The sequence below is a fragment of the Bufo bufo genome, chromosome 5, assembly GCF_905171765.1.
Source record: "Bufo bufo chromosome 5, aBufBuf1.1, whole genome shotgun sequence".
NCBI classification, from domain to species: Eukaryota; Metazoa; Chordata; class Amphibia; order Anura; family Bufonidae; genus Bufo; species Bufo bufo.
Genome location: NC_053393.1, coordinates 67,131,980 through 67,276,158, shown reverse-complemented (window position 1 = coordinate 67,276,158; position 144,179 = coordinate 67,131,980). Strand labels below are relative to the sequence as shown.

General features: G+C 46.1%; 1 protein-coding gene across 1 annotated transcript; it reads right to left on the bottom strand.

The window, feature by feature from the left end:
* Positions 1-75,473: 75,473 nt before the first annotated feature.
* Positions 75,474-143,328, bottom strand: MAL2 (mal, T cell differentiation protein 2). The gene is made up of 4 exons (XM_040433056.1): positions 143,050-143,328; positions 111,241-111,411; positions 93,010-93,159; positions 75,474-75,866 (listed from the first exon to the last, which is right to left on the bottom strand). The coding sequence occupies exons 1-4, from the start codon at positions 143,176-143,178 to the stop codon at positions 75,795-75,797; spliced, it is 522 nt and encodes a 173-aa protein (XP_040288990.1). The 5' UTR covers positions 143,179-143,328; the 3' UTR covers positions 75,474-75,794.
* Positions 143,329-144,179: the final 851 nt, after the last annotated feature.

Here is a 144,179-nt window from a genome sequence, read left to right as displayed (position 1 = left end):
TAGATGTTTGTTGGTCTTTTCTTATTGCAGCATATGGTTTCCTGGTTTCCTGTGATGTGTGTGGTGTGCTCTGTCTTTGGTGTTTGTGGACAGCAGCACTTGGGTTCCAGGTTGTGTGTCTGTGGCAGGTAAGTGTGGTACTAGGCTCACTTACCTGTCACTGCCATGTGTCTGTTTATGTTCCCCCTGTCTGTGTTGCTTGGCCACTTTAGACTCCTGTTCCTCCGTGTCCAGGAGTAACGGGCTGTCTACCCAGCTCCTAGTTTAGGGCCATCTTGAGGGCTAGCAGGGACTTCAAGGTTCCGGAGCATGAGCCCTCCTACCATCAAGGTCGGCTCATGTAGCTAGGAGTCAGGGTCAGGTTAGGGATGCGATTAGGAGGTCACCTGCTCCCTAATCCTGTTGTCCTGGTCGAGCAGCGACCACTACATCTGCTGATACCGCACGGCTGAGGGTTTTCCCCATCCTCAGCCGTGACAGATCCATACTGGATCTGCAAAAACTGATCCGTTACAATAATACAACCACATGCATCCGTCATGAACTAATCCGTTTGTATTATCTGTAACATAGCCAAGACGAATCCGTAATGAACTCCATTGAAAGTCAATAGGAGACGGATCCGTTTTCTATTGTGCCAGATTGTGTCAGAGAAAATGGATCCGTTCCCATTGACTTACATTGTGTGCCAGGATGGATCCGTTTGGCTCAGTTTTGTCAAGCAGACAGCAAAACTCTGTAGGCAGCGTTTTGGTGTCCGCCTCCAGAGCGGAATGGAGAAAGAACGGAGGCAAACTGATGCATTCTGAGCAGATCCTTTTCTATTCAGAATGCATTAGGGCAAAACTGATCCGCTTGTGAGAGCCCATGACGGATCTCACAAACTGAAAGCCAAAACGCGAGTGTGAAAGTAGCCTAAAGTGGTCATTGATCAGTTACATCTGAAGAAGGCACCAGGTCCCGATGGTATAACAGCAGAATTTTATAAGAAGTTCAGAGACCACTTAGCTCCAATCGTCGTGGATGTGTACAAAAATTGTTTAGAAAATACTTCCATCCATGAGGGTGTCCTTGTTAATTCTGCTGTCTAAAGGTAAGGTGCCTAGTGACATCAAGAACTGGAGGACAATTGCCCTCTTGAATGTCGACAGGAAGATTCTGGCAAAAATCCTTTTCTCTAGATTAGTCTGTTTGTCCCGGGCACTGTTGGCAGGCTGTCAGTTCGGCACAGTAAAAGGGCGGAACATCTCTGGAGCAGTCATCTTGATAAGGGAGATGTTTGAGAGATGTAAAGCTCTTCGGTGTGGGAGATATGTTGTTGGTCTTGACCAGGCTAAAGCCTTTGACAGAGTAGGTCATGAGTATCTATGGGCCACTTTGTCAAAGTACGGTATTCCGGGACAATTTGTTGATTGGCTAAAAAGCTTGTATAGAGAGGCAGAGAGCTTTCCTCTGGTTAATGATTGGCAGGGTGACACGTTCAGAGTTGAGGCGGGGGTGAGACAGGGTTGCCCGTTGAGTCCACTGCTGTATGTGTTTGCCTTAGACCCGTTCCTGAGGTCACTGCAGGAGTGTGATTTTCAGGGGGTGCCGTTCCCCCACTGCTTGCCTCTGAGTGTTGTTGCCTACGCGGATGATGTGACGGTGGTGATATCTGAGCCTCGTGAGGTGCAGATGTTGTCTGTAGCCATCAGAAGCTACTCGGAGGCCTTAGGGTCTCTGGTCAACCTTGAGAAGAGTCAAGCTTTCTGGACACTGAATTCTGATCCAGACTTTGATCTGCCACAATTTGCAAAAGCCTCCACCCATATTGAAATCCTTTGGGTAAATTCGGGAGGGAAGATAATGCCAGGCTAAATTGGGGAGAAAGATTGGAAGCTGGGAATGCAAAGGTTCAGCGATGGAAGAACTGGAGGCTGACCTATAGAGAAAGGGTTAAAATGTTGAAGACTTACCTGGTCCCTGTCTTGCTGTACGTATCTGTCATTTTTCCTTTGCCAGAATCTTTCTCGGCTAGGCTCTTTAGCCTGTTTTTCCAGCTTCTTTGGGGGAACAGGTTGAACCCAGTAAAAAGAGGAATCGCTTACCTACAGAGGAGAGAGGGTGGGCTGGATATGATAAATCCAAGGGTGTTCTTTGACTCCTTGTTCCTTAAAGTTAATTTTGGCTGCCTGGACTCAGAGAACAGCTCCCTGTGGGTGGATAGTATCAGGGACTGGATGTTGCCTTTTACAGAATCTTGGGTACAAGGCGGCAGTCCCAAGAGGGGACGATTGACTCATGACTACCTCCCCCAGTACCTGGACTATGGTCTCAGATGCCTGAAGAAGTGGGGTATAAAGAAGTCTTACATTCAGACGAAGACCAGGAAAGAGCTGTACTCCAGGGTATGTAAGATCTTTTTCTGTTTACAGCCCACACTGACAGACTGTACGACCATCATCTTACAGAACATTCTGAGGTTCCTCAATACAGTAAGGCTCCCTCCTAAATGTTTTTATATTGCTTGGCTGTCTTTGCAAGAGAAGCTTTTTGTTAAAGAAAATTAAAAATTTTTGAGCTTGTCTGACCGTAAGTGTCCCTTGGGTTGTCAGCAGGAAGAGACTGTGGCACATTTTATATCAGAGTGCTGGGAGGGAGAAAAATATGGCAGGAAATATCCCATAAACTAAAAATCCCTCGGCAGTCTCTCAGATACCCAGATTTCATCTATAGGGTACCATCTAATGTAGGTGACATTTACTGGGGGACCATGTATCTCATCATTACCATAATCAAGTTCTATCACTGGAATACCAGAACTAGAGTGTCCATCGGTAACAAACCATTCCAGCACACAAAAGCAATGGACCTCATTATGTCAGAGCTGAGGTAGATCAAATCCCTGGAAATTAGGAAAAATAGAAACAACGTGACATTATGGAAGAATGTACAGTTGTGTTCAAAATTATTCAACCCCCACTGAAATTGAGTGTTTTGGCCAGTTTGACATTGATTTTGATCATTTCAGTCATCTTGTTTACAATTAAATCAAAGAGGCACTTGTAAGTCAGACAAATATAACATAACATTTATAATGAAATAACCACAAATGTATTTTCTGTGCTCACATCATTATCAGTTTTATTCAACCCCCAAGTGACATTCAATCTTAGTACTTAGTACAACATCCTTTTCCAGTTATAACAGCTTTTAAACGTGAAGCATAGCTTGACACAAGTGTCTTGCAGCGATCTACGGGTATCTTCGCCCATTCTTCATGGGCAAAAGCCTCCAGTTCAGTCACATTCTTAGGCTTGCGCGCTGCAACTGCTTTCTTTAAGTCCCACCAGAGGTTCTCAATCGTATTTAAGTCTGGTGACTGCGATGGCCACTTCAAAATGTTCCAGCCTTTAATCTGCAACCATGCTCTAGTGGACTTGGAGGTATGCTTGGGATCATTGTCCTGTTGAAAGGTCCTACGTTTCCCAAGCCTCAGGTTTGTGACGGACTGCATCACATTTTCATCCAATATCTCCTGGTACTGAAGAGAATTCATGGTACCTTGCACACGCTGAAGCTTCCCTGTACCAGTAGAAGCAAAACAGCCCCAAAGCATGATTGACCCCCCCCCCCCCCGCCATGCTTCACAGTAGGCAAGGTGTTCTTTTCTTCATAGGCCTTGTTCTTCCTCCTCCAAACATAGCGTTGATCCATGGGCCCAAACAGTTCTAATTTTTTGGCATACTGCAGTCGACTCTTCTTATTCTTTGGAGACAGCAAGGGGGTGCGCCTGGGAGTTCTGGCATGGAGGCCTTCATTACGCAGTGTGCGCCTTATTGTCTGAGCTGAAACTTCAGTACCCACATCTGACAAATCTTTTTTCAGTTCCTCAGCAGTCACACGGGGACTTTTCTCCACTTTGCGCTTCAGGTAGCGCACAGCAGTCGAAGTCAGCATCTTCTTTCTGCCACGACCAGGTAGCGTTTCAACAGTGCCCTTTGCCTTGAATTTGCGAATGATGCTTCCTATGGTGTCTCTTGGTATGTTTAACATCTTTGCAATCTTCTTATAGCCATTGCCCTTCCTGTGAAGAGAAATCACCTCTTCTCTTGTCTTCCTGGACCATTCTCTTGACTTCACCATGTTTGTAAACACACCAGTAAATGTCTAGAAGGAGCTGAGTATCACAGTCCTTTTAAATCTGCCTAATTGGTGCTTATTATGCTTGATTGCTGCTCCTTGACATCCACAGTTGTTTTCAATACCTGATCGAAAACACTTGAATGAACCTCTGTTCTTAAGAGTGGTAGTCTTTAAGGGGTTGAATAATTGTGTCAATGAAGAAATCATAAAAAAACACATTTAATACTGTATTACAAAAACAATTGATGTCATTTTAGTTGCATTTGGTTCTTTAAAAAGTCCTTGTAAGATTTCATTCTGAACACAATTACAAATGTACACTAAATTCCCTAAAACCCTTTACAGCATTGGGGGTTGAATAATTTTGAACACAACTGTATGTATGGATTAACGTTAGTTTTAATGTGTTGGCAATATGCTTGATTGATGTTTTTTTTTTTTTCTCTCCTTCTTTTAACAGAAATGGACCCATGTTAAGTTGAAATTACAAGTTTACTCTGTATTAGAGGTGTATGATTTCTGTTAAATGACCATTGTTTTTGAAAATTTTGTTGGAAATGTATATTTCATATTTGTTTGTTTTTACTACTAAAAATTGCCTCCTATGTACCAGAATATAACTGTTATAACAATACTATACTGTACAACAATATAACTACATAACTGCTATAATACTGCTTCCTATGTACAAGAATATAACTACTATAATACTGCTCCTATGTACAAGAATACAGTGGGATGCGAAAGTTTGGGCAACCTTGTTATTCATCATGATTTTCCTGTATAAATCGTTGGTTGTTACGATAAAAAATGTCAGTTAAATATATCATATAGGAGACACACACAGTGATATTTGAGAAGTGAAATGAAGTTTATTGGATTTACAGAAAGTGTGCTATAATTGTTTAAACAAAATTAGGCAGGTGCATAAATTTGGGCACCACAAAAAAGAGATGAAATCAATATTTAGTAGATCCTCCTTTTGCAGAAATTACAGCCTCTAAACGCTTCCTGTAGGTTCCAATGAGAGTCTGGATTCTGGTTGAAGGTATTTTGGACCATTCCTCTTTACAAAACATCTTTAGTTCATTCAGGTTTGATGGCTTCCGAGCATGGACAGCTCTCTTTAAGTCACACCACAGATTTTCAATTATATTCAGGTCTGGGGACTGAGATGGCCATTCCAGAACGTTGTACTTGTTCCTCTGCATAAATGCCTTAGTGGATTTTGAGCAATGTTTAGGGTCGTTGTCTTGTTGAAAGATCCAGCCCCGGCGCAGCTTCAGCTTTGTCTCTGATTCCTGGACATTGGTCTCCAGAATCTGCTGATACTGAGTGGAATCCATGCGTCCCTCAACTTTGACAAGATTCCCAGTCCCTGCACTGGCCACACAGCCCCACAACATGATGGAACCACCACCATATTTTACTGTAGGTAGCAGGTGTTTTTCTTGGAATGCTGTGTTCTTTTTCCTCCATGCATAACGCCCCTTGTTATGACCAAATAACTCAATTTTAGTTTCATCAGTCCACAGCACCTTATTCCACAATGAAGCTGGCTTGTCCAAATGTGCTTTAGCCCACCTCAAGCGGCACTTTTTGTGCTGTGGGTGGAGAAAAGGCTTCCTCTGCATCACTCTCGCATACAGCATCTCCTTGTGTAAAGTGCGCCGAATGGTTGAACGATGCACAGTGACTCCATCTGCAGCAAGATGATGTTGTAGGTCTTTGGTGCTGGTCTGTGGGTTGACTCTGACTGTTCTCACCATTCGTCGCTTCTGTTTATCCGAGATGTTTCTTGGTCTGCCACTTCGAGCCTTAACTTGAACTGAGCCTGTGGTCTTCCATTTCCTCAATATGTTCCTAAGTGTGGAAACAGACAGCGGAAATCTCTGAGACAGCTTTCTGTATCCTTCCCCTAAACCATGATGGTGAACAATCTTTGTCTTCAGGTCATTTGAGAGTTGTTTTGAGACCCTGCCTAATTTTGTTTAAACAATTATAGCACACTTTCTGTAAATCCAATAAACTTCATTTCACTTCTCAAATACCACTGTGTGTGTCTCCTATATGATATATTTAACTGACATTTTTTATCGTAACAACCAATGATTTATACAGGAAAATCATGACGAATAACAAGGTTGCCCAAACTTTCGCATCCCACTGTATAACTACTATAATACTGCTTCCTATGTACAAGAATATAACTACTATAATACTGCCTCCTATGTACAAGAATATAACTACTATAATACTGCTCCTATGTACATGAATATAACTACTATAATACTGCTCCTATGTACAAGAATATAACTACTATAATACTGCTTCCTATGTACAAGAATATAACTACTATAATACTGCTTCCTATGTACAAGAATATAACTACTATAATACTGCTTCCTATGTACATGAATATAAATACTATAATACTGCTCCTATGTACATGAATATAACTACTATAATACTGCTCCTATGTACAAGAATATAACTACTATAATACTGCTTCCTATGTACATGAATATAACTACTATAATACTGCTCCTATGTTCATGAATATAACTACCATAATACTGCTCCTATGTACATGAATATAACTAGTATAATACTGCCTCCTATGTACATGAATATAACTACTTTAGTACTGCTTCTATGTACATGTATATAAAGACTATAATACTGCTCCTATGTACATGAATATAACTACTATAATACTGCTAAGTACAAGAATATAACTATTATAATACTGCTCCCTATATACCAGAATACAACTGCTATATCAGTGGCTTATATTGAGAAGAATAGAGTCACTAGTATTCGTTCTTACTGCTCTGTTGCATTTACATTGACACAGATATTCCATATATCCGTGTTGTTCTGTGACATAAGTCAGAACACGGAGAGTCATAAAATATAATACATAAAAGAGACGGAGTGCTTCCCAGCTCCAGACGTCTTCAAATACCTCTCCTCCTTCACTCTAGTGCGAGTCCATTTTCATACCTTTTTTGACCTAAGTGTCATCTGTCTATAGACTGTTGAATGTAATTAAGCTCATGAGAATAGAGCAGTGTAGAGTTTTGTGTTTGCAGAGAGGGGATCGGGCTGATGGCGGCCTGCTCCTGCTGGAACGGCGGACATTGCCCGCTTCCCTTTCTCACTGTTTGTTGACAGTCCAGGTGCAAGCAGAAAGGTCAAGTCTTACTCTGGGAAATGTAGACATAGAACATGATCTACGCAGACTGAGGTACATGCTTAGTGTAATATATCTCACGTATGGTGATGTGCAAAAATATTCAGCCCCCACCTTCCAGATCCCTTTTTATTGCAGACTTGTCACACTGAGAGGTTTCTCGTCTGTAGACTAATTGCACCATCTTAAATTACTACTACATTTATCTAAATGGGGTTTCTCGAACCTCAGATAGACAGGTGGTGATTGTTCTCTTCCAATCTCTAGCATGGAGCAGAGGTTGGTATTACCTTATATCCTATAGCAGCATTGTATATGTCACCCTTAACACAGAAGTTAAAGGGGCTTTCTGAGATTTTTATACTGATGACCCATCCAGAAGATCAGTATCTGATCGGTCGGGGTCCGGGACCTCTTCTGCTCAGCTATTGTCACGCTCTTGTGTCGGAGGAAAACACTACACCAAGCATGGGAGGGAAAGGAAAGAAAGATGGACAGCATCTAGAGTAAACCCTATCTCCAGTCCTGACAGACTACCAGTATGAACAGGCCCCAAAATGTAGGCAAGTTCATACACTGGATACCTAAAATCCTATCTCACCCTATAGGACCCTGAAACTAATGTCAGGACTGAGTCTACCTGTTCCTTCAAAGGGAAGGACGAACAGGAGTCTCCCTCAGGCCTAATGACAAACCGGGAAAGGCAACACACACATATATATAAACAAAATACTAAAGGGAAAGGAAATACTTATCTTCAATGAAGCTTTGGTTGCACCAGGAACTCAGCCGAGAACCAAACACAAGCAAGCTAGTCCAACAGAAGCTATAAACCGCACAGCATAGTGGGAGAAACAACAATAAATAGAGAATGTAAAATTACCCTAATAGCCACACCTGGAGAAAGAAGGTATGGCAAGCACCAGAAACAACACAGACGTCATTTGATCCAAAAGGAAAACATGTCAGATCAAACCACGTGTTGCCAGTCTCACAGATCTCCTGCCACCTGTCGCGGGAACGTCCGTATGTCTCGGTACATCCGTGACAGCTATTCACAGTAGTGCTGGGGCCTTCTCTCCGCTAACCAAGCACAGCGCTGTCCAATGTATAGCGGCTGTAATTGGCATTGCAGCTCAGACACATTCAGTTGAATGAGACAGAGCTGCGCCTAGCCATGTGACCGATGAACGTGACGTAAGATGGCCTTGGGAAAGCTGGAAAAGGCCGCAGATGATGCCTTCTCAAACAGCTGATTGGGAGGGGCCCTGCTAATCTGATATTGATGACCTATTCTAATGATAGGTCATCATTAAAAAATACTCTAGGAAAACCCCTTTAATGGTACGAATGGTAGCCACAGATTCCCCAGACCACCGATTGGAGGGGCCCAGCAATGGAAGATCAATGATATAACATTTATCACCTACTGTATCTTTGAATTTATGGACCAAGCGTTTTTTTTTCCTTTTTTCATCGTTGCGTTCCAAGAGCTATAACTTTTTTATTTTTCCGTCTATATAGCTTTATGAGGGCTTGTTTTTTGCTGGACAAGTTGTAGTTTTTAATGGAGCCATTTTGGGGTACACATAACTTTCTGATTAACTTTTATTAACTCTTTCTGAGAGGGAGATGGGAAAAACAGCAATACTGCCACTGCGTTTTTACGTTATTAATTTTACGGCGTTCATTTTTCGGTATAAATAACATAATATCTTTATTTCTGTGTCAGTACGATAACAGTTATACCAAATACATATAGTTTTTTTTTACGTTTTACTACTTTATTGCAATAAAACCTCTTTTTTTTTTTTTAAAGAAAAAAAGTTTTTTGCATTGCCACTTCCAAAGACCCATAACTTTTATATTTTTCTTTATATGGAGCTGTGTGAGGGCTTGATTTTTGGGGGATGACTTGTATTTTTTATTGGTATCATTTTGGAATAAATGGCGCTTTTTCATTGCTTGTTATTAACTTTTTTCGGTTGCAACTAAGAATAAATTAGCAATTCTTTATTTTTTTTTTTTATGGCGTTCATCGTAGGGGATAATTTACGTGATATTTATGTAGTCCGGGTCGTTACAGACGCGGCAATACCAAACATATGGGGAAGATTTTTTTTGCAATTTTTTCATTGAAAAGTGTATTTTCAATGGAAAAAAAGCGTAATTTTTTAATGGGATTTTTTTATTGAATAAATTATTTAATTCTATTTTATTACTCAAGGCTGGTCTGGGGCCTACATCAGACCCCAGGCAGCCTTCACACACATTGGCACCCCACGATCGCATTTGCAGGGTGCCGATGGGAGACAGAGGGAGTCCGCTCCCTCTGTCAGCACTTTACATGCCAGTCCAAGCTGTTAGAGCAGGGCTGCGGCTCTCATGTGAGAGCTGAGTCCCCTCTCCCCGCTGCACGGGGGACCAGTGCAGCGCTTAGACTGGGCCACCTTAAAAAAGCGGCAGCCCAGCCTAAAGTCCCTTAGTGACCGCCGTAAAAAGGGGTATGGGTGGTCACTAAGGGGTTTAAGGGGTTGTCCCATGGAAAATATTCTACATTTTTCAAACCAGCACCTGGATCTGAATACTTTTGTAATTGCATGTAATTAAAAATTGAATATAGCCAGTGAGTTATTCAATAAAATCTATCTGTATAGCGCCACCTGCTGTTTTATCCTTTTTCTAATTTCTCTGTCCTGTTCACTGAGACGGAAGCACATGCTCAGTTCCATCTTTCAACTGCCACTATCTGCAGTAGAAAGGACACACCCTCTAAGCTGCCAGTTTGAAATAAATCTAGCAGAACAATTGGAGCAGTGAATGGTGAGATCTCACAGTCTATAACATTGTTACAAATAAATTGTCATGTACTATATAGTATCAGGTTTTTATTTTCTACATTAATCATGGGACAACCCCTTTAATACTCAGGCGACCTCTAGTGGTGGCTGCAAGCGAACAGACTTTTCCAGACATGGCTGCTTACTTACAGAAATAGCAATACACCTGGATGAGGATCCACAGGTTATAGTAAATGAGATTGATCTGCAATACCACCCACAACCAGTGGGCAATTGTGGCGCTATTTATGGAAAAAGAAAACAGGTTTTTCGGCCAACACCCCGCCGATCATCTGGTTGAAGCGAAAGCCACGCTCCGTGTGAGTGCTGCCTTCCCCTCATTGCTTACCTGCTCGCCGTCGGCATCGCAGTGGTGAGCAGTGTCATTACAAGAAGCCGTCCCATTCACTTCTATGAGACAGCTCTATAGTATTCAAGTGTATAGGAATGAGCTGTCTCATTGAAATGATAGGGACGGCTTCTTATGATTACACGCGGTGAGGGAAAGACGCTCTCAGGCTGCCAGCTTCATCACTGCGCCTGCGCCGAATACTGAACGGCATGAGATTTCACCGGCACACAGGGCTGGCAGACAGATGCGAGCGCTGCCTGACCCTGTCAATCAGGACTTGGAGGGGGGCGACAAAGGTGGGAGAACGGAGCCTCTAGGAGCAGGAACAACGCCCCCCTGCTCCTGGAGGCTAATTAGCATATTATAAACATTATATTTCTGGCGTAACGGGGGCATAGATAAAAGTAGGAATAGGCTAGTTAGGTTTAGCTGACATTAGCACATCGCTAATGTCAGCTAGTTTAATAGGGTTTAATCTGGTGACAGAAACCCTTTAAGAAAAGCTAAGGCAAAATGGCTGCCCCGATAATCATGTTCAGGAAATAGAATTAAAATCTGTAATCAGGAAATTAAAATAGATTAGAAAAAAATGGTACACTGCTCAAAAAAAATAAAGGGAACACAAAAATAACACATCCTAGATCTGAGTTAATTAAATATTCTTCTGAAATACTTTGTTCTTTACATAGTTGAATGTGCTGACAACAAAATCACACAAAAATTTAAAAATGGAAATCAAATTTTTCAACCCATGGAGGTCTGGATTTGGAGTCACACTTAAAATTAAAGTGGAAAAAACACACTACAGGCTGATCCAACTTTGATGTAATGTCCTTAAAACAAGTCAAAATGAGGCTCAGTAGTGTGTGTGGCCTCCACGTGCCTGTATGACCTCCCTACAATGCCTGTGCATGCTCCTGATGAGGTGGCGGACGGTCTCCTGAGGGATCTCCTCCCAGACCTGGACTAAAGCATCTGCCAACTCCTGGACAGTCTGTGGTACAACGTGACGTTGGTGGATAGAGCGAGACATGATGTCCCAGATGTGCTCAATTGGATTCAGGTCTGGGGAACGGGCGGGCCAGTCCATAGCATCAATGCCTTCGTCTTGCAGGAACTGCTGACACACTCCAGCCACATGAGGTCTAGCATTGTCTTGCATTAGGAGGAACCCAGGGCCAACCACACCAGCATATGGTCTCACAAGGGGTCTGAGGATCTCATCTCTGTACCTAATGGCAGTCAGGCTACCTCTGGCGAGCACATGGAGGGCTGTGCGGCCCTCCAAAGAAATGCCGCCCCACACCATTACTGACCCAATGCCAAACCGGTCATGCTGGAGGATGTTGCAGGCAGCAGAACGTTCTCCACGACGTCTCAAGACTCTGTCACGTCTGTCACATGTGCTCAGTGTGAACCTGCTTTCATCTGTGAAGAGCACAGGGCGCCAGTGGCGAATTTGCCAATCTTGGTGTTCTCTAGCAAATGCCAAACGTCCTGCACGGTGTTGGGCTGTAAGCACAACCCCCACCTGTGGACGTCGGGCCCTCATATCACCCTCATGGAGTCTGTTTCTGACCGTTTGAGCAGACACATGCACATTTCTGGCCTGCTGGAGGTCATTTTGCAGGGCTCTGGCAGTGCTCCTCCTGTTCCTCCTTGCACAAAGGCGGAGGTAGCGGTCCTGCTGCTGGGTTGTTGCCCTCCTACGGCCTCCTCCACGTCTCCTGATGTACTGGCCTGTCTCCTGGTAGCGCCTCCATGCTCTGGACACTACGCTGACAGACACAGCAAACCTTCTTGCCACAGCTCGCATTGATGTGCCATCCTGGATAAGCTGCACTACCTGAGCCACTTGTGTGGGTTGTAGACTCCGTCTCATGCTACCACTAGAGTGAAAGCACCGCCAGCATTCAAAAGTGACCAAAACATCAGCCAGGAAGCATAGGAACTGAGAAGTGGTCTGTGGTCACCACCTGCAGAACCACTCCTTTATTGGGGGTGTCTTGCTAATTGCCTATAATTTCCACCTGTTGTCTATCCCATTTGCACAACAGCATGTGAAATTGATTGTCACTCAGTGTTGCTTCCTAAGTGGACAGTTTGATTTCACAGAAGTGTGATTGACTTGGAGTTACATTGTGTTGTTTAAGTGTTCCCTTTATTTTTTTGAGCAGTGTATATGCTGCTATCTGGTTTTAACTGGCAGAAAAAATTGGCAGTGACACAAGATGGCTGACTATCGGATAATACCTTATTTTCCTACAAGTATTTGGTCAGTATTTTTCCTCAGCATTTGTAAGGCAAAACCAGGAGTGGATCTAAAACACAGAAGATGTACAAATCTGTCCATTCTAGTTATTCTCTGTAGGTTTCGCCCCTGGCTTTGACGTACTGACTACATGAATGTCGCCTTATTGGTATTTTACACTATTGGTACTTGCAGTGACTTCTACTATATCTTTCTGTTTAGCTTCGTTGCCATCTAGTGGTCACCTTTTAACTTCATGGTATAATACCTAAACTTACTTATCTTTAAGGGGCGGATGTATGATATACTTCTATATACCAATTATAGGATATTTTCTGCAACATTTTGATCGGAGAAGTGCAGGGTGAGAGTTAACTCCCCCTAGTGGTGACTGCATGCATTCAGAATTTAATAAGTTATTAAGTTGGTACAACAGAGCTCCTCCATAGATCCCCTATATTTGTAATACATTTGGTGGAGTTTTCAGTGGAAGGTTTTCTTTGGAAAAAAGCATACCAATATGTATACCTTCCCATGTAGGTTCATGGAAACATTCAGCATATGCAAATGATGCAAAGGCTTAAGGGACGCTTAATGCCCCTTTACATGGGCCAACTCTGCAGACAAGTATCGGGAATGAAGTGTCAGTTCCTGATAATTGCCAGCTCATCAGAGGAGGTGAGAGCTGCATTTACATGAAGCAATCTTCTCTGCTGTATTTGGAAGTGTGATCACTACTTCAATCACTTGTTCCTATAGAGAATATTTGCTTATGTTTGAGATGTTGCTGTTTCTTTACGTAAGAGAAAGATACTAGTGATGAATGTCCGCACTGTGTTTTTCCCCCATTAAGTCTGTGTTCACTGTATTATATTGAAATATGCTGTGTCCTACCTTCTGTTCATGTATTTAATGGGTATTGTAGTGTTTATTCATGACACTAGGTGTCACTGTTGCATACTATACATAGGGTCTCTGCAGCATGGAACAGGCAGTAGTGTGTAGCTGAAGCCACATGGTGGAGCAAGCCCCAGACAGGGGGAGAGGTTTGGGCCAGAAGTAGTAGCAATAATGGAGGTGTTAGTTACTCACTCTGACACTCCCCTGGGCCATGTAATGATGGGAAAGGGCAGACCTTTCTTCCCTTTGGGGCACTTCATGTCTTTGGAAATCCTCCAGCCTGGTGTAGATTCGGGGATGCCCTTGATGGTGTTAAGTTTTGAAGTGCACGGCAGGGTTCCCTGAAGGGTGCGGCAATGATGAGGCTGAACTCTTCAGTATGGCCTAAAGAGTACTTTCTCTATATAGCAGTATTTCTGTTAAGGTACTTTCACACTAGCGTTTTTCTTTTCCAGTATTGAGTTCTGTCCTAGGGGCTCAATACTGGAAAAAAACTGATCAGTTTTATCCTAATGCATTCTGAATGGAGAGCGGATGCGGATTGTTCAGGATGCATCAGGATGTCTTCAGTTCAGTCCCTCTTACGGTACTTGGCCGGAGAGTTTGAAAAAGCTGACGGCGAAACGCGCGTCGGGGCACAGTCTGACGGTGCTGTGGCAGATACTTGGGTCAGTATGCTTGATTTTCTGCCGATTGTATGATAACTTAGTAAGGCAGTGTGTTTGATAATGTCCGTAGGATCCAGGGTCGGTAGTCTGACTCTGTGACCGTACATTGTGGACAGGATAACACCTTTTATATGCACTGATTGTACTTTCCCATATTTACTGTTGCACTTGCACTTTATTTGTATGAATTGTAATTGCCATACACCCGAAGTCTGACTAATATTTTTTAATGTTCTTAAAGGGCTTCTGTCACCCCACAAAAATCTTTTTTTTTTTTTTTGGATAGTTACATTCCTTATAGCGCGATATAGGAGAATATAATCTTGTCACTTACTTTCATGCGGCCGTTTCTTTAGAAAACGAAGTTTTATAATATGTAAATCAGGGTTCTACCAGCAAGTAGGGCGTCTACTTGCTGGTAGCCGCAGCAGAAAACCGCCCCCTCGCCGTGTTGATTGACAGGGCCAGCCGTGATCTCCTCCTCCGGCCGGCCCTGTCAGTATTTCAAAAAGTTTTATAATATGTAAATCCGGTCTCCACCAGCAAGTAGGGCGTCTACTTGCTGGTAGCCGCAGCAGAAAACCGCCCCCTCGCCGTGTTGATTGACAGGGCCAGCCGTGATCTCCTCCTCCGGCCGGCCCTGTCAGTATTTCAAAAATCGTTCATTCGGCGCAGGCGCTCTGAGATGAGGAGGCTCGTCTCCTCAGAACTCCCTCAGTGCGCCTGCGCTGATGACATCACCGAAAGAGAAGACGTCATCGGCGCAGGCGCACTGAGGGAGTGCTGAGGAGACCGGATTTACATATTATAAAACTTCGTTTTCTAAAGAAACGGCCGCATGAAAGTAAGTAATACCATTATATTCTCCTATATCGCGCTATAAGGAATGTAACTATCCAAAAAAAAAAATAATGATTTTTGTAGGGTGACAGAAACCCTTTAATGTCTGTAAGGCCAGAAATGGTTGCGCTAATGGTGATACTGGATCGCTGATATAGCAAGCTAAAGGGAAACAAGTGTTGGTTGTTGATGTCTATAATGGTTCTCCCGTCCGCTGCTGCCAGCAACAGCATCCAACTGCTGAGGGAACCAGGAATTCAGGGCGGCCCTCACTGACGTTCGAAACACAGGCCAATGGGGAGGTACGCCTGGTCTCCGGAACGTCAGGACGCACGAGCTGCAGCTCCAACCGGTGAGCAGGTACACCTGCGTGAGCTGCGTCTTCTCCAGCATAAAAGACTAGTACCGACACTGTACAGGTGTCGGTACATTTTCTTGTCCTCTGGCTTCCCCTACTTATTCCTTGTGTTACTGAAGACTCCCCTGGGTTTGGATTTCTGGATTTGATATTGTGACTATGGTTTAGTGGCTTCTGGTGTTTTGGTATCGTATTGATCTCCTGGTTCTGACTCTTTGGCGTGTTTTTGTTTTTCTCATTTGCCTCTGGAGTACTTGTACTGTGTTGAACAACTGGCTTTTGACCCTTTTTCCATACAACTTCTTTCTCAGTGTTGGTTTGTTTGTTTGTCCCTGTTTGTGCGTTTCCCTTTACATATTGCAGTAAAGGGACTGTCGCCCAGTTGTGGGTCACCGCCTAGAGTGATCATGGAAGTAGGTAGGGATAGTGGGTCCGGGCACTTTAGGGCTGCACTGTCTCCCTATCTGTTGCTGCACTCTCTCACACGGCTAAATCACTGACAGCAGCCTCCTAGCCAAAGTGGTGAAACCAGTCACACCCAGTTACTGTAGCTAATGGGCTGGCTGATTAACTCCCTAGTCTCCACAAACAATTTGGGATACACAGAGCCCAAAGTACAGCATGCGACAACTTTAGAGTGCTCAAATACAGTGACACGATTTAACCCCTTAAGCAGTGGAGCACTGCAATGGCATGAAACGAGACTGCAGTAGCAAGCTGTTGGTCAGCATAGTGAGTCAGTTTATCGGGCAGGCCACAAACTGCTAAAGAGAGCCCAGAAAATATTGTTTTGTGATCCAAGGGGATTGCAAGGAGGTGCCACACTGGTCAGGAAGGATTCTGGGCCGGCCTGGTTGAAGTAAGAGTAAGGCCTAGTTCACACGAACGGTTTTGTTGCGGGCCGTTTTTTTGTGTTCCGTATACGGAACCATTCATCTCAATGGTTCCGCAAAAAAAACGGAACACATGCGGAAATGCATCCGTATGTTTTCCGTATCCGTTCCGTTTTTGCGGAACCATCTATTGAAAATGTTATGCCCAGCCCAATTTTTTCTATGTAATTACTGTACACTGTATATGCCGAACGGAAAAACGGAAAGAAAACGGAAACAACGGAACTCAAAAATGAAACAACGGATCCGTGAAAAACGGACCGCAAAAAACTATAAAAGCCATACGTTCGTGTGAACTAGGCCTAAGTATCACTCAGGTTTATTCAGCCAAGTCATGATCAATAAATCTGACTATGATGTGAACGAATATCCCTGAATGCCAGTCCTTTGCCCAGCCTGAGCCATCATCATCAAAGTGTACCCGATGTTTCATACTTCCTCCACACGGGGGCAGCACATGCGCACATTATGACTGAGCTATGTGGTTTCCTAATGAGGATGTATTATTATTACCAGTCACTTGTAACAATGTATCTTAATACAAGCTTATAATTACCACAGTCACTTGTAATAATATATTATAATGCAAGGTTGTGATGAATTATTGATCCCCAGGAGGCGGCTCTCATACTGTTAATTATATATTTTATCATAAAGGCATATAATTAGATGACCAATGAATCTAGTTTCATTTATTATCTACGTATAACTATTGATATAATACAATATGGAGAATGAAGAAAAAATGAAGTGTACCTTTAAGACAATCCATTATAATTTACAGAGTTGACCCCCAGGTGAAGATTTTATCCTCAAATGTATATCTGTGTATACATAGAGAGGTAACTTAAAGGGGTATTCCTGTATCCTGTAATCTGAAGTTATCTCCAATCCACTGGATAGTAACTATTAGATTGGTAGGGGTCCCACCACTGGGAACCCCACCGAACACAAAAATAGGGACCCCATAGCGCTACAGAGTAGGCACCCGTGGATGGGGTATAACGTAAAATTACCAGAATGTCCTTTGAAGCTCCTATATTCAGTATCTGTAACAAGCCCCCGTATACCATGTGTTCAGTGTTGGACTGGAGTGCCTAGGGCTTACCAGTAAAACTGATTTGGGGGCTCACTTCCAGCTCACAGGTACAGAAAGGCTGGGTCCTGATGCTGCAAGCACCTACAGATGGATATTTGGCTTGGAAATATTCCCTTATCATATCCCAAGGCTTTGTTAAAAAGTGGGAGCCAGTGCCACGGGGGACGTGGCTAGCCATGAGCGAGTGATGACGCACTCAGTAAGAGTTCCTCTGCATCCCTGGCGAACTTATCCTCATTTGAGCCATTTCTGATGGGCAAGACTCTAAAAAAGGGTAGAGCTCATCCATCAGCTCCCCTGGCATCATCGCAAGGCGATCTTCCTCACCTCTTTGCCCGGCATTATACATCCCCGGGCCCCACTCTGCAAGACCACTCCATGTGCCTCCAAGATGGCGCCGGCGCGCAGATCACGCGGCCCACAGAAGCACATCCCCACATACCTGGGAGCCCTGCCGCACAGCTTCACCAGCGCCGCACTGCATCCGTAACTCCTATACCAGCCTCGGCTCCATGCACTGAACGGCACAACAGCTGGGACCGGGCCTCCCCGGATCCACCGGAGCTGCTCTCTCCACGCTCGCCCTCCAACCTGTCTTCTGCAAGCGCACTGGATCCTCCGCTGCTCTCTACATCCTCAGCTCTGCAGGCCGCACAACAGGTCAGTAACAGTGGCTCTCTGCCAGGCTGCAGCCCCGGAGGTCAAAAGCCCTGCCACTCCACGGAACTCCACTCTGGGGCCCTTAGCCCACTCCTTCTGGCCCAGCAAGCACATGTCTGGAGCTCTGAGTGCCCCAACTCATCATGAGTGGCACACAGGCGATCAGCTCCTGACCCATCCCGGTCTCCCTTCTCAGGGACAGTGCCAGGACCATCAGCAACAGTCCCCCAACAGGAATGCTCCCCAAGCTCGTCCCCCTCCTGCTCCAAGGGACCCCTTTCCCCCTCCTTCCCACTCGCCTGAACCTTCTTTAGCCGCCTCACCACATTGGTCCACCGGATTTTCTTGGGATTATTCCCATCAACAGTTATCTGGAGCAGTCTCCTCTGGTCCTGAGGTTATGACCGGTTTAATACCCTCACCGGCTTCAAAACACACCTCATCCCACTCTGGGGGACTCTCAGCCTCCACAGATCTATTCAAAGAGGACGCCAGACCACCAACAATGGCGGACTTGCGCACCCTAATCTGCTCACTGCCCTCTAAGGCAGACCTATCTAATTTTGCCACCAACATATTGCAAGAATGCAAGTGGGAATTCTCACTGTCGTCCAAGACCAAACATCTGTCTGCTACTGTTACGGCCCTTCAAGATAAGGTCCAGTCTCATGATGTTCAATTATGTTCAATTATCACACCAGGTGATGGTAGTGAAAACCGCAGCCGCCATAACAACATACAGATTAGGGGCCTCCCGGAATCAATTACAACACCTGATCTACTGTACACAATTGTGGGAATACTCAATAAAATCCTGGGCCGCCTGCCCATATAGAAATTGACAGAGCTCAAAGAGCCCTACGGCCCCCTAACCCAGATGGATCCTGCAGAATCCACTTTTAGGTCATCAAATCCTGAACCAAGCTCGGCAGTCTTCTCTCCTGTCTCATGAAGGGTCTCCAATCACGTTGTTGCAGGAACTTTGACGCCACACTTTGTCACAGCGAGCTGCCTTGCGTCCTCTACTGGACCTCCTCAGGGACCAGGGAATTCCCTATCGGTGAGGCAATCCATTTGCCCTTTTTGCAGGCCCCAAGGGACATGTTGCTGTTCTTCGTAACCCTGTGGATCTACCACATTTTCTCCAACAACTGGATCTGCAGTCGACCTTGGTCCCTGGCCGTCTATCCTCACACCTACTCTGACTCAACCTGGTCGTCCTCGTCCTCGATCCTCCCAGACCGCCAGCTCCGGGGCTCCTGGAATAACCGTCTCACCTCCTGGTGGAAGAAGACAGCGACGATCTGCCGGCCAGTGACATGGATTCCCATCCAATTCCGTCACCTGAAGAGTGGCCTGCGGTTTCTGTTTGGGACTACTAACCTATAGCCTTAAGGGCAACATGTTTCGCTGCCTCTCTTTCCTGCCCTCAGCAGTTGGCAATCATACTAATGCCATTTTCTTTAACAGGGAATGTAGTTGCCTTGCTTTCTCCTGGTTATTACTTCCCCCCAATAGTTTAAGGCATTCCCTTGGGACCGGTTAGTCCCTAGTGACTACTTCATCAGACCTTTTTGGTCTCGCTAGATAGTTACCCCTTTTTCTTTTCTTACCCCTTTTTTTTTCTGTTTGTTCTGTCTGTCTTCTCCCCCCTTGCTCCTTGTGTTCTTTCCTCTGTCGCAGGTATGACATCACTCAAGATATCATCTTTCAATGCAAAAGGCCTCAACACTCCTGAAAAACGATCCCAGGTACTCTACCATTTCCACAGCCAAAAGGTACAGATTGTCCGTTTCCAAGAAACACACTTTAAAGAAGGTCCGACATCGGCACTATACCACCTGGCACTTTGCAAACAACCCGGTGAATAAAGCAATAGCCATAGTGATTCATAAATCTTTTCCTCATCAGGTGCTAGGCTGTATTGCTGATCCTGGGGCTAGATACTTGACACTCTCGCTACTGATTGGCAAACAAGAATTCACACTTCTCAACGCCTACGCTCCTAACCAAAATCAGGTTTCATTTATCTTAGAACTAGTTGACAAGGCCCTACCCCTAATCCGCGAAATGGTCATACTCTGTGGTGACCTTAACCTCACCCTCGACCCTACACCTGATAACTCCACTGGACGTGCTTCCCTTTCCTATTCGGCCATTAAAAAAGTTAAAAAAGCATTGCTTCAACTACAATATGACCCATGGCGTTTGCAGCATCCGGACAAAGACTATACTTTTTACTCAACCCCACATTCCTCATATAGTTGAATTGATTATATTCTTCTCCAACAACCTGCTCTCTCATGGCTCAAATAGGCAACATCTTGTGGTCAGACCATGCCCCGGTATTTTGCTCCTTAAAGGGATTCTGTTACCTAGATTTTGCCTATAGAGTTGCGGACATGTATTAAGCAAATATATTGCTGCATTTGTGGGAGGGGAGGCTGATTACAAGGCTAATTACACGCACCTGTGGCCCAGGCTGGCTGATTACTAGGCTATTTATAGGCTCCTGTGGGCCCAGGCTGATGATGATTCAGCTGATTTCACTACCTCTGAGTCAGCTCTAGGATACAGCAGCATGGTGTGGAGGCTCCTTACGGCTCGGCGACGGCAGAATGTCTCAGGAGGGCGCTGGTATTCATGGTAGGATCGGAGTTGTTTGTACGGGACCCACGCTGCGGTCCGTGACATGTAGCCCTCTGGGATGAAGCAGAGTTTGGGCGCTAATGGTCGAACCATGGTTGTTTGTATTGTTTGTCTGGCTATTCAGAGGCCTGGTGGGGCCATTGAATACAGTTATTGGGGTAGCATGTGCTTAGAGTGGGCATGGTTGTATGTTTTCCGATACCTGCGTTACATGTGGGGCGCGTGTTTGCAGTTGGCTCAAGCTACGCGTGCTGGGTTTAAGTGATGGTAAATGTGGTTCAATGGTCGATGATTTAAAAAAGGAGGGGAAAAAAACCTCCTGCAGCATCATGTGGAGGTTCGGTTGTGCCTGGGCAATGGCAGAAGGTGCCAGGCGAGTGCTGGCATTCACGGTAGGATTGGACTTGGTTACACGGTCCGTGACTTGTAGCGCTCTGGGGCGAAGGGGGTTGGGCTTCAATGGTCAAATGATCGTGGTTAGGATTGTTACCTTCAAAGCTACGTCCGTGTGTCTGCATTTACATTTTGTCCTATACGCCATTCACTACTAGAGCAGCGTTCGCTGTTGCATTACATTAATACTCTGCTCACTTTCAGATTACATTCATACGGCTGCTTTATACCATGCTCCTCATACTCATACACAGAGCTGTGCCCATACCATGTTTTTAGGCACCACTCACATCCAGAGCTGCATTCACCCACTTGTTCTTACATCATGTGTTATACTCTGCTTCCACTTAAAGCTGCATTTCTTTTCATTGCTACATAATGGTTACTCAGTATTCTTACTAGGGCTATCAGCACACCGCTCTGATACTGCTCTTCCGATAAAGATAGCCGCTTTCTTTTCAGGCTTGCGTTTCTTTCCTCGGTGGTTTGTTACATTCCTTAGGCCTACCTTTTTCTGTTTACTTGGGGGGAAGAGAGGAGAAAAGGAAAAAAAATAAATGGGTGGTGTTCTTTAATCCTGGTTTGCATTCACTTAGACTGGTCTCCTTTACTTCTGGTTCGCATTGACTCAGATTGATCTCCCGCTCCAGTTAACCAAATAGCTCCCTAGCAGACAGTGGGCCAATAGGAGTAAGTTCCTACTATGTTGTTCATTCCTTTGTCACAAAGAGGGTCTTTTCTTAGCGAACTGCAATGCCCCTGACTCTTGTTTTTCTCCCATCTGTTTCAATTTCGCAGTTGGGTAATGTTTCATTCATGCAAGTGGTTCGGATCACTAATGTCTATGCATTTTCCATTAAGTCTGGCTCACGTTTTAATTACTTATCGTCACTGTAAGGTCATCCAGGTCAATCTCTTGGCTTCAGGGGGCCTCATGGCTTTGGGGGCCCAATGACCGTTCTTCATGTTGTTCGTTAGGGGTACAATATGGTTGTAGGCTGGTTAGCGTCCTAGGTTTATTTTCAGAGAGGGTCATGGTCATGCGAGTCCCCAAGTCATACTGGTGCTGCATAAGTGGTATAAAAAAATAAAAAAATAAATAAATAAATCCGCCATTAGTCTCTCACGCATGGCTTCTCCGTTTTAGTTTTACACATATGGCTCTGCCATTAGAGCCTCTCACTCATGGCTTCTCCGTTTTTAGGTTTACACATATGACTCCGCCATTAGTCTCTCACGCATGGCTTCTCCGTTTTAGTGTCACACATATGGCTCTGCCATTAGAGCCTCTCACGCATGGCTTCTCCGTTTTAGTTTTACACACATGACTCCGCCATAAGAGCCTCTCACGCATGGCTTCGCCATTAGAGTCTCTCACGCATGGCTTCGCCATTAGAGTCTCTCACGCATGGCTTCGCCATTAGAGTCTCTCACGCATGGCTTCTCTGTTTTAGTTTTACACACATGACTCCGCCATTAGAGCCTCTCACACATGGCTTCTCCGTTTTTAGGTTTACACATATGACTCCGCCATTAGTCTCTCACGCATGGCTTCTCCATTTTAGTGTTACACATATGACTCTGCCATTAGAGTCTCTCACGCATGGCTCCGCCATTAGAGTCTCTCACGCATGGCTTCTCCCCTTTTAGTGTTACATATGACTCCGCCATTAGAGTCTCTCACGCATGGCTCTGCCATTAGAGTCTCTCACGCATGGCTCTGCCATTAGAGTCTCTCACGCATGGCTTCTCCGTTTTAGTTGTACACATATGACTCCACCATTAGTCTCTCACGCATGGCTCTGCCATTAGAGTCTCTCAGGCACGACTTCTCACTTTTAGTGTTACATATGACTCCGCCATTAGTCTCTCACGCACGGCTTCTCCGTTTACATTTTACACACATAACTCCGCCATTCGAGGCCGGCTGCGTGGTCCCACAACAAGTAAGTTCCATGTCTTTTTCTGTCCTCAGACCCGCTCGCATGGCTCGGTCATCTGTGGCTCGCAATACAATTTTCTTGTGGTGGCTCGCACGTGTGGCTTGTGCCATTAGAGTCTCACTCACGTTATTGTTTTCTCTGACTCTTTTATTTTCTAGGTTGTTGGGTTTTCATTGTTTTCTTTATAAGCAGTCATCCCAAGCCTGCCTTTGCGGACATCATCTTCTCCCAGGCATGCTTACTTCATCTACAAACTCGGGCTGAGGGTGTTGGTGTCCGGCCTAAGTCCTGGGTATCGGTCCATCTTCCAGTAGGAGGTACAGTATAAGGCGCAGTTTACGAAGTCTGTCATGTCTTCTGACACAACAAGTCCTATCACAACTACAGGCGCAGCATATATAGTTATCACGACCTTAAGCTTATTTTCTGTCACAACTGCAGGTATTATGTGTACGTTCTGTCTTTATTACAGGCAACATAAGCTCGTTAATCAAAATAGCCATGTATTCCTGTTGATGGTTCCCCAGGCCTGGTGGGTTTACACTTCACTTAATTTACTACTACAGTAAGACGGCAGACGCCATGTTCTAACTTTTGGGCCCTTAATAGAAAGTGTGGCCTGGGGAATAAGTAGAGGTAAAGTATTTTGCCACCAGGAACAGTCGGTGCCTGATCAGGGCCCTTGGCGGATGGTTGGAGTTCATCTAGGCCCTTCCAACAGATTCACCATTGTTTGTTTCAGTCTGCAGCTCTCAGGATTCAGACCTTCTCGTAATATGGTCATATGTTAGTCAACATAGGAGTAAATCGTTCCTGGTTACCAGCCACTCTTTCAATTGCATCAGCATTAACCATCTCCAAGAACGATGTGGCGGTGCACATGACAAAGAGGTAAGGTAGATGGAAGTCACTGTGATATATACGGTATATTCCGCACCTTCATCGTGAAAGGTCTTTCCGTTCAAAATCGGGTGTCGTAACGGTATGTATATATTTACTCTAAACAAGGTCTGCTCTTTTTGGCCCCTTTAGGCTGCCCTACCACAGCAGTTATGGCATAATTCTACTGCTTGTTGTAGATAGGGGTTAGATAGGTTAGGTTCACCTTTCTGATAGCCTTTCCGACCACAAGTATTAAGCAAATATATTGCTGCATTTGTGGGAGGGGAGGCTGATTACAAGGCTAATTACACGCACCTGTGGCCCAGGCTGCCTGATTACTAGGTTATTTATAGGCACCTGTGGGCCCAGGCTGATGATGATTCAGCTGATTTCACCCACCCATCCACACCTTCTTACAGTCACTTCACATTAGGGTGGCCCCCTTTAGGCTGCCCTACCACAGCAGTTATGGCATAATTCTACTGCTTGTTGTAGATAGGGGTTAGATAGGTTAGGTTCACCTTTCTGATAGCCTTTCCGACCACTAGATCGCTGCTAACACATCCGCAATATACATTCCCCATAGCTCTGAGTGCTTTTATTTAGGCAAAAAAACTATTTTATATATATGTAAATGGGGAGCCCAAGGGGCTATTACTAACGTTTCTGGAGCCCAGCCACGCCCACTGTGAAGGAGCCCAGCACTGCCCCGCATCGTCCGAATCTCCTCCTTGCTCCCTGAGGTCACCAAGTTTGAGCACCGTAATCTCGCGCATGCACGAGTACGCGGCATGTCAGTGTCGGCATAGTGTTCCTTCCCTGTGCTGGCATCAGCCTCAGGGAACGAACTGTGCATGCGCTAGCTGCGAGATTACGGCGCTCTAACTTTGTGACGTCCGGGAGCAAGGAGGAGATTCGGAGGATGCGGACGGTGCTTGGCTCCTTCACAGTGGGCGTGGCTGGGCTCCAGAAACGTTAGTAACAGCCCCATGGGCTCCTTACTTGCATCACTTACATATATATTAAAAAAAATTGCCTAAATAAAAGCACTCACAGCTATGGGGAATATATATTACGGACGTGCTAGCGGCGATCTAGCAGCGCATGACCGCAGCTCTATAGGCAAAATCCAGGTGACAGAATCCTATTAAACCTCCCTTTCCTGTCCAAGCGGGAGTGGACTTGGTATTTAAATGAATCTCTCCTCCTAGACACAGTGTGCGCCGCGAACCTCAATAACACGGTGTCGGTAACCAATTTCCTCTCTGATCATATTGCAGACCCCAGCTCTCTCCCAACACAATGGGAGGCCCTGAAATGCGTCCTGTGCGGGGTCCTCATTAAACATGGCTCCCGTCTCAAGAAGGAGAAAGCAAATACCCTTAAAATTGCATTACAAAATGTTGCCTCCTTTGATTTTGCCTACAAGCGAGCACTTTCTCTATCGACCCTCCGTGATCTCCAGAATGCGCGTCTGGATGCTCGACGCCTCTTAGAGATGTCTTATTAGCGAATTATTCAAACCTGCCGTAGAAATTTCTACAAATACGGCAACAAGAGTGGTTGCTTGTTGGTGAGGGCTCTCAGGGGGAAAATAGCCGCCTCAAACAGTCCTGCGGTAAAAAAAAACTGCAGATCGTATGGTGCACATCACAGGGGATATTGCCTCATCCTTCCAATCCTTTTATTCGGAACTATATAACCTTTCCTGTTCCTCTCGAATGCATGGGGACCAGGTCCCTGAGCCCGTCCCTCACACGCCTAGCTATCTGAAGTACAGTCTGCTAGCTTAGAAACTCCATTTGCCGAAGTGGAATTGCAAGCAGTTCTCAAATCCTTACAGGGGGGTAAGAGCCCCGGCCCTGATGGATTCACAACCAGGTTTTATAAATCCTTCTCGGCTTCCCTCACCCCCTTCCTGCTTTGAGTCTTTAATGCGGTGTCCTCTGAGCTTCCCTTCTCGGTACAATCCACCGAGGCCCATATTGCAGTCATCCCTAAGCCTGGTAAGGACCCGCACCTGTGGCCAGTTATTGTCCTATTTCCCTCCTAAATGTGGATCTCAAAATATTTGCCAAATTACTGGCTAACAGACTCAATGCTTTTCTACCCTCAATCATCCATCCTGACCAGGTGGGGTTTGTACCGGGACGAGAGACTCACGACATAACTCTAAAAACATTAGATATCAATTATTATGCAAAAACAAACAACATCCCCCTCATGATTATGTCTTTAGATGCTTAGAAAGCCTTTGATCGCATCTCATGGCATCCTATTCGTACTGTCCTTTCGCGTTTGGGAATAGGCCCGGGATTCATGGGAAAAGTCTTTAGCTTATACCAACAACCCTCAGCACGTGTCAAGATCAATGGCACCCTCTCTTCCCCCTTCTCCATCCACAACGGCACGCGACAGGGATGTCCACTGTCTCCCTTACTCTATGTTTTGGTTATGGAGCACCTTATGTCTTTCATACGCACCAACCCGGACAAATCTGGGATCAGGATTGGAGACTGTGAGCACAAATGTGCGGCCTTCGCAGATGATCTCCTGCTCTAACTAACTAACCCCCACATTTCCTTACTGTCTTTGCTCTGTGAGAGAGCCAGTTTTGGTGAGTGGACCAATTTTAAAATCAACATGTCTAAGTCTGAGGCCCTAAATATCTCCCTGCCCTGTGCCTTGGTCTCTTCTCTCAAAACGTATTTTCCATTTGCCTGGCCATCCACTGGGATAACATACTTAGAAATAAAGTTCTCTGCCGACTTGTCACATCTCTTTAGAATGAACTTTACCCCTCTCCTTCAAAAATTCCAGAAGGACCTAGAGTCCTGGAGTCGACGGGACTTCTCTTGGTTTGGCAGAATCAGTATATTAAAAATGAACTTATTGCCAAAGCTGCTCTATCTCCTGCAGACCATCCCCACACCGTCAGAATTCTGGTCGCGAATTTGTCGTTGCTTTACACATTTTGTCTGGTCACTTGGTAAACCACGGATCAGGTGGGAAATAATGACTCGCTCTAAGGAGTTGGGTAGGGTTGGTCTGCAGGACTGCAGACTGTACTATCACTCCACTGCATATGCTAGGCTTCTGGATATGCTGCGAGTTGATTCTTCCAAATTCTGGGTTCATATAACGTGAGACTCTTCCACCTGCTCGTTGTCGGTACTCCCCTGGTTAACAGGCACACCACGCTCTACTTCTCCTAAGTTATCCTTTATGGCTCATCACACACTTGCAGTGTCCATAAGCCATCACACTTAACCCTTTTCTTAAGGGCACAAAAGCCCGCCCTCTTAGATTCTTTTCATGTCCTCTCGAGGCCTTCCCTGAAACCTCTAGCCCAACTGTTAGAATCCACGCACCCTCAACCCAGACATTCTTTTGAATGCTTACAACTCCAACAGTTCTACTCATCAACATGCAAGACTCATACACTAAGTAGACGACTCTCAACATTTAAACAAATGTGCACAGCCCCGTCAGCGATATTCAGGGATATCTCAACCATTTATAAATTACTTACCCTCAAACGCTCCTCACACCCACCTCCTTTTTGCCAAGCTTGGGAACAAGACCTGGGCATACAGCTCACTACCTCTCAATGGAACAGAAGTTTCCTTCTCTCCCGCAAAGCGCAGATTTCCACTAAGGCACAGGAAACAAGTTATAAAATCCCCTCCAGATGGTACAGGGTGCCCGTGCTTCTTCACAAATGGTTCCCAACAGTGTCAGATTGCTGCTGGAGGAGGGTATAATGATCCACATTTGGTGGCATTGTGCTGTCTTGCGCCCATTTTGGAACTTTGTGCATAAGACTATACTGGAGGTAACGGGCATTCCTGTACCAAATGCACCTGAACCCCTCCTACTATTTGTACTTGACTTGAATATCCCAGCTTATAAAAACTCACTTCTAAAATACATGGTTCAGGCGGCAAAAACAGTTATCCCGAGACACTGGAAATCCCCCTCTCCCCCTACACTGGAGGAATGGTTTGAAGAGATCGCTCTCCACCAGAGAATGGAGGATCTCATTAGCGTGACACCCTCAGACTCCACACGATTTGTAAAAACCTGGGGTCCATGGGAAACATTTCGTGCCTCAGAGGCGTTCCAAAATGCTCAATTGTGATTTAATATACCTGACAACCAGCCTCCTCCTCACCCCCCTTCCCTTTTTACTTCATTCTTTCTCATTTTTCTTCCATTACTTTGTTTTTTCTTCTTTTTTACTTGAGTGCTATAGCTAACCGACATGTTTCATGTTTATTATGTGGACACATCCACGTTGTTATGTATTCTATCGTGCTCCTGTGTACAAGATGTCAGATGCACTCCCTCACTGTATGTTACTTTGAACATCAACATATGTCATTGTAAAGAAAATATTTTCTTAAAAATCTCAATAAAAAGTTGAATGAGAAAAAAAAAAGTGGGAGCTACTTCTACAAGGTGGAGTTAGCGAGATGGCTCACTTTGCTTGGGAGATACCTCTTTGCATGTTCTTTTCCCATAGAGCACTGCCAGTGAGTGTCCCTACAGGACTGGACTTTTTAAGGAGATCCAGCACCCAGGCTCAGACTGACCCACAGGGATACAAGGGAATCCCCCGGTGGGCCCCTGGTCTCCCACACTCTGCAATAGTGGCACATAACACAGTAGACTTCATGCACTACAAACATATATTCAATGTACAGCACCTCCACCAGCCTATGTGCTACGTCCGTGCCCTAACGGTGTTATGTAAGTGTAACGGTAGTGATGTGCCAAGTGGTAGTAGTACTCACAGGTCATTGAAAGCAAGATCAAAAAGATGCATCGCACTCACCATCCATGTTCATGTTCACGCTTCTTTATTAGTGATTGCAGAGTTACATGCAGGGGCAGACTCACATGGAGTATAAGTTAACAGTGACAGCCGTTTCGCGGTGTGACCGCTTCCTCCGGCTGTTTGATTCACTCTGTGGATCGTGTGTGCGCTGGCCTATAACCTCATAAGGGGGAGGGTTCAATCGACCCATCACTCAGAAACCCCTGACGTCACACCAGCAGCGCACACCTGAAACACAGGTGCATCAATCCATTAGTGCAATTTTAAAAACAAAAGTAACAAAGGTGAAATACAAGTTACAACAATTGCAGAGTATTTCAAAAGGTGACACAAAGTTAATATGAATAGCAGAAATGACATTTAGCGCTCTGGGATGAAGCAGAGTTTGGGCGCTAATGGTCGAACTATGGTTGTTTGTCTGGCCGTTCAGAGGCCTGGTGGGGCCATTGCATACAGTTATTGGGGTAGCATGTGCTTAGAGTGGGCATGGTTGTATGTTTTCTGATACCTGGTTTACATGCGGGACGCGTGTCTGCAGTTGGCTCAAGCTATGCATGCTGTGTTTAAGTGATGGTAAGTGAGGAGTCCGGTGTACCTGGAGATCCTGGGGTCGGCAAGGGTAAGAAGCTGCTTCTCCGCAGCATGCAGTATTAGAGTCCGGCCGGCGGGGGAGCGGCCCCCTAGGTGAGGGGGGGCACCGGAGCACAATGCCAGGGAGCTGTGCGGCTCCCCACGTGGTATGGGTGCCCAGCCGGCGGGGGGTCGGCCCCCTAGGTGAGGGGGGGCACCCCCGCACTGGTGCACTCTGCCAGGGAGCTGTGCGGCTCCCCACGCGGCACACGATTCAAACTGGCGGGGGGCGGGGCCCTTGGCAAAGGAAGGGCTCCCCCTGCCCGGGTACACATTGCCAGGGAGCTGCGCTGCTCCCCACGCGGTACGAGTGTCCAGCCGGCGGTGGGTCGGCCCCTGGCTGAAGGGGGGCTCCCTTGCACTGGTGCACTCTGCCAGGGAGCTGTGCGGCTCCCCACGCCGCACACGATTCAAAGCGGCGGGGGGTGGGGCCCATGGTGATGGAAGGGCTCCCCCTGCCCCGGTGCACATTGCCAGGGAGCTGCGCTGCTCCCCACGCGGTACGGGTGTCCAGCCGGCGGTGGGTCGGCCCCTGGCTGAGGGGGGGGCTCCCCCGCACTGGTGCGCTCTGCCAGGGAGCAGCGCGAGCTCCCCACGCGGCTATGTGTAAAGGTACAGGGGACACCGTGTCCCCACTCCTCATCTTCATTAAAGTCTGGCACGGGCCGCCGTGCCGTTAGTTAGGCAGGGATCAGGGGTGGGAGTACTAGGCTCGGTCAGGAGGAGCAGATCATAGGCGGTGGCTTCCTTCTGCCAGCTGTACATAAGGTTTCCAAGGGGGTTATTTAGGCACAGGGTGTTAGTTAGTCCATGCAGGTGATCTGCTTTATTCCATGCTCATACTCAGAGCTGTGCCCATACCATGTTTTTAGGCACCACTCGCATCCAGAGCTGCATTCACCCACTTGTTCTTACTCTTATACTGTGCTTCCACTTAAAGCTGCATTTCTTTTCATTGCTACATTATGGTTACTCAGTATTCTTACCAGGGCAACCAGCACACCGCTCTGATACTGCTCTTCCTATAAACATAGCTGCTTTCTTTTCAGGCTTACGTTTCTTTCCTCAGTGGTTTGTTACATTTCATAGGTCTACCTTTTCTGTTCACTTCGAAATTAAAAACAAATAAAAAATAATAATAATAATTTTGTGGTGTTCTTTAGTCCTGCTATGCATTCACTTAGACTGGTCTCCTTTACTTCTGGTTCGCATTCACTCAGATTGGTCCCCTGCCCCAGTTAACCAAATAGCTCCCTAGCGGTCAGTGGGCCAATAGGAGTAAGTTCCTGCTATGTTTTCAGTTGTTTATTCGTTTGTCATGACAAGGGTCTTGTCTTAGCGAACTGCAAAGCCTCTGGCTCTTGTTTTTCTCCCATCTGTTTGAATTTCGCGGTTGGTTTAAGGTTTCGTTTATGCACGTGGTTCAGATCACTAATGTCTATGCATTTTCCTTTAGGTCTGGCTCACGTTGTAATTACTTATCGTCACTGTAAGGTCATCCAGTTCAGTCTCTTGGCTTCGGGGGGCCTCATGGCTTCGGGGGCCCGATGACCATTCTTCATGTTCGTTAGGAGTACAATATGGTTGTAGGCTGGTTAGCGTCCTAGGTTATTGTCAGAGAGGGTCATGGTTATGTGAGTCCACAAGTCATACTGGTGCTGTATAAGTGGTTTATATTTAAAAAAATAATAATAATAATCCGCCATTAGAGTAATAAAAAAAAAAGAAAAAGTCTCTCACGTAGGACTCCGCCATTAGTCTCTCACGTAGGACTCCGCCATTAGTCTCTCACGTAGGACTCCGCCATTAGGGTCCCTCACGTAGGACTCCGCCATTAGGGTCCTTCACGCATGGTTCCATGTCTTTTTCTGCCTTCAGACCCGCTCGCATGGCTCTGTCATCTGTGGCTTGCAATACAATTTTCTTGTGGTGGCTCGTGCCATTAGAGCCTCACTCACATTATTGTTTTCTCTAACTTTTAATTTTCTAGGTTGTTGGGTCTAAAAGGAAAATCTTTGTTTTCTTTATAAGCCGTCATCCCGAGCCTGTCTTTGCGGACATCACCTTCTCCCAGGCATGCTTCATCTACAAACTCGGGTTGAGGGTGTTGGTGTCCGGCCTAAGTCCTGGGTATCGGTCTGTCTTCCAGTAGGAGGTATGGTGTGTACGTTCGGTCCTTATTACAGGCAACATTAGCTCGTTAATCGAAATAAGCATGTATTCCTGTTTATGGTTCCCCAGGCCTGGTGAGTTTACATATTTTACTTAATCTACTACTAGAGTAAGACGGCATACGCCATGTTCTAACTTTTGGGTCCTTTATAAAAAATAAAATAAAAAGTGTGGCCTGGGGAATAAGTAGAGGTGAAGTATTTTGCCACCAGGAACAGGTGGTGTCCTATCAGGGCCCTTGGCGAATGGTTAGAGTTCATTTAGGCCCTTCCAACAGATTCACCATTGTTTGTTTGTCTGCAGCTCTCAGGATTGAGACCTTCTCGTTTTATGGTCATATGTTAGTCAACATAGGAGTAAATCGTTTCTGGTTACCGGCCACTCTTTCAATCGCATCAGCATTAACCATCTCCAAGAACGATGTGGCGGTGCACAAGACAAAGAGATAAGGTAGATGGAAGTCACTGTGTTATATATGGTATATTCCGCACCTTCATCGTGAAAGGTCTTTTCGTTCAAAAGTCGTAACGGTATGTATATATTTACTCTAAACTAAGGTCTGCTCTTTTTGGCCACTTTAGGCTGCCCTACCACGGCAGTCATGGCATAACTCTACTGCTTGTTGTAGATAGGGTTAGATAGGTTAGGTTCACCTTTCTGATAGCCAATCCGACCACAATTCTTTTTATACAATTAGCCATGGAACTATGCTTAAATACAAACACAAACCTGTCCTTTTTCTCTGCATCATTTTTTACCCCATTTTTTCTGCGTTTCATCAATGATCGCTGCGTTTGGGCACTTGCCCTTCCCAAAGCTATATCCAATTGCTCTGGCGGATATCCGCGTTGAACCAATCTATCCCTCAGTTCATTCGCCTGTCTATACGAGAACACCGTAACTCAATAAAGACAGGCAAGGGATGTACTCGCCTTATTGAGCATATACGATGCCAACATGGAGGAAATGCAAGTGCCCTGCGATTTGCGGGTTTGGAGCATGTTCCCCCATTGCCTCAGGGAGGCGACAGACACCGTATTCTGCTCCAGAAGGAAGCCCGGTTTATTATAAAAACGGATGCGACTGGGTGTTTGGGGCTTAATGAACGCAATGATTTGTCAGTGTTCATTGAATAGGATGCGTTATACATGCGTCTTTGTTCATTTGTATCACTGACTATAGGGTTATAGCAACCATGTACACTGCTCAAAAAAAATAAAGGGAACACAAAAATAACACATCCTAGATCTGAGTTAATTAAACATTCTCCTGAAATACTTTGTTCTTTACATAGTTGAATGTGCTGACAACAAAATCACACAAAAATAAAAAAAATGGAAATCAAATTTTTCAACCCATGGAGGTCTGGATTTGGAGTCACACTCTAAATTAAAGTGGAAAAACACACTACAGGCTGATCCAACTTTGATGTAATGTCCTTAAAACAAGTCAAAATGAGGCTCAGTAGTGTGTGTGGCCTCCACGTGCCTGTATGACCTCCCTACAACGCCTGTGCATGCTCCTGATGAGGTGGCGGACGGTCTCCTGAGGGATCTCCTCCCAGACCTGGACTAAAGCATCTGCCAACTCCTGGACAGTCTGTGGTGCAACGTGACGTTGGTGGATAGAGCGAGACATGATGTCCCAGATGTGCTCAATTGGATTCAGGTCTGGGGAACAGGCGGACCAGTCCATAGCATCAATGCCTTCATCTTGCAGGAACTGCTAACACACTCCAGCCACATGAGGTCTAGCATTGTCTTGCATTAGGAGGAACCCAGGGCCAACCGCACCAGCATATGGTCTCACAAGGGGTCTGAGGATCTCATCTCGGTACCTAATGGCAGTCAGGCTACCTCTGGCGAGCACATGGAGGGCTGTGCGGCCCTCCAAAGAAATGCCACCCCACACCATTACTGACCCAATGCTAAACCGGTCATGCTGGTGGATGTTGCAGGCAGCAGAACGTTCTCCACGGCGTCTCCAGACTCTGTCACGTCTGTCACATGTGCTCAGTGTGAACCTGCTTTCATCTGTGAAGAGCACAGGGCGCCAGTGGCGAATTTGCCAATCTTGGTGTTCTCTGGCAAATGCCAAACGTCCTGCACGGTGTTGGGCTGTAAGCACAACCCCACCTGTGGACGTCTGGCCCTCATATCACCCTCATGGAGTCTGTTTCTGACCGTTTGAGCAGACACATGCACATTTCTGGCCTGCTGGAGGTCATTTTGCAGGGCTCTGGCAGTGCTCTTCCTGTTCCTCCTTGCACAAAGGCGGAGGTAGCGGTCCTGCTGCTGGGTTGTTGCCCTCCTACGGCCTCCTCCACATCTCCTGATGTACTGGCCTGTCTCCTGGTAGCGCCTCCATGCTCTGGACACTACGCTGACAGACACAGCAAACCTTCTTGCCACAGCTCGCATTGATGTGCCATCCTGGATAAGCTGCACTACCTGAGCCACTTGTGTGGGTTGTAGACTCCGTCTCATGCTACCACTAGAGTGAAAGCACGGCCAGCATTCAAAAGTGACCAAAACATCAGCCAGGAAGCATAGGAACTTAGAAGTGGTCTGTGGTCACCACCTGCAGAACCACTCCTTTATTGGGGGTGTCTTGCTAATTGCCTATAATTTCCACCTGTTTTCTATCCCATTTGCACAACAGCATGTGAAATTGATTGTCACTCAGTGTTGCTTCCTAAGTGGACAGTTTGATTTCACAGAAGTGTGATTGACTTGGAGTTACATTGTGTTGTTTAAGTGTTCCCTTTATTTTTTTGAGCAGTGTACATATGTATATATGTGTGTGTATGTATGTATGTGTATGTGTATATACAGTGGGATGCGAAAGTTTGGGCAACCTTGTTAATCGTCATGATTTTCCTGTATAAATCGTTGGTTGTTACGATAAAAAATGTCAGTTAAATATATCACATAGGAGACACACACAGTGGTATTTGAGAAGTGAAATGAAGTTTATTGGATTTACAGAAAGTGTGCTATAATTGTTTAAAAAAAATTAGGCAGGTGCATAAATTTGGGCACCACAAAAAAGAGATGAAATCAATATTTAGTAGATCCTCCTTTTGCAGTAATTACAGCCTCTAAACGCTTCCTGTAGGTTCCAATGAGAGTCTGGATTCTGGTTGAAGGTATTTTGGACCATTCCTCTTTACAAAACATCTTTAGTTCGTTCAGGTTTGATGGCTTCCGAGCATAGACAGCTCTCTTTAAGTCACACCACAGATTTTCAATTATATTCAGGTCTGGGGACTGAGATGGCCATTCCAGAACGTTGTACTTGTTCCTCTGCATAAATGCCTTAGTGGATTTTGAGCAGTGTTTAGGGTCGTTGTCTTGTTGAAAGATCCAGCCCCTGCGCAGCTTCAGCTTTGTCACTGATTCCTGGACATTGGTCTCCAGAATCTGCTGATACTGAGTGGAATCCATGCGTCCCTCAACTTTGACAAGATTGCCAGTCCCTGCACTGGCCACACAGCCCCACAGCATGATGGAACCACCACCATATTTTACTGTAGGTAGCAGGTGTTTTTCTTGGAATGCTGTGTTCTTTTTTCTCCATGCATAACGCCCCTTGTTATGGCCAAATAACTCAATTTTAGTTTCATCAGTCCACAGCACCTTATTCCAAAATGAAGCTGGCTTGTCCAAATGTGCTTTAGCCCACCTCAAGCGGCACTTTTTGTGCTGTGGGCGGAGAAAAGGCTTCCTCTGCATCACTCTCGCATACAGCATCTCCTTGTGTAAAGTGCGCCGAATGGTTGAACGATGCACAGTGACTCCATCTGCAGCAAGATGATGTTGTAGGTCTTTGGTGCTGGTCTGTGGGTTGACTCTGACTGTTCTCACCATTCGTCGCTTCTGTCTATCCGAGATTTTTCTTGGTCTGCCACTTCGAGCCTTAACTTGAACTGAGCCTGTGGTCTTCCATTTCCTCAACATGTTCCTAACTGTGGAAACAGACAGCGGAAATCTCTGAGACAGCTTTCTGTATCCTTCCCCTAAACCATGATGGTGAACAATCTTTGTCTTCAGCTCATTTGAGAGTTGTTTTGAGACCCCCATGTTGCTACTCTTCAGAGAAAATTAAAAGAGGAGGGAAACTTACAATTGACCCCCTTAAATACTCTTTCTCATAATTGGATTCACCTGTGTATGTAGGTCAGGGGTCACTGAGCTTACCAAGCCAATTTGAGTTCCAATAATTAGTTCTAAAGGTTTTGGAATCAATAAAATGACAACAGTGCCCAAATTTATGCACCTGCCTAAATTTTGTTTAAACAATTATAGCACACTTTCTGTAAATCCAATAAACTTCATTTCACTTCTCAAATATCACTGTGTGTGTCTCCTATATGATATATTTAACTGACATTTTTTATCGTAACAACCAACGATTTATACAGGAAAATCATGACGATTAACAAGGTTGCCCAAACTTTCGCATCCCACTGTATATACACTTTTTGTATCCTTTTATATTTGTATTTTTCTATTTAGCTCATCTTCAGAGGATTTAAATGTCATTTCTGCTATTCATATTAACTTTGTCACCTTTTGAAATACTCTGCAATTGTTGTAACTTGTATTTCACCTAGCGCACACACGATCCACAGAGTGAATCAAACAGCCGGAGGAAGCGGTCACACCGCGAAACGGCCGTCACTGTTAACTTATACTCCATGTGAGTCTGCCCCTGCATGTAACTCTGCAATCACTAATAAAGAAGCGTGAACATGAACATGGATGGTGAGTGCGATGCATCTTTTTGATCTTGCTTTCAATTATATTCTGCTTAATCTTCGCACCCCGTTTTCCTGGATGGTCGGAGGAGGCCAGGGCTGTGTTCCCTGATATCTCAGGGGCAGGACGGTGCCCTCAATACCTCTCGTTATATGTACTCACAGGTCAGTTGTCCCCTGGGCCAGCCTGCAGTGGAGAGCAAGACAGCACTAAATCCTCCGGAGCACTCTCTATTGCAGGGAACACCAGCCAGATGGTGGTTGAGGTGCCCTTGATGGTAATGGGTATTGAAGGTGCTTTGGTGGCTGGGCCTCTGTGTTGTGTTCGTGATGCCAGCACCGTTAGGTGCAATGAGGAGACGGAGGGGAATGATGAGAGAGGCAATGGTTGAACCAAACAGGAACTTTACTTGTAAATTGTAGTCTTGCAATAAATATCATCCAGTAGCAGCACTTTGTCATAAATACAGATGATAAAGCTGTAAATTCCCATGCCAGGCTCAGTGAGGTGGTGTCTATAGGTTCCAGCTCCACTGTGTAGAAGTGATGAAAAAGGAATAATGGGCGTTGTACTCTCTTCTTTGCTTGACGGTGACAAAATGGGCGATGCTCTGGGAATAAATAATATACGTAGTCCATAGCAAAGTCCACTGGGGCAAAGTCCAAAGTGGGTTAAGTCCAACTCAATATTGAGGTATAAAACATTTGTAATCCAATAAAGTGCAAAACGTTCTTGTATTGTTTACATGAGCATTGCATAAAACAGGCACAGAAGAAAGTCTTTCTGGGTACATTGTTTAAAACGTTGCATAAAACCTTTTTTACTTAGAGTCCCAGATAACATGAGAAGGGGGGAAAAAGGGAATAAAAAAAACACAAAAACAAGGTGCAACTTGGATATTTTGCAGAATTCACTGGAGTCCATGGTAGAGTCCTATTTTTAACAAGGAGAGGGGCTCAAAAACAAAAAGAGAAAACCTCTCTCAACTGTGGCTCCTGCTCCATTTTTCAGTATTGTGTTGGCCAACACAATATTTAGTTATATGGATCCTCAATTACGGTAGGATTTATTTTTCCTGAGGGTCCCATACCTCTGATACTGCTGCAGTTGGGTCCGGACAATGTCAGGGTCTGGACTCCTGGGAAGTATACCTCGGCCCAGGTGGGATCTGGCCAATGAAGCAGTGGACGAAGGGGCCTCTGGGCAGGCCTATGGACCAGCGGCCTTGGTGAGTTCCGCGAGGACGTCCAAGGGAACACTAGGTGGGATCGGTGTCCATAGATAAATATCTTGGCAAAAGACAACTTTTCCCATTTTTTTATACAAAGTTGGCATTTGACCAAGATATTTATCTCACCCAGCATGGGTATATCTAAAATGACACCCCAAAACACATTCCCCAACTTCTCCTGAGTACGGCGATACCAGATGTGTGACACTTTTTTGCAGCCTAGATGCGCAAAGCGGCCCAAATTCCTTTTAGGAGGGCATTTTTAGACATTTGGATCCCAGACTTCTTCTCACGCTTTCGGGCCCCTAAAATGCCAGGGCAGTATAAATACCCCACATGTGACCCCATTTTGGAAAGAAGACACCCCAAGGTATTCAATGAGGGGCATGGCGAGTTCATAGAAATTTATTTTTTTGGGCACAAGTTAGCGGAAATAGTTTTTTTTTTTTGTATTTTCTCACAAAGTCTCCCTTTCCGCTAACTTGGGACAAAAATTTCAATCTTTCATGGACTCAATATGCCCCTCACGGAATACCTTGGGGTGTCTTCTTTCCGAAATGGGGTCACATGTGGGTATTTATACTGCCCTGGCATTTTAGGGGCCCTAAAGCGTGAGAAGAAGTCTGGAATATAAATGTCTAAAAAGCAAAAGGGACCACCAGAGGACCAGGTAGCAGGTATATTAGACGCTGTTATCAAAACAGCGTCTAATATACCTGTTAGGGGTTAAAAAAATCGCATCTCCAGCCTGCCAGCGAACGATCGCTGCTGGCAGGCTGGAGATCCACTCTCTTACCTTCCGATCCTGTGAACGCGCGCCTGTGTGCGCGCGTTCACAGGAAATCTCGGCTCACGCGAGATGACGCGTATATGCGTCACTGAGCGCAGGGCTGCCGCCTCCGGACCGCAATCCTGCGTTAGGCGGTCCGGAGGCAGTTAAAGGCACAGAGTCGTTTTATAATACTGTTCTAAAGCACACAGTTTTATACAGTTCAGAATCCTGTTCGTGACCGCCAATATTATGCAGCGGAACAGACCGCAGGGGCAGTATGTGAGTGCACGGTGGGCTAATGGGGGTAGTAGTCATACTCACGGTTTTGTAGCTCCCTGGGATGGCGTGCAGTGAGGAGGAAGACAGCACTAAATCCTCCGGGGCACTCTCTATTGCAGGGAACACCAGCCAGATGGAAGCTGAGGTGCCCTTGATGATAATGGGTACCCTTCTGGTGCTTTGGGGAACAGAAAAAACAATGCGCTTACTAATGGGGTCTGACATATAGTAATGCACATACAAACACAGATACATATCTAAACCAGAGCATGTTACCTATCTGCATAACAAGCATGGTCCCTAGCTGCTAACTATAAGCTGCTAAAAAGGAAAGGAAAAAGATATGCAAAATACATAAGAAAACAGATGCGAACAGGCTGTAATGTGGCTATGTGACATACCAGCGATGCTACTGTGAGCTTAGGGTGCTTTCACACTTGCGGCAGAGAGATCCGGCAAGCAGTTCCGTCGCCGGAACTGCCTGCCGGATCAGGCAAAACGTATGCCAACTGATGGCATTAGTAAGACTGATCAGGATCCTTATCAGTCTTAAAAATGCCTGATCAGTCGAAAAAATGCATTGAAATGCCGGATCCGCCTTTCCTAGGGTGGCCAGACATCCGGTTTTAGGCCGGACAGTCCGGTTTTCAGGCTCCCTGTCCTCCGTCCGGCGCAGTGCCTGGACTGACACAGGAATGTCCTCCTTTTCAGTAGCTCACGTCTCAGACAGCAGCATTGTGTTGTCTGAGCGTGAGCTGCAGCAACTGACCGAGGCTTCTCTCACCCCCAGTCAGTCACTAGAGCCGCAGATATGGCTCCCTGTGCATAACTGAGGGGAAGAGAAGCACCCCGGCTGCCCCCGCTCACCTTCCATTCACAAAGTTCTTCCCTCCCCCCCCCCCCGTGTTTTTCCAGCCGATGGTGGAGGCGGGGCTTCACTGGCATGGGGGCATGGCTTTATGAGGTTTGGAGGTGTCGTTTGGGTCATTGTGGGAGTGGTTTGGGTCATTGTGGGTGTGGTTTGGGGCGTTGTGGGTGTGGTTTGGGCCAGTCCGGCTTTCTAGTGTGAAGCCAGTGGCCACCCTAGTCTTTCCGGTGTCATCCGGCAAAACCGATCCGGCATTAATTTTTTCACCTTTTTTTCAGTCTGCGCATGCGCAGACCGGAAGGTTGGATCTGGCATTCCGTATTCTGAATGCTGGATCCGGCACTAATACATTCCTATGAGAAAAAATGCTGGATCCGTCATTCAGGCAAGTCTTTTTTCGCCGGAGATAAAACCGTAGCATGCTACGGTTTTCTCTTTTGCCTGATCAGTCAAAATGACTGAACTAAGGACATCCTGATGCATCCTGAACGGATTACTCTCCATTCAGAATGCATGGGGATAAAACTGATCAGTTCTTTTCCGGTATAGAGCCCCTGTGACGGAACTCTAAACCGGAAAAGAAAAACGCTAGTGTGAAAGTACCCTTAGATGTGGAGGATGTCTCAGAGGCTTCGAAGCCATGTGCTATCCTCAGGCAGTGATGACTGTGAATGAAGAAAATGGCTGCTATGTGGAGGGATGATGATGTCACTAAGATAAGGAAGCTGAAGTAGACCAAACTTGTAGTATGAATAGCTGCAATTGTATGTAAAACAGCCACTAGATGGTGCTGTTACACAATCAACAGAAAATTATACAGAAAACATATTAACTATGTATGAAAGTTATGTATAAATTAACAATAAACTTGCTGAAGGCATGATAGTCCCTATGTTTGTGACGCCAGCACCGTGAGGTGCAATTAGGAGATGAAGTGGTATAAGGAGGCCAAGTCTCTTAACAAACTCCCAGTACTTTACTGAAGCTGATCCAAAGGTCATCAATGTATGCAAAAGTCATTTACAGCAAGGCAGCTTCTACAGTGATTCAGATTAGTTCCCAGAAGATGCACAAGTGGCAGTTTTCTATGACAATCAATCTTTCTCCCTTGTTTCTCCAGGCTGGAGGGATGGACTATCTCTGTTGTACTGTATAGTCATATACTTCTGTATCCTCTCTAGGAATACAATATTTTGACAGATGGCCTTTCTGTCCTTGGTTATGGTGGGCAGCTTGTATCCTAGAATCTCTCCACCTAATGCAAAGGAGACTAGAGACTGATAAACGACAGTTACCTTCCTTTGCCAATATTCTCACTCCCTCTCTGAGTTGCCTGGTTCTTCTGTAATCTATGTGCTGGTACATGGAAGTAACTCTGGAGTTTAGATAACTCTCCAAGATGGCTGCTGAGGTGCAGCTTTTCCTCAGACATCACACACACACACTGACCTTCTCCTTCTCCTCTGTACTGTTTGCAGGGCGGAGTCAGCCCTAGGAGGCTTGTTATACCTCCCCCCCATGCAACTTTATTGGAACTCCCATACAAGCACAATTTACATGAAACACAATTACAGTATTAGGCTACTTTCACACTTGCGTTTGGGGTTCCGCTTGTGAGATCCATTTGAGATCCGTTCAGAATGCATCAGTTTGGCTCCATTCCGCCTCCATTCCGCTCTGGAGGCGGACACCAAAACGCAGCTTGCAGCGTTTTGGTGTCCGCCTGGCCGTGCAGAGCCAAACGGATTCGTCCAGACTTACAATGCAAGTCAATGGGGACGGATCCGTTTGACGTTGACACAATATGGTGCAATTGCAAACGGATCCGTCCCCCATTGACTTTCAATGTAAAGTCAGGAGTCCCTATTAATATACCATCGGATCAGAGTTTTCTCCAATCCGATGGTATATTTTAACTTGAAGCGTCCCCATCACCATGGGAACGCCTCTATGTTAGAATATACCATCGGATTTGAGTTAGATCGTGAAAACTCAGATCCGACAGTATATTCTAACACAGAGGCATACCCATAGTGATGGGGACGCTTCAAGTTAGAATATACTAAGAACTGTGTACATAACTGCCCCCTGCTGCCTGGCAGCACCTGATCTCTTACAGGGGGCTGTGATCCGCACAATTGACCCCTCAGGTGCCGCACCTAAGGGGTTAATTGTGCGTATTATAGCCCCCTGTAAGAGATCAGGTGCTGCCAGGCAGCAGGGGCCAGACCCCCCTCCCTCCCCAGTTTTAAATTCATTGGTGGCCAGTGCGGCCCCCCCCTCCCTCCCCAGTATTAAATTCATTGGTGGCCAGTGTGGCCCCCTCCCTCCCCAGTAATAAATTCATTGGTAGCCAGTGCGGCCCCCCTCCCTCCCTCCCCAGTATTAAATTCATTGGTGGCCAGTGCGGCCTCCCCTCTCCCCCCCCCCATCATTGGTGGCAGCGGAGAGTTCCGATCGGAGTCCCAGTTTAATCGCTGGGGCTCCGATCGGTTACCATGGCAGCCAGGATGCTACTGCAGTCCTGGCTGCCATGGTTACTTAGCAATTTTAGAAGCATTATACTTACCTGCGCTGTCTGTGGCCGGCCGGTCGCTCCTCCTACTGGTAAGTGACAGGTCTGTGCTATAAGCAATGCGCCGCACAGACCTTTCACTTACCAGTACGAGGAGCAATCGGACGGTCACAGACAGCGCAGGTAAGTATAATGCTTCTAAAATTGCTAAGTAACCATGGCAGCCAGGACTGCAGTAGCGTCCTGGCTGCCATGGTAACCGATCGTAGACCCAGCGATTAAACTGGGACTCCGATCTGAACTCTCAGCTGCCACCAATGATGGGGGGACGGGGAGGCCGCACTGGCCACCAATGAATTTAATACTGGGGAGGGAGGGAGGGGGGCCGCACTGGCCACCAATGAATTTAATACTGGGGAGGGAGGGGGGCCGCACTGGGCACCAATGAATTTAATACTGGGGAGGGAGGGGGGCCGCAATGGCCACCAATGAATTTAATACTGGGGAGGGAGGGGGGGCTGCACTGGCCACCAATGAATTTAATACTGGGGAGGGAGGGGGGCCGCACTGGCCACGAATGAATTTAATACTGGGGAGGGAGGGGGGCCGCACTGTCTACCAATGAATTTAATACTGGGGAGGGAGGGAGGGGGGGCCGCACTGGCCACCAAAGCTTTAATACTGGGGAGGGAGGGGGATCTGGCCCCTACTGCCTGGCAGCACCCGATCAGGGGGCTGAGATCCGCACAATTAACCCCTCAGGTGCGGCACCTGAGGGGTTAATTGTGCGGATCACAGCCCCCTGTAAGAGATCAGGTACTGCCAGGCAGCAGGGGGCATTTATGTACACAGTTCTTAGTATATTCTAACTTGAAGCTTCCCCATCACCATGGTAACGCCTCTGTGTTAGAATATACTGTCGGATCTGAGTTTTCACAATTGCGAAAACACAGATCTGAAAAATCTGTTATGCAGACGGATCCGTTCTGAATGGATGCAAGCGTTTGCATTATAGGTGCGGATCTGTCTGTGCAGATACCAGACGGATTTGCACCTAACGCAAGTGTGAAAGTAGCCTTAAGCAGTGTGTTTTAGGACACTGCATATGTTCATATAAAAAAACTTGATAGATTATTAAAGAAACTCCCCAGTGTATTATTATAGACACGATCAGAGCTGAGATGACTTCTCGGTATAGAGGAAAGCTACCAGTGTCCTCTTCTCCCCAGGACCTACCTTCTCAAAGTTGATGCAGGAACCCCCATATTAAATCATCTGGTAACACCTTGCTGCTGTGTGAACAGGTAATTTTTTAATGTATCTATACGGTGGGCCCCCAAAATAAATTTTACTGGTGGGCATTAAGCACCCCAGTCCGACACTGCCAGCACCACTCCTAAACCCAAAGAATGAGCATGCTAAAAATTTGAAAACCCACAGCAAGCACGGATTTTCATGCAGAAATGTTATATTTATTTAAAAAAACTCCATCCGCTTGTAGTGTACTGTCAATTGTAGATGCTACACTGTAAATCTGCAGCATGTCCCAGCTTGGACCCAGACTTAGTCCTCATGCACACGACCATATTTTGGATCAACGCCGACTCTGCATTTTTTGTTGATCACACATGGACCCATTAGCTTCTACGGGTCCACAAAGAAAAAAAACAGACAGCACACGGATACCATCCATGTGCAGTCCTCATCTGTATGTCCATCCCTCAAATTATAGAAAATGTCCTATTCTTGTCCATTTTGCAGAGGAGAATAGTCATTTCTTGTGATGGGAATGACAAAAATTGTGGAAGGTATCCGTAATTTGCAGATCGGTGGTGTGCAGGCTGCAAAACGGATAGGGTCGTCTGCATGCAGCCGCAGTGGGGCCTGAAGATTGGCAGAGAGCAACAGTCAACAAGCCCCCACCCCCTAATAACTGGGGTCCGCCAGCTTTCCGTCAGAGAGGTCTGTCTTCAAAGCTTGCTGCTCTGTTTGGTCAGTGAACCGCCAATGCAAATGTGAACGGTAAATAGTTCTATAAAGGAGCATGAAGGGGGCCAATTAGGATTGGCGCTGGTGTGAACCGAGAACAAGGCAGGTGATTTGACTCCGCCACCAGAAAAGAGTGCGTACGCAGAAGTCAAGATTAAGAAAAATGCATTTACTATAAATTAATAAAAGCAGGTTAACAGTGAAGTTACAGAGGTAAAGACAAGCAAAATCTTCAAAACAGTATAAACAATACAAGTTAAACACTGCAACAATTTTCACCTTTGCTGTGTCCGTATTTGCAGTGCGGACACTAAGAAATAATAGTCACAGAAACTATTCCTAACTGACCCTAATTTTCAAGCGGGTGAGCACCCCCCTTATCTTAGTTGTCCAAGTGGACCGCTTACAGTTTGTGGAAGTGCACGGTGGGGCCCGATGTCGTCCTTTTCCTTTAACCAGCGCAGGATCCGCAACAAAGAAGTCCTCCTCAGCAGGCCGGAAAACCAGTTGAATATAATCCAGGATTATTACAGTTACTGTCCGGTACCTCGACAGCACTGTGAGTCTCTTTACTGTTTGGGGCAATCCACACAGCCCAATGTCGGCTCCACAGGTGAGTTGCTGCACACAGTCCTTTTTAACTTGGCTTCACTAAATGCACTGTTTCTTTGTACTCCATCCGTCTCTAGACCGAAGTTCACACAGCTTGGCCACACAGGGAAGTCCTTTAGTATCTCCACACACGTCTTACACAACACAGAACTTGTTTTCTATCTTGCCAATATGGCGGCAGGGTAGATGCTAGAGTGGAGTTGTTAGAACGAGGTCTGTGACGTCACTGGTCACATGCTCCTTCATGGTCACATGGTCAAGTGTGGGAAGTGCTTATAAACCCAGACTGCAGGAGCTTGTGAAGGAGGAGGAGCTGTGTGTGCCTGGATGTGCTGCAGAGCTAGAGTCCATAGGAGCGCATACATGAGGAGGCAGGTTACAGATCTGTGAAGGGAGGGGGCATGTGGTGTATTCTGGGGACATGGGGGGGGTTAATCTGTGAGGGGGCATGTGGTGTATTCTGGGGACATGGGGGGGGTTAATCTGTGAGGGGGGCATGTGGTATATTCTGGGGACATGGGGGGGGTTAATCTGTGAGGGGGGCATGTGGTATATTCTGGGGACATGGGGGGGGTTAATCTGTGAGGGGGGCATGTGGTATATTCTGGGGACATGGGGGGGGTTAATCTGTGAGGGGGGCATGTGGTATATTCCGGGGACATGGGGGGGGGTTAATCTGTGAGGGGGGCATGTGGTATATTCTGGGGACATGGGGGGGTTAATCTGTGAGTGGGGCATGTGGTGTATTCTAGGGACATGGGGGGGGGTTAATCTGTGAGGGGGGCATGTGGTGTATTCTGGGGCCATGAGGGTGCAGATCTATGGGGGGGGGGATGTGGTGTATTCTGGGGACGTGAGGGGGGCATGTGGTGTATTCTGGGGCCATGAGGGTGCATATCTGTGTGGGGGGGTCGTCATGCAGTGTATTCTGGTACCATGAGGGTGCAGATCTATGGGGGGGGGGGGGCATGTGGTGTATTCTGGGGCCATGAGGGTGTAGGTCTGTGAGGGAGTTATGGGGTGGGTCATTCTGGTAGGGGGGCATGTGGTGTAGTCTGTTACCATGAGGGTGCATATCTCTGTGGGGGGGGGGGGTGTCAATCTCAAAGGGGGGGGGTCGTCATGTAGTGTATTCTGGTACCATGAGGGTGCAGATCTGTGGGGGGGGGGGGGGGGTCAATCTGTGAGGGGGGCATGTGGTGTATTCTGGGGACATGAGGGTGCAGATCTATGGGGGGGGGCATGTGGGTGTATTCTGGGGGCATAAGGGTGCAGATCTATGGGGGGGGGCATGTGGTGTATTCTGGGGCCATGAGGGTGCATATCTGTGTGGGGGGGTCAATCTCCAAGGGGGGGGGGTCATGTAGTGTATTCTGGTACCATGAGGGTGCAGATCTGTGGGGGGGGGGCATGTGGTGTATTCTGGGGTCATTAGGGTGAAGATTTATGGGGGGGGGGGGCATGTGGTGTATTCTGGCGCCATGAGGGTGCAGATCTATGGGGGGGCATGTGGGTGTATTCTGGTGCCATGAGGGTGCAGATCTATGGGGGGGGGGGCATGTGGGTGTATTCTGGGGGCATAAGGGTGCAGATCTATGGGGGGGGGCATGTGGGTGTATTCTGGAGCCATGAGGGTGCATATCTGTGTGGGGGGGTCAATCTCCAAGGGGGGGGTCATGCAGTGTATTCTGGTACCATGAGGGTGCAGATCTGTGGGGGGGGGAGGGGGTCAATCTGTGAGGGGGGGGGCATGTGGTGTATTCTGGGGACATGAGGGTGCAGATCTATGGGGGGGGGCATGAGGGTGCAGATCTATGGGGGGGCATGTGGTGTATTCTGGGGACATGAGGGTGCAGATCTATGGGGGGGCATGTGGTGTATTCTGGGGTCATTAGGGTGAAGATCTATGGGGGGGTCAATCTGTGAGGGGGGGGCATGTGGTGTAATCTGGGGACATGAGGGTGCAGATCTATGGGGGGGGCATGAGGGTGCAGATCTATGGGGGGGGGCATGAGGGTGCAGATCTATGGGGGGGCATGTGGGTGTATTCTGGCGCCATGAGGGTGCAGATCTATGGGGGGGGGCATGTGGGTGTATTCTGGGGGCATAAGGGTGCAGATCTATGGGGGGCATGTGGGTGTATTCTGGCGACATGAGGGTGCAGATCTATGGGGGGGCGGGCATGTGGGTGTATTCTGGAGCCATGAGGGTGCAGATCTATGGGGGGGGGCATGTGGTGTATTCTGGGGCTATGAGGGTGCATATCTGTGGGGGGGAGGGGGTCAATCTGTGAGGGGGGGGGCATGTGGTGTATTCTGGGGACATGAGGGTGCAGATCTATGGGGGGGGCATGTGGTGTATTCTGGTGCCATGAGGGTGCAGATCTATTTCGGGGGGGCATGTGGGTGTATTCTGGCGCCATGAGGGTGCAGATCTATGGGGGGGGGGGGGGGGCATGTGAGTTTATTCTGGGGGGCATGTGGGTGCAGATCTATGGGGGGGGGGCGGGCATGTGGGTGTATTCTGGCACCATGAGGGTGCAGATCTATGGGGTGGGGGGGCATGTGGTGTATTCTGGGGACATGGGGGGGTTAATCTGTGAGGGGGGTGTATTCTGGGGACATGGCGGGTTAATCTGTGAGGGGGAATGTGGTGTATTATGGGGGGGTTAATCTGTGAGGGGGCATGTGGTGTATTCTGGGGACATGGAGGGGTTAATCTGTGAGGGGGGCATGTGGTGTATTCTGGGGCCCATGAGGGTGTAGGTCTGTGAGGGGGTTATGGGGTGGGTCAGTCTGGTAGGGGGGCATGTGGTGTATTCTGGGGCCCATGAGGGTGTAGGTCTGTGAGGGGGTTATGGGGTGGGTCAGTCTGGTAGGGGGGTATGTGGTGTAGTCTGTTACCATGAGGGTGCATATCTCTGTGTGGGGGGGGGGGGGGGGGGTCATGTAGTGTATTCTGGTACCATGAGGGTGCAGATCTATGGGGGGGCATGTGGTGTATTCTGGGGTCATTAGGGTGAAGATCTATGGGGGGGTCAATCTGTGAGGGGGGGGCATGTGGTGTATTCTGGGGACATGAGGGTGCAGATCTGTGAGGGGGGGGCATGTGGTGTATTCTGGGGACATGAGGGTGCAGATCTGTGAGGGGGGGGCATGTGGTGTATTCTGGGGACATGAGGGTGCAGATCTGTGAGGGGGGGCATGTGGTGTATTCTGGGGACATGAGGGTGCAGATCTGTGAGGGGGGGCATGTGGTGTATTCTGGGGACATGAGGGTGCAGATCTGTGAGGGGGGGGAGCATGTGGTGTATTCTGGGGACATGAGGGTGCAGATCTGTGAGGGGGGGGGCATGTGGTGTATTCTGGGGACATGAGGGTGCAGATCTGTGAGGGGGGGGGGGCATGTGGTGTATTCTGGGGACATGAGGGTGCAGATCTGTGAGGGGGGGGGAGCATGTGGTGTATTCTGGGGACATGAGGGTGAAGATTTACGGGGTGGTTATGGGGAGGTCAATCTGTGAGGGGGGTGGGTGTGGTGTATTCTGGGAACATGAGGATGCAGATCTGTGGGAGGGGGGGCTTTATGGGGTGTTTTTGAGAGGGGGCAGATAATAAGGGGGGGTGTAAGCCTCTGTGTATGGGGCTGGGTGTATCTTGTAGCTGCTGTGTGGTAACATTGATGTGTATTCACCCAATAGATTTTGTTCTTGAGAGCAGAGGGGTTGCCATCCAGCAGAGCCGGAGGAGACGAGCCCCCCAGTGCCCCTCGCTGTACAGTCTGATAGCAGGCGGTATGCTGTATGCAGCACTACACACTATATAGAAGGGCTTGTTGTGTCACTGCTTGTCATGTCTAGGTGGCAGTCAGTAAACAGAATCTGTCCTAAAGACACAGCAGGATTGTGTCAGAAGAGCTGAAGTCCCGTGTAGGGATGTAATCGATTATAACGACGAATCCAGTTATCGAATAATCGTCCGATTCGTTGCTATGCGGGCGGTTTACTTTAAAGAGGACCTTTCACCGATTCTTACCCTATGAACTAACTATACAGATATGTAGAGCGGCGCCCGGGGATCTCACTGCACTTACTATTATCCCCGGGCGCTGCTCCGTTCTCCTGCTATGCCCTCCGGTATCTCCGCTCACTAAGTTATAGTAGGCGGAGATACCAGTCCCTAAGTTATGGTAGGCGGAGTCTGCCCTAGCGCTGGCCAATCGCATCGCAGAGCTCACAGCCTGGGAGGTTATTTTCTCCCAGGCTGTGAGCTCTGCAATGCGATTGGCCAGCGTTAGGGCAGACTCCGCCTACCATAACTTGGGAAACGGAGATACCGGAGGGCATAGCAGGAGAACGGAGCGGCGCCCGGGGATAATAGTAAGTGCAGAGAGATCCCCGGCGCCGCTCCACATGTATGTATACTTGGTTCATAGGGTAAGAATCGGTGAAAGGTCCACTTTAAGTCACTGCATCTTTATTTTACCTTACAATGACGCTCCAGTAACGGGCAGAGCGGACGGCGGTGTAACGTCACTTACTCATGTGACGCGCCTGCTCCGCCTCCTTCATTCATAAAGTGGGCGGAGCAGGTGCGTCTTGTGAGTGACGTTACGCCGCCGTCAGCTCTGCCTGTTACTGGAGCGTCAATGTAAGGTAAAATAAAGATGCTGTGAGCAGCGGGGCCGGGGCTGTTATGGGGGGGGGGGGGGAAATCGGTCTATGGCACTGCTATGGGGAGGGGGGGATGGGTCTATGGCACTGTTATGGGAGGGGGATCTGGGCACAGGACCCCCTCTCCATAACAGCGCCGCCCACAGGACCCCCTCTCCATAAGTGTCGTCCACAATTTGTTTTAATATGGCCTTTGAACATAATTTTTCAAGTAAAATCATATAAACCTCTCTGTTTTGTAATTTTGGTGTTTTTTTTTTTTTTTTTTTCCCGATCGATTAAATTATCGACAACTAATCGTTTATTCAAATAATGGTTAGCTGCAGCCCTCGTCCTGTGTAAGCACCTTAGCTGGGATTCAAATTGGTGATGTCAGCTTAACGGCATAGCAGTGTTTCTATGGCGGTGCGGGTGCGTTCCAGTGTGCCATTGGCACTTGTGTAATTCCCCTGGATTCAGATGGCATAATGGCGGTGCCCATGGGCCCATACACCACAGTGTCTAGACTCCGGCCTTACAGCAGACACAGGCTAGCCCTAGTTTGGAAGCAGTGTCCTAAATGTGCTGTCCTAATCCAGCCTTGCTTCTCTACCTTTAGGGCGCCCATACTCTAGGCTTAGGGCGCCTGACCCCACTAGGCCACACCTGACCATGTTAGGCAATACTCCCTCCGATTCCGCAGCCAATACAAAATAAACTTCATGTCACCTGCTGTGGAGAGATGGTGACTCTCCCTGCACAGGGCTGCTGTATGAGAGGGAGCTGAGTCCATTCCGTCAGACGGAGGACAGGGAGCCTAAAACTGGACCTCTGGCCGCCCTACTTTACCCGCTGAAGTAGCAAACAGCCTGAAAGTTTGTTACAGACCAGATAAGCGCACTGTGAATACAGCGACTGAACTTGGCCTAAAAACGACATCCCTCATATTTCAGTCACTTCAGCTGTCTTGCGTATGGAGGCAGGGTTACCAGGAACAATAGGCAAATAGCCAATTTTATATACTTAAAGTATCATTAACTTTATTTTTTATTTGTTGTAGGTAAACAAACTGATCAAATTGGTGAAAGTGGCATAACTTGTCTCATATGCAAATCTGTATTTAATGTATAAAACTGTAAATGGTTCTGAAATGTAGGTAACAAACACTTCAACTGTTTCTCACTTTTTTCTCTTTGGTGTTGGGGGGGGCTGAAAATAGACAACTAAATTTTATTATTGGTCTCTCAGAACATGTCATCAATTTACATTAAGGTGCAGTGTTCTCCGATATACAGACGCCCTGCAGTTATATCTATGCACACACAGGACAAATGGTATTTATTGAAAAGTTTTTAAATAAAGCATATATTTAATAAATCAAGTATGTGACTTTAATTTTTGTGTGTGTATATATATATATATATATATATGTGTGTGTGTGTGTGTGTGTATATGTGTGTGTATGTGTGTGTGTGTATATATATATAATCATACACACAGGGAGTGCAGAATTATTAGGCAAGTTGTATTTTTGAGGATTAATTTTATTATTGAAAAACAACCATGTTCTGAATGAACCCAAAAAACTCATTAATATCAAAGCTGAATATTTTTGGAAGTAGTTTTTAGTTTGAGCTATTTTAGGGGGATATCTGTGTGTGCAGGTGACTATTACTGTCCATAATTATTAGGTAACTTAACAAAAAGCAAATATATACCCTTTTCAATTATTTATTTTTACCAGTGAAACCAATATAACATCTCAACATTCACAAATATACATTTCTGACATTCAAAAACAAATCAGTGACCAATATAACAACCTTTCTTTGCAAGGACACTCAAAAGCCTGCCATCCATGGATTCTGTCAGTGTTTTGATCTGTTCACCATCAACATTGCGTGCAGCAGCAACCACAGCCTCCCAGACACTGTTCAGAGAGGTGTACTGTTTTCCCTCCTTGTAAATCTCACATTTGATGATGGACCACAGGTTCTCAATGGGGTTCAGATCAGGTGAACAAGGAGGCCATGTCATTAGATTTTCTTCTTTTATACCCTTTCTTGCCAGCCACGCTGTGGAGTACTTGGACGCGTGTGATGGAGCATTGTCCTGCATGAAAATCATGTTTTTCTTGAAGGATGCAGACTTCTTCCTGTACCACTGCTTGAAGAAGGTGTCTTCCAGAAACTGGCAGTAGGACTGGGAGTTGAGCTTGACTCTATCCTCAACCCGAAAAGGCCCCACAAGCTCATCTTTGATGATACCAGCCCAAACCAGTACTCCACCTCCACTTTGCTGGCGTCTGAGTCGGACTGGAGCTCTCTCCCCTTTACCAATCCAGCCACGGGCCCATCAAGACTCACTCTCATTTCATCAGTCCATAAAACCTTAGAAAAATCAGTCTTGAGATATTTCTTGGCCCAGTCTTGACGTTTCAGCTTGTGTGTCTTGTTCAGTGGTGGTCGTCTTTCAGCCTTTCTTACCTTGGCCATGTCTCTGAGTATTGCACACCTTGTGCTTTTGGGCACTCCAGTGATGTTGCAGCTCTGAAATATGGCCAAACTGGTGGCATCTTGGCAGCTGCACGCTTGACTTTTCTCAGTTCATGGGCAGTTATTTTGCGCCTTGGTTTTTCCACACGCTTCTTGCGACCCTGTTGACTATTTTGAATGAAACGCTTGATTGTTCGATGATCACGCTTCAGAAGCTTTGCAATTTTAAGAGTGCTGCATCCCTCTGCAAGATATCTCACTATTTTTTACTTTTCTGAGCCTGTCAAGTCCTTCTTTTGACCCATTTTGCCAAAGGAAAGGAAGTTGCCTAATAATTATGCACACCTAATATAGGGTGTTAATGTCATTAGACCACACCCCTTCTCATTACAGAGATGCACATCACCTTATATGCTTAATTGGTAGTAGGCTTTCGAGCCTATACAGCTTGGAGTAAGACAACATGCATAAAGAGGATGATGTGGTCAAAATACTCATTTGCCTAATAATTCTGCACGCAGTGTATGTATATATATATATATATATATATATTATAAAGGAATGGACATTAGACCAGTGGAAATCTGTGCTTTTGGTCTGATGAGTCCAAATTTGAGATCTTTGGTTCAATCACCGTGTCTTTGTGTGACGCAGAAAAGGTGAACGGATGGACTCTACATGCCTGGTTCCCACCGTGAAGCATGGAGGTGTGATGGTGTGGGGGGGCTTTGCTGGTGACACTGTTGGGAATTTATTCAAAATTGAAGGCATACTGAACCAGCATGGCTACCACAGCATCTTGCAGCGGCATGCTATTCCATCCGGTTTGCGTTTAGTTGGACCATCATTTATTTTTCAACAGGACAATGACCCCAAACACACCTCCAGGCTGTGTAAGGGCTATTTGACCATGAAGGAGAGTGATGGGGTGCTGCGCCAGATGACCTGGCCTCCACAGTCACCGGACCTGAACCCAATCGAGATGGTTTGGGGGTGAGCTGGACCGCAGAGTGAAGGCAAAAGGGCCAACAAGTGCTAAGCATCTCTGGGAACTCCTTCAAGACTGTTGGAAGACCATTTCGAGTGACTACCTCTTGAAGCTCATGAAGAGAATGCCAAGAGTGTGCAAAGCAGTAATCAAAGCAAAAGGTGGCTACTTTGAAGAACCTAGAATATGACATATTTTCAGTTGTTTCACGCTACCAACCTGACTCCCAGTCCAAAGAAATCCAGCCCATACAACTTTGACCAATCTCCAGCAAGCTATGCCTTACTGATGCAGTGCTTTTCTGCATTTCAGCTACCTCACCCAGTGAGACTGAACCACCAGGTGAGATACACCCCCAAGTTCACATCACCAAAATATATATATATCAAATTGCAATAGGGCCCATACAGAACACCCACATATTCTTCTGCCCACTACATGGTAACCAGAGCTCTGAAAATTGGCAGGAATGGAGGGTGAGGTGGTAGAGGAGGCCAACTGCACACCCGCCTCACACTACATTCGTATAACATTTTATGTGAAATAAAAGAAAATGGTGGGGGGTGAGGCTCTTTTCTATGGAAAGGTTTTTAATCAGTTTTTGATATCTGCAGCATGAAGACAAGCTTCAGATATCAAACACTCAGTGGCATCAGATTGCATAGAAAAAATATACAAGAAAAAAATAAAGGTAAATTCTTAATAGTAAAACTATTTACTCAATTGAGAATGTAAGGAATTTAATAACATCAAGAACAGGAGAACCTCTTCCTAACAACTCCTCCTCCGTTCTAGCTTTATAGTTATTGAGCAGGCTAGATTTATGACCTTGGGGGGGAGGGGTTATGGGACCTCCTGCTAACAACTCCATTCTAGCATGCTCCACGCTGAACAGGCTAGAATACTGAGACTAGGATGGAGTTGTTAGAAGGTCCCGTAAACCCCCCCCCCCCCGAAGTCAGAAATCTAGTCTGCTCACCAACTATGAAGCAGGCTAGAATGGAGTTGTTAGGATGCGGTTCTCCTGTTCTTGATATTAAATTCTTTACATTCTCAAGGAAACTTTTTTAGAACAATGATTCCAAGAGGAGGAACTCCTTCTAAAAACGCTACAGCTTATACTACTGGCTTCTGACCTCTACAGCTTATATTACTGATAATAGAGGAGGACCTCCTAACACAGGCATCCTCCAACTACGGCCCTCCAGCTGTTGCAAAACTACAACTCCCAGCATGTCCGAACAGCCTACAGGTATCAGCCTATAGCAGGGCATTATGGGAGGTGTAGTTTTACAACAGCTGGAGGGCCGCAGTTGGAGGATGCCTGTTCTAACACCTCTACTGCTTATATTACTGATAATAGAGGAGGACGTCCTTCTAACAACTCCATTCTAGCTGATTCTATAGTGAACGGGCTAGATTACTGACTCCAGGAGGAGGACCTCCTTCTAACACCTCTACAGCTTATATTACTGATAATAGAGGAGGACCTCCTTCTAACACCTCTACAGCTTATATTACTGATAGTAGAGGAGGACCTCCTTCTAATACCTCTACAGCTTATATTACTGATAGTAGAGGAGGACCTTCTTCTAACAACTCCATTCTAGCTGATTCTCTAGTGAACAGGCTAGATTACTGACTCCAGGATGAGGACCTCCTTCTGCCCACTCCATTCTAGCCTGCTCTGTATAGAAAAGACTAGATTACTGACTCCAGGATGAGGACCTCCTTCTAACACCTCTACAGGTTATATTACTGATAATAGAGGAGGACCTCCCTCTAACACCTCTGCAGCTTATATTACTGATAATAGAGGAGGACCTCCTTCTAATACCTCTGCAGCTTCTAGCAATAATAGAGGAGCACCTCCTTCTAACAACTCCATTCTAGCTGATTCTATAGTGAACAGGCTAGATTACTGACTCCAGGATGAGGACCTCCTTCTAACACCTCTGCAGCTTCTAGCAATGATAATAGAGGAGCACCTCCTTAACAACTCCATTCTAGCTGATTCTATAGTGAACAGGCTAGATTACTGACTCCTGAAGGAGGACCTCCTTCTAAAATCTCTAAAGCTTATATTACTGATAATAGAGGAGGACCTCCTTCTAACACCTCTACAGCTTATATTACTGATAATAGAGGAGCACCTCTTTCTAACAACTCCATTCTAGCTGATTCTATAGTGAACGGGCTAGATTACTGACTCCAGGAGGAGGACCTCCTTTTAACATCTCTCCAGCTTATATTAATGATAGTAGAGGAGGACCTCCTAACAACTCTGCAGCTTCTAGCAATGATAATAGAGGAGGACCTCCATCTAACACCTCTGCAGCTTCTAGCAATGATAATAGAGGAGGGCCTCCTTCTAACAACTCTATTCTAGCTGATTCTATAGTGAACAGGCTAGATTACTGACTCCAGGAGGAGGACCTCTTACTAACAACTCTACAGCTTATATTACTGATAATAGAGAAGGACCTCCTGCTAACAACTCCATTCGAATATATTACTGACTACAAAGTGTGGACCTCCTCCTAACAACTGCATGTTAGGGCCCATGCACACAGACGTGTGCCTTCCGAGACATAGCGTTCATGAGCAGGCCATATGTCCTAGAGCGGCATCAATCATGTCCCATGATAATACGAGTCTGGGGCGGTAGTCCCGTGGGTGGCCCGACGTGCACTGCGTTATAGTAAACTATGAAGCTATGCGCTCTGGGACATATGCCCTGCTCACGGACTGTATATCTCAGATGGCATATGTTTATGTGCATGGACCCTTATTAGAATAGTGGGAGAAATAAGGTTCTCCTTCTGGAGCCAGTAATATGGTAGAATAGGAATGTTAGGAGGAGGGCCTCCTGGAGCCAGTAGGATATGCTTTAGAGGTGTTAGAAGGAGGTCCTCCTCCTGGAGTCAGTAATCTAGCCTGTTCACTATAGAATCAGCTAGAATGGAGTTGTTAGAAGGAGGTCCTCCTCTATTATCATTGCTAGAAGCTGCAGAGGTGTTAGAAGGAGGTCCTCCTCTACTATCAGTAATATAAGCTGCAGAGGTGGTAGAAGGAGGTCCTCCTCTACTATCAGTAATATAAGATGTAGAGATATTAGAAGAAGGTCCTCCTCCTGGAGTCAGTAACCTAGTCTTTTCTATACAGAGCCGGCTAGAATGGAGTGGGCAGAAGGAGGTCCTCCTGTATTTGCTGTGGCTTATTGAGTTAATATTGGTCCTCTCTGAGAAGTCCTTAATCTAGTCGGCTGTGGCAGATAAAACGGTGAAATTAAAATACATGAAGGGTGTGCTCATGTGGTCGGCGTGGTTTTAGAAGTGGCATTTTGATTGACACTTGTGTGTTTTATTGGCAAAACCACACAGCCATTAATGAGAGTGTTAACAGAAAATGGCCGCGCTGTGTGAACACAACTGTAAAACTCTGAATTTGATCATGTCGGCTAAGAATTACATCATTGGTGTAGGAAATTATAAACCAGTCGGGCCACCCCTCCCCCGCCATTCCTCCTTATTTAGAACTGGTGTAAGTGACTTGGAAGGGGAAGAAGTCTTAGATTTTGCCGCAAATCACCTTTGCGAAAAAATCTGCACAAAAAATACACCAAAAGGTCGTATATATTTGAAAATAAATGACCCCTTAGTTCTATTTTTATGTATTTGTGAAAACAAGCAGAATGGAATTTTTTCTATTGCATCGATAAAAATATATATGAAAAAATTATATAGGAAATTCATAAATGTAGTAAAACAGTTTCCGGAATTAAGAATGCAAAGAATTTATTAAGTAACATGAAGAACAGGAGGACCTCCTCCTAACAACTCCATTCTAGCCTGCTTTCTAGTGAACAGACTAGATTACTGACTCCAGGGGGAGGACCTCCTCCTAACAACTCCATTCTAGCCTGCTCTACACTAAACAGGCTAGAATACTCACTCCAGGGTGAGGACCTCATTGTAACAACTCCATTCTAGCCTGCTCTACACTGAACAAGCTAGATTACTGACTCCAGGGGGAGGACCTCTTTGTAACAACTCCATTCTAGCCTGCTCTACACTGAACAAGCTAGATTACTGACTCCAGGGGGAGGACCTCTTTGTAACAACTCCATTCTAGCCTGCTCTACACTGAACAAGCTAGAATACTCACTCCAGGGTGAGGACCTCATTGTAACAACTCCATTCTAGCCTGCTCTACACTGAACAGGCTAGATTACTGACTCCAGGGGGAGGACCTCATTGTAACAACTCCATTCTAGTCTCAACCATGGCGGCAGTTGTAGTTCAAGTCTCTCTTCCTCCTTCTTCCTACTCACACTGAGGCAGGGTGACATGATAAGGGGCGTGTCACTTCAACACTTAGCTGCTGCCTTAAAGAACTAGTATCACAGTAATACACTTTCTCTATGGTAAACTCAAATGCAAATTGGTCCTATGCTGCCATCTACTGACCAAACGAATATTGCAGGCATTTTACATTAAATGTTAACACAGTTTACCAGGATAATGAAACTTAGAGACATTACATGACTGTTTCTTACACTGGCACAACTATATCTATGTCTACTAGTGTTGAGCGAATTGAAGTCCACAAATTGGACTTCGCTACGAATTTCAGGATAAATTACATTCACAGCGAAGCTGAATTTCCTCATGCTTTGTGGTAGCGAATCGATTTAACCTGAAATAGTGCAAAAAGCAAAAAAAATTATGCTTACCTGATCTATTTGCTCGTGACGGGCCGGCCGCCTCCATCTTGCTTGAAGATCTTGCACGAAATCCCATGCACGGTGACGTATGACGTCATCTCGGACCGTGTGAGCATTCGCACTAGACCTTCAAGCAAGATGGCGGCCACCGGCCCATTGCCAGAAAATGAATCAGGTAAGTAAGTATGATTTTTTTTTTTTTTTTTTTTTACACTGTGTTATGTATATCAGATGCTGCGATCATGTATGAACGTGGCATCTGAGGGGTACAATGACAGGGAGCGGCGCAATCGCAACCTGTCATTGCACCCACTACTTACAAAGAAATGTGCTTTGTGATGAAGTAATTCGTTACATAGTGAATATTTTTGCAAAATTCAGCAAAGCAGCTGAATCTCATTTTCCAATACTTCGCTCATTTCTAATGTCTACGTGTGCCCACCTGCTCTTGTCATCCCTGGGGTGAAGAGCTTCACTGTAGGTGCAGTTGCTGCCCACAAGAAGTATCTAAGGGACTGACTTTTTGAACCGCAGCTATTTATTGTGGTCTTTTTAAGGCCTATTGCACACGACCATATGGCTTTTTCAGTATTTTGCGGTCTGCAAAAAACTGATCCGCAAAACATACGGATGACGTCCGTGTGCCCGTTTTTTGCGGAACGGAACAGCTGTCCCCTGATAGAACAGTACTATCCTTGTCCGTTATGCGGACAATAATAGGACATGTTCTATCTTTGAACGGAACGGAAAAACGGAAATGGAATGCATACGGAGTACATTCCGTTTTTTTTGGCGGACCCATTAAAATGAGTGGTTAGGTATACAAACCGTATATGGAACGCAAAAAACTGAAAAAAAAGAGGCAAGAGGCCTAAAGGGGTAGAATATTGACGGCCTATCCTCAAGATAGTTTATCAATCTCAGTCCGGTGGAGGTTCAACTCCTGCCGACCTGCTGTTTGAAGTAGCCACTTAAGTGAGTGCGACTGTCTCTTCTTAAGCCACTGACCTTATTTTCCTTGATCGTATGGCCTAGACCAGTGGTGGGCAAACTTTTTAGTCAACTGAGCCAAACATCAACAAAACCGCGATTGAAATTTCTTTTAAGAGCCAAATTTTTTTTCACTACCTTTAACTACCCTCGTCACTTCCTGTTGTGACGCAGCACGTTCCGACGTTTGGAAGGAGGTGTGTACACCCTCGATTACTCCGGCTTCCTGTGTAATGATAATGGTGGGAGGAAATATGGGTGATATAAGATGTACACGCCCTCTCCAGCTTTGCGGAACGCAAATGCATTCCACAGGCAGGGCCGGTTCTAGGTGAAATGGGGCCCTGGGGCAAAAAACAATAAGGGGCCCCCCCATGCACATTTCTCCAGTCCAGTCCAAACAGAACCAGGGCGGCCCCCATGGCACATTTCTCCAGCAGTGCCAGTGCCAGCACATGCACAGACATCTCTCTCATGAATCTGAGATGTCTGTGCATGTGCTGGCACTGCTGGAGAAATGTGCCATGGGGCCGCCCTGGTTCTGTCACATCTCTCTCATGACTCTGAGTCATTCGCCCCCCCCCATGCACATTTCTTCAGTTCAAACAGAACCAGGGCGGCCCCATGGCACATGTCTCCAGCAGTTCCAGCACATACATCTCTCTCATGACTCCCCCCCCCATGCACATTTTTCCAGTACAGTCCAAACAGAACCAGGGTGGCCGCGGCCCCGTGGCACATTTCACCAGCAGTGCCAGTGCCAGCAGATGTCTGACAGACATCTCTCTCATGACTCCCCCCCTCCCCAATCCAATGCACATTTCTCCAGTCCAAAAAACAGAACCAGGGCGGGCTAGTTACAGTACACTGGCTGGAACTACTGGGACGGGTGAGATGGTGGGAATGGGATCCAGTAACTAAGTTGTTATAATTAACCAACCTACCTACCAGTAACTGTTGGAACTTGGCTGCCTCCTGTCACAGTCTCAGAAGAGTCTTCTGTGTGTGGGCGGCGGGCCGCGGGCCTTCCCTGGCACAGTCTGTGGGCTGTGGCTGGCTGCCGCTGGTTCTTCTTCTCTGCTCTGGGGGTGGAGCTGTGGCAGACAGACGCGGCACGCTCACTCACAGCCACTGCTCGTCGAGTCTCTTAAAGAGGCAGGCAGAGCGGGGCTCAGAGCGGCCGCCGGCGGGGGGCCCCCTCCTTTGCATATTAGTCCGGACCGCTCGCCGCCCAGGACTCCATTCGCAGCTGCGCTTAGCGTAGCGACAGTAGCGGAGTTAGAAAACTTAGCAGCGCCGTCAAACAGGTCACCTGTAAGAGCCGCATTCAAGGGGCTAAAGAGCCGCTTGTGGGTCGAGATCCGCGGTTTGCCGACCACTGGCCTAGACGCAGCTCGGTCTCATTCAAGTGAACGGGCCTCAACTTTAGTACCAAGCAAAGCCACTATACAATGGACGGCGCTGTGCTTGGTAATCTTTGAGGAGGCTGCAGCGCTCACCAAAGCATCACAGCCTCTTCAAACAGCTGATCAGCCAAGGTGGCAGATCTGATACTGATGACCTATTCCTGCAGTCGGTGTTTACAGGCTGCAGATGTGATATAGCTCTATATGGCACAAGACTGATGCAGCCAATCAGTGGCCTCAGTGGTTTTAGTAGTTTATGACATTTGGGTGCACTGGGTGAGATCATATAAACTATGCAAAGTAATTTAATATTAACCCCTTCACGCATTATGACGTACAGGTACGTCATTGCGTGCCAGGGGATGTATGGAGCGGGCCTCTGCAGTGAGCCCGCTCCATACGCGCGATCCTTCCAATCGGTTGCCATGGCAGCATGGACGCTGCTGAAGCGATCCAGGCCTGCCATGGCTTTCTCCATACTGAGCTATGCACGAGTGTAAAAATCCTATTCACCGTAATAGATCTCTATTATGTTGAATAGGAGAGGGGATCAAAAGATCCCATGTACGAGGCCCCTATGGGGGCTAATTGCTGTAAGAAAAAAGGTAAATAAAGTTAAAAAAAAAAGTAAAAAAACACTAATATATTAAAAGTTTGAATCACTCCCCTTTCCCAATTTTACATATAAAAATATATAAACAATAAAAAATTAAACATATTGGGTATCGCCGCATCCAAAAATGTCTGAACTATTAAAATATATTTTTTTAATTCTTGTGCGGTGAACGCAGTAACATAAAAAAAATGCAAAACATGCGATTTGCCTTTTTTGTCATTTTGTCCCCCCAAAAAATTGAATAACGGTGATCAAAACGTTAGCATCAATGAAAACTACAGTTCGTTACGCAAAAAAACAAGTCCTTATAAAACTCTGTAGACCGCAGTATAAAATTTTTTTATGGCTATCAGAATATAGCAATGCAAAGAAAAATTCGATTTTTCTAAAGGTTTGAATTTATTTTAAAGTAGTAAAACAAAAAAAAAACTGTTCAAGTTTGGTATTGCCGCATTCGTATTGAGCCGCAGAATAAGAATGTCAGGTCATTTTTAGTGCATAGTGAACACTGTGATGTCAAAACCCCCCAAAACCTTGGTGGAATTTATTTTTTATTTTTTTTTTCAATTTTGCCACACAAATAATTTTTTTCCTTTTTTCTAATACAAAATATGGTAAATTAAATGGTGGTATTAAAAAATGAATCTTGTCCTGCAAAAAATAAGCCCTCATATAGCTATGTCAATGGAAAAATAAAAAAATTATGGCTTTTGGAACATGAGGAGGAAAAAAGGCCTGGTCTTGAAGGGGTTAATAACAAACGCTAATATAAAGTGATGTTGTAAACAACTGATCATCTTATAGAGGGGTTGTCCCACCATAACAACCTATACCCTATCCACATACGGTCTCTGATTCCCCTGAATGAATGGATCAACATGTGCAGTGAGCCCCGGAGGCGCCAGTGCAGAGGATGGGAGTGGTAGTGGCCCTGATGATGTGTCACGGTGTAGTCCCTCAGGTCGTTCCTCCGTGAGGAGTAGTGGAAATGTAGTATTGAAGAATGAGACCAGAAGTAAACATAGAACAGTCTTTTTTTTACCAAGTGCAAAGTATAACTTCTGGCACATTCAATAGCAGCAGATTGCAAGTGTAATCTTCGGCACCAGTAAGGAATATGGAGGCTGCAATTTACCACGTGCATTGTAGTGGCCTAGTAGTAGTCTGGGTAATGGATGGGTGTCTTAGCCGTAGTCCCTCACCTCACAGCAGTGTCTTTTAATACTGGCCCCAGCTGGTCACTTTGCTATCTGATTCCTCTTAAGTCCAATTTTTGAGAGGAGCAGGAGCTCTGCAATGGGCTTCCTCTCCTTTCTGTCTCTGGACAGGAACTCCCTCTCCTGGCAGGAAGCAGGACCAGCCCACTCCTACCAAGAAGGGAGGAACAGGGTCGTTAGCCCTGTTCCTTTCCAATCATTGCCATCCTCTCCTTACTTAAAGTAATGGCCAAAAACAAATAAAATACATAACAATACAACGCATAATACAAATTATATATACTGCAATTACAGAAACCTCCAGGTCTGGGATACTGGGGATCCCCATTCACATAATCATTGAGGGTCCCATAACCCTGCCTGTTACTGAAAACCGAGCTCACGTTACATCAGTATTTCTTGAGATGAATGAGGAAACATTTAGAAATAATGGCTTCTGATTGTAACCAGTTTAACCAGTTGTGTTTGTGTCTCATGTCTCGAAATGGGAATTCCCATAGCTCATAAATGAAATTATGTAAACCAGGCATCCTCAACCTGCGGCCCTCCATCTGTTGTAAAACTACAACTCCCACAATGCCCTGCTGTAGGCTGATAGCTGTAGGCTGTTCAGGCATGCTGGGAGTTGTAGTTTTGCAACAGCTGGAGAGCCTCAGGTTAAGTATGCCTGATGTAAACTAAGGGAACTCATAAAACCCAAGTTTAAGTACCACCATATAATGTGCCCCCCAGGGGCGGACACAGGCAGCAAAGGGCCCCTGTGCAAAGGATGTACCTGCCCCCAGAGGCGTAACTAGAACTGACTGGGCCCCACAGCAAATTTTTGTACGGGGCCCCCCACACACACTTACACACTTCTTCACAAACCGCCTCCTCCTGTGCAAACCCCTCTTATATGGCTATTTTGTGACTTTTTATTTACTGTATTTACTGTCATTTTTAGCACGACTTTGTTTTTTAACATTTACAGTTTCTGACGGAGTTTATATTCAACTCAACCCCTTTAAAACCTGCGCTGCAATTGTAATAGACATGTCTGATTTACCTCTACATATCCACAAGTATTTTAGCCTCTGTACCTTTCATACTGCAGCCATGGACGCAGTCATACACGCACTCTCCACATACATGGACACAGTCATACACGCACTCTCCACATACATGGACGCAGTCATACACGCCCTCTCCACATACATGGACGCGGTCATACACGCACTCTCCACATACATGGACGCAGTCATACACGCACTCCCCACATACATGGACGCAGTCATACACGCACTCTCCACATACATGGACGCAGTCATACACGCACTCTCCACATACATGGACACAGTCATACACGCACTCTCCACATACATGGACGCAGTCATACACGCACTCTCCACATACATGGACGCAGTCATACACGCACTCTCCACATACATGGACACAGTCATACACGCACTCTCCACATACATGGACGCAGTCATACACGCACTCTCCACATACATGGACGCAGTGATAGACACACTCTCCACATACATGGACGCAGTCATACACGCACTCTCCACATACATGGACGCAGTGATAGACACACTCTCCACATACATGGACGCAGTCATACACGCCCTCTCCACATACATGGACGCAGTCATACACGCACTCTCCACATACATGGACGCAGTGATAGACACACTCTCCACATACATGGACGCAGTGATAGACACACTCTCCACATACATGGACGCAGTCATACACGCACTCTCCACATACATGGACGCAGTCATACACGCACTCTCTACATACATGGACGCAGTGATAGACACACTCTCCACATACATGGACGCAGTGATAGACACACTCTCCACATACATGGACGCAGTGATAGACACACTCTCCACATACATGGACGCAGTCATACACGCACTCTCCACATACATGGACGCAGTGATAGACACACTCTCCACATACATGGACGCAGTCATACACGCCCTCTCCACATACATGGACGCAGTCATACACGCACTCTCTACATACATGGACGCAGTGATAGACACACTCTCCACATACATGGACGCAGTGATAGACACACTCTCCACATACATGGACGCAGTCATACACGCACTCTCCACATACATGGACGCAGTCATACACGCACTCTCTACATACATGGACGCAGTGATAGACACACTCTCCACATACATGGACGCAGTGATAGACACACTCTCCACATACATGGACGCAGTGATAGACACACTCTCCACATACATGGACGCAGTCATACACGCACTCTCCACATACATGGACGCAGTCATACACGCACTCTCTACATACATGGACGCAGTCATACACGCACTCTCCACATACATGGACGCAGTCATACACGCACTCTCCACATACATGGACGCAGTGATACACACACTCTCCACATACATGGACGCAGTCATACACACACTCTCCACATACATGGACGCAGTCATACACGCACTCTCCACATACATGGACGCAGTCATACACGCACTCTCCACATACATGGACGCAGTCATACACGCACTCTCCACATACATGGACGCAGTGATAGACACACTCTCCACATACATGGACGCAGTCATACACGCACTCTCCACATACATGGACGCAGTCATACACGCACTCTCCACATACATGGACGCAGTCATACACGCACTCCCCACATACATGGACGCAGTCATACACGCACTCTCCACATACATGGACGCAGTCATACACGCACTCTCCACATACATGGACGCAGTCATACACGCACTCCCCACATACATGGACGCAGTCATACACGCACTCTCCACATACATGGACGCAGTCATACACGCACTCTCCACATACATGGACGCAGTCATACACGCACTCTCCACATACATGGACGCAGTGATAGACACACTCTCCACATACATGGATGCAGTCATACACGCACTCTCCACATACATGGACGCAGTCATACACGCACTCCCCACATACATGGACGCAGTCATACACGCACTCTCCACATACATGGACGCAGTCATACACGCACTCCCCACATACATGGACGCAGTCATACACGCACTCTCCACATACATGGACGCAGTCATACACGCACTCTCCACATACATGGACGCAGTCATACACGCACTCTCCACATACATGGACGCAGTCATACACGCACTCTCCACATACATGGACGCAGTCATACACGCACTCTCCACATACATGGATGCAGTCATACACGCACTCTCCACATACATGGACGCAGTGATAGACACACTCTCCACATACATGGACGCAGTGATAGACACACTCTCCACATACATGGACGCAGTGATACACACACTCTCCACATACATGGACGCAGTCATACACGCACTCTCCACATACATGGACGCAGTCATACACGCACTCCCCACATACATGGACGCAGTCATACACGCACTCTCCACATACATGGACGCAGTGATAGACACACTCTCCACATACATGGACGCAGTGATAGACACACTCTCCACATACATGGACGCAGTCATACACGCACTCTCCACATACATGGACGCAGTGATACACACACTCTCCACATACATGGACGCAGTCATACACGCACTCTCCACATACATGGACGCAGTCATACACACACTCTCCACATACATGGACGCAGTGATAGACACACTCTCCACATACATGGACGCAGTCATACACGCACTCTCCACATACATGGACGCAGTCATACACGCACTCTCCACATACATGGACGCAGTCATACACGCACTCTCCACATACATGGACGCAGTGATACACACACTCTCCACATACATGGACGCAGTCATACACGCACTCTCCACATACATGGACGCAGTCATACACACACTCTCCACATACATGGACGCAGTGATAGACACACTCTCCACATACATGGACGCAGTCATACACGCACTCCCCACATACATGGACGCAGTGATAGACACACTCTCCACATACATGGATGCAGTCATACACGCACTCTCCACATACATGGACGCAGTCATACACGCACTCTCCACATACATGGACGCAGTCATACACGCACTCTCCACATACATGGACGCAGTCATACACGCACTCTCCACATACATGGACGCAGTCAAACACGCACTCTCCACATACATGGACGCAGTCATACACGCACTCTCCACATACATGGACGCAGTCATACACGCACTCTCCACATACATGGACGCAGTCATACACGCACTCTCCACATACATGGACGCAGTCATACACGCACTCTCCACATACATGGACGCAGTCATACACGCACTCTCCACATACATGGACGCAGTCATACACGCACTCTCCACATACATGGACGCAGTCATACACGCACTCTCCACATACATGGACGCAGTCATACACGCACTCTCCACATACATGGACGCAGTCATACACACACTCTCCACATACATGGATGCACTCTCCACATACATGGACGCAGTCATACACGCACTCTCCACATACATGGACGCAGTCATACACGCACTCTCCACATACATGAACGCAGTCATACACGCACTCTCCACATACATGGACGCAGTGATAGACACACTCTCCACATACATGGACGCAGTGATAGACACACTCTCCACATACATGGACGCAGTGATAGACACACTCTCCACATACATGGACGCAGTGATACACACACTCTCCACATACATGGACGCAGTCATACACGCACTCTCCACATACATGGACGCAGTCATACACGCACTCCCCACATACATGGACGCAGTCATACACGCACTCTCCACATACATGGACGCAGTCATACACGCACTCTCCACATACATGGACGCAGTCATACACACACTCTCCACATACATGGATGCACTCTCCACATACACGGATGCAGTCATACACGCATTCTCCACATATATGGACGCACTATCCACATACATAGATGCACTCATACACACACTCAACATATACATAGATGCAGTCATACACACACTCTCCAAATACATAGACGCACTCATACACACACACTCAACATATACATGGACACACTCATACACGCACTCAACATATACATAGATGCATTCATACATATGCTCACCATATACATAGACGCACTCATACACACACTCTCCACACATACATGGACGCACTCATACACACACTCTCCACATACATGGATGCACTCATACACATACTCTTCACATACAGGGGCGCACTCATACACAGCCACCACGTACATGGACGCACACATATACAATACACATATATAGACACCCAGCTTTCCTGCTGTGCCTCTCCCCCATACTCTAATGCCTCTGCACTTGTGCCATGCAGGATAGCAGGGAAGCTGGATGACATTTCATGATATAATTCACCCAGCTTTCCTACTGGACTGCAGGTCACATGTGCACAGTCTGGGAAAGCTGAATATAACCGCAGTAATTCCCCTGCTACTCACATCAATGGTGCAGTTGTGGCAATCCAACTGATGTTCATCATGCTGGGCATGGAAGGTTCAGGCTGCAGGAATCGCGGGTAGAAAAGGGGTCACTGTCCATCATAAGAACTGATGAGGGGGAGAGGCGGAGCAATGTCACTGATGTCAGGTCAGTGACAGAGGTGCAAGGGCAGGACTCTGGACCCGATGCAGGAGAAGTCAGCTGCTCTGACAGGGGCCCGGGGTGACAAAGTACAGTGACTGCTCCCGGGCCCCTTCTGAGCTCGGGCCCCAAAGCAGCTGCTTCCCCTGCTTCCCTGATAGTTACGCCACTGCCTGCCCCCCCCCCCCAAACCACACATACAAATATAAACATATACAGTCCTGATCAAAAGTTTAAGGCCACTTGAAAAATGGCAAAAAATCATATTTAGCATGGCTAGATCTTAACAAGGTTCCAAGTAGAGCTTCAACATGCAACAAGAAGAAATGGGAGTGAGACAAAACATTTTTTGAGCATTCAATTTAATGAAAACAACGAATAAACTGAAACAGGTTGTTTCTCAGCTGATCAAAAGTTTAGGACCACACCTCCCAAAAAAAAACTAAACCCCCCCAAAACAGAAATCCAACTTCCAAACATGAACTCAGTAATGAGTAGCTCTGCCGTTATTGTTTATCACTTCCAAAATTCGTTTCGGCATGCTTGATGCAAGCGTTTCCATGAGGTGAGTGGGAACATTTCTCCAAGTGGTGAAGACGGCCGCACGAAGGCCATCTACTGTCTGGAACTGTTATCAATTTTTGTAAACTTCCCTTGCCATCCATCCCCAAAGGTTCTCAATTGGATTTAGATCAGGGGAACACGCAGGATGGGCCAAAAGAGTGATGTTATTCCCCTGGAAAAAGTCCCTTGTCCTGCGGGCATTGTGTACTGTAGCGTTGTCCTGTTGAAAAACCCAGTCGTTACCACACAGACGAGGGCCCTCATGAGGAATGCTTTCTGCAACATCTGGACATAGCCAGCGGCCGTTTGACACCCCTGCACTTCCTGAAGCTCCATTGTTCCACTGAAGGAAAAAGCACCCCAGACCATTATGGCGCCGCCTCCACTGTGGCGCGCAGAAAACATCTCAGGTGGGATCTGCTTGTCATGCCAGTAACGTTGGAAACCATCAGGACCATCAAGGTTAAATTTTTTCTCATCAGAGAATAAAACTTTCTTCCACCTTTGAATGTCCCATGTTTGGTGCTCTCTTGCAAAGTCCAAACGAGCAGTTCTGTGGCGTTTAAGGAGACGAGGTCTTTGAAGACGTTTTTTGTTTTTGAAGCCCTTCAGTCTCAAATGCAGTCTGATGGTTATGGGGCTGCAGTCAGCACCAGTAAGGGCCTTAATTTGGGTCGAGGATCGTCCAGTGTCTTGACGGCCAGCAAATTGGATTTTCCGGCTCAGTGCTGATGAAATTTTTTTGGGTCTTCCACTTGACTTTTTTGTTCCATAACCCTCAGGATCATTTAAGAAATTCCAAATGACTGTCTTACTGCGTCCCACCTCAGCAGCGATGGCGCACTGTGAGGGACCCTGCTTATGCAGTTCAACAACCCGACCACGTTCAAAAAGGGAGAGTTTTTTTGCCTTTGCCATCACAACGTGTGACTACCTGACAGAAAATGACAATGAATCCACATCTTTGCACAGATTTGGCCTTTTTAATGGCATGTGGTCCTAAACTTTTGATCAGCTGAAAAACAGCCTGTTTCAGTTTATTCGTTGTTTTCATTAAATTGAATGCTCAAAAAATGCTTTGTCTCACTCCCATTTCTTCTTGTTGCATGTTGAAGCTCTACTTAGAACCAGTAGACCCCGACCCAATATCAGACCTCAGATAAGACCCCTGTTAGACCTTCAGACCCCCATTAGACCTCCAGACCCTATATCAGACCTCTAGACCCCCATTAGACCTTCAGACTCCCACTAGACCTCCAGATCTGACCCCAATTAGACCTCCAGACCCCTATATCTGACCCCCAGACCCTCAATCAGACCTCCAGATCCCCATTAGAGCTCTAGACCCCAATCAGACCCCCATTAGACATCCAGACTGCCAATTAGACCACCATTAGACTTCTAGACCCCCAGTCAGACTTCTCCAGACCCCCCAGTCAGACCTCTCCAGACTCCCCAGTCATACCTCTCCAGACCCCCCAGTCATACCTCTCCAGACCCCCCAGTCATACCTCTCCAGACCCCCCAGTCATACCTCTCCAGACCCCTCTGTCAGACCTCCAGACCCCCCTGTCAGACCTCCAGACTCACCAGTCAGACATCCAGACTTGCCAGTCAGACCTCCAGACCCCCATCAGACCTCTCCAGACCCCCATCAGACCTCTCCAGACCCCCATTAGACCTCCATATCAGACCTCAGATCAGACTGTAAAATAATAAAGTAACTTACCTCTCCTGCTGCCACTTTCATTTTCCTGGCTGTCTTCTCTTCTCAGGGCCCGCGCTGCAGTCACCTGACCTCCTTCAGCATCAGGTCAGAGTGCTCTCTGTACGTCCTGACGCTGCAGGCAGCCAGGACACAGCAGCGCGGGACCTGAGAAGAGCAAGCAGGAGGATGGGTAAGTACTGGACAGTGCTTCGCTCCCCCTCCTCCTGCAGACTTGTGAGCGCTTCCATTATGGAAGCGCTCGCTAGTATTCCCTTTATAAGATGCACTGCATCCTATAAAGGGAAAAGAACAGTACCACTGGCAAGGTGGGCCCGGCCGCAACTGCTGCGCCCCCTATAGTTACGCCAGTGTTACCGTTGACCATGTTACGGTGGCAACATCATCTTAAAGTTGATGGTTTTATCAACCATCAATATAACATCGGCAGGAGTTGAAGGGAAGGCCGCGCACCGCACTTTTTACATCCGGTGGTGCATGGCCATGGTCACATGCACTGGTTCTGCCTATAAATGGCTTCAAGTGACAAGCACCATATAACAGCTGAAGCCAGCGGCTAGAGCGGTGCATGTGACCATGGTCATATCGCCCATACGGGTCAGGTAGGAGAGTGTAGGGTCCCGGGCTACTTGAGAAACCTTGTTGTGGTGTCCGGGCTTAGACATGTTCTACACCGTAGGACATGTTGACTAATCTCTCAATTTTAAAATCAGTTTGAGGATTTAGTGATACTGCAGAGTGCACCTGTGTTTGTTATTGTTTTGTGACCATGGTCATAGCCAACCGGATGTAAACAGTGAGAGGACAGAGATGAAGCGGAGGTCCAGAGCAGTGTGGAGAAGGAAAGTATGAATCTTTTGTCTGAGCAGGCAGGCTGCGGGGACTTGCTTAAAAGGGTTGTCTCATCATGGACAATGGGGACATGTACGTGTCATCACTGGCCTAGGGAAAGCTGTGAGAAGGCTGAGGCACTACTGCGAACGCTGCTGCCTTTTCAAACAGCTGATTGGCGGGGGTACTAGGTGTCTGACCCCCACCGATCACATAATGGTGACCTATCCTGAGGATAGGTCATCAGTATTAAAAACTTGGAAAACCCCTTTAAAGGGACTTTTCAGTTATAATAATCTTTAAAAGGTTTTTTCCGAGATTTTTTTTACTGATGACCTATCCTCTGTATAAATCATCAGTATGTGATCCCCGCCGATCAGTTGTTTGAGAAGGCAGTGGCGCTCCTGTGAGGCTTTCCTAAGAGCAGCTCAGCCCCATAGAAGTGAATGGGGCTGAGCGCGATACCAAGCACAACCACTATACAATGTACGGCGCTGTGCTTGGTAAGATGCGAAAAGTCTGCAGCACTCACAGGAGTGCTGGTGCCTTCTCAAACACCTGATCGTCGCGGGTCCTGGGTGTCGGACCCCCACCAATCAGATACTGATGACCTATCCAAAGGAAAACCCTTTTTGCCTGTTGCCTCTGTTTGGAACTATGTAACTGCTAAGCTTGTTGCCTCTAGTGTGAACAGTAAAATCCATTCTTCCTCTTACACTGGGGTATGTCCGATTCCTTCTGCCATCTTAGAGTGGGTTATCACATATACCACTCAGGGGCCAAAACAGTCCTTTCAATAAGGTCTGACCCCTGTACAAACCAATCGTAGCACATCTTTCATTTTTGAGAGCAGAATACGAAATAAAAGCTGTGCTGGGATTAGTGGCTATGGGCTACAGAGGCGGTTTTTCTTTTAGACAATTTCATAAATCTCTCCTTTAGTTTAGTACATGGCATAACTTAAAGGATACTTAAGAACATTTCAATCACAAATTGCACGACATTGAACCCACACCCCAGTTCTGCCCAGAAATACCCCCAAAATTGCACATAAACACCTCTTTTTAGGGTGCATTCACACGATTCACATTTTTTTGCATATAGGATGCGGACAGCTCACCGCTGTTGCTCCATTCCGCAATAACGATAGAACATGTCCTATCCTTGTCCATTTTGTGGACAAGGATAGACATTGTTATAATGGATTGGCAAAAAAAATAAAGATGCAACACAGATGTCATCCACATTTTTTAACCGCAGATCCGCATTTTATGGATTGCAAAATACATACGGTCGTATGAAAAAGGTCTTAAGGTGACCCTCCTGTCCAAACCTAAAATGTGCAGTCTCTGGTGTCCTTTCTCCTATGTTCAGTGACCCGGTGTGCTGCATTGCTAAAAGACTAAGGCCGGGTTCACACCTGAGCGTTTTACAGCGCATTCCTACGCGCTGTAAAACGCTCAACAGGCAAGAACCAATGCTTCCCTATGGGCATGGTTCTCACCTGAGCGTTTTACAGCGCGTACGAACGCGCTGTAAAACGCCCTACGCCCCAAGAAGTACAGGAGCTTCTTTGGGGCGTAGTGTCGCGCGTTCCCGTACATATACCTCCGGGAACGCGCGACAATGGGCGTTCGCATACTTTCAGAGCCGCGTATGTGAGACGCCCGGAGAATCGCACATACAGAGCGCTCAGGTCTGAACCCAGTGTTAGTCCCCTTGCAGACGAGCGTTCCTACCGCAGCGAGTCCGCATTGCAGCACCCGGCCTGACCTCCCGGCACCTACGGGATTCACATAGCATTATATTGATTTATGATGCTATGTAACCCTTACAGTTCTGGAATGTATTGGATAACACTGGCAGCATTATGCCAGTGTTATCCAATACATTCCAGAACTGTAAGGGTTACATAGCATCATAAATCAATATAATGCTATGTGATCCCCGGCAGCGCTGGGAGGTCAGGCCGGGAGTTGCGTTGCGGACTCGCTGCGGGAGGAACGCTCGTCTGCAAGGGGCCTTAGGGTATGACCACACGGTCAGGTTTCCTGATGCAGTTTTGGAAGACAAAACCAGGAGGGAATTAAAAAAAACAAGGAAAAGTCGTATCTGTTCTTTATACGTTCCAGCCTTTTATGATTCCCTCCTGATTTTGGCTTCAAAACTGCATCTGGAAACCTTCGCTTGTGGCCGTATCCTTAATGTTGTTATTCTTTATTGGTTTACTGCTACAGTTGCAAAAAGGGTTATTACATGGTACTACAAATGGTAATGCTATCCATCCACATATATGCGTAAACACAATGTGCCTCTAACAGCTGTATATGGCAGGAGATAGTAGATCTGGCAGTAGGCCAATTTTTCCCCTGGTTAGAAGTAGCAGTACAAGATTCCTAGTAAGCAGGCCAAGAGTGAGGAGGTGTTTAGTGTGTGCCAACTAGGCCCAGACTGAAGCCTGAAGAGCATAGTGGAGATACTGTCAGTAGACCACCATGGTCTTAGATGGGAATACCTATTCAAGTTTTATTGCCAACCTTGCATATAATGCAGTGTACCAATGTGGACCTCAGACCACAAATATTGTGCACACCAACTCTAGAAGCAATATACTCCTTGCAAACATGGGGAGGATTTTCCCAAGGGTCAAAGAATGTTCACGAAAGGACAAACCAACACTAGGTCATTCTGCCCTAGGACATCTGGCACTACAACGCATATGAGGCCCCTATTTTTTATGTAAGCCAGGGATTTTAGATATTAACTCATAACTACTCTGGGCTATCATAGATAAATTAAAACAAACCCCCACAGTACACTAGACCACCGTACATACTAATTTCTAATCTACTCCAGGCCACCAGAGATACTATGTCTAACCACTAAACCACTACCGGCAGTTGTAAAATGTGTATTGGAAAATGAAGAAAGTTGGCAAATATAATTTTTGCCATCCTCATTGTGGAAACCAACACAATTATAAACATCCCCTTTAAAGGGGGTGTATTTCAGTGGGATGGTAACAGGTCCCCTTTAAAGGGGGCCTGTCCACTCTCCTGATTATATCTTATTTTCGGAAACCCTTGTGAAAAATTTCTATCAAACCTTGAGTTGTGCTGTTCTACTGTTATTCCTAGAAAGATATTAATAAATCGACAACTGGGTGTGTTCCTACGCAGCCTGACACTGTCCAATCAGTGCAGAATGTATAGGGGGACACACCCCATTGACAAAGGTAATGGTAGTACACAGAATATGAAGAGAAAGAGATGGAAGGGGCACTCTCTACATATGGGATCACATGAAGAGTTAAATTGACCCAATTGGAGGGAAATACATTTTATTTAGGAAGTACTACTAATGACTCTAAGATAGAATTCCATAAATGAATAAAATAGAATAAAATAAAATAAAATACACTTGCCGTAAAAAAAAATATATTCACTAGAGAGGAGAAAAATATGTTGGGAGCAGTCCTCTAAATGGTCCAATAGATCTATCTACTCCTTTGGATTGGGTGTTTCAATACAGTTCCACAATATACTGTCTAGTATTTTTTGTACCAAATGGTTTGATAAAGTGCAATGTGCAGTCCAGACACTCTAATTCAATTGTAGTGGTAGATTTAGGTCAACAGTCCGGCCATAGTAATTTGTTGCCAAAAAATGCTGCTCAATTCCACAGCCAACTGGATACTTCTACAATTACACCAACCTGGCGGCCGTATAGTATGCTGGTTATCCGGACCCGATATTATATTATATATCGTAGTCTTTAGGTATACATCAGTAGAATTGACTCACTAGCTGGTCCCAGCTGGTGAGTCAATTCTACTGATGTATACCTAAAGACTACGATATATAATATAAAACGAGAGGCCTGTTCGTGAACGACCACAGTACAATCCGGACACCAGGACCCCTACCATTACCAGCGCTATCAACATACCGGCTAGTAACTCCCCTTCCGGGTCACGTGAGACGCCACGCTGATGCCCGTAACACCACGTGGGACACCGCGTGAATGGTGAGGCGCATGACAGCGGGGAACACTGTACATCGGGAGGCCGGCAAGAGACACTGTGCATCGGGGGGCTGGTAAGAGACGCAGCACATCGGGAGTCTGGTAAGAGACGCTCTACTTACCTTTCAGGTCCGGATAACCAGCATACTATACGGCCGCCAGGTTGGTGTAATTGTATAAGTATCCAGTTGGCTGTGGAATTGAGCAGCATTTCCGGGCAACAAATTACTATGGCCGGACTGTTCACCTAAATCTACCACTACAAATGAATTAGAGTGTCTGGACTGCACATTGCACTTTATCAAACCATTTGGTACCAAAAATACTGGACAGTATATTGTGGAACTCTATTGTGGAACTGTATTGAAACACCCAATCCAAAGGAGTAGATAGATCTATTGGACCATTTAGAGGACTGCTCCCAACATATTTTTCTCCTCTCTAGTGAATATATTTTTTTTTACGGCAAGTGTATTTTATTTTATTTTATTCTATTTTATGTCATTTATGGAATTGTATCTTAGAGTCATTAGTAGTACTTCCTAAATAAAATATATTTCCCTCCAATTGGGTCAATTTAACTCTTCATGTGATCCCATATGTAGAGAGTGCCCCTTCCATCTCTTTCTCTTCATATTGTGCAACACAGGCCTAGGGTGAGGCCTATAGAGGTGAGCACCTCGTAGCCGATTAGTGGGTGTAGCCGCTGTTTTCCATTTTTTGAATGGTAGTACACAGTTGTCAATGTATTCCTAACTGTTCAGGAGGAATAATTGATGACCGGAACAGTGCAGAGTTATGAAAAAGATGCTTCTAGATGTGTTCATTCCCAGGGAATACTAAAACAGACAAGCCAGGAGTGGTGTCATGTCCCATTTAAATGGTACCAAACATATAGAATTTAGTTCAAAGCAACGTCCCAGCAGTTTTAGATTTCATTTTCACATTTTCAATGATAAATGGCCTTTGAATTTTCTTTTTATTGCAAAACTCCCATACAAACATATCCAAGAGCATCACATCCTAATACAGGAACAGACGTCCGCCTGGGATTCTATTATATTACAATGTACAGTATCTGCACTCCTGTAGGCACATATACAGGTGGTTAAGGGGCAGTCTCTTCAGGCTGATATGTTTCTGAGGCCAGGCTCTTCCCGGGTGACACTTGTAAGAAGCCCGTGCACTAGAGAACACATTCCTGCTCTTTTATCTGCTATCAGATTCCAGCGGGTCTGTCTGGTTCAGCTTGTTTCAGGATGTTATTGTCTCCACCTACGGAATCCCAGCGCCATGCTGCACCCATAGCAAACGGTGGCGGCGAAAGCGAAAATCTGGGGAAAGAAATAAGAAAAATTTTCATGAGTAAATATTTTTTTTCTTGAAATTTGCGTGCAGTGGTTTTAGGTTTTGACTAAACAAATTTCACAATCGGGGTTAGATAAATAGAGTTATAGGGGTCATCCCCATGTTCTATGACGTATTCACACTGCCCGTTCCGGCACATTTTAGGTGGAAATTTGTGAAAACCGTGACATACACCGTGTGTGGATATACCATTATAAATATCATAAAGGGACGGCATTCGGGGTAGTCCTTTATTAGCTAGATTAGGAGGCATTCAATCGCGGGTTGCCAAGTAGCTGTCATGGCAGCTGGTGGCCTTCTGAAGGCCCCGAGCCTTTATTCCACCCCGCTTCTGTTAGGATTAGGAAGTAATATCATGCCTGTGAAGATCCCTATACACTGTAGTATAGGGTAAAGTATAAAGTATTACAATGCAAAGGAGAAGTGATAGGTTCAAGTCCCCTAAGGGGATGAAAAAAAGAAAATGTGTAAAACGGTTGAATAAAGATTTGGGGGCTGGGGTCCTGGGTCCAACATTTGCATGGAGTTTGTATGTTCTCCTCGTGTTTGCGTGGGTTTCCTCCAGGTACTCCGGTTTCCTCCCGCACTCCAAAGACCTACTGATAGGGACCTTAGATTGTGAGCCCCATTGGGGACAGCTCAATCCTAATGTCTGTAAAGCGCAGCGGGATATGTCAGCGCTATATAAGTGTGTATAATAATAATAATAATAATAATCTAAATATATTAAAAAAAGATAAACATAATTGGTACAGCTGCGTCCCAAAATGTTTAAAATATCATGTTATTTATTATGCGCGGTGAAAGCAGTTTAATAAAAAAACTAATTCCAGAATTTCTTTTTGTTGCCTTTCCTCCCTGAAACAAACGTGTACATGCTTTACATCACATTTATGTGTTTTAGACACTTCTTGTGCTTCCAACAACACAAGATTGTGCCTTAGTGGGAAAGAGGCATAGCCTAGATTAGTGAACGGAGTTGTTCCTTACAATGCGCCAAAAACTGCAGCAAAGTTTTGACACCAACCAGCAATTTGGGTATAGTTCAAAAAAGTGTCTAAATATACACAAAATTTACCACCCAGCATGAGCCACTTTGATTCTGGCACGTTCTTAGACTGTCTGGTCTAAATTTACACTGTCCAGATATCAGAGAGGGTTAGTAAATCCTGAAATAGTAAATACCAAGTCATTTTGCTTGGAGCGTTCTTTTAAATGGAATTTGTCATAAATAAATGACATTTTATGCAGTGAGCCCGCAGGGACAGAGCTGCCAGAAGGGGAGTGGTAGTTTTGGCGCTGCTAGGAGTGGTGGTGATTGATGGTGGCTAAAGTCACTCCAATGCTCCCTGGGGCCGTGCAGTGAATGGACACCCTCCCCGACCCTTTGGGGCTCCTGTCTGGTGTTAGGTGGGTTGCCTTTGATATTAGACAGATGGATGCAAGGCACGAGGACAAATGCAGGTTCAGGTGAGTGGATGATGGTGTCAATGACAAGTTAAATATATTACAGGTGTTACAGTTTTCACTCTGGTCAGTAGGCCTGATAATAGGCCAACACTTCCTTTTCTGTAGAGGAGGATTTCGCCGACTTTTTTCTACTCAGTCTTTCAATCAACGGTCATGGACCCCACCAGTGAACAAATACTATTGCACAGCCCCAGACACAACACAGAGCAGCATCCATATTACCCTCTAACAGCACCAAAAACCATTGTGCAACATAACATACCTCCCCAGCATCACCAAAACATACCCCAGTGCAACACAAAATACCTCCCCAAAAGCACCAAATACCTCAGTGCAGCACCACTGTCCCATTTTCCCCTGCTCCCACTGGCAGCAGTATTGTCCCCTTACCAACACTCCCCTACTAGCAGCAACATTGTCTCCCTTTCCACCTGCCTCCTATCAGCAGCAGCAGCATTGTCCCTCTTTTCACTAATCGCCTTCCTTTCCTACCACCCCAGAAGCAACACTGAACCCTTTCACGCCTCTTTCCAACTGGCAGCAGCATTGTTCCCCTAACCACCCCTTTCTAAGGGCAGCAGCATTCTCTCATTTCCCTTTTCTCCTTAATTGGTAACAGCTTTATACCCCCCTCACTGCCACTAGACATACTAGCATTCCCAAACCCGTATTCTCCGTTGGCAGCAAAACTTTCCCCATTCTGAGCCCTCTCAGACTGTTGGCATAATCTCCACAACAGAGGGCATAGATTGTACAATGCTGGAGGTAGGGGGGACAGTATTACCTCCTGTGCAGATTCTCCCTGGAATATTGATTGAAGGACCTGTGACCTCTCATGTGACCCCGATGTCACCATCTGTCCTTCACTCCTTGTACCCAAGGACATTACACTGATATTGAAGATCTGGCATTATCAGTGTAGTTTAAGTTTTAGGGCTCATGCGCACAAACGTATTTTCTTTCCCTGTCTGTTCAGTTTTTTTTTTTTGCGGAACCATTCATTTCAATGGGTCTGCAAAAAAAAAAAAAACGGAAGTTACTCTGTGTGCATTCCGTTTCAGTATGTCCGTATTTCCATTCCCCCCAAAAATAGAGCATGTCCTATTATTGTCCGCATTACGTACAAGGATAGGACTGTTCTATTAGGCGCCAGCTGTTCCAAAAAATACGAAATGCACACGGATGTCATCCGTATTTTTTGCGGTATGCAAAATACATACGGTTGTGTGCATGAGCCCTTCGAGTGCCTGCTTTGTGTCACTGCTCACCAATTAATGAGCCTCACGCTTTGAGAAGTCCTAGTATAGAGATCAATTTTCACCAGTCATCTCATTATCAGAGGCTGGATTACAATTACAGGTAACATGTATACATCGATAACACAGGATCCACCATTTAAAACAGGTAATGGTCACACTCACAGCTCAGATCCTCCTCCTCCCTGCACAATGACCTTTGTACAGGTCACAGGCTATGTCCACAAAACTCTCCCACAGAAGTCAATGAGTCATCTACAGACTAAAGGTTCCTATGTCCATGTGACTGCTGGCAAGATGGCTGCCCCGATTAATCTTATAATTAGAAAATAAATATTATATATATATATATATATATATATATATATATACACTGCTCAAAAAAATAAAGGGAACACTTAAACAACACAATGTAACTCCAAGTCAATCACACTTCTGTGAAATCAAACTGTCCACTTAGGAAGCAACACTGAGTGACAATCAATTTCACATGCTGTTGTGCAAATGGGATAGACAACAGGTGGAAATTATAGGCAATTAGCAAGACACCCCCAATAAAGGAGTGGTTCTGCAGGTGGTGAACACAGACCACTTCTCAGTTCCTATGCTTCCTGGCTGATGTTTTGGTCACTTTTGAATGCTGGTGGTGCTTTCACTCTAGTGGTAGCATGAGACGGAGTCTACAACCCACACAAGTGGCACATCAATGCGAGCTGTAGCAAGAAGGTTTGCTGTGTCTGTCAGCGTAGTGTCCAGAGCATGGAGGCGCTACCAGGAGACAGGCCAGTACATCAGGAGACGTGGAGGAGGCCGTAGGAGGGCAACAACCCAGCAGCAGGACCGCTACCTCCGCCTTTGTGCAAGGAGGAACAGGAGGAGCACTGCCAGAGCCCTGCAAAATGACCTCCAGCAGGCCACAAATGTGCATGTGTCTGCTCAAACGGTCAGAAACACACTCCATGAGGGTGATATGAGGGCCCGACGTCCACAGGTGGGGGTTGTGCTTACAGCCCAACACCGTGCAGGACGTTTGGCATTTGCCAGAGAACACCAAGATTGGCAAATTCGCCACTGGTGCCCTGTGCTCTTCACAAATGAGCACACGTGAAAGACGTGACAGAGTCTGGAGATGCCGTGGAGAACGTTCTGCTGCCTGCAACATCCTCCAGCATGACCGGTTTGGCATTGGGTCAGTAATGGTGTGGGGTGGCATTTATTTGGAGGGCCGCACAGCCCTCCATGTGCTCGCCAGAGGTAGCCTGACTGCCATTAGGTACCGAGATGAGATCCTCAGACCCCTTGTGAGACCATATGCTGGTGCGGTTGGCCCTGGGTTCCTCCTAATGCAAGACAATGCTAGACCTCATGTGGCTGGAGTGTGTCAGCAGTTCCTGCAAGACGAAGGCATTGATGCTATGGACTGGCCCGCCCGTTCCCCAGACCTGAATCCAATTGAGCACATCTGGGACATCATGTCTCGCTCTATCCACGTCTTGCACCACAGACTGTCCAGGAGTTGGCAGATGCTTTAGTCCAGGTCTGGGAGGAGATCCCTCAGGAGACCATCCGCCACCTCATCAGGAGCATGCACAGGCGTTGTAGGGAGGTCATACAGGCACGTGGATGCCACACACATTACTGAGCCTCATTTTGACTTGTTTTAAGGACATTACATCAAAGTTGGATCAGCCTGTAGTGTGTTTTTCCACTTTAATTTTGAGTGTGACTCCAAATCCAGACCTCCATGGGTTGAAAAATTTGATTTCCATTTTTTTTATTTTTGTGTGATTTTGTTGTCAGCACATTCAACTATGTAAAGAACAAAGTATTTCAGAAGAATATTTAACTCAGATCTAGGATGCGTTATTTTTGTGTTCCCTTTATTTTTTTGAGCAGTGTATATATATATATATATATATATATATATATATATATATATATATACATATACAGTACAGACCAAAAGTTTGGACACACCTTCTCATTCAAAGAGTTTTCTTTATTTTCATGACTATGAAGGCATCAAAACTATGAATTAACACATGTGGAATTATATACATAACAAACAAGTGTGAAACAACTGAAAATATGTCATATTCTAGGTTCTTCAAAGTAGCCACCTTTTGCTTTGATTACTGCTTTGCACACTCTTGGCATTCTCTTGATGAGCTTCAAGAGGTAGTCACTTGAAATGGTCTTCCAACAGTCTTGAAGGAGTTCCCAGAGATGCTTAGCACTTGTTGGCCCTTTTGCCTTCACTTTGCGGTCCAGCTCACCCCAAACCATCTCGATTGGGTTCAGGTCCGGTGACTGTGGAGGCCAGGTCATCTGGCGCAGCACCCCATCACTATCCTTCATGGTCAAATAGCCCTTACTTTCAAAGTTTTCCCAATTTTTCGGCTGACTGACTGACCTTCATTTCTTAAAGTAATGATGGCCACTCGTTTTTCTTTACTTAGCTGCTTTTTTCTTGCCATAATACAAATTCTAACAGTCTATTCAGTAGGACTATCAGCTGTGTATCCACCTGACTTCTCCTCAACGCAACTGATGGTCCCAACCCCATTTATAAGGCAAGAAATCCCACTTATTAAACCTGACAGGGCACACCTGTGAAGTGAAAACCATTTCAGGGGACTACCTCTTGAAGCTCATCAAGAGAATGCCAAGAGTGTGCAAAGCAGTAATCAAAGCAAAAGGTGGCTACTTTGAAGAACCTAGAATATGACATATTTTCAGTTGTTTCACACTTGTTTGTTATGTATATAATTCCACATGTGTTAATTCATAGTTTTGATGCCTTCAGTGTGAATCTACAATTTTCATAGTCATGAAAATAAAGAAAACTCTTTGAATGAGAAGGTGTGTCCAAACTTTTGGTCTGTACTGTATATATATATATATATATATATATATATATATATATATATATATACACACACACACACTCATTGTCCAAAAAATAAAATAATGCACCCAGACACACTTAAAGGGGTTTTGCCCAGTTGACAAACGTTGCGAATAGTAGTAGAATAGTCATTTCAACGAGCTGCCCGCCATCTAGTCTGTTCTGAACTAGCTGTTAGGAGATATTGGGAGGGTGCATGCAGGGCCGGTGTCATAACCCGGCATCCCCGGGCAAGTGCCGGGGCCCAATACTCCTGGGGGGGCCCACTGAGCTGCTATGAGCACTTCCATCAATACAGATGGGAGCTCTCACTGCTGTCAATTCACATACGCAGTACCCCTCTGGTGGGCCCCCTGAGCTGCAGAGACTCAGGACACGCCCCCTCTACACAGGACAGTGTACAGTGCTGCCTGAGGAGAGAGACCGAGAGAGACCGCAGGGCTGGAGCTGGAGCAGAGAAGTGTGGAGACAGTCTGTGAGTGAGTCTGCACTGTGACTGTCTCTTGTCTGTGGGACAGAAGGAAAGGGGGGGACACTGCTGCTTCATTCTATTTAGTTATGTTACTGTTTTATTAAGCTGATTGCCTCCATGACACCGGCCCCCCCCCCCCCCCCCCATATCCTGTCCTATATCACCCTTATGGAGCCCCTGCTGTCTCCTTTCCGCCCTCATGTATCCAGGGCTCCTGTCCCACCCTCCTATCTCCTATTGCTGCCCTGCACAGACCTCCTGCCACTACTTGTATGAATCGCCCTCAGAGCCCCTTCAACCTACTTGCTGTGTCCACCCCTCCTGTCCATCCAGGGCCCCGGGCCCCTGTCTCACTCCTCTGCCTCTCATTATGGTGGCATCTGAACCGCATTCACCATAAGGACCTTCTAACATCACAGGGTCATGTGACTGTGCCCCCCACCCCGTACTGTGCCCCTTTATACCCTGCATTGTGCCCTCCTACCACACCCTGTGCAGTGCCCATAGTCATTCCCTGTACTGTGCCCTCTTATACCCTTTTATCCGGTCACTGTATGGTGGTTTTATCCTTGTATGGCGGTGTTATCACTATATGGCGGTGTTATCACTACATGGCGGTGGTATCCAATAACTGGATGGCCATAACTGTATCCCTTTCTGCCCACACCACTTTTTTTAGACCTGGCATGAGCGGGAAAAGATACAGATTGCGGTGTTAAGGACCTTTGCGCCACAATCTGTGTCAGAAATACGCCTAATATAGACGTATTTCTATATAATAAATGAGCCCCTAATCGTATGATTATTCGGGAGGTGGGGCTAACATCTTTATATTATATAGTTTCTAGTGTATTATACTGTGCCCTTTATTTCCCAGTAGATAATGATCCTTGGGGGCACAGTCCTCATCCCTGAACACCAGGACCAGGTAGCGCTATGTCAGTACATGGCGGCCTCCCCTCTCCGCCACGCTGCTCCGATGTGTACTGGTGCTTATTCTGACACTAGGGCTGGGTTCACATCACATTTTTGCCATCCATTTAATGCATACTGAAAATGTATGCGTTAACTGATGCCTCAGACTGATGCCGTACAGTGGCGTCCGTTCACCATACAGTTCCATGGTAAAAAAACATATACGTTAACGTATGCATTTTTTACTTGACTCTGCAGGATACAAAAACGTGGAGTGCTGCACATGTGTATACATCAAACCGATAGGAAAAACGTAATGTGAACACACATTGGGGGGGAGGGGGGCGTACTAAATTTCGCTGTGGGGCCCAGGCAGTTCTAGCTCCATCACTGCACATCTCCTTCTCTCCTCCAGGCCTGGCTCACTGCTGCAGCGGGCCGGAGGAGAGAAGGAGCGCAGGGAGCTGCGATTAGTGAATGACAGGACCGCCGGCTCCCCTGCAATGATAGGTATGTGAGGGGGCCACTGGGGGGTCATTCATCACACTGTGAGGGTCCCTTACACAGTATAATGACTCCCAGTGCCCCCCATTTAGTATAATGATCCCCATTGACCCTCCATTTAGCATAATGACCACCAGATCCCCCATTAAATATAATAACCCCTCGTGCCCCCTCCATACAGTATAACCCCCAGTGTGGGGGCGACTGGGGGTCATTATTCTGAATGGAGGGTCACTGTGGGGTCATTATACTGTGAGGGCTCTTTACATAGTATAATGACCCCCAGTGTCCCCCATTTAGTATAATGATCACCAATGACCCTCCATTCAGTATAATGACCCCCAGAGCCCCCTCCATACAGTATTCCCCCCGTGTGGGGGCTACTGGGGGTCATTCAGGGCCGGCTCTAGGTTCATGTGGGGAGCTGGGAGCTGCGGTTAGTGAATGACAGGACCACCAGCTCCCCTGCAATGATAGGTATGTGAGGGGGCCACTGGGGGGTCATTCATCACACTGTGAGGGTCCCTTACACAGTATAATGACTCCCAGTGCCCCCCATTTAGTATAATGATCCCCATTGACCCTCCATTTAGCATAATGACCACCAGAGCCCCCATTAAATATAATAACCCCTCGTGCCCCCTCAATACAGTATAACCCCCAGTGTGGGGGCGACTGGGGGTCATTATTCTGAATGGAGGGCCACTGTGGGGTCATTATACTGTGAGGGCCCTTTACATAGTATAATGACCCCCAGTGTCCCCCATTTAGTAATGATCACCAATGACCCTCCATTCAGTATAAATACCCCCAGAGCCCCCTCCATACAGTATTCCCCCAGTGTGGGGGCTACTGGGGGTCATTATTCTAAATGGGGGCGACTGGGGGTTATTATTCTGAATGCAGGGCCACAGGTGGTCATTATACAGTGGGGGGGGGAATTGGGGGTTCATTATACTGTGTGAAGGGCCACTAGTAGTCATTATACTGTATAGGGGCCACTGGGGGTCATTATACCGTGTAGGAGCCACAGGGGGACATGTCAATGTAAAAAAATGCCTCATGGGGGCCCACTGGGATTTATCGCCCAAGGGCCCACATGAACCTGGAGCCGGCCCTGGGTGCATGCATACATAATGAACAGGCTTAGACTGCGCAGACAGGCCATCAGAAGAGAGGACTGTTTGATTTGCCAACAAGCACTAGCAGCTCCCATAGTTTTGTTGTCCACCATCTGGGCACAGGTAGCACCTTCATGACACACCCTTGTCTCTGCCCAGACCATTTTCAGATGCTTTGCAGAAGTTTGGTGTCATCACATGTCCTGTCATTGACAGCCAGCCACTTTCACCTTTGTTTGCAGAGGTGTCGTGCACAAGAAACTTGGACTGCTACAGACTAGAACTGTGTCATCTTTAGCAACAAATCCAGGATCTGTTTGGGATCCCACAATGGTCAAGTTCCAGTATAGAGGCCTCATGGGTGAGCACCTCAATCCTGTCTTTGCTGTGCAGCAACACACTGCCCCAACTGCTGGTGTGATGATCTGGGGGCCACCGCACATGACAGTCGGGAACTCCTAGTAATGAAACAAGGGACACTAACAGCTCGGCGATATGTACAGGATGTCCTGCAGCCTCATGTGTTCCTCTCATGGCAGAGCTCACAACTGGCATTTTTCAGCAGTATACACAGCAAGGGTTTCCCATAAATGTCTCCACCAGATTACAACACTTCCTTGGCTGCCTGGTCTCCAGATTTATCACCAACTGAGTATTTATAGGACCAGCTGGGGTGCCAGCTTCGGCAACCTGAGCTAGAGGCGCCCAACAGGGTACTGCAACCTCCTTTCAATTGTCGTTTTTCCCAATAAACTCCTTTTGCTCTAATATTGTAATCCCATATCTCATCATAACATTCACACATAATAAGCTTCATTCCCTTCCAACAACTCTTTCTTGGTTTGTTATTATTTTGTCAATGGGTGCATATATACAGTACAGACCAAAAGTTTGGACACATGAAGGCATCAAAACTACGAATTAACACATGTGGAATTATATACATAACAAACAAGTGTGAAACAACTGAAAATATGTCATATTCTAGGTTCTTCAAAGTAGCCACCTTTTGCTTTGATTACTGCTTTGCACACTCTTGGCATTCTCTTGATGAGCTTCAAGAGGTAGTCCCCTGAAATGGTTTTCACTTCACAGGTGTGCCCTGTCAGGTTTAATAAGTGGGATTTCTTGCCTTATAAATGGGGTTGGGACCATCAGTTGCGTTGAGGAGAAGTCAGGTGGATACACAGCTGATAGTCCTACTGAATAGACTGTTAGGCCTTTTTCACACGGGCGTTGCGGGAAAATGTGCGGGTGCGTTGCGGGAACACCCGCGATTTTTCCGCACGAGTGCAAAACATTGTAATGCGTTTTGCACCCGCGTGAGAAAAATCGCGCGTGTTTGGTACCCAAACCCGAACTTCTTCACAGAAGTTCGGGCTTGGGATCGGTGTTCTGTAGATTGCTATTATTTTCCCTTATAACCATGTTATAAGGGAAAATAATTCATTCTAAATACAGAATGCATAGTAAACTAGCGCTGGAGGGGTTAAAAAGAAATAAAAAAAAATTTAACTCACCTTAATCCACTTGCTGGCGCTGCCGGCATCTCGTCTGTCTCCTTCTGTGCTGAGCATTCATTCCAGGACCTTTGATGACGTCACTCCGGTCATCACATGATCCATCACCATGGTAAAAGATCATGTGACGTACCATGTGATGACCGGAGTGACGTCATCAAAGGTCCTGTAACTGTATTTAATGCTCACCACAGGTCCTATTCAACAAAGGAGACAGAAGCAGATGCCGGGCTCCGCGATCAAGTGGATTAAGGTGAGTTAAATTATTTTTTATTTTATTTTAACCCCTCCAGCACTGTTTTACTATGCATTCTGTATTCAGAATGCTATTATTTTCCCTTATAACCATGTTATAAGGAAAAATAATAATGATCGGGTCTCCATCCCGATCGTATCCTAGCAACCGTGTGTGAAAATCGCACCGCATCCGCACTTGCTTGCGGATGCTTGCGATTTTCACGCAACCCCATTCACTTCTATGGGGCCTGCGTTGCGTGAAAAACGCACAAAGAGGAGCATGCTGCGATTTTCACGCAATGCACAAGTGATGCGTGAAAATCACCGCTCATGTGAACAGCCCCATAGAAATGAATGGGTCAGTATTCAGTGCGGGTGCAATGCGTTCACCTCCCACATCGCATCTGCGCGGAATACTCGCCCGTGTGAAAGGGGCCTTAGAATTTGTATTATGGAAAGAAAAAAGCAGCTAAGTAAAGAAAAACTAGTGGCCATCATTACTTTAAGAAATGAAGGTCAGTCAGTCAGCCGAAAAATTGGGAAAACTTTGAAAGTAAGGGCTATTTGACCATGAAGGAGAGTGATGGGGTGCTGCGCCAGATGACCTGGCCTCCACAGTCACCGGACCTGAACCCAATCGAGATGGTTTGGGGTGAGCTGGACCGCAAAGTGAAGGCAAAAGGGCCAACAAGTGCTAAGCATCTCTGGGAACTCCTTCAAGACTGTTGGAAGACCATTTCAGGGGACTACCTCTTGAAGTTCATCAAGAGAATGCCAAGAGTGTGCAAAGCAGTAATCAAAGCAAAAGGTGGCTACTTTGAAGAACCTAGAATATGACATATTTTCAGTTGTTTCACACTTGTTTGTTATGTATATAATTCCACATGTGTTAATTCATAGTTTTGATGCCTTCATAGTCATGAAAATAAAGAAAATTCTTTGAATGAGAAGGTGTGTCCAAACTTTTGGTCTGTACTGTATATATATATGATACCTCCCAACTTTAGAAAAGAAGGAAGAGGGCCACTATGTGCGGTGTGCAGCAGAAAATTATTTTTCATTTTTTCATATAACTAAACACCTAATCCCAATCCCATTGCGCCCCCCTCACAGTAATATGCCCAGTTATGTGCCCCCTCACAGTAATATGCCCAGTTATATGCCCCCTCACAGTAATATGCCCAGATATGTGCCCCCTCACAGTAATATGCCCAGATATTTGCCCCCTCACAGTAATATGCCCAGATATGTGTCCCCTCACAGTAGCGATGCCCAGATAGGTGACCCTCACAGTAATATGCCCAGTTGTGCCACCTCACAATAAGCCCAAATGTGCCCCCTCACAATAGTTATGCCCAGATATGTGCGCCCTCACAGTAATATGCTCAGCTGTGCCCCCTTACAGTAGTTATGCCCAGTTGTGCCCCCTCACAGTAATACGCCCAGCTGTGCCCCCTCACAGTAGTTATGCCTAGTTTATGCCTAGTTATGTGCCCCCTCACAATAGTTATACCCATTTATGTGCCCCCTCAAAGTAATATGCCCAGCTGTGCCCCCTCACAGTAATATGCCCACCTGTGCCCCCTCACAGTAATATGCCCAACTGTGCCCCCTCACTGACGTGTCCCACTTGACGTCACCTACGTCGAGCTCACGAGATGCGGTATGGTCACGGGTTACCAAAGCGTGACGTTACGCCCTCCAGAGGAGCAGTTAAGGTCAGCTTGGTACAGTTTACACAGACACCTCCTGTCCACGCAGGCACAGAGAGGCAACAATCTGAGAGAGCCTTTTCACTGCCGCAGTGAAAACAGTGCTGTCTCAGCCCGGGTATCTGCCACCAGCTTTTCGTTTGATATAAGCCTGGTCCGCGGCAGCTTATAACTAGGCCGAAACACGGACGTGGGGATTAGTGATCGAGATACAAGATAGCACAAGATTAAATTATATATTTAATCGCCTTAAGGGCATATATAACACAATATACACAGAGAATATATACAGTGGTCTGAGGTTACAGATACAGGTTATATAGGTACAACAGGGTTAAGCAGAGCAAAAGTCAGTTACCGGGTAAGATGAAAGTTCCTTTGGGTTGTGAGGTGTTCTTTGCTGTAGTCACATGAAGGGCAGTGATCTCAACTAGTACCTGGGTCCCCCTAAACACATTACAGGATGTGACCCTTCTTTAGAGAAAGACGCCGCCCGCTGGCTTGCATGGGCTTATGACCTGTAGCCGGCCACTCCCCTCCCCACTATGGGTAGGGTCCACCCCTCCTACTCTGGTGCTGGCAGCAAATGACCCAAAAAAAACCTTAGGGCTCATAGCCCCCAGACCAGAATGTCGTAGGAAGATGGTTCCGGGCCCAATTGATCTGCCTGGGTTCCGGCTACAACTAGAGTCCAAGCATGGTACTGTTATTTGGTTTCTGTGGGGAAATATGGATATCTCCCTTCCCTGGCATCCCCCATCAAACAAAGCCCATGGGCATGTTCACCGTGGCCACTGGGACACAAATATGTATCCGGTTTGTGCCTGGGATGGCCGGGCGATTCATAATTCCTTATGAAATGTAGGTGCCAACATGTCTGGGAGGTATCATTGATCCTGGCAAGGGCTGATACCTCCTGCTGGGTTTTTTTCCTGTAGGATCCGTGCTGTCTGACTGGAGGTGTGAAATGTAACTACATGTTGCCTGCTAGGAGTTTTCTGCTATCTGGCTGTGGCTTTGAAGCAGGGCCTCCCTGTGGAGCTTGATTTCCTCTTCCATCTTTCAGCAAATGGTGGGTGTGAGGACATGGCTGACAGTAAATATTAATACATGTTCCTCACAATGCCCATCTGTGCCCCCACACTGTAATATGCCCAGCTGTGCCCCCTCACAGTAATATGCCCATTTGTGCTCCTCATTGTAATATGCCCAGCTGTGCCCCCTCACTGTAATATGCCCAGTTGTGCCTCCTCACTATAATATGCCCAGTTGTGCCCCCTCACAGTAATATGCTCAGTTGTGCCTCCTCACTATAATATGCCCAGTTGTGCCCCCTCACTGTAATATGCCCAGTTGTGCCCCCTCACTGTAATATGCCCAGTTGTGCCCCCTCACTGTAATATGCCCAGTAAAGTGCCCCCTTCACAGGCAGTAAAATAAAACCCCCCAAAAAAAACTCTACATACTACCGCCGGCCCCGCCCCCTGCCCAGACTTGCAGTGTAGAGCGCCGGCAGGGGGAATGATGGAACAGGGAGCTGATGGATGACTTTTGCTTCATCATTACAGGCAGCTGTCTCTGAGTCCTATGGAAGCAGGAACAACTGCTACAAAGCGGGACATTGCTCCTACTGAAACCTGTGACTGTCCCGCCGGATCCGGGACGGTTGGGAGGTATGATATATATATATATATATATATATATATATATATAGACACAGTATATTACATTACATTCAGGATTTTAACATGAATTGCCCAGACACTTTACAATGTCAAGATTTTCCCAAGGAACCTTTAAAGGGTACATGCTGATGTAACTTGGGCATCAAGAGTCCTGTAATTGCACTACAAATACTCAGATGCAATGAAACCTTATCTGCAACATTCCGTAGCCACATTCCAGCACTGAGCATAAAATACTTCACACAACAGTGCCGGCTCTTGTACTTCAAGAGAACAACGTCAGACGAGAAAAATGTACACTGAATAAATCACAGGATCAGAAAATCAATACATAATTACTGCAAAGAGCAAGAAGGATTTGTAGACACAAAACACGTTTGTTTCTAACTTTTAGAGTAAATCCACAAAGTATCGATGACTACCTGGTATAAATTACAGGCATTATTACACTGAACAAAAATATAAACGCAACACTTTCGGTTTTGCTCCCATTTTGCATGAGCTCAACTCAAAGATCTGAAACATTTTCTACATACACAAAAGACTCATTACTCTCAAATATTGTTCACAAATCTGTCTAAATCTGTGTTAGTGAGCACTTCTCCTTTGCCGAGATAATCCATCCCACCTCACAGGTGTGGCATATCAAGGTGCTGATTAGACTATGAATATTGCACAGGTGTGCCTTAGACTTCCCACAATAAAAGGCCACTCTGAAATGTGCAGTTTGATCACACAGCACAATGCCACAGATGTCGCACCATTTGAGGGAGTGTACAATTGGCATGCCGCCTGCAGGAATGTCTACCAGAGCTGTTGCCTGTGCAATGAATGTTCATTTCTCTGCCATAAGCCGTCTCCAGAGAATTTGGCAGTACATCCAACCGACCTCACAACTGCAGACCACATGTAACCACACCAGCCCAGGACCTCCACATCCAGCATGTTCACCTCCATGATCGTCTGAGACCAGCCACCCGAACAGCTGCAGCAACTATCGGTTTGCATAACCAAAGAATTTGTCGTCCTCATCGGGGTCTGGACCTGACTGCAGTTTGTCGTCGTAACAGACTTGAGTGGGCAAATGCTCACATTTGATGGCGTCTGGCACGTTGGAGAAGCGTTCTGTTCACGGATGAGTCCCGGTTTTCACTGTTCAGGGCAGATGGCAGACAGCGTGTGTGGCGTTGTGTGGGTGAGCGATTTGCTGACGTCAACGTTGTGGATCGAGTGGCCCATGGTCGCGGTGGGGTTATGGTATGGGCAGGCGTATGTTATGGACAACGAACACAGGTACATTTTATTGATGGCATTTTGAATGCACAGAGATACCGTGAAGAGATCCTGAGGCCCATTGTTGTGCCATTCATCCATGACCATCACCTCATGTTGCAGCATGATAATGCACGACCCCATATTGCAAGGATCTGTACACAATTCCTGGAAGCTGAAAACATCCCAGTTCTTGCATGGCCAGCATACTCACCGGACATGTCACCCATTGAGCATGTTTGGGATGCTCTGGATCGGCGTATACGACAGCGTGTTCCAGTTCCTGGCAATATTCTGCAACTTCGCACAGCTATTGAAGAGGAGTCGGCCAACAGTCCACAGACCACAATCAACAACCTGATCAACTCTATGCGATGGAGATGTGTTGTACTGTGTGAGGCAAATGGTGGCCGCACCAGATACTGACTGGTTTTCTGACCTCCCCCAGTAAGGCAAAACTGTGAACATTTCAGAGTGGTCTTTTATTGTGGGTAGTCTAAGGCACACCTGTGCAATATCCATGCTGTCTAATCAGCACCTTGATATGCCACACCTGTGAGGTGGGACGGATTATCTCTGTAAAGGAGAAGTGCTCACTAACACAGATTTAGACAGATTTGTGAACAATATTTGAGAGTAATGGGTCTTTTGTGTATGTAAAAAATGTTTCAGATCTTTGAGTTCAGCTCATGCAAAATGGGAGTAAAACCGAAAGTGTTGCGTTTATATTTTGTTCAGTGTAAATGACTTTACCCATAAGTCCACTTCCCATAGGTAGTGACTTAGGCCTGTTTCGTACTGCCGTTAGGAGTTCCGGCAGAGAATAGCCTGCCAGAGTACTCTGGATCCGGCGCTGCTAGATGTTACTGGAATGCCCACTGGACCTATTGACTATAATGGGGTCTTGCGGAGGTCCAGCCTTTACCCTGCTGGACAAAAACCGCTGTGTGGTTGTAGAGGACTACTCCGGGGCTTTGACTAAATTCCACCTTTCAGACAACCTGTGGACGAAAGATCATTTCACCACTACTTACCATTTCGTTGCACCACAATCTGGGCTGTGCTAACGACTGTCTGACCTTCTGCCAACTCTTCCGCTGAGGTCTTGACCGAATCTGCCCCTGTCCTGTGCCTTCCCATTCAGCTGCATGTACATTATGACACAGGAGCTGATTCAGTCAAGACATTAAGAGGCGATCCTAAAGGCAGTCATGTGTGCACTGCCCAGATTGTGGAATCGCAGAATGGTAAGTAGTGGTAAAACGATCCTCCTTACATGGGTTGTCTGAAAGCTAGAATTTACTCAAAGCCCCAGATAAACCCTTCAAAGTGTTTCTTTGGGGGGATTTAGGTTAGAGGAGTTGTCTAGATGGATAAAAATTTTGAGATATGGTGCAGAATGGATTAAAAATAACTAAAAGAAGCATTACTCATCCCATCGTTGCCCCACTATTCTGACACTAATCAGACTCCCGTTGGTCTCCACCTCCTGGTCCTGGCTCAATGCACAGAAAATGTCAGGAGATGCCTATCCAGCCGGTCACTGGCCATGGCAGTTACCAATCTCAGCCAGTATTCGGTTGAGCAGGCATCTTCAGGGTGTCAAGCCAGGACCAGGTATTGAAAACCAGTCAACACCTGGTAAGTGTTAAAACAGCACTGACGAGGAGGATCAGTGAGGTGAGTAATGCTTTTTTTCTTTTAACCTGATGCAGGTTTGGAAGGAGTGAATTTCAAAGGAGGAGAAGGCGCATCTGTCCTTTATATCTTTCTTTCCTTTTATGATCCACACCTGATTTTTCACTTCCAAAGCTGCATCCAGAAACCTGAGCACGTGGCCGTACCCTATCAGTTTGGAGTCCAGACTTTTAGCCAACAAAACAAGTTTGTACAGCAAAAGGAATGCTGCTTAATGCATAATGTTTTTGCCACCTAAATCTGACGGCAACCCCAATGGACCTGCTGATTCGGCCACATAGTGCAGATGTGAACAGTGCCTATGGCATCGGCATGTCAATTCATCATTCAATATCATACCGTTGCTGCGACGTTCAGCCCCATCTTGTGGCTATCGAGTTTGATAACAGTCGAGTTTCCCTTCTCTAGATTTGATAGGGCACACACAGCCGCTTCCAGAACAAAGGCCCCAAAATAAAATACAAAGACAAAGAAGTGGAAAGCAAGGTCCTGAAAAAAAGAACAAAAAATATAATTAGTCTTATCTTATGGAAAATAACAAGCCTATGAGCTTAAAGGGATTCTGTCACCAGGATTAACAATATGTAGATATTTATATGTGCACATTAGTCTTCATGCAGTGTTTACAATGATCCCTCTGTTTATGCTCTGTGTGCCTTATATTCTTATAAAAAACGATCTTATTCATATGTAAATCACCTCTGTCAGGAGCCCAAGGGGTTGTCCCACGATCTCCTGGAGCCCAGCCGCGCCCATCGATCCAGAACCTGCACCGCCTACTACTTAATTTATTCACTGCACTATCCCTGACGTCATGTAATCTCTGCTCCGTAGTCTCGCGCAGGTGCAGTGGCCACTGTAGTCTGCGCCCGTGCGGACTACTGGCACTGGCTTCCACTTGTCCACTACGCATGCGCCGTCTCCCTGCGCACCCAGATTGGACCGGAAAAGACTCTCTCTGTGCAAGGCAGTCCTAGGCGGAGGAATCTTCTGGCAGCAAGCGCGAGACTACGGAGCAGAGATTACATGACGTCAGGATAGTGCAGTGAATAAATTAAGTAGTAGGCAGTGCCGGGCTCCGGATCGATGGGCGCGGCTGGGCTCCAGGAGATCGTGGGACAACCTCTTGGGCTCCTGACAGAGGTGATTTACATATGAATAAGATCGCTTTTTATAAGAATATAACACACACAGAGCATAAACAGAGGGATCATTTTAAACACTGCATGAAGACTAATGGGCACATATAAATATCTACATATCGCTAATCCTGGTGACAGAATCCCTTTAATAAATATCACTTAACCAAAAATGTGAATGGTGGCCAATAGTCTGTGAGACATCTACCCATTCTTAAAAGGGTGGTGAAAAAATGCCTTGTTTTTTGGCAAACCAACCCACTTAGCTGGACCTGTAAAGGAAAGCTGACTTACCTTCTTCCAAGCACCCTGTTCCTTCTCCTCCAGGCCTGAGATGCTCCGTTGATGCAATGACGCAAGGGTATCAGATTTCCACGATGATCAGTAATTGGCTGCGAAAAATGTCAAACTGGATGTTGACATAGCGGGAGTCCAACAAAGCATTGCAGACCTGGAGGAGAAGGAGCGGGCCACCGGGAAGCAGCTGTCATCTTTCCTTTACAGGTCCGGCCAAATGGCGGGTATGCCAAACTCACTAACCATGCCCCTCCGCCCCACACAACCCCTTTAAAGGGAATCCGTCACCAGGAAATTCACTGTTAAACCAGGCACCTTTTAAGGCTAGCTCAGCTGAATGTTAACCTTTCAAATAGTGATCTTTTGCTAAATTCTGGAGCAAACTACTTTTAATCCATATGTAAGTGAGCAGTTAAGTGCACCAATAGTGGACCCAAGAAACTCTGTACACCTCTGCTCCTCCTGCTTCCTCTGCCAGACCTCCCCTACTCTTCTTAATTTACAGGGCAAGGCAAGAATACTATGCAGGATGCAAGATAAAGAGGAGTCAGGAGGAGCACTGGTGCAAAGAGAGGCTTGGGCCCACCCATTGTGCACTTAACTGCTAATTTGCATATGGATTCAAATTACTTTTTATCCAGAATAAACCCCGCCGGTCAGCTGTTAGTGGTGCTCAGGCGAGTGCTGCCGCCTCTTATTTGGGCCTGTCAAACATATCCATCGGTCATATGCCCTTCCTGCTATTCAATATGTATGCAGCATTGTGCTTGAAAAGCGCTCTGCGGCCCCTTCGAATAGCTGATCATCAGGGTGTTGAGAATTGGACGCCACCGATCAGATATTGATAGACTATTTTGAGGATAAGTCATCAAAAGTCGTGGAAACCCCCCTCAAGCACGCCATTGAGTTTCATAGGCACCATGTAATGCTACATATGCCCTATGGTGACGCAGCATGGAAAACGCCTTTAAGTATTATTTTGCTATTGTAATAATAGGCATTAAAGAGAACATGTTAGGTTGAACTTGGTGTCTGAGCTGAAGACAGCATGTTGTAGAGCAAGCGGAGCTGAGCAGTTTGATATATAGTTTTATGGGAAAATATTTAGTATAACTTGTAATTTACTTATTTATATTTGTGCTCATTCTGGGCTTCGAAGTCCAGGAGGCGGTCCTATCAGTGATTGACAGCCTTCCCTTTATAAGGAGGTAGTCCTATCAGTGATTGACAGCCTTCCCTCTATGAGAAGGCGGTCCTATCAGTGACTGACAGCCTTCCCTCTATGAGAAGGCGGTCCTATCAGTGATTGACATCCTTCCCTCTATGAGGAGGCGGTCCTATCAGTGACTGACAGCCTTCCCTCTATGAGGAGGTGGTCCTATCAGTGATTGACAGCCTTCCCTCTATGAGGAGGAGGTCCTATCAGTGACTGACAGCCTTCCCTCTATGAGGAGGTGGTCCTATCAGTGATTGACAGCCTTCCCTCTATGAGGAGGCGGTCCTATCAGTGACTGACAGCCTTCCCTCTATGAGAAGGCGGTCCTATCAGTGATTGACAGCCTTCCCTCTATGAGGAGACGGTCCTATCAGTGACTGAAGGCCTTCCCTCTATGAGGAGGCGGTCCTATCAGTGACTGACAGCCTTCCCTCTATGAGGAGGCGGTCCTATCAGTGACTGACAGCCTTCCCTCTATGAGGAGGCAGTCCTATCAGTGACTGACAGCCTTCCCTCTATGAGGAGGTGTCCTATCAGTGACTGACAGCCTTCCCTCTATGAGAAGGAGGTCCTATCAGTGATTGACAGCCTTCCCTCTATGAGAAGGAGTCCTAACAGTGATTGACATCCTTCCCTCTATGAGAAGGAGGTCCTATCAGTGATTGACAGCCTTCCCTCTATGAGAAGGAGGTCCTATCAGTGATTGACAGCCTTCACTCTATGAGGAGGTGGTCCTATCAGTGATTGACAGCCTTCCCTCTATGAGGAGGCGGTCCTATCAGTGATTAAGAGCTATCTATGTATACACAGTCATAGAGAGAAGGCTGTCACTCACTGATAGGACCGTCTCCTCGACTTCAAAGGAACAGGAATTTAAATGAATGGCATACAGGAATTAATCGAATCTCTCCCCATAAAACTATATATCAATCTCCTCAGCTTGTCTGCAGATTATTTCACCTTTTCATGGTCACAGGTTCCCCTTAATGTCATTCTAAGTTGTTGGAAGAGTTGGACCAGACTCATAGATTTCTATATGGAGATCTGGCTGCCTGGTGTGACCATTCTGACAAACGATGTGTGTGGCTAACATGTCATAAAATACGGTATATCTTTTATATATGTAATTATAAATGAAAAATAGTTTTAAAAAGTCCCACAATGAAAGTAATAATACACCTTAGTGAGTCCAAAAACTGTAAGTCATAAGGTGGTTCCACGATTGTGAATCCTCACATACACACCCATCTCCTAACTGCTCTCCAAAACCCGTACAACGAAACAACACCCAAGAACTGAGTCAGCCCTACAACACTGTTCGTGGAAAGGGCATCATGTCATACGTTTACTGCAGACCAACAATCCAGTTTCGGTGAGGTTTATTAAAATTCGAACATGTGAATTAAAGATCACTCAGCTTGATGATAGGTTCAGATGTATGAAACCGTCTTGTACGAAGCACTCGAGGTTGAACAACGTACATTCCAAGTCCAAGGTACAATGACCAGTGGCCGACCAGGAACTTGACTAGAATCTTTCACTCCAAATGTGGAGCAAGGACCTTATGAACACCTTATTGTCCGGACTGGAGATCCCAGCTGACAGGATCCCACACAGATCTGTCATCTTGGATTGTAGGAGCCCCAGTGCTTACTCTACCATTATGGGCTCCGGCGACAGGGGTTGCAGCCAATAGCAGGCCGCGACGAGGACAAGCCTCCCAAGCATCGTAGGTGACGCGAGGGAGGCTCATCCCCATCGCGGCCTGCTATTGGCTGCCCAATCCCCCCAATCCAGGGAGATGCAGTGGCAGCCTTGCCGGCATCAGAAGCGACGCAGGTGCCAGGAAGCATTATAAGTCTTGGATAACCCCTTTAATTGTAGAGCTCTAGTCTGGGAGCTGAATTAATTTCATGTGTCTGGTTAGCTTCTTAATGAGTGTCTGAGGTATTAATTCATTTTGGGGTCTGATGTAAATTAATGTAGGGGTCCAAGTCTAGTTTCCCGCTAACAGATAATAATGTTTTTGTGAAATCTAAATCTAAAAATGAAGACCAACAATATAAAGTAGTAAGTGTTAAGGAGGACCTCTCACTTCTCCTGACATGTATGTTTTAGTAACTATATACATTTCCCATGTAATAATAATTCTGGAGCCTCTTTTCTTATGACTACTGTATTTTGTGCCATTCCTTTATAAATGAATTACCAGCAGTTTGCAAAAAAGGTCCAGATGAGTGACACTAGTTGGGGGGGGGTGTCCTTGGCAGCACTGCGTGGATAGTGTCAGTCTCTGCAGGGACACACCCTCAACTGGTAACAACCATCTTGACCTTCATTGCAAACTGCTGATAATACATTCAGAACTTACACAGCAGGAATGATAAAGTAAAGGCTCCGGTCCCCTTTAAGAGAGAACCCACAGGGTAGAATATCTTGTACGTGCGAAACCATCAATGCCACAGAACAGACACTCATACCCACAGAAAGCGACCTAGCAGCCAGGCTGCAGCATGGCACACAGGAGTCTGGCGGCCGGAACTGAGCAGATGCTGGGTGAGTGATGCGGCGCACGCCCCAGATAACGGGATGACAAGAGGTCTGTCCCAGGTATACCAAAAAATGTTTAGATTTTTAAATAACATTTTCTTACATTTAAAATGTTTTATGTAATCCGTGTATTATATATTCATATGTAGAATATTAACTTTTGTAAACTTTGGTCAGATGTCACCCGCCTCTCACAAGACGGTGTAATCTAGGCTCATCATGTAATAAAGTCACAAATGAAATCTGTGACTGAAAACCCTTAGTACATAAATAACCTCAACCCACTGATGACCAAGTCTCAGCTGATGCTTCTCTCCAGAACATCCGACACATAGTCATAAATGTGGTGGCAATATATCATGTGATGGCCGTGATATCATGATATAAAGGCTCTCGTGATATTTCAAGTGAGGTAAGTCCACGGCTTTCAGAACTCCCCTTCATTTCAACGGAGAGTGTCCGTTCAGGTGCAGCCACCACCACGTTGATGGATAGCTCCATTCCTGGAACTGGTGGCCATTGTACGGGATTTTCTGTACTGGAGGGAGAGCAATGTAATAGGTGTAAGAGCAACAAAGCAATAAGGCAGCATGCACACAGCTGCATTATGGATGCAAGACTGCTATGGGCTCAGGCAGGATATTAGGCTCTTGTTCACACATCTGCAGTCTTGATGGAAAGCATAAAGCTGAGTGATGGAAACTGTGGCTGAGAATGACAAACCCCAAGTCAACAGGGTCCGTTGGGTGCCATTGGTGTCCGATGTGTGAAAGGTCTTGCAGAGTGTTGTGGCTTCCATTATAATGGTAGTGTGAACACAGTCTGATATATGCAGTACATATCAATTAGAAGAAATAAATTGTGGGATGGTTGCTTATGGTGATGTTCACACACACAGAGGGCCTACAGGTCCTATAGGGGCTTCCTGTGCTTCTGACCCTGTCAATGTGTTATATGTGGGCACTTTAAACTGTCTTATTTAAAGGGGTTGTCTGGGATTAAAATGTTATTATTTTTTTTTTTTTAAATATACTCACTATTAACAGCTGATTAAAGTTCCCCCCATATGTTTTTAGGTATTTTCGCCACTTCTGCAGGGCTCCGACGGTCCCCCACGCATTGTTTACATCTATGTTTATCTTTGCCTAGCTTCCTGCCGCACTGCCCTGTGGGTCCCAGCGCAGCGCGGCATCACGTGGTTACAGCTGACTATCATCTCCGCCGTAACTCCGCCCCCTCATTGATATTCCGCCTCCTTCATTCATTAGAAAGTGCCATGCCCGGTGACCGGACTGGAGGGGCGTGGCTTAGCACAATGTCTTCCAGCCTAGTCACCGCCCCTCCCTGCGATCTGCATAATTACTGAGGCTGATGGTGACGTCACCGGGCTCCCTGCGAAGCAGAAGAAGAGGCTTCGCTCTGCAGCAAGGGACCCGGTACGTCACTGACTATGAGAAAATAGGCACTTCCGGCTGAGAATTTACGATATGAAAACGGGGCATCAGACATGTGTGGCAAAGATAGGACAGGCATGTGTGTAATATTTGTGTCACTGTTGTACACTTAGAACATTGTCCCCAATCCCGGACAACCCCTTTAATTTATTTACATGTAAATTGTAATTCCTAATACCAGGCTGGAAGAGTTATTGCACCTATTCGCCCCTAGGTGGTGCTGGCAGCACTTACATATATATAGTCTGGGGTTAGCTAATAAAGTAGTTTTTTTTTAGAAAGGAAGTAGAGTTGAGAGAGAGGAGAAGGAAGCAAGTGTATGGAGGAGCAGAACAGTCCTAGTCCACAATGTAGCTGCCTTTTCATCCTCTGGGTCCTGATCAAGCCTGGAGAGGATCAACACAGTATTTACAGCAGCACAGACAAGTAAGTCTAGTGGAGATTAGAGCTAAGATTAGCCAATGGACTTCACAAGCAACAGTGACCTGGAGAGACTTAAAGGGGTTGTCCAGGTCCAGGGCTGAACACGGACATACCCATCATTTCACCCAGGCAGACCCCCTGATGTTAGCATCGGAGCAGTTGATGCTCCCTTGCCCTGCACTGGATAGCGCAGGGTAAGGGCTCTTTTATTTACAATAACACAGCAGTGTGTTCGGTGACGTCACCGGCTCTGATAGGCGGACTTTAGCGATGCCCTAGCCGTTTGACAGGCTAGGTCAGCGCTAAAGCCCGCCCATCAGTGTCGGTGACGTCATCGGGCTTACTGCTGGGAGGAAGCCTCCGCCTGGCAGCCCTAAGGAGAGCCCGGTACGTCACCGGAACTCCAGAAAATGCCTTTGCCCTGAGCGATTCAGCGCGGGGCAAAGGAGAGCATCGGAGCATAAACTGCTCCGATGCTCAAGTAAGGGGGGCTGCCTGGGTGAAAATGAGGTTATGTCCGGGTTCAGCTCTGAACCCGGATCCGTCTTCAAAATGCGTTCAGTGTTACTATGGCAGCCAGGACGCTATTAAAGTCCTGGTTGCCATAGTAGTAGTGGGGAGCGGGGGAGCAGTATACTTACAGTCCGTGCAGCTCCCGGGGCGCTCCAGAATGACGTCAGAGCGCCCCATGCGCATGGATGACGTGTCCATGTGATCACGTCATCCATGCGCGTGGGGCGCCCTGACGTCACTCTGGAGCGCCCGGGGAGCCGCACGGGTGGTAAGTATACTGCTCCCCCGCTCCCCACTACACTTTACCATGGCTGCCAGGACTTAAGCGTCTTGGCAGCCATGGTAACCATTCAGAAAAAGCTAAACGTCGGATCCGGCAATGCGCCGAAACGACGTTTAGCTTAAGGCCGGATCCGGATTAATGCCTTTCAATGGGCATTAATCCGGATCCGGCCTTGCAGCAAGTGTTCAGGATTTTTGGCCGGAGCAAAAAGCGCAGCATGCTGCGGTATTTTCTCCGGCCAAAAAACGTTCCGGTCCAGAACTGAAGACATCCTGATGCATCCTGAACGGATTTCTCTCCATTCAGAATGCATTAGGATAAAACTGACGGAACTCTATGCCGGAAGAAAAGAACGCAAGTGTGAAAGAGCCCTTAGTAAAAGTTCTGTTTATTACAATTGACTCCTCATCCGTCCTACCAACTTCATTTGCACCTAATGGTGCTGGCGTCACGAACACAGGGGCCCAGCCACCAAAGCACCCCAAGCATACCCATTACCATCAAGGGCACCTCAACTTCCATTTGGCTGGTGTTCCCTGCAATAGAGAGTGCCCCGGAGGATTTAGTGCTGTCTTCCCCATCACTGCATGCCGGCCCAGGGAGGCTCTGCTAACTGTGAGTACAGACAACTACTACCCCCATCGGCCCACCGTAGCCTCACGTGTCGCCCCTGCAGACCAGGTTGCTGCAAAGTCATCAAACTCTAGGTGTTAGGCCAAAATTCAGGTTTTATCCCCAGGGTTAACTAGCTACAAGCTGTGCCTCCCTAATTACTGTGCATGAAATAAGTCTAGTGAACTAATCGAAATTAGCATGGGCACAGGGCCAGATCCTGGGGTTAAACACACATACAAGACAGGTACCATTGATTACTCAGATTTCAGCCTTTGTTAATCATTATGGTGCAATCCTCTGTGCCAACCAATGGGTGGAACATCAAGTTTTTCTACTTAAAAGCTGCACACTATGTAGACCCAACCAGAATTTCTGCTTCATACAGAACGTGCCCCAACCTGCAACGTGGTTATAAACTGCAAGAACGATCAACTGGAATCCTTATAAAATGAGGGAAAGAATTAACGAGGATGGATCGTTCATATGATGCATACACAGGAAGTGTCAGTAATGTCACCTGTGTACAGTATTTCAAGGGGTTTTCCAGGATTACTATGGTTTATTACAAATATGCGCATCTAGTTGTTTACCTCATGTAAATAAGTTTTTTTCAATTTGGACTCTCCTCCTGTCCCGTTTTCACCATGTAAATGTAGCACTTTCTGTTGCTGTATCCAACCAAACCCATGATGCACTTCTCCAATCTCTGCCACATCTCCAGCACCGCCCCTAACAATGCCCAGCTAGGTTATAGCACCTCCCCCCCAGGAAGTTACATAGACACTCCCCTATTACTGCTTTTAACACCGCCCAGCTTGTTTATAGCTCCTCCCATCCAGTTATTTACATACACTCCCCTAATCACTGCCCCAAACAATTCCCAGCTAGTTTATAGCTCCTCCCACCCAGTTATTTACATAGACACTCCCCTATCACTACCCTGCCCATGGACAGAGCATCACAGGAAATAAGACAGAGCTGGATGGACATGGTCATGTGACCACAGCCCAGAATGGGAGATAGGAGCGATAAAGGTAAAAGAAATACATTACTGAATTACAGCTCCCTTCATAAATGATTATTGTAAAGGATGTTGATGCAAATTGGAAAACCCATTTAAAGACACACTTCCTCAAGGTCTAATTTTGATAAATAGAAGAGGATTCTACCATAGGGGCTGAATACCATAGAGGCAGACCATGTAGCTGGAATGGAGCCTCATACAGAAGGGGCCCAACCCTGATTAATACTATCCCCTACTAAATGTGAAAGTCACCACACTGAGGGGCCCATCTGGATGTTGGTAACGGTGCCCACCACCATCTGTATACATCACTGGTCACAGCTATAGGCAGTTGCAAACACAGATCTCTCCCATAGCAACACTTGGTGCCCCCCTAATGAGATAGTATGACAAATCATGATTTTTTTTAAATAACTATAGGACGTTTTTAATAAAAAAAAAGAAAAAAGCCACCCTCCTCACCACTTTGCTTAACTTCTTTGGAAAAATATGCTCTATTAATATTGTGCTCTTTCTGAACACAATACCGTATTTTTCGCCCTATAAGACGCACTTTCCCCTCCCAAAAGTGGGGGAAATAGCAGTGCGTCTTATGGGGCGAATGCTGCATTTTGCAGAATTTTTTATCATACGCCACGCCGCCGTGCGGCGGGTGTATCAGCTGAGAGGGAGGAGGGGCTGGGGGCCAGCATCTGCTTTTATAATGACAGCGGGGCCCGTGCAGTGACTGTATTCTACTACACGGGCCCCGCTCACTGTATATAATCGTATCTGTAATTGTTAATGTATAAAAAATCTGGGTAATCAGCGCCTGTATTACTCACAAGCATTCATAAAGTGGGCGGCGCAAGGCGCATGATGTAGTGACTCACGCTGCCAGCGCCCGTCCTCCCGGCCTGCCTCTTCCCTCCTTTCTGCTACCGAGCGCTTGTAAGTAATACAGGCGCTGATTACCCAGAATTTTTATACATTAACAATTACAGATACGATTATATACAGTGAGCGGGGCCCGTGTAGTAGAATACAGTCACTGCACGGGCCCCGCTGTCATTATAAAACCAGATGCGACCCCCACTCCCTGTATTGGGGGTCATTCACACTACAGGGACACTGTTATGGAGGGGATCTGTGGATGACACATAGCATAAGATGCTATATATGTGTCATCCACAGATCCCCCCATAACAGTGTCATCCACAGATCCCCATAACAGTGCCATCCAGAGACTCCAATAAGAGCCATCCAGAGATCCCCCATAACAGTGTCACCCACAGATCCCCCATACCAGTGTCACTAACAGATCCCCCATAACAGTGTCACCCACAGATCCCCCATACCAGTGTCACTAACAGATCCCCCATAACAGTGTCACCCACAGATCCCCCATAACAGTGTCACCCACAGATCCCCCATAACAGTGCGCCAGCCATAGACCCCCATAACAGTGCGTCATCCACAGATTCCCATAATAGTGTCATCCACAGACCACCATTAGTTCAAAACCCACCAAAAGCACACCTTTTGGTTCAAAATATTTTTTTTCTTATTTTCCTCCTCAAAAACCTAGGTGCGTCTTATAGCGTGAAAAGTACGGTATTTCTCAATGTTTTTACATGCCCTGATAAATCTCCCCCGTACAGCTCTAAATCCTCTGATTCCTTTCACATAGTACATGATAAAGCTGTCTGCCTGCAACCACCACTAGGGGGAGCTCAGTGCAGAAGAATTTCTACAGTTACCATTGAACTTAAAGGGGGTATTCTGGTTATAGAAAGTTATTCATTATTCACAGGACAGATTGGTGGGGGTGCTACTACTGGGACCCCCACAGTTCACAAGAACGGGGGCCCCATACCCCGTGGAGCCCCCTGAAATTGATGTAGCAGCTGGTCGGAAAAGCAAGCCGCCACTCCATTCATTTCTATGGGAGCTCCAGAGGTAGCCAAGTACAGTGTTCTGAGACTGGTTGGGGTCCTAGTGGTAGGACCCCCATAGATCTGATCCTGTGGATGGGGGATAACTTTCTATAACCGGAATACCCCTTTATTGGAAGCTGTACCAAACTCTATGCACTGACCTCCGCCTAGTAGCGGTTGGCAGAAAATGCCTGGATTTATGTCAGGAACGTTCCAGAAAGTCCCCACCATACCGGTCCACGGCAGTTAGGTGGTCTGCCTCCATGGTAGGTATGCCACTGGCTGTAATGGGTGCAGAGGAAGCCTGATGCCCACGGCTCATCTGTAGTATTGAACTGCATATACAGAAGATATTACATATTGTATATAGCACACTGACTAATCAAATAGTGGACCACAGTGAACCAAACTCTACACTGCTCCACTGTCAGGACTACAGGCATAACCTGAAGCTTCTAGGCCCCAGTGCAAAAATCTGTACAGGCCCCCCACCCCCTACCGTAATGTGCTATTCAGGATACCGGTGTCTTCTTACATTATGTGGTAAAGGAGCCTTTCAGCCGCCTCAGGCCCAAGTGCAATTACTACTTCTGCATCCACCATAGCTAATTAGATAGGACCCTGCACAATTATTATTACACCGCAGGAGGTTAGAAATTCCAACAAGAATTCTTTAAAGGGGTTGTTGACCTTGGTGGACCTTTTCTACAAACCCCACAGCATGGCTGGAAATGCAGTGGTTCTCCTCAGCTAGGCTCCGGCTCCCTCGCTTTTCCACCAGCTCTGCAAGTCCTGGGTCTCCCCATTTCAACATCTGGTTTGACACCAGAGAGCTGCAGCAGGAAGGACACCCCCCTAAGCTTTGGTAGGGAGAGAGCTGCAGCGTTAAGGACACTCCCTGAGAAAGGACATGCCCCTTGAGCTGCCAGCTTGAAGTGAATCTAGCAGAGCAATTGGAGCAATGACTGGGTAGATCTCTGGATCCACTTGAGGTACAGGGTTGGTTCTAGCTTTGTTATATTATGTATATAATGTCTGATTTTCATTTTTTACATTAGTCATAGGATAACCCGTTGAAGATTACTATCATTTTTGCTAGACTATAACATGTAATCTTGCAGTAGGGAATTTAGTTATTCATGGAAATAAGGCAGGAAAACCACCTCGATAACCTTTACGTCCACTTGGCATAGGTTCTAGATGAAGGACACTGATAAGAGGCTATTTAGTATGAAGTCAACAGTGGTGAAAACAGGGCCCTAGAAGAACACGATCACACCGAACAGAGGCCCCAGGGGGAAAGCAAAGATCCCAGATCCTAATACAAAATCTGCAACAGGATCAACCCTACTAAACCCAGCATACTGCCTGTTAGGGTTGACCATGCTTAGTGAAATGAATCCGCTCTTGTTGAAATCTGTGGCCACTTTCTTGAGTTTATTGCATATGCTAATGAGAGATTCAGTGCACCAAGGGGTGGGCCTAGCCCCTCAGAGCACCACTTCACCCTGCCTGTCCTCCATAGTCACCTCCCCCCTGCCATCACTGTTTTCCTGGCTGGCCCTGTAAACCCGCACATTACATTTCAGTCCTTGGAGCCAAGATCGGAACTGCGCACGAGCTGATGATGTACGGATTTCACGGAAGTTATTCAGATATCATACATACCATATATTGAATAAAATATATTTTTTAATCTTTTTTTTTTTTTTTTACTTTATATTGCAGAATCCATTAAACAGTCATCAAAAACAGATTAAGCCCCATCGATCCCTCACCCCTTAAAGTGAGAGGGAATAAGCAATGTCAATTGTCCTGTCCATGACAGAAGTGATGTCCCCGTCCACCCTCCAGACAGGAATCTGTGACATCAGCGGAAGCAGGAAAACTTTCTTTAAAGTGAACCTGTCACATGGGAACTGCCATCCATTGAGCAGCAGGTCGGGCCTCATTCACATCTCCGTCAAGCAGATCCAGCTGCCTGATGTGGCACAAATGCCCGGTGTCGGATGGACAAAAAAACGCTGCGTGCAACATTTTTTTTCTGGCTGAAACCGGACATTTACCGATGGACCTCATTACAGTCAATGGGGATCCGGCGTTAACTAGACAATCCGGCAATTCTGGATCCGGCGAAATCCAGCAGGCTGTTCTCTGCTTGATGGAGATGTGAACGAGGCCATATAAACCAGGAGGAGCTGAGCAGACTGATGTGTGTAGTTTTGTGGGATAAGATTCAGTAGAACTTGTATTACAGGTTAAAAATTAGAATATCGTGCAAAGTTCATTTATTTCAGTAATGCAACTTAAAAGGTGAAACTAACATATGAGATAGGCCTCATGCACACGACCGTTTTTTTTTTTTAAGGTCTGCAAAAACGGGGTCCGTAGGTCCGTGATCCGTGACCGTTTTTTCGTCCGTGGGTCTTCCTTGATTTTTGGAGGATCCACAGACATGAAAAAAAAGTCGTTTTGGTGTCTGCCTGGCCGTGCAGAGCCAAACGGATCCATCCTGAATTACAATGCAAGTCAATGGGGACGGATCCGTTTGACGTTAACACAATATGGTGCAATTGCAAACGGATCCGTCCCGCATTGACTTTCAATGTAAAGTCAGGAGTCCCTTTTATACCATCGGATTTGAGTTAGATCGTGAAACTCAGATCCGACAGTATATTCTAACACAGAGGCGTTCCCATGGTGATGGGGGACGCTTCAGGTTAGAATATACTAAAAGAACTGTGTACATGACTGCCCCCTGCTGCCTGGCAGGTGCTGCCAGGCAGCAGGGGGCAGACCCCCCCTCCCCCCCTGTAGTCAACACATTGGTGGCCAGTGCGGCCGGCCCCCCCTCCCTCCCCTGTAGTTAACACATTGGTGGCCAGTGTGGCCTCCCCCCCCTCCCTCCCCTGTAGTTAACACATCGGTGGCCAGTACGGCCGGCCCCCCCTCCCTTCCCTGTAGTACTGTAGATTCATTGGTGGCCAGTGGGCTCCCCCTCCTAATTAAAATCCCCCCCCTATCATTGGTGGCAGCGGAGAGTACCGATCGGAGTCCCAGTTTAATCGCTGGGGCTCCAATCGGTAACCATGGCAACCAGGATGCTACTGCAGTCCTGGTTGCCATGGTTACTTAGCAATTTTTAGAAGCATTATACTTACCTGCGAGCCGCGATGTCTGTGACCGGCCGGGTGCTCCTCCTACTGGTAAGTGAAAGGTCTGTGCGGCGCATTGCTTATAGCACAGACCTGTCACTTACCAGTAGGAGGAGCGCCCGGCCGGTCACAGACATTGCAGCTAAGTATAATGCTTATAAAAATTGCTAAGTAACCATGGCAACGAGGACTGCAGTAGCGTCCTGGTTGCCATGGTTACCGATCGGAGCCCCAGCGATTAAACTGGGACTCCGATCGGTACTCTCCGCTACCACCAATGATAGGGGGGGAGATTTTAATTAGGAGGGGGAGGGAGGGGGGGCCCACTGGCCACCAATGAATCTACAGTACTACAGGGGAGGGAGGGGGGGGGGGGTCGGCCGCACTGGCCACCAATGTGTTAACTACAGGGGAGGGAGGGGGTGCTGCCCACACTGACCACCAATGTTTTAACTACAGGGGAGGGAGGGGGGGCGGCCGCACTGGCCACCAATGTGTTAACTACAGGGTAGGGAGGGGGGTACAAGGGAGGGAGGGGGGGCCCACTGGCCACCAATGAATTTAAAACTGGGGAGGGAGGGGGGTGTGCCCCCTCCTGCCTGGCAGCACATGATCTCTTACAGGAGGCTATGATACGCACAATTAACCCCTCCGGTGCAGTACCTGATGGGTTAATTGTGCGGATCACAGCCCCCTGTAAGAGATCGGGTGCTGCCAGGCAGCAGGGGGCAGTCATGTACACAGTTCAAAGTATATTCTAACTAGAAGCGTCCCCATCACTATGGGAAAGCCTCTGTGTTAGAATATACTGTCAGATCTGAGTTTTCACGAAGTGAAAACTCAGCTCTGAAAAAGCTTTTATGCAGACGGATCTGCGGATCCGTCTGTGTGAAAGTAGCCTACGGCCACAGACCACGGACGCGGATGCCAATCTTGTGTGCATCCGTGTTTTTTCACAAACCCATTGACTTGAATGGGTCCGTGAACCGTTGTCCGTCAAAAAAATAGGACAGGTCCTATTTTTTTGACCGACAGGAAACAAGGATCACGGATGCGGCTGCAAAACGGTGCATTTTCCGATTTTTCCACGGACCCATTGAAAGTCAATGGGTCCGCGAAAAAAACCGGAAAACGGCACAACGGCCACGGATGCACACAACGGTCGTGTGCATGAGGCCATAGACTCATTACATGCAAAGCGAGATATTTCAAGCCTTTATTTGTTATAATTTGGATGATTATGGCTTACCGTTTATGAAAACCCCAAAGTCACAATCTCAGGTCCCTTTGCTCAGGGGGTATGGATTAATTAGCTGACTAGAGTGTGACACTTTGAGCCTAGAATATTGAACCTTTTCACAAAATTCTAATTTTAAGCTGCATTACTGAAATAAATGAACTTTTGCACGATATTCAAATTTTTTCAGTTTCACCTGTATATTCATTTACATCTATAATCTTTCTAGGCTTAGGAGTCCAGCGGGCGGACCTATCAGTGATTGACAGCTTTGTGTACATATAAGGAAAGCTGTCAGTCACTGAGCAGGATCGCCCACTGGACTAACCCTAGAACGAGCAGGGATTTAAATAAAACAAATGCAACGTTTAATATCGATCTACTCACCTCTCACTATTTCATCCCATGCTGCATTTTTAACATGAGAGGTTCGCTTTAAAGAGGACCGTTCACCACTCCTGACATGCCTATTTTAATAGCTTCATGCATTTCCCATGTAATAATTCCGGAGCATCTATTCTTATTCGTATGTTGTACCATTCCTGTGTTATTTCTACTATAAATTATGAATGAATTGCTAGCAGTCTGCAGTAAGGGTACATAGGGGTGGAAACCAGTTGGAGGTGTGTACCTGCACAGACTCACTCTATCCAATCAGTGCTGCCATTTTCAGACTGTGCAGGTACACCCCCCCCCCCCCCCCCCAACTGGTTACCTCCCCTCTGTACCCTTACTGCAGACTGCTAGCAATTCATTCACAACTTCTAGTAGAAATAATAAAGAAATTAAGGAGAGGATGAATGGGGCCATTTATTGTGAGATTTTGAGCAACAACCTCCTTCCCTCAGTCAGAGCATTGAAGATGGGTCGTGGCTGGGTCTTCCAACATGACAACGACCCAAAGCACACAGCCAGGATAACCAAGGAGTGGCTCTGTAAGAAGCATATCAAGGTTCTGGAGTGGCCTAGCCAGTCTCCAGACCAAAATCCAATAGAACATCTTTGGAGGGAGCTGAAACTTCATGTTGCTCAGCAACAGCCCAGAAACCTGACAGATCTAGAGGAGATCTGTGTGGAGGAGTGGGCCAAAATCCCTGTTGCAGTGTGTGCAAACCTGGTCAAGAACAACAGGAAACGTTTGACCTCTGTAATTGCAAACAAAGGCTTCTGTACTAAATATTAACACTGATTTTCTCAGGTGTTCAAATACTTATGTTCAGCAGTGCAAGACAAATAAATTATTTAAAAATCAAACAATGTGATTTCCTGAATTTTCTGTCTCTCAGAGTGGGAATGCACCTACAATGTGAATTTCAGACCCCTCCATGATTCCTAAGTGGGAGAACTTGCAAAATCGCAGGGTGCTCAAATAGTTCTGTTCCTCACTGTATATTTATTAAAGGGGCATTCTGGTTTCAGAATAAAAAAAATTCATCAAATCCATGGTGTCTTTCAAGATCTTAAATAGGAAATGTCATTGTCCACACTGAGAATATGCAAATCTGTCCATGCGATGATGGCAGGCAAAGGTCTTGAAAAGTCAGCACTTCCGTAAACCAAGAATAAAATTTCTTCACTCAAACTTAAACTGTAACTGTTGTTCAGGTTTATTTTTCATATAATGTAGGAACGGGGATTTTAAACGGTTTTTGTTATATACTTTATTAGAGAAAGATGTTTCATTCTACTAGAAAACAGGTTGTGAAGAGTCTTCTTAGGAAAGCTCTAACTGCGTGTTGCTAAGGAGCGTCTGTCTTTAGTTCTGTTGAGTGCTGAAGACACCTGGGTGTAACATACAGAGGCTTCCAGCCTGCCTCCACCCCAGCCCCTGACTATGGACATGTTCCCTATCACTGCCCATCACCCTGCCTATCTGACTTGTTACACACAGATGTCTTCAGTGTTCAGTAAAACAATGAAGACTAAAGACAGCCTCCCCTTAGCAACACTCAGTTACCACTTTGCTACAAAGACTAAACCGAAACGAGACTTACACTTTAAATATCTATTGGGGATGGCATGAAACTCATACGGCTCCCCATGTCTGGATATTTGACAGTCACTCAAAGTGTACTTGGTTAATCTTAAGAAACACTCAAAGATGGTCCTTAGATCTGTTATCGAGGAGGTATTTGGGGAGGGAAAGAAGTGTGTCTACCCAAGTGACATAGAATAACATAGGAACTTCTCTAGATACTAGAGGAGACCATACACACTTGATGTATGTTGGCCAAACATGCCAATTTAATGAGTTCAGGAGCCTCTCGACACTCTCCTGATGGCAGATGTTGGAGAAGAGAAGGGTTGGGCATTTGGATTTATGCTTTTGTTTTCAGGGAGATATAGCAACAATGGATTTTTCCTGTCTTCCATTCACAACGAATGCTCGGCCATGTGATTGGGAGAGATAGCTGCAGGCCAAATGAGCGTTTAGCCAACAGTTATATCATGAGCTTTAGGTTAAAGCCTACATACAATAGCTGATGTTGAGGGGTCTGTGCTGGATAGGCTTGAGCTATGGCCTGCTACGTAAGTTATACGGCAACGTCTTAACCAAAACCCATCAGATGGGAAATTATTTTGTCTGCATTCAGGGCAGAGGAAACGTTGGTGTCTATGGATCAGTGCTGAAGTGTGTGTTGTAGATGTCTTGGATTAATTCAGCATCTCCATTTTGGTCAATAACAATGAGAACAGTTGGAGAAACTGAGGATTCTAGGTAATTTGAATATAAATCTTAAAACTTACCACAAAATTCCAGTTAGTAGGGATCGAATGTGCCAGACCACAGAGGAACACGCAAAGGTATATTAGGGAGCAGAAGAACGCTGTCACCGATACAAACATCACCCATCCTTGTACAACTGGCACCGGCACATTGGAGGCTGCCACCAAAATCCAAACGAGTCCTCCAAATATCTGTAAGAGATTAGCTAGAGTCAACAAAAGTAGTCATAAAAGAGAAATGCCATGTTATATAATACTACAAGTTCAAGAGAGACCTTCTGAGCAGTCATCCTGATCCTTCTTTACCCATGGTCAACCAATCTGTGACTCTCCAACTGCTGGAAATCTCCAACACCCAACGTACCCCAACAACAGCAGGCTAAAGGTTATATACTGATTAAACAAAGCCTCAAACATTTAGACTTGTGCAGCAAGCCCTGGATGGGGAGCGGAGAATATAAGTGGTAGTTGTGGCACTGAGAGGTGAAGTAGTAATTACGGCTCATGGTGGCAATCTGCCCTCTGGCGCTCTGTGCAGTGAATGGAGGGTTCACCCTTTCTTCCCTTGGGGAACACCATGGAATTGGGGCTCCTGTCTGATGGTAGCTGGGGTGCCTTTGATTGTAGATGTTTGGTCAGGGTGTAAGGCAGGACAGTGGATGCAGAGTCGAAGCAGTATGGAGACAATGATCAGGCCCGTGGGTTGCAATAAATAAAGTTTTATTACAGAGCAACAATTTCCACAATGACAGCGTACGGGCAACAGAGTGATAGCGGTAATAGTACTTCCAGTCCCTCTCTCTGTACTCTGTACTCTTTACAGTCTTTCCAAGTACTGTAACTATAGGCAGGCAATTAGTTTATCTCCTACTGCAGTTCCCGAACTGAGGGGTGCTGGAGCAATGAATGCCTCCCACAGCAGTAAGTTCTCTTGCCATAAACGGTCTTAAGGTACCTTTACAGTAGCCGATTATCGTGTAAATTATCGTAAAATTGAGCGAAAGGCCACGATTACCAAGCAGTGTAAAAGCAATGAACGATAGAGCGACAACCGACAATCAGTAGATTTCTTGTCGGTTCCATCATTTATGTGGGCACAAAAATCAACGTTGGACGTAAAAAATTTTATACGTGTAAAGAGGAATCGTCCTCTTCACGCCGCTCAAATTTCCGCTTTGTGTAAGTGCAACAGTCCACTTTACAAATGATGGAATATGTGATCGAAATTACGATTTTGTGAACGATAATTGGCCAGTCTAAAGGGCCATTGTTAAAATGTTCACTGCACCAAGAAACAATTTGTTTTTCGCTTAATCGGACCAACCATCGCCTCATGTAAAAGTACCTTTACTGGCGTTACCTGACCTTCTCAAGAGGTCTGTTCTCTTTCTCTGAGAGATACTTTAGTGTTAGAGCTGTTCTTTGCTAAACTGAAGTCTCAGAGAGGGCAGCTCTCTGGAACTTGAGGCCTTGTAGACAGAGCTTCTATTACACATGCCTGTCTTGCACTCCTCTAACTAACTGAACAGGGGATGGACCTGGGTTCATCCCCCTGACGACATAAATAATAAACAAATGTTAACCAATTAGTTGCTTGTAAATTGGCTGTGGGACTTGCATACTATTAGAAAAACAAGTATTTAACCATAAATCACAACACTTTCTTTAAATAACAGTAGGTTAATGAGTAGCAATAGTGAACCCTTTGCAGTGCCCTAGAGGGGTACTGCACTTGGCATCTACAAACAACCATTTTATTTCCCTTACTGATGCCTTGAGTGCAGGATACTATATGATTTATTAATGAGCTGCCATAAAGCAAAATTGGCTGTCCCCAGTGTGGTCCACACCATGGCTTGCCTTGCCCACTCTTATTCATGATGTACTGCTATACAGTGTACAAATAACCTTTCCATAAAGACAACACGGTGGCTCAGTGGTTAGCATTGTTGCCTTGCAGCGCTGGGGTACTGTATGTTCTCCCTTTTTTTGCATGGGTTTCCTCCGGGTACTCTGGTTTCCTCCAACAAATAGTTTATACCCCCTTCCATCTGTCCCCTACTTTTTGATAATTGACCAAATGTATGTGAGTTGTAATTAGTGGACAGATCAAAGTGAGACCGTTGGATCTGACCATACAGAGCTTATTTGTAGCCTTAAAGGGATTATCCGATCCCTATAATGACCCCCAGAATACCTGGGCCCCTCCTCTAGTGCACACTTATCCACTCACCGACACCCGGGTCACTCTAGATCCCTGCACGGCTGCTGCTTCTCCCCGTCGCGCGGATCAAACCATCTGGCGACGGGGGTAGCAGCCAATAGCAGGCCGCGACAGTGACCAGTCTCCCTAGCATCGTGGGTAACGCTAGGGGGGGGGGGGGGGTCATTTATTAAGACCGGCATTTTAGACGCTAAAACAGGCGTATAAAATTATAAATGAGATGGGCCTACCCCTTCCCTGCCACGCCCCCTTTTTTTATACCTGGAGTGCGCAGGGAAAGTTGCAGATTTTGGCGCATATAACCTTTGTGCCGCAATCTACTCAGAAATAAACAAAAAATAGTCAAATTTCTGTTAGTAAATGACCCCCTAGATCTCTTACAGCATGCGTCCAATGGTCCTGTGTGCATACAATTATAGGCCGAATTCATGAATATGTATGATTTTCTTAAAATCTTCAATAAATTGTCACATGACATGGGAGAAAAAACATTTAAATGAGTAACTGTTACTGTCTTATAAATATGTCACATTCTTATCTTTGTGGTGTATACAGATGAGACGTGAAGCTGTGTACCTATAAGGGAGGCATGTTTTTCTAAAAAGACATGTGCCTGTACATATGACTATGTCTCGCTAACAAAGCAGTTGTCCCGCATTTCTGTCATTCTTTGTTGTTAACAACATTCTGGTCTGACATGTAATAAATTATTGCAGAAAAAATATATACTGTAGTGAATATGCAAGAAAATGGGTAAAAATGCACCCAGCTATGTAGCAGAAGACCTGTCCAGCTATAATGACAAGCTATTTTTCAAAGTGACTGGTCGTACAACGTCTCTTTAGCCCCAACAATCCCTATATGAGAGACGGACGTGATGCACCATAACAGGTCCCTGCCCGGCCATGTAGAAACCTCTATGCACAAAAAGAACCAGTCACCGACAGAATAGATAAAAGGACAGTGTCCAGAACCATCTGTAGGAACAGTAATGGATCACTAATCCCCAAAATGCTGCCAGTATTTCTGTTTTTGGGTGTAAGAGGTCCACCAAAAAATAAATCCTTAATACAGACATGGGGGGGGATTTATCAAACTGGTGTAAAGTAGAAGTGGTTTAGTTGTCCATAGCAACCAATCAGATTTCTCCTTTCATTTTTCATAGCTCCATTAGAAAATTAAAGGTGGAATCCGATTGGTTGCTATGGGAAATAGAGTCAGTTCTACTTTACACAAGTTTGATAAATGGGATTGGTAAGGAGTAGGGATCGACCGATTATCGGTTTTACCGATATTATCGGCAGATATTCAGGATTTTGACAGTTATCGGTATCGGCATCTATTTTGCCGATATACCGATAACGTATTGGGAACACAGATCGCGCTGCTGACAGCGCTCTCCGTGTTCCCTCCGCAGCACAGGGGAGAAGGAAGCAGTGTCTCCCTCCCCCTGTGCTGCTGCTGCTGCTGCCGCCAATGAGAGGAGAGAAGACAAGAGGAGGGGAGGGGCTGTGGCCGCTGCGCCACCAATGATGTTGACTTACTCATTCATTCAAATTGAACAGGAGGCGGGAGCTGGCTGCAGATTTACATAGCCGGCTCCCGACCTCTATGAGCGGTAGCTGCGATCTGTGGTAGTTAACCCCTTAGGTGCCACGGATCGCAGCTACCGCTCATAGAGGTCGGGAGCCGGCTATGTGATTCTGCAGCCAGCTCCTGCCTCCTGTATATGAATAAATGAGAGATTTATGTTCATTGGTGGCGCAGTGTGGCCCCCTAAGCCCCCCAGTAATAATCATTGGTGGCGCAGTGCGCCCCCCACCCCAGTATTAAAAACATTGGTGGCGCAGTGCGCCCCCCCACCCAAGCCCCCTCAGTTTTAATCATTGGTGGCAGTGGCCACAGGATCCCCTCTCCCCTGCTCCTCCGATCGGAGCCCCAGCAGTGTAAGCCTGGGGCTCCGATCAGTTACCATGGCAGCCAGGACGCTATTGAAGCCCTGGCTGCCATGGTAAGCTCCATGCTGCTGTGTGCACAAAGCACAGAGCAGCAGGGACAGTGTGTGATCCTATTCACCCTGATAGAGATCTATCAGGGTGAATAGGAAAAGGGTTCTAGTCCCTAAGGGGGTTAGAAGTTAGTAAAAAATAAACACCAAAATATTAAGTATAAATAAAAAAGAAAGATTTACAAAAAAAAAAAAAAAATACACATTAACAATACAAATATTGATTTTCAGCAGATGTGTGTAGGAATTTTTTTTTTTCAAAAATGAAATTTCACAGAATATCGGTATAAATTATCGGTTATCGGCCTGAAAGTTCACAAATTATCGGTATCGGCCCTAAAAAAATCAATATCGGTCAATCCCAAGTAAGGAGCAACTCAATTATTGGAGATCCTCCAAATAAAATATGATGCCCCCATCACGATAAAGTAATGCAAATGGAAATAACATCTTTATGTGGCAGTTATAAAAAAAATGAAATTATGAAAATTAGGACCTTAAAAAAAATCCATCCACTAATAAATCCATATCTGGGATGTAGGGATTTGGGAAATATTCAAACAGGAAGGTAATCAATGGCCTTAATTTATTTGGGCAGTCATAACCAGTTTTTTTTTGGCGGGTCCTGAAGATGCAAGAACCACATGAGTGCTAAAATACAGGGGTTTAGGTCCCCTCCCTTGGCCACCATGGATGTAGAATTCTTGCTTTCGAGTATCCCACACGATGATGGATTAACTGCTTGCCAAGTATACCTGGAGGCAGGGTGGATAAAAATCAATGATTTTTTTTTTTTAATTAAAAAAAATCAGATTTTTTTTTATTTAAATCGGATTTTTGTTTATATAAAATGCTTTTTGAGGAAAATATATTACCATCCAAAGGTTATTCCATGATCAAATAAAGATTCGTTTTTTAATTATGTAGAATAAGGCTGTACGTAGACTCCCATATTGTTGAATGGATTAGGCAGCGGCTGAGGGACAGACAACAGAGGGTTGTAGTCCCTGGAGTATATTCAGACCATGGTCTTGTTACCAGTGGGGTACCTCAGGGATCTGTTCTGGGACCCATATTGTTTAATATCTTTATCAGCGAAATTGCAGAAGGCCTCGATGGTAAGGTGTGTCTTTTTGCTGATGACACAAAGATTTGTAACAGGGTTGATGTTCCTGGAGGGATACACCAAATGGAAAAGGATTTAGGAAAACTAGAGGAATGGTCAAAAATCTGGCAACTAAAATTTAATGTTGATAAGTGCAAGATAATGCACCTGGGACGTAAAAACCCAAGAGCAGAATATAAAATCAGTGATACAGTCCTAACCTCAGTATCTGAGGAAAGGGATTTAGGGATCATTATTTCAGAAGACTTAAAGGTAGGCAGACAATGTCATAGAGCAGCAGGAAATGCTAGCAGAATGCTTGGGTGTATAGGGAGAGGCATTACCAGTAGAAAGAGGGAGGTGCTCATGCCGCTCTACAGAGCACTAGGTGAGACCTCATTTGGAGTATTGTGCTCAGTACTGGAGACCATATCTCCAGAAGGATATTGATACTTTGGAGAGAGTTCAGAGAAGAGCTACTAAACTAGTACATGGATTGCAGGATAAAATTTACCAGGAAAGATTAAAGGACCTTAACATGTATAGCTTGGAAGAAAGATGAGACAGAGGGGATATGATAGAAACTTTTAAATACATAAAGGGAATCAACAAGGTAAAAGAGGAGAGAATATTTAAAAGAAGAAAAACTTCTACAAGAGGACATAGTTTTATATTAGAGGGGCAAAGGTTTAAAAGTAATATCAAGAAGTATTACTTTACTGAGAGAGTAGTGGATGCATGGAATAGCCTTCCTGCAGAAGTGGTAGCTGCAAATACAGTGAAGGAGTTTAAGCATGCATGGGATAGGCATAAGGTCATCCTTCATATAAGATAGGGCCATAGTATTCAGTATATTGGGCAGACTAGATGGGCCAAATGGTTCTTATCTGCCGACACATTCTATGTTTCTATATGTGTAATTTTTTTGGTAAATAAATTCCATTAATCCATTCACAATGTCATGCTCTTCCAGAGGTTTTTGTAAGATTATTGGGCAGTTTCTCTGCCTACAAGATATTATCACAGATGCTTAGTTTACATTTGCAGTTCTCAAAACTGAATTTGACTCAGCAGAGATCACATGCCTCTTCTTCACAGCAAAAATATTATAACATGAACAGAGTTGAGAAAAATACCTTAATCCTAACTTCTACAAACCTATGAATGCAGAATCAGCCTAATCAAACTAATATGAAAAGTTGTTATTCTAAAAATCTTCATCTACTTGCATATTATAAGTTATACCAGCAAGAATTTGTCTTTATGTAGAAAACTATGATTTAAATCAAATCCACCCTGTCTGGAGGCCAATGGGATTGTCTCAGAGTCTATACTGCAACTGGCCAAATTCATCCTCACCCACAATAATTTCTCTTTTGGCAAGGAGGTATATTTACGATGCACTGGGACTGCCATGGGCCGTAAAATGGCACCGCAATATGCAAATCTTTTCATGGCAAAACTGGAAAGTGACTTCTTGGTACCCCTCCCCCAAAAAAACCTTGGCCTACTTCCGTTTCATTGATGACATCCTAATAATCTGGACTGACTCTGAACATGAACTGATAAAATTTCATGAACGATTCAAAAAATTCCATCCCGCCATAAACCTGACCCTCAACTATTCACATACAGAAATCAGCTTTCTGGACACCACCATAAAACTTCAAGATGACTCAATACAGACGCATCCCTGTATCGAAAATCCTTGATTGGCCTACATACCTCAACCCCAAAAATATTAAAAAAGTCTATCATCTATATCTCAGGCCATCAGATATAACTGAATCTGTTCCAGCCCATCAGACGGGGATGAGCATTTACAATATCTGAAAAGAACATTTTTACACCAGGGCGATCATCCCGCTTCAATTGAAGATCAGATCACAAGAGCCACCAGGATCCCCAGAAGTCAACTTCTCCAAGAAGGAAAAGAAAGAGAACCAGCGTTTACCTCTGGTTGTGATCTACAACCCACAATTAGATGTACTGAGGAAAACTGCCGAAAAAAAATACACCATGTCTTACATAAGGATGACCGGCTAAAAACAATCTTCCCGCCTCTATGGGGGATGCCGACAGATTGATCTGGTTTGCAGTTCTTCTGGGGGGAGGTGAGGGCATGACTTCACTTGCCGACATACAGTACAGACCAAAAGTTTGGACACACCTTCTCATTCAAAGAGTTTTCTTTATTTTTATGACTATGAAAATTGTAGATTTACACTGAAGGCATCAAAACTATGAATTAACACATGTGGAATTATATACATAACAAACAAGTGTGAAACAACTGAAAAATATGTCATATTCTAGGTTCTTCAAAGTAGCCACCTTTTGCTTTGATTACTGCTTTGCACACTCTTGGCATTCTCTTGATGAGCTTCAAGAGGTAGTCTCCTGAAATGGTTTTCACTTCACAGGTGTGCCCTGTCAGGTTTAATAAGTGGGATTTCTTGCCTTATAAATGGGGTTGGGACCATCAGTTGCGTTGAGGAGAAGTCAGGTGGATACACAGCTGATAGTCCTACTGAATAGACTGTTAGAATTTGTATTATGGCAAGAAAAAAGCATCTAAGTAAAGAAAAACGAGTGGCCATCATTACTTTAAGAAATGAAGGTCAGTCAGTCAGCCGAAAAATTGGGAAAACTTTGAAAGTAAGGGCTATTTGACCATGAAGGAGAGTGATGGGGTGCTGCGCCAGATGACCTGGCCTCCACAGTCACCGGACCTGAACCTAATCGAGATGGTTTGGGGTGAGCTGGACCGCAGAGTGAAGGCAAAAGGGCCAACAAGTGCTAAGCATCTCTAGGAACTCCTTCAAGACTGTTGGAAGACCATTTCAGGGGACTACCTCTTGAAGCTCATCAAGAGAATGCCAAGAGTGTGCAAAGCAGTAATCAAAGCAAAAGGTGGCTACTTTGAAGAGCCTAGAATATGACATATTTTCAGTTGTTTCACACTTGTTTGTTATGTATATAATTCCACATGTGTTAATTCATAGTTTTGATGCCTTCATAGTCATGAAAATAAAGAAAACTCTTTGAATGAGAAGGTGTGTCCAAACTTTTGGTCTGTACTGTATATAGACGTATTCGCGGCACGAGTTCAATAGGCTTGGTAAAAAATGTGTTTGCATCAAGACATCAAGGTTGCAGATCTAGCCCTCAAAATGAGAGAGGGTTTAGAATATATTAGAAAGGCAATCCAAAGCGAACAGTGGCGAGAATCGCAACTGAGAATCTTACATAAAGCAATCTATGCTTTTAACCTTTCATACTCTAATGCCCCAGCTCACTATCTTAGAAAGTGCCCTAAATGCTCACAACCAAAAGCAGATCTTTTACACAGGTTGTGGAGTTGTGCACATATCAAACCACTGTGGGAAGAGATAATTTCCTTTATCAGAGAGGTTTGGGATGTAGAGGTAAAAGGTAGAACCCCAGCAGTGTATATTTCAATATATACCAGTGGGACAAGATGAATCCCAGGGGAAAGGAGTTGCGGAACCAGGGGTGCATATTGTCCTCATGGCGGTAAAGAAGTGTTTATTGCGTCATTGGCTGACTAATACATCTCCTACAAAGGAAGAAGTTATAGGTCTGGTGAGAAGGATACTTTATTTGGAAAGGCTGGAAGCTGGTAAAAGTAGGGAGAAGGCAGTGGCAAAATTCATAACAAAATGGAGGAAACTCGTTGAGCATATTTTAACGAAAGAGGAAATCAAAGAATTGATATCCCCCTTTGTGCAAACCAAGTGGTATCTGGAAGCAAAAGTTTAGGGCACACTAGGACTACTTGAGGTATAGGAGAGAAGTCACATATAGAATCATGAGGTTAGAAGGTTTTCAGAGGTGATGTTTAGGATCAACATGAGCAACGTGTTGGGGGGGGGATATAAGAACTGACATGGTTATCTTTTTTCAAATGTAATCATATGCTATAAAAGGATGTACATGATGTGATATGTCTGAGACATAGTTGTATACTGCATACAATGTGATTTCTCAAATGTATGCTATTTGCCTTTTACATCCAAATAAAGAAAGTTATATAAAAAAAAAAAAAAAAAAAATATAATAATAAATCTTCCCAGATCCTACCTTACTGGCTTACAAACAACCTCCAAATCTGAGTAATATTCTGATCAGAAGTTCATGGCCATAAACCGTAGATCCAGATCCCCAACACACAGCAGGACTATAAGATCCCTCAGGCATTCACATGTTCTACATCTAATGTTGTGTATCTGAATATCTGCACTAAATGTCCTGTTGGGGGCCTCTATGTTGGAAAAACAGTACAGAAAGCAAGGATGAGGTCCCACCACCACATAATTAAAGAGAAGAAGCTTCACTTTCCTGTGGCTAAGTATTTGTGCAGCCCAGGACACAATGAAGGACACATGAAAGTTCCAGAGCCAGAATTTGGGAATACATATTTATAACACAGCTTGAAATTTTAAATACTGGACTGAATTTGTCCCCAGGATTTATGGCACACTATAAGATCTAAAGAGCCCTCTATAGACATATTGGGGGCACCAGGTCTCTGAGATAACATCAGTTTAGAGAACATAAAACTTTCACACCCCTTATCTGTAAGATAATTAAGGACTCATTCTCAAGATCTTTGATATTCAGTTGTTTTTCAAATGTCCATTCATCACACCAGGTCTCTGTTCTTATTGTATACAGGGAGTGCAGAATTATTAGGCAAGTTGTATTTTTGAGGATTAATTTTATTATTGAACAACAACCATGTTCTCAATGAACCCAAAAAACTCATTAATATCAAAGCTGAATATTTTTGGAAGTAGTTTTTAGTTTGTTTTTAGTTTTAGCTATTTTAGGGGGATATCTGTGTGTGCAGGTGACTATTACTGTGCATAATTATTAGGCAACTTAACAAAAAACAAATATATACCCATTTCAATTATTTATTTTTACCAGTGAAACCAATATAACATCTCAACATTCACAAATATACATTTCTGACATTCAGAAACAAAACCAAAACAAATCAGTGACCAATATAGCCACCTTTCTTTGCAAGGACACTCAAAAGCCTGCCATCCATGGATTCTGTCAGTGTTTTGATCTGTTCACCATCAACATTGCGTGCAGCAGCAACCACAGCCTCCCAGACACTGTTCAGAGAGGTGTACTGTTTTTCCTCCTTGTAAATCTCACATTTGATGATGGACTACAGGTTCTCAATGGGGTTCAGATCAGGTGAACAAGGAGGCTATGTCATTAGATTTTCTTCTTTTATACCCTTTCTTGCCAGCCACGCTGTGGAGTACTTGGACGCGTGTGATGGAGCATTGTCCTGCATGAAAATCATGTTTTTCTTGAAGGATGCAGACTTCTTCCTGTACCACTGCTTGAAGAAGGTGTCTTCCAGAAACTGGCAGTAGGACTGGGAGTTGAGCTTGACTCCATCCTCAACCCGAAAAGGCCCCACAAGCTCATCTTTGATGATACCAGCCCAAACCAGTACTCCACCTCCACCTTGCTGGCGTCTGAGTCGGACTGGAGCTCTCTGCCCTTTACCAATCCAGCCACGGGCCCATCCATCTGGCCCATCAAGACTCACTCATTTCATCAGTCCATAAAACCTTAGAAAAATCAGTCTTGAGATATTTCTTGGCCCAGTCTTGACATTTAAGCTTGTGTGGTGGTCGTCTTTCAGCCTTTCTTACCTTGGCCATGTCTCTGAGTATTGCACACCTTGTGCTTTTGTGCACGCCAGTGATGTTGCAGGTCTGAAATATGGCCAAACTGGTGGCAAGTGGCATCTTGGCAGCTGCACGCTTGACTTTTCTCAGTTCATGGGCAGTTATTTTGCGCCTTGGTTTCTCCACACGCTTCTTGCGACCCTGTTGACAATTTTGAATGAAACGCTTGATTGTTCGATGATCACGCTTCAGAAGCTTTGCAATTTTAAGAGTGCTGCATCCCTCTGCAAGATATCTCACTATTTTTGACTTTTCTGAGCCTGTCAAGTCCTTCTTTTGACCCATTTTGCCAAAGGAAAGGAAGTTGCCTAATAATTATGCACACCTAATATAGGGTGTTGATGTCATTAGACCACACCCCTTCTCATTACAGAGATGCACATCACCTAATATGCTTAATTGGTAGTAGGCTTTCGAGCCTATACAGCTTGGAGTAAGACAACATGCATAAAGAGGATGATGTGGTCAAAATACTCATTTGCCTAATAATTCTGCACGCAGTGTATACCGTGTTTTATGCCCTATAAGAGGCGCCGGCCCATAAGACACACCTAGGTTTTAGAGGAGGACAATAAGAAAAAAATATTTTTCATTAGACTAGCAGTCAGACCCCCAATGTTAATCAGACCTCAGCTGACAGCCCCAATCAGACCCCCAATGTTGATAAGACCTGTTGTGGAAATTTTATTAGGATGTGTTTCTAATATATTGTGTATATTGTCATCATGTCTCTCAGTGTCAGGGTAAACCATTGGAGTGGATATCTTCCTGTGTATGTCCTGTCACAGTGCTGGGCTGTGGGCCGGGGGAGACTGATGTGTTCAGCAGAGCAGCGTTTTGTTGGCTGATGTATGGACGCCGGCTAGGGCCCCCGCGCAAGACGCAGATTTATTGGCTTGGCGTGGATGCATTTGTTAAGAGAACAATATATGAAAGGAACGTGCGTTTGTTTTCTCTAGTGCGCCTGATCAGCCGCTGGAGATAATGACGTTGTCCTGTAAATAAACATGCATGAGGATCATAGTAACTTTATCTGGCATTGATCACTGAGCAAGGCTGGATAGGGTTCGCTCCAGTGGTTATAGGATACATGTGCTTGTTAGCTGGCTATGTTCTCATCTTCCTATGTCATCACTTCCTGTATGTCATCACTTCCTGTATCCTTGTCTTGGGCCAGCCCCTTTTACACCTTTTGGGAGTAAATAAAAGAAACAGACTGAGCAGGGGGAAAGGAGTTGCTCAGAAGAATTCAAGATGGTAACACCTGTGTCTGACTCTGACTGCGGTTGAGGGAATAGGGATTTACCTTTCCTTACACAAACTTTGATGCGAGCGGATTACAACTATTAATATTTCTACAACAGACGCCAATCACACCCCACATCAGACCCCTAACCAGACCTCAGCTCAGACAACAATGTGAATGACCCCAATCAGACCGCAGATAAGAGCCCAAAAATAAATAAGACCCCCCATTCAGACCTCAGATCAGCCCCCATGCCTCTTATCATCAGCCCCCATGCCTCTTATTAGCCCCAGGCCTCTCATCAGCCCCCAAATGCCTCTCATTAGCCCCTATATGCCTCTTATCATCGGCCCCATGCCTCATATCACATAAAATATAAAAAAAACACCTCTCTTGCTCCGGACACCACCGAGATCTTCTTCCTCCTGTAGACGGCTGTGCTGTGATCCGACGCGCACAGCGTGAGTTAACAGTGCCCTCACGGTGTGCGCAACCACAGCCGAGGACCAGGAAGCGGTAAGTACACAGCCTTCACCGCTTCCCGATCCTCTGCTACTAATGAGCACTTCCATAATGGAAGCGCTCATTAGTATTCGCCCCATGAGACACAGATCCATTTTCCCCCCACTTTGGGGGGAAAAAATGCGTCTTATGGGTCAAAAAATACAGTATATTGCTGTTTCTTCGTACATTCTTGTAGTATGCCTGATGAAGGGACTGGTAATGTCTCGAAAGCTTGCTATGTAACATCATTGCTTTGTTAGCCATTAAAAGATATCAAACCTGCAGTTCTCTGATTTTGTTTCTCATAATAAAGGGCACTAAACTCGTTTTCTACTGGCTAACACGATACCAGACTTTTTCCTTTTTCTTTTAAAATACAGGGGTGGCATAGACAGCACCGGCAGCCCAGTAAGAGTGGGCTGGATTATTTTTTGGGGCGACCAAGGGGATGTCTGAGTTATGTTAAAATCTCCCCTTTGCCCCCAGGTGTATGTTCACACACAGCGTAATAGGTTGGCGGAAAAATACTTGGCTAATTTCAAGAGAAACTGATATCAATTTCAGCAGTGTTTTTTTTTTTTTTTTGCGGTGTAAAGTCCTCAAAAATGTGTAAAATACGCTCCATATAGCACAGCAGCATATTTGGAAAGTACTGTATTTTATAGTAAAATTGCCAAACCTGCTAGTTTTACTGAAAATGGCCTCCAATACAATGGGGGGGGGGGGGGGGGAGGGCCTGAAAATCCCATGGTAGCACATTTTGGAAAAACAGAATTAGGGTTACTGCACTACATACGACAGAAAATGTCGAACGTCTCAGCTCAGTATTTGGCATCTACCAGACGTCATCTCTGGCAGATACAAATGATAAGAGATAATCTACTGAAATATGAAGCTGCTGTACTACAAGAAAATTTAGACTAGCACATTTATATTCATAGTCACAGGTGCATATCCATAAAGCAAACATGGTTGGTAAAAAAAGTTGGCTGCACAACTTTACACATACAAACAATAGAGCTGAGAAATGGGGATCATTCTAAATTAAAGTGGTCTTATACCTACTGTAAATGGAAAAATGGAAGCTCTTTGCGCACATTTTGATCAAACTTGTGTCAGGCCCATCTACCAGGCGTCAAGGTGGCTTCCGCAGACGTACCCAACACTAATATACCGCCTCTCTTGGACTTACCTTAGGGTACTTTCCCACTAGCGTTTTTCTTTTCCAGCATAGAGGTATGTCACAGGGGCTCTATACCGGAAAATAACTTATCAGGCATATCCCCATGCATTCTGAACGGAGAGTAATCCGTTCAGGATGTCTTCAGTTCAGTCTGTTTGACTGATCAGGCAAAAGATAAAACCGTAGCATGCAACGGTTTTATGTCCGGCGAAAAAAACTGAAGACTTGCCTGAATGCCGGATCCAGCATTTTTCCCCATAGGAATATATTAGTGCCGGATCCGGCATTCAAAATACCGGCATGCGCAGACCGGTAAAAATGTGAAAAAAAGATACAAGACAGATCCGTCTGTCCGCATGACAAGCGGAGAGACGGATCCGTTCTTGCAATGCATTTGTGAGACGGATCCACATCCGAGGAGAGCTGGTACCTACACTGCCCTGAAAATGTAAGCTTAGATCTAGATGTCTCACAAATGCTTTCAGTCACATCTAGATCTGAAGCTTACATTTTCAGGGCAGTGTAGGAACCAGCTCTCCATTTCTCAGCTCTATTGTTTGTATGTGTAAAGTTGGGCAGCCAACCAATCAACCATGTTTGCTTTATGGATATTGAGGGTAGCGCCTCTTTTAGACTGAGCAACGCCCATCTGCCTGGGGCTTCTGAGCAGAGTACAAATGTAGCTGGTTCCTACACTGCCCTGAAAATATAGACTTAGGCTTCGTCTACACGACGACATTTGTCGGGCAAAACTACACTGCAACATTTGTCGCGCGACATTTTGTTGCACCAATGTCGCGCAACAATTTTTATAATGGCAGTCTATGGTGTCGCACTGCAACATGCGACATGCGACATTCGCAGAAAAATCCATCTCGAATGGATTTTCTGCGACTGTCACGTCGCAGTCGCAGCATGTCGCAGTGCGACACCATAGACTGCCATCATAAAAATTGTCGCGCGGCATTGGTGCAACAAAATGTCGCGCGACGAATGTCGTCGTGTAGACGTAGCCTTAGGCAAGTCCGAGAGAGGCAGTATATTAGTGTTAGGGACCCGTCTGCGGAAGCCACCTTGACGCCTGGTAGATGGGCCCGACACAAGTTTGATCAAAATGTGCGCAAAGAGCTTCCATTTACAGTAGGTATAAGACCACTTTAATTTAGAATGATCCCCATTTCTCAGCTCTATTGTTTGCATGTGTAACGTTGTGCAGCCATTTTTTTATCAACCATATGAAACTGCTGTGTTTGATTGTTTCAGCCTTGCTAAACCATTAGGGCATGTTCACACAGCAAAATACATGGCAGAATTGATGGGAGGCCATCAATCTGATCGGAGGGGTCTGACCACTGGTACCATCTGCAGATCAGAAGACTGAAGGAGAAGAAGTGAGCATCTTGGCCCATTCATTGCTTACGCAGGCACAGCTCGCCACGTACTGTTGCTCCTGCAGCTCAGACCCATTCACATAAAAAGGAAACAGTTGCAGTACCAGGAACAGCCACAATCACATGTGTGGCGCCGTCTCTGTCCTGTTGAGTGCTAAGTTAAAGGGGTATTCCCTTCTGAGACAATGGGGATGTATCGCTAGGATATGTCCCCATCGTCTGATAGGTGCGGGTCCCACTGCTGAAACTGGAGCGGTGAAGGTGATGGCTGGAGGATCCTGGGTTTTCCAGGGTCCGGCCACCACCAAGCGCTCTCCCCATAGAAGTGAATGAGAGCAAACTGTGCTTGCGCAGCCACCACTTCCATTCATTTCTATGGGGCCAGACTACAACTCCCAGCATGTCCAGGCCATTATTATGAGATGTCAGAGGACAATTCAGAGAGGGGGTATAAGAGGAGATGACTATAACTCCCAGCATGTCCAGGCTGTTATTATGGGATATCAGAGGACAATTCAGAGAGGGAGTATAAGAGGAGAGGACTATAACTCCCAGTCTGTCCAGGCTGTTATTATGGAATATCAGAGGACATTTCAGAGAGGGGTATAAGAGGAGATGACTATAACTCCCAGTCTGTCCAGGCTGTTATTATGGGATGTCAGAGGATATTTCAGAGAAGGCTTATAAGAGGAGAGGTTTGCAACTCCCAGCATGTCCAGGCTGTTATTATGGGATATCAGAGGACAATTCAGAGAGGGAGTATAAGAGGAGATGACTATAACTCCCAGCATGTCCAGGCTGTTATTATGGGAGATCAGAGGACAATTTAGAGGGAGTATAAGAGGAGAGGACTACAACTTCCAAGGTTTCTCAGGCTCATCACTTTTCCTCTCCTGAACTCTGCCCCCCGCCGTCACTGGTCACATGACAGTGACATCATCACAGGTCAAAGAGGACACATGGTCACCCTACGCACCACTTCTCATAGTTTCTGCTGCCCTTAGAGTGGCCAGTCATAATCACGTGAGCAATAATGGCCAATCCGAGAGGAGGGCTGGACAAGCAGGGAGTATCTTGGACTACTGATGAACAGCGGTACTCTGAGTAGTGGTGCGGCCATCTTGGATGACAGAAAAGGAACCTGGGTATCAACGGATCTGCAGCTGAAAAGATGAAAACGAGATCACCAAAATACCCTGAAACAGTGGTCTGCAGATGGATATTTGACTAAGGGCTCTTTCACACCTGCGTTCTTTTCTTCCGGCATAGAGTTCCGTCGTCGGGGCTCTATGCGGGAAGAATCCTGATCAGTTTTATCCTAATGCATTCTGAATGGAGAGAAATCCGTTCAGGATGCATCAGGATGTCTTCAGTTCCGGAACGGAACGTTTTTTGGCCAGAGAAAATACCGCAGCATGCTGCGCTTTTTGCTCCGGCCAAAAATCCTGAAGACTTGCCGCAAGGCCGGATCCGGAATTAATTCCCATTGAAAGGAATTGATCCGGATCCGGCCTTAAGCTAAACGTCATTTCGGCGCATTGCTGGACCCGACGTTTAGCTTTTTCTGAATGGTTACCATGGCTGCCGGGACGCTAAAGTCCTGGCAGCCATGGTAAAGTGTAGCGGGGAGCAGCATACTTACCGTCCATACGGCTCCCGGGGCGCTCCAGAGTGACGTCAGGGCGCCCCAAGCGCATGGGTGACGTGATCGCATGGCACATCATCCATGCGCATGGGGCGCTCTGACATCATTCTGGAGCGCCCCGGGAGCCGCACGGACTGTAAGTATACCGCTCCCCCGCTCCCCGCTACTACTATGGCAGCCAGGACTTTAATAGCGTCCTGGCTGCCATAGTAACACTGAAAGCATTTTGAAGACGGATCAGTCTTCAAATGCTTTCAGTACACTTGCGTTTTTCCGGATCCGGGGTGTAATTCCGGCAAGTGGAGTACACGCCGGATCCGGACAACGCAAGTGTGAAAGAGGCCTTAGCTATTTTCCCTGGTCATGTTCAAAGAGAGGAGAAACCAAGGGAATATCAACAAGCTGACCAAACCAAATGGTGTTATTTCTGTAAATGTTCTATTGTTCTTCTGTTCAAGTTTATCAAGTCAGAGCGAAACCTCTGGATTCTGTAACCATTACTGATGTACCACCACCAGGGGCGGACTGGGAGCTTACAGAAGCCCTGGAAAAAAAATAAAAATAAAAGTGGTCCCATGTTGTAGGTGAGTCCAAATTGACAGAAGGCGGGTCAACACAAGTAGGCAGGGCCAGCAATACCGTAGTGCAGCAAAAAATACTGTTGCCCTCGTTGCAGTACTCTACTGTATACTCAGGATGGTGATACAGTCAATTTCAGGAGGGCACCTGCAGCTGCTGGCCAGGTGTTTAAACGGGTTATCCCAGGACTGATGTAAAGAATGAAAATCAGACATCATATAGTCCATGACGATCTCTTTCTAACAAATCTAGAACCAACCCAGTCCTGTACCTCACATGGATCCAGAGATCTCACCATTCATTGCTCGGTGAGATTTATATCAAGCTGTCAGCTCAAGGGGAGTGTCTTTTCTGCTGCAGCTCAGGGGCGTGTCTCAGCTCTCCCTATCACAACTCAGGAGGCAGTTGTAGGATAAAACTGAGCATGTGCGGCCATCTCAGTGACCAGGTCAAAGAAATAAGAAAAAAAAACTGCAGGTGGCGCTGTACAGATACATTTTATTAAATAACTCAGTGGTTATGCTAAATTGTTAATTACATACAATTACAAAAGTATTCAGATCCGGGTGCTGGTTTGAAAACTGTAGAATATTTTACATGTGACAACCCCTTTAAGTACCTGATGCACATAGCATTAATCAGATGATTACGTATCCAGCCAGTGGCCATGAGGAGGACTTAGGTGGCCCCTGAGCATCAGCCCACCAGGAAATTTCTCTGTAGGATCTATGGCCAGTGCAGTGGTGTAGCGTGGGGGTGGGGGGTGGGGCCAGGGGGGCCGTTGCCCCGGGCGCCAAATTGTAGGGGGTGCCAGGCAGCAGGCAATATAATGAGGGTGATGGAAGCCTTTGGCTCCCATCCCCTCCGTTCTGCCTCATAAGCTTCAGGCCAGGCTTGAAGCCTAAGAAGCAGTAGAATAGTGCAGGAGATCGCGATTACATCACCGTGACCTCCTGCGCCGGGTATTGCGAGATGACGTGATGACGCGGCCCAGGAGGGCAGGGTGATGTGTTCCTGACCGCCTGCGCTGGGACGCCCGAGCAAAGGCTACAAGAGGCGAGGGGCACTATGAAGGTGGGGGAAAGAATGGGGGCCATTGCATAATATATAGAGGGGCCAATATATATTATAAAGAGCGGCCATTACATATTATACATAGGGGCCCTTATATATAATTATACAGAGGGCCCAATTATAATGGTCCCCCTGTATAATTATTATATATAATGGCCCCTCTGTATAATATATAATGGCCCCCTGTATAATTATTATATATAATGGCCCCTCTGTATAATCTAATATATAAAGCTGAGTGTATGTGTGTGTGTGTGTGTGTGTGTGTGTGTGTGTGTGTATGTCCGCTAAAGGAATCTGCACCGTCGCATTTACAATCACGAAATTTAGCACACAGGTACATAAGGTGTCCGGGAAGGTTTTAGACCAGGTCTCAGCTCTCTAGGACGTACCGCTCCAGAGATATTCCCAAAAAAATGCATTAGCCAATAGAAGCCTGGTCACATGACCCTTATGAGCCGATAGAGGCTCGCAGGTCCTTCAGCCTCCACATACAGTTTTACTCTGGGTTTCCATAACAACCCAGCCATTTATTTTCACTGCTGTAGATGAGCTTTAAAGGAAATCTGTCACTAGGATAATCGCTATTGAAGTAAAGCCATTGCCTAATAGCACTTAGTACCTTATTTCAAGATGCGCCTTTTTTCCAGCAATAGATGTTTTTATCCTCTGAAAATCCAGTTTATTTGATATGCAAATGAGCCAGTAAGGTGCCCAGAGGGGCGTAACTTTTGCAGGAAGTAGCCCAGACACGCCCCCTGCCACAATGTCTCCACCCTCAAAAGACTTAAAACCCCGCCCCCAGGTCCGCTAGGCCACTATCCCATTATAGCCCATGGGTTCTGGTGGTCAACGGTATCTGTCTAGGCCGGATCCGGTGAACTCCGGCAGGCTATTCTCTGTCGGAAAAAGCCTGCTAGATCAGTTGAACGGCGATGTGAACTTACCCTCATGTGTAACAAAACATCAGATCTCTAGCTGCGCTCTAAGCCACTATGCACACACAGCTGAGTTTACTTTATAACATGGACAACATTTTGTTTCTGGGCAGATAAAAAAATATTTTTTTCATTTTTTAATCAAATAAATACCACAAGGCGGAAACAGGAAAAGTATCGTCTTCTTGAGGTTTTAAATTGGAACGGTTTTTCAACAAGCTTTGCATGAATCAATAGTACTAGAGAAGATAAAAATCTGGCCTTTTAGTTGATAAAAATACATCTTTCTCCACTCATGAGCTACTTCTTCTCCCTGTCTCCAGAACTAATCATTCACCCGAAATTGACTTTTAAAATCTAAGAGATGACACAGATTATCAGATCACTGAGGGATCAGGTTACAGGCTCCAATAGAAAGAGAAAAATTGATCCACGGCACTCACCAGTCCATAGATTTTATTTCAATCCATTAAAACAGCACTAAGGGTAGCTCAGGCGGTACAATCAGATAAAGCCTATGGCCGTTTTGGGAATGCAGACCCTTTTTTAAGTCATTCAGGTTACAGGCTGCCCACAGAAGTCTACTGGGAGTGGGAGCAGCTGCAGTGGGAGAGATAAGCAGAAAGACACAGAAATTCTGCTGAAGGTTCTAGTAAGTTTTCTATCTCCTCCCAGTGCTGGACTCACAGCTACACTGCTCAGTACGGCTGTATAATGTCCTCCATTACTGCTACCGCTTTTGAGGGTATGCTACAAAGAGATAGAAGAACAACATCTCCTCTTCTCTGTGTGCAGTGTATGGGAGACATCATAGCAGCTGGTCTACATACTGTATATCTGAGCTCAGGGAAAACTGACAATAAGAGATTGAGCCTCTATAGATAAAATGGTGCAGAATGCAAGTCATATAATGATCAGACATAGTGTGACTCCTCAAGTACGCACATGGCGCGTTATTATAAAAAGTCACCTGCAACAAAGGGTACACTTTAAAGTTGGTGGAGATGAATTCTAAGAATACAGTACTATGACAGCGGGTTGATGTATCCCTCAAGTTCAAGCCTCATCGTCCACTTGAACCAAATGTGACAAGACTAACGCTTCAGGGTCCGTCCACACAGGACATAAAATCTGCAATGCATTCATGACAAAATCCACATGAACTACATACAGATTTGGCTGATGATATGGCTGCAGATTTCAAATCCACACTGCAGGTTAATATACACTGTGGATTTTTTGCAGCTTGTAGATAAGATTTATAAAAATCTTATCATTTACTTTGCAGGTACTGTAAAACGCTATGGATTTGCTTTGGTGGAAAAACTGCTGAACATACCAATAAATATTTGGACTTGCTATTACAATACTTGGAACAGTCGATATTGCTTGGGTAGGAATTAAACAAAATACAAGAAGCAACCAACCAGAGGAATCATGACCTTAAGGCCATTGAGAAACCTGGAGGCCCATATAAGTCAATGAGTTAGCTCTACCGTACAGGTTCCATGTGGCTGCAGTAAAGCTTCAGTAAAGTCACTATCTGATTTTATGTGCAATGCACTACCTTTAAGGGTTAAAAGTGGATGTGCACCTGTTCTGTATAGTGCGACACGGCGTACTGTATACCAGCAATCACTCTCATATACAGACAGTGTGGTCTGGATCCTTGGTCATACACACGTGTATTGTGAGTCCATTATCCTTTAAAGTTAAAATGTGCGTCCCTCTGTGTACTTTAGATAGGCATTCAGTGATAAGCCGGAATGTAGTTTATCATTAATGAGCCACATTGATTGCAACTTGAATGAATGGAAATGGCGCTTTAAAATATGAATCGGCCATTGGCTGTAAAGGAGAATGAGTGGGACACTTGTGGCGGGAGTGAGCACCCCCCTACTTGAGATCAGCTGCAATCCCTGTGGTCGGACCTCCTCAATCAGTTGGTCATGCAGTATACAAATAGCTGAACCATACAGTATGTGCGTACGTAGCCACACAATGCATATACCACCATAGAGTGCTGAAATAATAGTGACATACAGCGACCAAATAGCAGATAAATACACATGGGGAGAAAATTGTCAGAAACCTTCCGTTAAAGAAAGAAAAACCCACAATGGTCACTGAAATAACTTGAAACTGACAAAAGTACTAAAAAATTTAAATTTACCAAAAATCTAAATCAGACATCACTTTTCAATTGTGGATCATTTATAAAACAAACTAATGAAACTGGTCTGGACAAAAATGATGGAACCCTTAACTTCATATTTTGTTGCACAACCTTTTGAGGCGATTTCTGTAGATCTCAATGAGACTTCTGTACCTGTCCACAGGTATTTTGGCCCATTCCTCGTGGGCAAACTGCTCCAGTTGTCTCAAGATTGAAGCCAGACTGCATGTTTCAGCTCCTTCCACAGATGTTCAATAGGATTTGGATCAGGGCTCACAGAAGGCCACCTCAGAATAGTCCACTGCTTTGCTCTTAGCAATTCTTGGATGTTCTTAGTGCAGCATACGGGTAGGTTACCCGACACTGCTAGGTTTTATGTGTATTTCTCTTTAAGGAAGTTAGGCCTGCAGCAGGCAATGCAGATTCCAGCCAGCAGAGGGAGCTCCCAGTTCAGTATAAATAGGCAGGGCCTAGCCTAGGAAGGGAGTTCAGAAGTTTCTAGAGTCTGAGGAAGCTGAGAGAGAGACAGGGGCAAGCTCAGAGAAGCAAAAGGTACTCAAGATAACAGAGGAGGTACTTTATAAAGATAAAACCAAGGATATACACCAGAGCTAGGGTATTGGGCCTTGGAGAAGATTTTCTATGTTCCAGGATCAGTCAGGAATAGAGTGCAAGCTCCTGTACTGCAAGTCCTGTGTTTAACACTCTGAAGTCGCCTTGCTATATCTGTATTGCCTGCATCAAATGTACTGCAACAAACTGTCTGCAAAGGAACTGCGTTTCCAGCTATGGCCATGTTTGATGACTACTAAAGTTTGAGTTCTGCTTTAACATCACGTGGTTCCTCAGTTATTCCTGCTATCAGCAAACGGCGTGCCACCGTTTAATTGGCACTGGCGTCACGAACATTTCCTACAATCACCTGCCCTTGCAGAGAGTCAGCCGTCTCAGGTTAGTGTCTATTGCACTACAACACCCAGGAACATTTCTAAACACAACTTGAGTACGCTGCACCTCTCTTTTGGCGTCACGAACAGGATATGCACGCTTTCTAGTGCAAGAAGCGTGAACTTTGTGCCTTATACAGTTGCCCTGTGACCAAAGTGACAAATTGCCTGTTTATTTAAAGTGGACTTTGTGGACTGAAAATCCTACCCAAAGTGTTCCTAAAATCTCCAAAACACACTGTGCAGTGTTGCGCTATCAAGAGGAAGGAAATCGCCACACCGGAGTGTGGTTTTATGGACTTTTCAACAACCCTGCTTGCTGTCAGGGAATGGTGACCAAGATGGCCACCGGCCGCCTGGAGTAAAGTTTCCCGCGCTGCTGAGGACCTTCGTGGGCGGATCCCTTCAAAGACACAGAGAATCCCGCCCCTCGTCATCATCGCACCGCCGCGGCCCTGTTTCTTCTACGTCACCGCGTACTCAGGACGTCCGGAATCTCTCGAGACTTGGACTGCGCAAACCCGGCGATACCGGTAAGAACTTGTAACCGGAGGGAAGGGGATTGTTCCGGCCCCTTTAGTCGCCAGCGGCCACATCGTAATAAGCTAACATGTCAGAACCGGGAGTGCCTGAGCAGCCGGCCACGGGAGAGCTTGCGGCTCCTAATCATCCTACAGCCCCCAGCATGATGCCCTTTACCATGCCTTACTATTTCGGGGCCCCATGGTTCCCCCGCTACAGAGGAGAGACCCATACCCTAAGAGACTTTAAAGAAAAGTTGCTGGCATTATTCAAACTGTACCCCATAAATGCCGACCAGCAAATGGAAATCCTGCTAGCGCAGCTGGAGGGAGCTGCCCGCAGGGAGGTATTATCCTGGCCTGCTACTGAGCGGAGTACTCTAGAACAGATATTCACCCGCCTCAGGGCCACTTTTGAAACTAGGACTGCCTCAGAGATAAAGATGCACTTCTTTGGCAAGAAACAGAAGTCCGGTGAGTCCCTCCGTGACTATGCCCTATCACTTCAGGAGGCTTTAGGGGCTGTAATTCAGATAGATCCCAAGGAGGCTGATAACCAGGACCAGACCCTGAGGGAACAATTTATCAACGGGGTGTCTAGTGAGCAAATAAGGACCCAATTAAAGATGCTGTCCGCCCAGCACCCTAACAGTGCCTTTCTGGACTTTAAAGAACTGGCGATAAAAATTCTGGGGTCAGCAGTATCTACGGAGTTAAACACCCCACCTGAATCATCAGCCTGCAGGCCAAAATCGCTTATCACTAACCAAGCTCAGGCCGGTCAAGCTGTTCAAGTGTCAGCTACTGATACTATTGCCATGCTGACAGAGCAAGTAAATCACCTCACTAAAAGTCTAGAGAAAGTGTGCAGAAAAATAGAGGAATGGGAAAAACCCAAAATGACAGAAGAAGAATTCCTGTCACCTCCTAGGCCGTTCCCACCTCCATACCAAGAGACTCACCCCAGGGATCCTGGGAGGCGTAATAGAGATCGCAAGCGGCCCGTGTGTACATATTGCAAAAAGCTGGGACACACAGAATCCACGTGCTGGCAGTTAAACGGGCAACCCCTGAGGCTGAGGACCACCCCTCGGGAGGTAGAACACTAGGTCCAGAGGATCCAAATTGGATGCCACGGTATGTAGGATCCCATCCTAAAATCAATATAGAGATCAACGGGGTCCCCTTTGAAGCCCTATTAGATACTGGGTCTCAGGTCACTACTATTCAGCTGCCCGCCTTTGAAAGGTTCTGGGACACCAACCAATTGACCCAGCCGCCTGAATCCTGGGTGGAGATTATCGCCAGCAATGGCAAACCAGTAAAGGTTCATGGATACTGGGAACCCACCCTGCAGGTGGGAGAAGTAACCTTGCCTCAACAGGGGGTGATAGTAGTACAGGCCGGTGACAGAGGAGGACATCCTGTCATTCTAGGCACCAATGTCTTCAAAAACTGTTATTCAGAAATACTTGCCGTATTACATCAGACTTTGCCCACTGCTTCCTCTGCATCCAGGAGGGTGATTCAAAAGACTATTAAGTGCCCAGCAGAGGTTTGCTAATGGGAAAGGAGAAATTTGTACTGCCAGGATTAGTGATATTAAGCCTGTGACTTTGCCTCCTAATTCTCAAACTCTTTTATGGTGTCGTGCTGTCCTGGGAGTCCAAGGCCGAGATTATCCAGCCCTGGTGGAACCAATCCAGATGGAGGATTACCCTTATGTGAGAGCTGCCAAGTGTCTGGTGAACGTCTCCCAAGCTAAAGTACCTGTCCGTCTGATTAACCTGAGTGATCATCCTGTTGCGCTTACTAAGCATTGCCGTGTTGCCCAGCTGTCCCAGGTGTCCTTCCAAGACATCATTCGTCTTCCAGTGACAGAAAAGCCGCCAGCTGCAGTCAGCGGACGTCCGTCGGTGACCCAGCCACAAGTGCCCTGGTGGGAAGAGCTCCATGTGGGGGACGAGACTACCCCCCAACATCAACAAGAAGGGATCCTACAGCTGGTCAAAGAGTACCACCAGGCCTTCAGTAAGCATGCTACTGATTATGGAGAGGTGAGTACCATACAACACACCATACCTACTGGCTCTCATCCTCCTATCAAGGAGAGATACAGACCCTTACCACCTACTTCATATCAGACTGTAAAAGAAATGATCCAAGAGATGAAAGACTCTAATGTAATCCGGGACAGCCGTAGTCCGTGGGCTGCACCCCTGGTCCTTGTAAAGAAGAAGGACGGTGGTATCCGTTTCTGTGTGGATTATAGGAAAATTAATCAAATAACCCACAAAGATGCATACCCACTGCCCCGCATTGAGGAGTCACTAACTGCTCTGGGCTCCTCTGCCTATTTCTCCACATTGGACTGGACCAGTGGCTACTGTAGCAACAGGAACATCAAGCTGTTTAGAGATGATTTTATAGCCTTTACCTTTAACAGGTTTGTCAATAATTTTACTCCTAATCTCCCGAGACAACTCTCTCCTTAGCTTTCTTTGGTCCATGTTCAATGTTGTACCCACCATGATACCAAACAGCACAGGGGCTAAATTTCACACTTTAAACAGGAAGACTGACAAGTTTGGAGACTCCTGTGATGCTAATTACAGGACACCCCTTAGTTTAACATGTCACTATGGTCAGATTATTCTCATTCTTTTCTAGGGGCACCATCATTTTTGTCCAGGCAGGTTTCATTAGTTTGTTGAACCACAATTCAAAAGCATTGCCTGATTTTCATTAGTTGATTTTTAGTAAATTTTTATTTGTTATTACTTTTGTCAGTTTTTAGTTATTTCAGTGACCATTGTGTGTTTTTCTTTCTTTAACAGAAGGGTACCAACAATTTTGTCCACTACATCAATCATCTAACAGTGCTATACAAGAGCTAACAATTCTGCTCTATGATTAATTTGAAGGGGGTGTCCAGGATTTTTATAATGATGGCCTATTCTCGGGGCGGCGGGGGTCTGACACCCCGCCAGTCATCTGTTTCGGAATAACTCCAGACACTGGAACCACACAGAAGAGTGGACGGAGCTGGTTGCAGCCATTCACTTTAGTGGGAGCAGCTTTGCAGTCAGCAGCTCCGTCCACTACATAATGGGCAGAGCTGTGTAGTTTTGGAGCCTGGACCAGTGATGAGCAAACTACGGCCCGCTCATCTCCATATTCATCTATATCGCCGTCCTCAGGACAGCGATACAGATGAATGGTGCGGAGTAACAGGGGAGAGGCGTCTCCCTTGCCAATTCCTCTGATAGGCTACAGGCCTAGTGCCTGTAGCCTATCAGAGGCCGTTGCAGGCGGCCCAATGACATCATCGCGCTGCCTGAGCCATACAGAGCAGGAGACAGGCCGGAAGAGGCCTGCATCGCATCACTGACAGCAGCATAAGGTAAGTATATTTGTTTATTGTTTTTATTATTTATAGTATACTGTGGCAAGAAGGGGGGGTGGGGGCCCTATATACTGGCACAATATGGACTGGTACTATGGAGAAGAGGGGAAGCACTATGGGGGCCACTATGGAGTGCATGGTATGTGTAACAGCGGTTGCTGTGCACCGCTGTTCCCCTGCTTACCACCTCGGTCCCGGGCACCGCACTCAGCGGTGATCTGTGAGCAGTGCTTCCCATTCACCGCTGCAGTCCTGGGCTCTGTCTGTATGGGTGCTGTGGTTCTGGTATCCGCTCCACAGTTCCCTCTCAGCCCTGGCCGCAGCATGCTTGCTGTTTATTTTCTGCAGCACTTTCTTAAGGGCTGACGTGCGTCGCTTCCTGGGCTTTATGGGTTAGGTCACTGACCAATCCTAGCCCTCCTGCGCATATATAAGTGGCTCAGCCCCCTTCCCAGATGCCTCAGTGTCAAGGTCCTTGTGTCCTGCTAAGGTTCCTGATAACCACTTGTGTTCCTGACTCGTACTTGTGTTCCTGGATTCTGCTACCCGTCTGATCCCTGCCTATTTGCCTTGACTCTCCTGTACCTGTGCCGCCTGCCCTGACCTTTTGCCTGTCTGACTTCGCTTCTGCCTCATCCTTCAGTCCTGCACTGTTGCTCCTGATAACGACCCCGCCTGCTGACATCGCTTCTACTTCTGGTACCTTTCGCTGGTACCTCCTGATCCGCCCGGACCAGCTGCCTTGTGTGCCTATCCTCCTCAAGAGGTAGCGACCTGGTGTTCCCCTCGGGAAAGTCTATCCCACCATCAGGGGTACTGTGAAGAATTGAGAGGTTCACTTAGACAATGCCCTTAGAGGAGGTGGGACTTGTGGCACAGTGGGTTTACACCCGCTGATTTGTGACAGTATGGCGCTCAGCCCATTCACTTGAACAGGACTGAACTGCTCCTAGACCACGTGACCGATGGATGTGACGTCACTGGCCTAAGAAAAGCAAAGAGAAGGCCGTGGCGCTCACAGGAGCATCGCTGCCTTCTCAAACAGCTGATCGGTGGGGATCCTGGATGTCTGACCCCCACTGATCAGATACTTATGACCTATCCTCTGGATCTGATCGGTGGGGGACCAACACCTGGGACCCCCGACGATCAGCTGTTTGAGAAGGCACAGGTGCGGAGTGCCGCGGTCTTCTTGCAGCTCACCAAGCACAGCGCCATACACTGTATAGCGGCTGTTCCTGGTATGGTGCTCAGCCCCATTCACTTGAACAGGACTGAGCTGCTCTTAGGCCACGTGACTGATGAACGTGTCATCACTGGCCAAGGAAAAGCAGAGAGAAGGCCACGGCACTCACAGGAGCCCTGCTGCCTTCTCAAACAGCTGATCAGTGGGGATCCTGGGTGTCGGACCCCCCACCAATCACACACTGATGACCTATCCTGAGGGTAGGTCATCAGTATTAAAATCCCTTTAATGAAGAGGATGCTGTAAGATGTTTCGCCCTATAGACACGCCAGGACTAGGTAACGTAAGGTTCTACCTCTCTTACAACTATAGTCACAACCCTACACACACCCTGCATGATAGATATACGCAGATAATAGAGCCTCAGTCCGTATATGTGACAACATGCACAGAATGGAAACCACTCCTTAACAAACCATTAAAAAAAAGACAAGTCAAACTGCCTTTTGTCTGTAAGACGTGCCCATAACAACCAGGATTTAGCAGGCAAGCTAAGGATGTGTACTGGTGCCCTGCCCTAAAAAGCTGGCTCAGCCCCAGGTATCACCGTCAGAGCTTGTTACACGACTTGCAAGCCAAGGTTGCATATTTATATTTTTTTTCAAAAGTGTTAAGATTCAAAAATAACCAAAGATTCAGAAAGAATTGTAAAAAGAAAACAAAACTATTTCGGTGGCGGGGGTGACTCGGTATTCAGAACCTCTGATGACAGCTACAAAAAAAAATTCTATGCGTAAAAGGAAAATAACTCTCCGCTCAGATCATATCTGGCACGCATACGAGGAGCATTTCTCCTACGAGATGACACTCAACTTTCAAAGAGTCCTCCGTGGCAACTCTGACATGTTACACAGTGACACTTCCATCGCTCCCCGCTAGGTTGAAGCGCTGAGGTAGAGAGACTGCAGCTACCTCTCCCTCCTCCCCCTCCGCATGTCTTCTAGTTGCTGCTCACGTTTTTGACGGTCTCTGAACATTTACAATGAGCCTACAAGCAGGAAAGGGGGGGATTTAAGGTTGTGGGAAGGAGAAGATGATGTCACTTTCTCCTATTAACATACAAGTTATAACAGGAAGACTTTAAAGGGGTTATCCCATGATTAATAAAGAAAATCAGACATCATATAGTACATGACAATCGCTGTCTAATAAAGCTAGAACCAGCCCTGGACCTCACATGGATCCAGAGATCTCCACATTCATTGCTCCAATTGCTTTGCTAGATTAATTTCAAACTAGCAGCTCATGGGGACGTGCCCTTTCTAGGGGGCATGTCCTGATGTCTCTTGCTGTCACAACGAGGGGAAGGGGAACAAAAAAGGGGGTTGGTCAGGACATCCCAATGCGCAGGTGCACGTTTCTATGGCTGGAAAAACATACAATACAACAGCTTTCCGCAAACCAAATAAAGTACGAGGGGTGGGGGGTGCCTTTTAGCTGAAGCTCTCCCCCTGTAACTGTCACAGCTTCTAACAGTAGATACAGCTGCTGAAAGTTGAAGTATGCAACTGAGCATGTGCGACCACCTTAGTGATGTTACTGAGATGGATGGAGAAATAGGGAAAAAACAGCAGGTGGCTATACTAAATTTTTTTATTACATTCAATTACAAAAGTATTCAGGCCCCGGTCCGGTTTAAAAAATTGAAAAGGTTTTTCGTTCGTGTCGAGCCGGTTTGGATTGCTGCATCCGAACCTGACTCGTTTAAAAAGGTTGTTAGCAATACAGCCTCCGTCCTACTGTAAAACGTATGGGCTCCGAGGAGGACTTTGTGAACTTGCGGCAAATATCGCGAGACTTGCTTCTTCTCGACACTTTGTTTATTCGCATAAATTACAGTGTCAAAATTCAGAGTTCAGCTTCCGATTTTGATGCTGTCATTTATGCGAATAAACGAAGTGTCACGATATTTGCCGCAAGGGCCCATACATTTTACGCTATTGTTAATCAAGTTTACAAACGAATCGGGTTCGGATTGCTGCACGCTATTTTTCGTAGCATAGCCCCTCCAGGTCACACTTTCCGGTACCTCCTTGTTAAGCTATCTAGAAGCTATATATTGATGCAACTTCAGAGCAGCTTATTACATTCTTACTGGGTCGGACCGGCCCACCAGAGGAACCTGCAGTGGGCCCACTTTCTGAAGCCATGGCGGGCCTCACAGGTCTGGTAGAAAAATCCCATTTGGAGCTATCACTTGTCACTAGGGTCTATTTCTTTGGGAGTTGGGCCCCAAAAATAATTTCCTCTGGTGGGCCCAAGGAACCCCAGTCTGACCCTGCATTTATATATCAATCTGTGGTGTACATACATAATACACCGCCCACTGATTGCTGTGGGCCCATGTGGTGCCTCTGGGTTCCACCGATGGCGTGCAAGCATATGGCAGAGGACGGGTCTGTCATTGGACCGCCATACAGGGAACTACACAGAATTGTGCCGCTCCAGCCTGACACTATCTGGGGAGGCTGCTGTGAGGACTGAGACATTGAACTTTCTCCTAAGTTGTTTATAGAACATTCAATATCTCGGAGAAGGATCTGAACCCGTGACACAATACAGCGAGGGACTGAATGCAAAGATCAATTTACACCACATTCAGATTAACCCTGCCAAGACAAGCAGCGCACGCCTCCGTCCTCTCTTATACCTCCTGTCAAAGAATTCCTTTGTCACCTTCCAAGAATCTTCCCAGAAGAATGACAGCGAGTTGTAAAGTAAGGAGGACAGGGCTCTCCATGGACGTCACACATCTCCACTCTCCACCTGCTAGCCTCTGGGCGGTATACTAGATTTTGCCGTATGGAGTAGTGCAGCAGACGTGGTTTGTGACTGAGAGGTGTGATCAAAACAAAAATATATCTAGTATGTTTTTTTTTTAAACATGAGAGCCTATGGGCAAGGTGGAGACTGGAAAAGCTGGAAACGTAGAGGGCTGGATCCAGACTGACTGGGGCCGTGTCTTCTACTGACCCCACACTCCCTAAAGGACCACATAGTGCCGAAATAATACATACTAATGTCAAAGAAATACTGCATGTGAGAGAGAAAGAAAGAAAGAAAGATAATGAGATAGATAGATAGATAGATAGATAGATAATGGATAGATAGATAGATAGATATTGGATAGATAGATAGATAGATAGATAGATAGATAGATAGATAGATAGATAGATATGAGAAAAAGAAAGAAAGAAACAAAGAAAGAAAGAAGTAGATGGAAGAAAAAAAGAATGTGGTAGATAGATAGATAGATAGATAGATAGATAGATAGATAGATAGATAGATAGGGTGATTGATATGAGAAAGAAAGAAAGAAAGAAAGAAAGAGCTGATAACAGACAGATGTCACAGTGTTCCCCATCTTGCACACATCACTATTACACCCGGCCATGTACCTGGGCCCAGGGTCAAGAGGAGCACAGGTGACATCCAGGAGATGTGCATTAGGGTGGCATCTATGGTGGTTGGTGAGGGGCCCACGACCAGTATCACCCAGGACCCTCAGTGCACACCTGCTGTGACCCGGGACCCTCAGTGCACACCTGCTGTGACCCGGGACCCTCAGTGCACACCTGCTGTGACCCGGGACCCTCAGTGCACACCTGCTGTGACCCGGGACCCTCAGTGCACACCTGCTGTGACCCGGGACCCTCAGTGCACACCTGCTGTGACCCGGGACCCTCAGTGCACACCTGCTGTGACCCGGGACCCTCAGTGCACACCTGCTGTGACCCGGGACCCTCAGTGCACACCTGCTGTGACCCGGGACCCTCAGTGCACACCTGCTGTGACCCGGGACCCTCAGTGCACACCTGCTGTGACCCGGGACCCTCAGTGCACACCTGCTGTGACCCACCGCACAGACACTACTCCCCCTGCCGGGATTTACTTACCAGCTCCAGACAGATGAAGGCTCCGGAGTACGTCCTCAGCACCTCGGGTCCGGTGGGTAAGCCTCCGGAGGCGGCAGGGTAGGACAGGGTGGCGGGGCTGGGCACCGGGGGGACTCCTTGTTCGGCCATGCTTGCTGTGTTTGTGTGACTGGCAGGTAGCAGGCACTGGGCGCTGTCAGGCTGCTCTACCTGAGGGCGTCACGTGACCGGCAGCAGACCCGGCCCTGCCCTGCCAGCCCGAGAGCTGCCCGTGTGTCAGAGGAGCTGAGCATGTCAGGAACTGCACAGGTGATGGGAGAATTATCCCCGGAATCAACTGTCACTGCTATGTACTTACCTCACCTGTGCAATATGGCTGCATGTAGGTACACATAGTGGATGGCAGAGCTTATGTGGTGTCAGTGCTACTACCCCACTGCCTCTCCACCCCCAGACGTGTCCATATCCGCCATGGTGCCATATGAAGCGCTACTTTTGGATCCACTGCGGCTCCTGGCAGCAGTAGAACTTGGTCCAGGTTCACACTTGCTGTCTGGCAGTGTCCTCTGGATCCGGCGTAGCTAGATAGTGCCAAGTACCTGTCGGACCCCACTGTGCTCTTTCACACTTGCGTTGTTCTTTTCTTCCGGCATAGAGTTCCGTCGTCGGGGCTCTATGCAGGAAGAATCCTGATCAGTTTTATCCTAATGCATTCTGAATGGAGAGAAATCCGTTCAGGATGCATCAGGATGTCTTCAGTTCCGGAACGGAACGTTTTTTGGCCGGAGAAAATACCGCACCATGCTGCGCTTTTTGCTCCGGCCAAAAATCCTGAACACTTGCCGCAAGGCCGGATCCGGAATTAATGCCCATTGAAAGGCATTGATCCGGATCCGGCCTTAAGCTAAACGTCGTTTCGGCGCATTGCCGGACCCGACATTTAGCTTTTTCAGAGTGGTTACCATGGCTGCCGGGACGCTAAAGTCCTGGCAGCCATGGTAAAGTGTGGCGGAGAGCAGTGTACTTACCGTCCGTGCGGCTCCCCAGGCGCTCCAGAGTGACGTCAGGGCGCCCCACGCACATGGATGACGTGATCGCATGGATCACGTCATCCCTGCGCATGGGGCGCTCTGACGTCATTCTGGAGCGCC

Coding starts and splice junctions, on each gene's coding strand:
- MAL2 (XM_040433056.1), bottom strand. CDS start 143,178: ATGGCCGAACAAGGAGTCCCCCCGGTGCCCAGCCCCGCCACCCTGTCC. Junction 93,160..111,240: donor CTACTAACTGGAATTTTGTG/GTAAGTTTTAAG, acceptor TCTTTTTTTCAG/GACCTTGCTTTCCACTTCTT. Junction 75,867..93,009: donor GGCTGAACGTCGCAGCAACG/GTATGATATTGA, acceptor TTCTTTCCCCAG/ATTTTCGCTTTCGCCGCCAC.